We start from the raw sequence: 144,179 nt of genomic DNA, 5'->3' as shown, positions 1-144,179 counted from the left end.
TATCCTTACCCGCTTTCCTTCATGAGACAGTAGATTACTCTTCTGTCTCCGGCTATAAACTCAACAATGACAAATGCTAAATGTTGCCTCTAACTAAATTTACTTTTAAAGATGATTTTAAAATAACTAACTTCAAATGGAACACTAAACATATAAAGTACTTAGGTATGTATTTGTCTCCTTTAATTAAATCATCAATTTCAATTAACTTAGACAAATGCTCCTCAAAAATATCTTCCCTAATTGATAGATGGCACCCTTTATACTTATCTTGGTGGGGAAGGCTAGACACAATAAAAATGATGTCATCCCCGATTGTTCTTTTTACTATCTCTAATATTCCAGTTGCCATACCTCAAAAGGTTTTTAGAATCATTTATTCCCTATTATCCTCTTTTCTTTGGACTAAAAGAAGAGCTTGCATGCCACTCACAAAACTTATCCTAAATCGGAAAGTGGAGTCAACTTTCCTGATTTCCCTACCTACCATAAAGCTTTTAATTTGTGTCAGTCACCTCATTGGCTAATGAGCTCCTCGTCGAACTCTCCTCTTTGGACTATTCATGAACACTCATATCTTGCTCCCTTCTCCTTTCAGGAACATCTATCTTTTACTCGAAAGCCTCAGAAATGATCTACTCCTATTGTTAAATACACAAACAAATTATTAGATGCATTCATACTAGATAACCCATCTGATAAGGGTTCGCTTTTACAATCCTCTATATGGCATAATAATTGTATAGTGATTAAAGGCAAACCCATTTACTGGAAAGCGTGGAGACAGAAAGGTCTTCTCTGGGTTCACCAATTATTTCAAAATGATAAAATCATATCCTTCCATAATGCTAAAATTACTTTTGACTTTCCTGTCTCATTTTCGAATCAATATCAATTGTTGCACAACACGTTGAACTTAGCCATTAACCAATCTGCTCTAACTACGGATTCGTCAAATACCACCTCCAACATCCCTCATGCTTTTCTGAGCTCAGGTCCCAAAGCATCAAATATCTATACCTCTCTACGCAAGCGATCGTCTTCTAGATATAAAACTAAAGTAGAAATGCATTGGGTACGGGATTTAGACGTTAACTGGTCCACTCAAATATGGAATAAAGTTTGGCTTAAGATTAGGAAAACCTCTAGAGCAGCTAGCACCACACAGACACTATTCTTTATTTACAATAGGTTACTTCTCTCCCCCACCTTTCTCCATAAGATAAGTAAGGACATATCTAATACTTGTTGGTCATGTTTCTTCACAGGTGCAGATTTAAAACATATACTTTTTACTTTCAGGCTTGGTGGTATGCTATAAGTCATAATCATAGATTGGGCACTGTTTATGTACATCCAGTGTCTTTAGCTGTGAAGCGTTCAAACATATGGTCCCCAGTTACGACATTCAACGATTGTCACGCTAACCTTTCTCACACACGTATTGTCTCAGAACAAGAGGTTTTAAAACCTCCTTGACATTCTGTTTTTTCTACTTTTAACGTTGTTTGCATAGATTTATGAGATAACATGTTGTAATATTCTTGATAAATGACCTGATCTGTTTTATATCTTTATTTTTATTGATAAAGTAATCACTTACTCATGTACAATCATATGTGTTTTATCATATTGTATATGTATATTTATTATATTCCTCTTTTCTTTTCCCCTCCCTTTTATTTGAATAAACTTTACTCTTTTGAAACTTAAAGTGATGAAGCGTGTTGTTAGACATCTTGGCCTAACGATACCCTTAGCCACTTTATTGTAAATATGCCCCACAGTGTGGAGATCTCTGCAAATGTAAATCCCACCCCAAGAGAGTAAGAGGGTTCTAAGGCATGGCTAGCCTTAAGGGTTTGTGAATGCTCACAAACTACTACATTTGAGATCATTCACAAACTCTGAACATTCCCCTTTCCAGCCTCAAAGGGTCGGAGATGTACTCAAGCCAAGGACTGGCATAAATCACTTTACAGTGTGGAAAGGCAAATTGATCACCCGCAAATTTACTGGGGGTTTAAGGGATAGGGTAACAAAAATAAAAATGTGTGTTTGCACGGGCGATTTGATGAATCCTGTGTTGTGTTCCAACTATGGCTAACACATTCCAGAAAAATGTAGTCTCAATTCAAAATCTTGGAGTTTTCTATAGAATCCACATGGAAACCTGTGCCAGCCAGCTTCCCATGCAGATACCAACCGGAATTTGTGAATTCAGAAAGTAGTGAAACTACACACCAAGATAGATTTAAAATCAGTTTAGCTGCTTGATTTGTAAAAGGACCTCTTAATGTATTTTTTATTTAAATATTCTGTGAGAGCATAGAGTAATAATATGCTTGGATGGATGTCTATCCCCTGAGATAGGTTAAAGAGATAGAATACAATGCATCCAAATAAGATACATTTTAAAGCACTTAACACCAATATCAATATTTAAATATGCCGTTTTCAACTAGCCTTCATCACCTTCATTGTTCTTCGAGTGAAATATAGTATGAATATAGCGTATAGAATATAGAGGGAATATAATATGAATAGGATTACATGATAGACATCGTTTTTTTGAGAATCTGAGAGCCAACTGTTATTTGCTGCGATAACATATCACCCTTAAAGTTAGTGCATTAGCAAAAGGTTGCACAGCCTAAAAAAGAGGGGCAAACCTGCTTTCTATTACAGAGTGGGTCAGTCTGTAATTTATATACCAACTTGGAGAAATTCTAGTCTAATGGTATGCACATTGGACAGTTATATATCTACACAGAAGATACACAGCTATGCCCTACGCTATAGCACATGTCCAAAATAGTTCCACTGGTTAATCAATAGGCGCTGTTAAAGCAGTGGTTTGCATATGACTCTTGTTTCTTTTAAAATTCAAAGGTAATGTGCAGAAAAGAGCTGCTGTAATGTGGAGATTAGAGGGCCTTTTGACTGAGGTATTTATGTGTATGTGAAGTAGAACTACAGGAGTACCACTTCAGGTACTTATAAATTCCATTGAGAGTTGACCCTGAAATAACCAACTTTCTATTAGCAAAAAGTGTACAGAAGGCTAAGTCCTTCATATGTGTACTAACTGTATTTGAATTTTCTCTGAATATTCCCATTATAGATGTTTTGGGGCTAATTTAACAAGGCATTTATGAGAATGCGAACTAGTACTGCAGGATTACAACACGCTTTTTTTATTCAAAGGCATTGCACAGGAGCTACTGATGATCAGTGAAATAGCATTGTGTAACACTTAGATTTTGTCATCACAATGAGTATGCTACAGCGAAAAGCCAGCAGGTGGAAGTGTAGGCACCTTATCGGGCTGTATTTGGGAACGGAGAGTCAGTTTGCTGGGACTGGTGTTGGGGGTAAGTGTGGTGTTGAACTGCAGATAAGCAATATGGAGTTTCATTTGCTTTGGCAATTGTAGAAAATTGGGGTTTGGTTGAGAGGGGTGAAAACCCATCTCAAGCAGAATGGACACTCCTTCCCAGGATGGACTACGAAAGTCAATAAATTAACCTCTGCTTAACCTTTTGGTATGATGGCTCAAAATGCAGCACTTAAACTCAAACAATATTTAAAGTGAAAAGCAACACAGTTACATTTCCACACCAATTTAGAAATATAGAGAACATGTTAATAAATAAAATGACACCTAAACAAATCAAATGCAATCATTAGAACCAATATTATGAATTTCTAAAGTTTTTAGTGAAATCTAGCACTGAAAAGTTCAGCTGCAGGCATCTGGTTGCACATGACTGGAGCAAAGTCCAAAGACTTGTGGGGCACCACTTGGGGGGTTAGGACTCACTCCAGCAGAGGCCGGTGCTCAGGTCAAGGTCTCCAGCCCTCAGAGTCCCTCTGGCAGTCCTGGATTCAAGCAGCAAAGGAAACCTCCAGCAACATGGCAGTCCTGTGTGGAGCAAGACAGGACTTAAGCAGCAGGAGTGTATTCTGGTAGCAGCAGTGCAGTCCTCTGGAGGTTCAGGCAGTCCTGTCCTCAGGTCAAGGAGTGTACAGCACAGGTGGTTTAAGAGGTCCAATATTCAACATGTGTCGGCCTTTGAAGTGGGGGGTGAGATCCTGGGTACCCTTACAGCTGGTTCTGGAAATTTCTTCCCTTCCCCTGCCAAGTCTCCAAGTAGTTTGGTTGACAAATGACTGGTGCCATGTTCCCTTGTGTCTGTTGGTGTGCCCTGGAGGTAGCGCTTGGAAATGGAGCAGGGAACAGCTCTGCCCTTATCATGTTGAGTCCCCCATTGTCTCACTGTCTGGAAGGAATACAGAAAGGCAAACAGCTAAGCTATTCACAGTCATGTGACCCAAAACGCAAGAAGCATGCACCAAATGGTTAGGACAAGGGCAAATTCAGGCTGGACTGTTCCCATGAGGAGCAGTGTCAATAATGATCTGCATATGTCTGGGTCCAAACTGAAGTGGCATGGTGAGCAAATAAATGATGGGTTTGAGTGCTACCAATAGCTATTGCCGGTGGCTAGACTTATTGAAAGCAGCCTCCCATCACCTTTTGTGTGTATCATGTACTGCCCTAAGTGGAATGGATATGTCCAGACTGGGGTCCAATGCCCCTGTGTCACTGGAACCAAACTGTACTAGGCTGATGAGCCCATAACTAGGGTGAAACTGGTCCTGGGTTGCTTGTGTTCCACTTCAGGAAGGACCTGGCTTGACAGTTCAAGCTGGACTGTTCCCATGAAGAGCAGGTCAAAACTGATTTGCACATGGGTGAGATCAAACTGAGGTGGCATGGTGAGCAGAATAATGATGGGTTATATTAGTACCCCAAGCCATTCCGAGTGTTTATGCTTATTGAAAGCATCCTCCCATTAGTTTTTGTGTGTTTCATAGGACAAGAAAATGCCAACTTTCTAAAAGTGTAATTATCAGAATTATTACTTAAAATCCGACCTTACCATTAAATAGGGTTTTAAATTGCAATTCATTTGAGTCCAAACTTGACGGTCCTATTGGTTCTCAGTCAAAAGCTAGACCTTATTAAATGAAATATGGGAACACAATGTTTTCAAATTGAAAAGATAGGCCTTATAGTAGTGACACATTAATTTATGAGTTTTTCACTACCAGGACATGTACAACTTAAAAACCCATATCCTACTTTTTAAATACAATGCACCCTGCCCTGTTGGCTGTTTAGGGCCTGCCATAGGAGTGACTTATATGGTTTAAAAAGGGGCATTTAGAATTGGCAAAAGGTTACTTTTGACGTGGTGAACTATCAATTGTAAAACTGAACAACAGGCTGCAATTGCAGGCCTGAGAGATGTGTTAAAAGGCTCCTTAAGCGCTTTGGACATATACTAATGACCTATAAGTAATTTATATATGCCAATCAGGTGTAAGCCAATCGTACCATGTTTTAGGGAGACAACAATTTAGCACTGGTTAGCAGTGGTAAAGTGCACAAATTCCTAATACTAACAAAAGCAAAATTCTGAAAACAGGAGGGGTGAAGGCAAAATGGTTGGGGGAAAACCAAACCAAATATGACAGGGCTAACAGTAAATCAAATAATGTTCATCTGTTTCCCCACTTGAAAAAGGATTGTGTTTCAGCTAAAGGGGTCACAGTAGGTGGAATTCCATCAGTCTGTTCTTGAACCACTCGGCTTTCGAGTTGAATATGCCATAGCAGCGGTGGTGCTAGTTGGTGGTTACTCAATATTGATAGCATGTTAGGTAATCATGCCTGTCTCCTATGTGTTTGAGTTTGTCAATGATGCATGAATATTTTAGTTGTTACCAGGTGCAGAAAGGGCAATAAAGGAGCAGGGGCAGATTGAATGCAGTGTAGCACAACAAATTCGGTTTTCTATGAATGATTTGACAGTGGAGTCGAAAGGTTGCTGTCCTTGAAGTTGTTTAGTGCATTAGTGCAAATGACTACCACTTGTGATCTGTTTGTCATTTCACTCTATCACTCCATTGGTTTTTGCAGAAGCACATAGTGTGTGATGGGGCAGTGCTATGATAAATATATATATATATATATATATATATATGTATGTATATATATATATATATATTCACTGAAAAAACCATAGGTTTCACACATGTTATAGTTAGCTGGACATTTTACTGATAAAAAACCAATGAAATTCCCCCGTTATAGTTACTGTAGGCAACTATAACTCACGCGACCGCAATCCTCTGCTGATGCTAATACTGTATTTAGACACTTATTTGCCCATGTCTTCTTCCATTAAATTTTAGCTATACATATATTACAAATATTTTTTTTTCATAAAGACACATATGTCATCAGCAGAGGATTACGGTCGCGTGAGTTATAGTTGCCTACAGTAACTATAACGGGGGAATTTCATTGGTTTTTTATCAGTAAAATGTCCAGCTAACTATAACATGTGTGAAACCTATGGTTTTTTCAGTGAATTTGCAAGGTTTTTTAAATGCTAATTCCTAACTATAACGTGTGTGAAACCTATGGTTTTTTCAGTGAATTTGTACGTTTATTTAAATGCTAAGTTACTTTACGCCATTTGTGGCGTGCGCGCCCACTTAACGCAGTTCGTTCCGTGCGCACCGCGTGCCCACGTTACGCTAGATGGGCCATGGAGGTCATATGATGAGCATCGTTGTGACAGGTAAAATATATTTTTTGTTGATAAGAGATGAGCCATGCACAAAAGATGCCCTTCGGCCACCTTTTGCACACGGGGTGGGGAGAATGTGGATATTTTTTTTTTTTGTTAATATTACTTACCGTACGCATACGGTAAGCGTAATCGGCGAAATTTACGAAAATAGTAAAATTGCCTTTTTTCACTTGGGGGATCGTTGGGGACTCCCTCGACATGGCTAGGTGCTTGGGAGCTGTGTAAACAGCCCCTTTACATGATTTGCACTTTGTTTTTCAACCCCCTGTCAGAGTGCGAGAGAGAAAATGGCGTCCGCTGCTTCCTGGTTTCGACTGATTCGAATGTTTACTAATATCTAAGGGCCAATCAGAATCGCGCTCGCGCACGCCACCGTACGCGTACGGTAAGTGCACCGTAAGCGCACCGTAAGCTGGCTCAGATATATATATTGATTTAAAGGCTATTTTCTCAGAATCTACTGAACAGATTTACACCAAACCTACAAAAGGCACTTCCTTGACCTGAGGACTACCTCTCTGCCAAATTTCAAGTAATTCTGTTCAGCCGTTCGGGCTGTAGCTGTGTCTAAAGGTCCTATGGAAAAATGCATGGGAAAAACGCGTTTTGGGACCCCCCTTTTATCTCAGCCCCCGCTTGACGAATCCCCCCGAGACTTTCAGGGTAGGAGCGGAGCGTAGCGCCCCACCTATTTTGAAAAATTCGCGAGGATTCGTCAACCGGTGCCAAAGTTATTCAAAATAGAATGTTGCGGATTTCCTATGGAAACGTGGTCCTAACTATAACTACCTACTGGCGACCGCCAGTAGGTAATATATATATATATATATATATAGATATATATAGAGATATGTAAATATAGATATATATATAGATACATATTATCTACTGGCGGTCGCCGGTAGATAGTTATAGTTACAACCTAGTTTCCATAGGAAATCTCAAAATTCTATTTTGAATAACTTTGGCGCCAGTTGACGAATCCTCGCGAAATTTTCAAAACTAATGGGGCGCTCCGCTCAGCTCCTACCCTGAAAGTCTCGGGGTGATTCGTCAAGCGGGGGCCGAGAAAAAGGGGGGTCCCAAAACGCGTTTTCCCCATGCATTTTTCCATAGGACCTTTAGTCGCAGCTACAGCCCGAACGGCTGAACAGAATTACGTGAAATTTGGCAGAGAGGTAGCCATAAGGTCAAGGAAGTGCCTTTTGCAGGTCTGGTGTAAATCTGTTCAGTATTTCCTGAGAAAATAGCATTTAAACGCAAATCAATATCTATACGCGCGCACCGTGCGCGCACTGTGCGTGCACCCTGCCGTGCGCGAGCGCAATTCTGATTGGTTGTTAGATGTCGGTAAACATTTGAATCGGTCGAAACCAGGAAGTGTCGGCCGCCATTTTGTCTCTCGCAGTCTGAGGGGGTGAAAAAAAAAGGTAGAGAACATGAAAAGGGGGCACAGTGGACAGTTCCTGACCCCCTAGCCTTGGTCAGGAGGTCACAGAAGGACCCCCAAGGGAGAAAAAAACTATTTTAATTTTTTTTTAAATCACGAGGTGCGCACACCGCGCGCGCACGTCACGCACTGTGAACCGTGGGTGCTCGGTGCGCGAAGCACACCTAGTGCCCACAGCGCGCGCACGGTGCGCGCACCTCAAGATTTTTAAAAAACCGTACAAATTCACTAAAAACACCATAGGTTTCACACACGTTATAGTTACGAATTAGCATTTAAAAAACCTTGCAAATTCACTTAAAAAACCATAGGTTTCACACATGTTATAGTTAGCTGGACATTTCACTCGTAAAAAACCAATGAAATTCCCCCGTTATAGTTACTGCAGGCAACTAGAACTCACGCAACCGCAATCCTCTGCTGATGACGTCAGATATTACATCATTGATGACATATGTGTCTTTATGAAAAATAAATATTTGTAATATATGTATAGCTAAAGATTAATGGAAGAAGACATGGGTAAATAAGTGTCTAAATACAGTGATGTAATATCTGACGTCATCAGCAGAGGATTGCGGTCGCGTGAGTTATAGTTGCCTGCAGTAACTATAACGGGGGAATTTCATTGTTTTTTTACGAGTGAAATGTCCAGCTAACTATAACATGTGTGAAACCTATGGTTTTTTAAGTGAATATATATATACATATATATTCACTGAAAAAACCATAGGTTTCAGGCAGTGATGTCATAAGTGATGTCACTGACCATGTCATGCGTGATGTAATATGTGACGTCATCAGCAGTGCATTGCGGGCGCGCGAGTTATAGTTAGCTGAACTAACTATAACGGGGGAATTTCAATGGTTTTGTACGAGTGAAAAGTCCAGCTGACTATAACGCCCCTGAAACCTATGGTTTTTTCAGTGAATTTCTAAGGTTTTTTAAATGCTAATTCCTAACTATAACGTGCCTGAAACTATGGTTTTTTCAGTGAATTTTAAAGGTTTTTTAAATGCTAATTTCTAACTAGGCCTACAGAGATAGGACATGTGAAGAAAGAAGAAAAAACGAACAGAAAGAAAAAAAAGAAATGCAGAAAGAAGCAACAGAAGTCCTCAAAGACGAAGAAAAGTGCAGGAAGGAGGATAACGTGCAGAAAGAACAAACAGAAGAGCAGAAAGAAGCCTTGTTGCAAAATCATCCTGTACCCTCAACTTTTTCAGACAGATACTGGTGGTAACTGAGTCTGACTAACCAGTCCTAGAGCCAGTGCTACAGTGAAAACACCTACATTCACTAGGGAACACTATGCGTTGGGGTCCCCCTGTGATCAGCATGACCTCCTCTGTAAGCCCCTAGTATATAATAGGGCAGGGGATTAAAACTACCTCTTAAAACGCGCCACAGGGCGTGTTTGCACATGTCACCTCAAGCCCCGTCCCCTCACTTCCCCACTGTATAAACACGCCCTGTGGCCGTTTTAAGTTGGGAGATTAAATCCCCTTGAATCCTGAGGGTCTCTAGGGTCTAACTAGCCCACTAGGTACCTCCAGTATGCACCACAGAGCTGCGTTGCAGAGAGGTGTAAAAAGTGGCACGGCCTGGACCACCTCTCTGCAGCGCAGCTCAGTGGCGCTTCCTGGAAGCACCTGGTGGGCTAGTTAGCCCCCAGGGGCCCTCAGGATTGAAGGGGAATTATTTCCCCAACTTAAAACGCGCCACAGGGCTTGTTTGCACACGTTAACTCAGGCCCCGTCCCCTCCCTTCACCACTGTGTAAACATGCCCTGTGGCCGTTTTTAGTTAGGAGATTAAGTTAATTTGAATCCTGAGGGTCCCTAGGGTCCAACTAGCCCACTAGGTACCTCCAGTATGCGCCACAGAGCTGCGTTGCAGAGAGGTGTAAAAAGTGGCACGGCCTGGACCACTTCTCTGCAACGCAGCTCAGTGGCGCTTACTGGAAGCACCTGGTGGGCTAGTTAGCCCCCAGGGGCCCTCAGGATTGAAGGGGAATTATTTCCCCAACTTAAAACGCGCCATAGGGCGTGTTTGCACACGTCACCTCAGGCCCCGTCCCCTTCCTTCCCCACTGTGTAAACATGCCCTGTGGCCGTTTTTTAAGTTGGGAGATTAAGTCCCCTTGAATCCTGAGGATCCCTAGGGGCAAAAAAGCCCACTAGGTATGTCCAGTAAGCGCCATTGCAGAGAGGTGTAAAAAGGGGCACGGCCTGCACCACCTCTCTGCAACGCAGAGCAGTGGCACTTACTGGAAGCACCTGGTGGGCTAGTTGGCCCCCAGGGTCCCTCAGGATTGAAAGGGAATTATTTCCCCAACTTAAAACGCGCCACAGGGCGTGTTTGCACACGTCACCTCAGGCCCTGTCCCCTCCCTTCACCACTGTGTAAACGCGCCCTGTGGCCGTTCTAAGTTGAGAGATTAAGTCCCCTTGAATCCTAAGGGTCCCTAGGGTCAAACTAGCCCACTAGATAGGTGTAAAAAGGGGCGTGGCCTCAGAACACCTGTCTGCAACGCAGCTCCCTGGCGCACACTGGAGATACCTGTTGGGCTAGTTGGCCCTCAGGGACCCTCAGTATTGAAGGGGAATTAATTCCCCAACCTACAACTGGCCAGGGGGCGCGTTTGCAGAGTGCTGCAAGGAGGGTGCGTGGCCTCCAACGCGATGCCGGTCTTTTATTTATTTTATTTTTTTAAGAAGGAGGGCTGTGTGGCCCCCCGTCTTTTTCTAATTTACTGGCCCTGGGGACCCCATCCCCCAGGGCCTGCACCCTAATTTTTTTTGTTGAAAAAAATAAATTTGGCCCTCCCAAGGCCTTAATCGGCCCCGGGTCATGGCCTTTTTTTAATTTAAATTCTTTATGAGGGGGCTGCGTTGCCCCCCTCCTCAGGCCACTTATGTCTCCGGGGACCCCATCCCCCGGGGCCGGCCTTTGTTTTTTATTATTTAAAAAATATATATATTTATAGAAACACCTAGGACATGCTGGACAAACCGTATGTACCTATCACCAGGACGATTTGCGTGATATTCATTAAAAGGCGACTATGCATAGAATGAATCCACATGGAATGTATTTACACCGCTAATGAAGCTCTGACATGTCTGACGCCCTACTCTGCCTAATCCCGGCACCCCCGCCGGTGGGTACTCTCCAAGTAGACACCCTTGTCGTTTATTTATACAAACATGGGTAGCTATTGACGGGCACATTTAATATACACGCACACCAAGCAATTCAAAGGGGATTCGACAAAAATTCGACCAAACTATGCGAGAAACCCCCCTCACGGTTAATAAAAAACACATCCACCGCCGGATGTGTAATACTTTTTATTTTACTCTCTGGAAAGGAGACGAACCTCACTTGAAAGTCACAGCGTGCTCCTGGCTGAGCCCAATGCTGTGTTACACCCACCAGTGCCCGCTGATTGCCTCACACCTCCGTGTTGTATTCCACCAGCTAGTGCGTATGCTATGACACTCTCTAGCCCATGTGCACTGTAACACCACCCGTGAATATGTCATGCCACACTTGCCTTCGCACGGGTTATATTGCCCCATCTAATGTGCCTTCCTTGATGTGTATGTTATAACGCACAGCGCTATGACATACATGTTACAATCTGGGATCCATATCTTTGTCACAGTGCATATGCAACGTTACACTCCCCAGCACATATTTTATATTACAACTTTAGAGACTAGTTATGTTACTCAACACTGTCCTGTGCATATTACACTCCAAGGCGCATATCGCATAGCACGCGCTAGTGCCTGTGCTAACTCACGCTCTCCAATGAATCTGTCATTGCGCACAATGTATTGCATATTATATTTCACGCCCCGGTTCATCTTATATCACACTTTTTGGTGCATAGTTTATACCATATACTACATCTAGTTTTCATTTTCAATCGTGCTCTCAGGACTATGTTCTATATAACACTGCGTCCACCTACGCTTTTCACAGGCATTACATTTTGCGATGGGGGTGGAGGGTCAGGGGGTGTTTCTGCCAAGTGAGCCCGGAGTCACAGTCACAAACGTCCTCTTCTTCCTGAATAAAAGTGAGATTATGCTGCATACTTGTTCATATTTTAAGTAGTTCGTACAGACACACATTTTAAAAACAATAAAGTTCCTAATACCCACCTTCTCTGAACAGTTAGCTTGCTGCCCCATCCACCTCCTCCCTATCCTCTGTTGTCTGAATCCATGGACTAGCCTCCTTCCTCCTGCCATGCATGGTCTGATGTGCTGCCACTGCCCTCCATTTAGCATGATGTACCAGTCCACTCCTCCTGCCCTCCATTGCCCAATTCTATGGCCCATCATTGACCTCCTGCTTAGCCTCTGTGCTTAGCTTGCTGCCCCTATTCTCCTTCGCCCTGCCCTCCGATGTCTTTGTGCATGCCCCTGCTCCATCCTTTTTGCCCACTATGTTCCATGGACCTGCCACTCCTATCTACTCTGAGCGTTCTGTTGAGCTGCCACTCCACTCCCACCTGCCTAGCATTGTCAGATGACTGTAACCTTTTCCTGCCACCTCCACCCTGCCTGTCCACATGCCATGATCCTATCCCCTTCCTCCTGTCCTCCATGGTCCAACTTACTGCCACACACTTCTGCCCTCCCTGATCTGTTGTGCTGCAACTGCTCCTCCTGCCTGCCCCGCGCGGTCTGTAGTGAGGCCCCTTCCCCTGAACTCTCTTGTCTGTGCCCAGGTCCTGACCCTCCCTTCTATCCTCCATGGTCCTTTGTGCATACCCCTGCACCCTCCTTCTTGCCCATCATAGCCATTGTGCTGCCACTAACCCTCCTGTTTGCCATGCATGGTCTTCTGTGCTGCCATGGCCCACCCACCTTCCCTGTGTGGTCAGCTAGCTGCCCCTGACCCCCTCCCACCTTCCCTCCATGGTCTGTGTGTATGCCACCATAGTCTCATTGTTGCTCTCCGTGGTGTGTCTTGTTTCTAGTGCCCATCCTGCCTGACCTCCATGGTCATCTTGCTGCTCCTGCCCTGCCACCTTGCCCCCAGCCCTTTGTTTCCATGTGCAGACCCCCTATTCCCTCCCTCCTGGCTTGTTTGTTCCATTGTAATGCCCCTGATCCGTCCCTCCTGCCCTTTATGGTCTGTTATGCTGCAGCTTTCTCTCCTGTCTGTCCATTATGGTCAGCTAGCTACCATTGCCTCTTTCCCATCTGTTCTCTGTTGTCCATGTGCATGGTCCTGTCCCTTCCCTATTGTTTTCTATTGATTGTTGTGCTGCACTCCCGTCCCGCATGCGCTGTGTGGTGTATTGTGCTGCTGCAAACCATGATGCCTGCCCTGTAGGGTCAGTTTGGTGCACCTCTCCATGTCCCTCCTGTCCTCTGTTATCCGAGTCCATGTCCCTACCCCAATTCCTCCTGCCTACCATGATTCAATGTACCATACTTGCGAACATTTTGAACTTGGTAATTGGGAGATTTTGAAAAAAAACTGGGGTATTGATTTTCCCCTTTGAGTTACATTGAAAAAGAGGAGATTGTAGACAGGAGACAGATCAAATAAAGCCCATTTGAGCTTAAAAACATTAGACGTTTCCTGGCTGCAACGGGTCTGTTGGCATGTATGGTTGTACTACCACTGCCTCTTCCTTCTGCCCACAATGGTCTATTATATTGCCACAGCCTCTCTTGCCAGTCCTGTATTGTTGGTTTGTTGCCCCTGCCCCCTTTTCCACTGCCCTCCATAGTCTGTTGTGCTGCCACTGCACTCTCCTACCTGCCTTCAATTTTCAGAGTCCGTGCCCCTGGCCTCTGCCTCTCAACAGTATCCCAATGAACAACTAGATTTATAACATTCTATATTTATTACAAAATGTGGAACGCCTGACGTCATCTTGATGGAATCAATACTGTAATACCTAGTGTATTTCCTTTAGAAATTACATATATGAGAGGGTCTTATTTGCATCAAAATTATGGTTAGTGCTCTAAAAATCTAAAATGAGGACATATTTTCTAAGTTTTCAAATAGCGACAAAGAACTTTTAAATTATTTGTAATCTTTATGTTTTTTTATCCAGTTGACCACTTGATTAAATGTTGCACCTTGGCGAGAGGATGTGGTGTTACTTCCAGAGCTGCAGACTTTGCAACTGGGGAACCAGGTTGGAGTTTCTGCTTCAGCTCAACATTCTGTGATTGTGGTCAAATCACTCAATCTCCCCATGTCTACAACCAAAATGAATTTGATCTTGTGTGATGTAACCAATGCTCATGTAAAGCATTCCAATACCTGACAAGTCTGCACTATATAAAACTGCAAATACACAAAAAATAAGTGTTTTGCACACTTCTGTCATTAGGCTACATGTGGGCTACATCTGGGTGATATTTGTGCTGCATTTAAGCTCTTTTGTGTCTGGTGGCCATCTTGGGAGCTTTATTTGTTATGAAGTTTCCTAATTTCCTCATTTACTGCAGTCTCCTCAATAGGAAATGCTTTCAGTTTTTTACTTTGATTCCATCAAGAAGGTATTCAGATATGTCACATATTTGCCATAAATTCTGAATGTTAGCACTCTAGTTGCTCATTAGATCACTGTAGTAAAGCTACTGCTCACCACGGAAGTCTGCTGCTGGTATTAAAAGTGCATGTTTCAGTCTGCATATCAGAATTTTTTAATGAAATAGAAGAGGATTTGAGAAGTCACTCAAAATGTGCCCTAATTTTTCTTTCTTCAGCACTAATCATAATTTTTATGGCAAAATGAACCCCCTCATTGTGTTCCTTTTTAAATTAAATGTTTTAAGTGTTACCAGTTTATTCCAATCAAGATGGCTTCAGGTGTGCCATACTTTTGTCATAAGTAAGACAGTAAGCGCTCTAGTTGTTCTTAAGAACACTCTGGGACATTCTGTCATTAGGCTATACTTAGGCTACATCTGGGTGATATTTGGGCTACATTTGGGCTCTTTTGTCTCTGGTGGCCATCTTGGGAGATTTATTTGTTATGAAGTTTCCTAATTTCCTGATTTACTGCAGTCTCCTCAGTGGGAATACTTTCAGTTTCTTATTTTGGTTCCATCAAGAAGGCATTCAGATGTATCACACATTTGCCATAAATTCTGAATGTTAGCACTCTAGTTGCTCATTAGATCACTGTAGTAAAACTACTTCTCATCAGGGAAGTCTGCTGCTGGTATTCAAAGTGCATGTTTCAGTCTGCATGTCAGAATTTGTTTATCAAATAGAAGAGGATTTGAGAAGTCAAAATGTGCCCTAATTTTTCTTTCTGCAGAACTAATCATAATTTCTATGGCAAAATGCACCCCCTCATTTTGTTCCTTTGTAAATTAAATGTTTTATGTGTTACTACTTTATTCCAATCAAAATGGCTTCAGGTGTGCCATACTTTTGTCATAAGTAAGACTGTTAGCGCTCTAGTTGTTCGTTAGAACAATCTGGGACATTCTGTCATTGGGCTACATCTGGGTGATATTTGGGCTACATTTGGGCTCTTTTGTCTCTGGTGGCCATCTTGGTAGATTTATTTGTTATGAAGTTTCCTAATTTCCTCATTTACTACAGTCTCCTCAGTAGGAAATACTTTCAGTTTTTTACTTAGTTCAATCAAGAAGGCATTCAGATGTGTCACACATTTGCCATAAATTCTGAATGTTAGCACTCTAGTTGCTCATTAGATCACTGTAGTAAAGCTACTGCTCACCAGGGAAGTCTGCTGATGGTATTCAAAGTGCATGTTTCAGTCTGCATGTCAGAATTTTTTCATGACATAGAAGAGGATTTGAGAAGTCAAAATGTGCTCTAATTTTTCTTTCTCCAGCACTAATCATAATTTCTATGGCAAAATTAATCCCCTCATTGTGTTCCTTTGCAAGTTAAATGTTTTAAGTGTTACCACTTTATTCCATTCAAGATGGCTTCAGCTGTGCCATACTTTTGTCATAAGTAAGACTGTTAGCGCTCTAGTTGTTCGTTAGAACACTCTGGGACATTCTGTCATTGGGCTATACTTGGGCTACATCTGGGTGATATTTGGGCTACATTTGGGCTCTTTTGTCTCTGGTGGCCATTTTGGGAGACTTATTTGTTATGATGTTTCCTAATTTCCTCATTTACTACAGTCTCCTCAATAGGAAATACTTTCAATTTTTTACTTTGATTCCATCAAGAAGGCATTCAGATGTGTCACAAATTTGCCATAAATTCAGAATGTTAGCACTCTAGTTGCTTATTAGATCACTGTAGTAAAGCTACTGCTTACCAGGGAAGTCTGCTGCTGGTATTGAAAGTGCATGTTTCAGTCTGCATGTCACAATTTTTTAATGAAATAGAAGAGGATTTGAGAAGTCACTCAAAATGTGCCCTAATTTTTCTTTCTGCAGCACTATTCATACTTTCTATGGCAAAATGAACCCCCTCATTTAGTTCCTTTTTAAATTAAATGTTTTAAGAATTACCACTTTATTCCAACCAAGATGGCTTCAGGTGTGCCATACGTTTGTCATAAGTAGGACTGTTAGCGCTCTAGTTGTTCTTTAGAACACTCTGGGAAGCTGCAGTAGAACACAAAGGAATCAACTGACAGTCTCTGCCCTTGTTGGATGTACATGTTTTACTGAGAATGTCAGACTTCATTCTCACATGACTGAGAAAGATAATGTGAATTTACAGAAAATATGCTCTTAGTTTAGCTTATAGATCACCTTCCAAACCTCTGTGGGAAAAGCATGAGAAAATAGTTTTCTCTCAAACATGATTCATGATATCACAGCAGAAGGCTTTTTCACATGGTAAAATCACCTTAGAACACACCACAATTCCTAAAATGAGTATGGTACCATCAACAAATGATTTATAATGTAACTAAAGTCTTAAAACCTTCTATTAACTGCAATGATTTTTAATGAGGTGCTATCATGTATATTGGTCCAAAGATGGCTGCCAACACTTCTTGGATGAAGTGCTGACAGCCAATCAGATCTCACGATGAGATGTGTGGTTAGGCTCCGCCCAGCTATATATGTGATTTTACTTTTGATTTTCTCAGGAACTACTGAACGGATTTACACCATTTAAGCAAAAGGCACATGCCTGACCTGAGGACTACCTCTTTGCCAAATTTCAAGTAATTCTGTTCAGCCTATCGGGCTGTACCTTCGACTAAAGGTCCTATTGGAAAATGCATGGGGAAAATGCGTTTTGGGACCCCCCTTTTTTCTCAGCCCCCGCTTGACGAATCACCCCGAGACTTTCAGGGTAGGAGCTGAGCGGAGCGCCCCATTAGTTTTGAAAATTTCACGAAGATAAGTCAACCGGCGCCAAAGTTATTGAAAATAGAATTTTCAGATTTCCTATGGGAACTCGGTCCTAACTATAACTATCTACTGGCGACCGCCAGTAGATAATATATACATGCATATATATATATATATATATCATATCATATCACATCACTGTCAAATACTCAATGCTTTAAGCACTGTGCATCTATTTTTTGGTAATAGGGTGTTGGTTATGTCATGGTCAACTCACAAAGGCATTTAGGACTTCATAGCTGTGCAAAAGGTTTTTTTTCTGATAGCATGTGTCTATTGGTGGTGGGGTAGAGTAGGATTCACAATTTATTCAGTTTATTCAATATTTCAAAATGTAGTCCTGCTGCTTTCTTGATGCAATCCGCATATGACAGCTGCACACACTTTGCCTGGGGCATGATTTGTAAATTGTAGGACACAAGGGAGAGGTCAGTGCTCATTGGTTTGGTGAGGTTGCTATTGTGTATTGAGATTCTGGGGATTCTGCTTATTGTCTTTATGACATAGCCAGTTTAAGGCCATCTAATGTTTCATAAAGCTAAAACCTTGGGCGACGTGTTAGAGTGCATCCCTTCAGTGAATTCACTAACGGAGTGAGACTTCACCTAACTGCTAAGTGATATAGAGCTTGCAATCTCTGACCAAGGAAGGAGAGAGAACATAGCGTAAATATCACATAGCAGAGTAGGATAGATTTTTGCGGGACTCCTGACAAAAAATGGGCATGGGAATGATTTTACTTTGTTTAAAATTAGATAAGGCCTAAACAGACTGCTGTCTCACTTCTCATTAAAAGTAATAACATTTAGGCAGGAAAATTACCTGTGAAATTTAGAAATGCTGCTCACTTTGTGGTAGCAGTTTGCCAAAACTCATGTTTTAGAGGAAGGGGGCATTGCTAAAACAATGCAATACAATTTTGAATACAAACGTAAAAATGTAAAACTAGACTTGTGAACATAGGAAAAGCAAATTAATGTGTAAGTTTGCACATGTAAAACTAAAATGACATGAAGGGGAAAACATGATGGTTGTAGTACACGCCAAATGCAAGGACATTCTAAAAAAGCTTAAGAAACTGGACACCACTTACATTTTGAATTATGTTAGAAAAAGAACGAGTTATGCCTTTAGAAATGCTCAAACAAGCATTGCAAGAATGTTATGAAGCAAGATTCTAAGCATAGCCCATATTTATTGCTATATGCTCTTAGCACATTGATGGAAGCACAATAGGCACGTACCTAATTAACAGGGAGACACATTGTTCTGCACAAGAGAACATGTCAATGCCATTTATTGTTGAATGGCATAGGTTTGCTGTAGGGGTGAAAATGCTTCAAGATGGAGGAGTGGCGCTAGCAGGCAGTGGGAGTAGTGGCACTTCTCCCTTGCTCCCTTTAAGGTCTCCCTTCCCAGGCCAGGTCTGGGTACTGGAGTGAGCATGGTGTCACCGTTGAAGAATCAAATAGGCGTGTGGGGAAGATGTTCTGCACCCTTCAGATGGTACATCCTAATCCAGCTACTTCCTTGGACACCTGCAATAGGTCCGTAAGCCCCCTCTTCACTCGGTCGCCTAAAGCCAGGAAGCCAATCTAGACAGCAGTGGCAAGTTACACTTGGATCCTCAGAATGGAGTGCAGTGGGAGACTGCTGGAATATTGTGGGGCAAGGCAGGAAGAGAAGAGACCATAACTTCAGACCGAAGTGAAACTATTGCTGCTATGGCCATTCGCACCACATACGGTCTTGACATTTCTAATTGCAAGAGGGTGAAGTTATATTTCTGCCCCATGTGGTATTGAAGCTCAACTTTGTCAGCAAATCTTTTATGATGGAGCGATATGTGTTTCTTTCATTGAACTCACCCCATAGTTGAGTGACATTGGTGAGGCCGCCCTGCCATCAAAACCTGGTACAAAGAGCTACCTTTCCTGTTTAGAGACCCCTTTACTTTTTTTTTTTGTTGCACATTGTCTTTTCTTCATTGCGGTGATAATCCGGCATGAAAGATGAAGATGGTAGATTAGGATACATTTTTCAGGTTGAGGCGTCATTTGTCCTGCAAGCCCAGAAGTGATTTCCCTCAGAGAATACATGCAATAGGAGAGAATTACCTTCTGCAAATTTAGCGAATACCTATTTTGCGATGCAAAACCCTGTTATACATTGGAACAAGGTATTTTACGATCACAAACACTGGGCCCGATTCACAGAATTAACTTAAGACTAAATCCTAAACTTACTACTTTGTGGTATTCACAGAATGCACTTACTACTTTTGGTATTCATAGACTGCACTTACTACTTTTGGTATTCACAGAATGGATTTACGATTACTAACATTACGTCCGCACTCGGGCCGGAAACTCCGGGCCGGAGGCGGAGCTTCTGGCCCGGAGGCGGGACTTCCGGGCCGGAGGCGGAGCTTCCGGCCCAGAGGTGGGGATTCCGGCCAGTGGCGGAGATTTAGCCATGGCCGACATCTCCACCTCTGGGCCGGAAGCTCCGCCTCCGGCCCGAAAGCCCCGCCTCCGGGCTGGAAGCTCCGCCTCAAGGCCGGAATTTCCGGCCCGAGTGCGGACGTAAAGTTAGTAGTCGTAAATCCATTCTGTGAATACCAAAAGTAGTAAGTGCAGTCTGTGAATACCAAAAGTAGTAAGTGCATTCTGTGAATACCACAAAGTAGTAAGTTTAGGATTTAGTCTTAAGTTAACTCTGTGAATCGGGCCCAAAGTTTTTTTGCTAATCGCAGTGTTTGAGACCGCAAAATACCTTGATACATATGGCCCATAGTTTCCATGTCTGTTGTGTGAGATATGGATTATTGTCCGAATACAATTTGTGAATTTCAATAGTTTTTCAGTTTTCATTTGCAAACATAACTGTGTTTTTTCAGTAAATTTCAAAGATCTTTTTTGACATAGGTAAATGTTTTATAACCGAAGCTAGTCATAGATTGAGTTCGAACTTAGTTTTTTTTAAATTTACTTTGTGTGTTTCAGATCTTGTACACATGCAATAATTCCTTTTGGCCAACAACCCTGAGCAACCAGACACTGCTACAGACAGCCTGTATCTGTGAACAGTGAAGGCTGGTCACATAGATGGGCCTGTGGCTGGGTCCTGTGCCCAACATTCCACAGACAGTCAGACCACACTGAGCATAGACTTTGGCCATAGATAGTGAGGTGGGTCACAATGTTTGGCCTTCATCCAGACACAACTCTCCGTGGCACCCCCTCTGCACACAGATGTTGGCCATGTGCATCAGGGGTTGGCTGCAGGTTCCCAGGCACTATGCAGCCAACTAAATCTGTGCAAGTCCTTGGGCTGTGCACAATATGAGTTGTCTGGAGACCCCCATCCCTCCATGTAATCTTTGACCTATTGAAAATGGTCTCTGGCCGTGAGCAGTAGGGGTTGGTAGCATTGGTAGCAGAGAATGGACTGCACCCAGGCCCTACTTCTAGCCCACTGTGTGGGCCAACATTGGCAAGTGCAGTTCTAATACAGCCATAGTACGCTGAATACTTTTTTTTCGTTTTGTTATGGATTCATAATTACTGTGCCGAATTCATGAATCCTGAGGCATCAGAATGGCCCTGAAGACCCAGGGAGGGTCAAAGATTTGTGTGTTCAGCAAAGTATGTGTGCATTCTTTGATAAAAGTACTTTTTGGGAGATTTATTTTATTTCACAATGGCCTCAAGGTCATGGTAGGTACACCTCACCCTTTTGTGCTGTTTTTTCTGTTTATATTTCCCAACACAATGCTCATTTCACTGTGATGAAAAAAGCTGCAGGGTCAGAAATATGCACCTGGATTCAAGAATTTGCAGCTGGATTCCCGAATCCGCAATAGGCAACTGGAGAAAAAGCTTCCAAGTTCAAAGGTAAGTCTGATTTTTTGGGATTCAAGAGCCATGGATTCCCTGCTCAATAGCTCTACATTTTAACGTGTTAACACTGTTTAAATGCTAAAACCTGCTAAATGGATCTGCAAAACAACAAGTAAAGGCACTTACTTAAGTAATGTTTAATTGCATGGCAAGTTTCATGTCCATCCATTCAGCTGTTTTTTCTGTATCAATGTTATACATTTTGCAGCAATTTAAACAATTTAGTATTGATTTGACAGTGATATAGTACTGTGTAACACATATGTTTCGTCATTACAATGGATATATTTCAGCGAAAAGGCATCAGGATAGAAATATAGGCTCCTAACCCGGCTGTATTTGGGAGTCAGTGTGCAGGGACTGAGATATTAATATTGGCAAGCAAGTGTGGTGTTGAATTTCAGATAAGGAATATGTAATTTACTTTATTTTGGTAATACAAACAATTTGTATCTGTTCTCTTTTTCTCTAGTTTACCGTCCACAGCTCCTCCCTGTCTGTTTGCACATCATACACTGCGCCTATGCCAGCCCCCATCCTTCATCACAGCACCCAACAGGTCCTCTCAGAGCTCCAGCTTCACATTAATTTCAACATAAACACAGGGGTGGAGGTGGCGGCCCACATTCACCTGAATGAAATGTCAGGGGAGGAGGTAACCCAACCATAGCTCCCTTTTCCAGTTGGTCCAGTACTCTATGCTCCTCTATATTCTATGTTCTTCACATATTTATTGTGTTTAAATTGTATAAATAGCACTCTTAATATCTATCAGAGTGGGGGTCATAACTTACTTAAGGACATTACACACACAATATTCCTAGTACTGCTGGGCAAAAAAAACATTTATTCAGGAAACTGGAAGTTATATCACAGGATTTATAAAATGAGACACAATAACGAGAAGCAGAGAAAGAAGGAGAATCAAAATAAATGTGGACAACATAATCTACGTGATTGGTATGAGACAACATGCGTTAGAACTAAGGGTAAACCCAATAATCACTGGGACCTGGGTAACATACAGTGGAATAGAAGTGGTCCCAGAGTATAAATGGAGATTTAAGAAAGATCAACAAAAATTGCAACAATTATAAGGCAAAACCATAGTGTTATTTAATCACACTAGGAACAGGCAAATAAATGCATACAGTAAATCACACTATTTCCAAATGTGCAGGGTGCCACGGGGGTGGGAAAGGGAGTGAAGGAATGGGTAGGGTATTTGAGTAAGTGACATAAACAATTTCAAAACAATGGTACAAATCAATTGTTGGGCACCTTAGTGGCGTGCCAAAGGTTCAAAAGTCATTCATGAACAAAATCAAATATTATTGCCAAGAAGCCATATACTGTATATGGCTTCTTGGCAATAATTATTCCTTCACTCCCTTCCCACCCCCGTGGCACCCTGCACATTTGGAAATAGTGTGATTTACTGTATGCATTTATTTGCCTGTTCCTAGTGTGATTAAATAACACTATGGTTTTGCCTTATAATTGTTGCAATTTTTGTTGATCTTTCTTAAATCTCCATTTATACTCTGGGACCACTTCTATTCCACTCCATGGTATGAGACAACAGGCAAGCAAACGCTACCTAAACAATCACCACACGTAGCTGCAGTGGAAGGCTTTGCCACATCAATGGAAACATCTTATCATGATGGCAATACTGATGTTTGAGCAATAAAACATTATGTTAAGATAACAAATATTACAACATTCTCAGAAACCAGTTTAGCTCCTCAGCCTGAAGAAGTAATCGAGGCATTGCATCCTCCATGACAATAATGTCAGTTTATAGGAACAAAACAGCAATGTTTCAAAGAATGCATCCACAGACCCATTGGCTTCTTGTATGATTGTCTTTGACAACTCAATTTCATCCTTTAAAGCTAAATTGTCAGAATGAGGGGGCGTGGCCAATATGGCGGCGAGGTAAGGCGTGTCCCGCCACCTCTCCTCCGACCTGTAGCAACGGCCCTGGGGCCTGAATAGCACGGAAGGCGATCCAGAATTACACCTTCGCCGAGGCACGGTCAACTTCCCTCTAGGCGCAGCCTCAGAGCCCTCTGCCTGTGTCCCATTCCCCTGAATTCCCGCCGGGCATGGCAACGAAGAGGAGGCGAGAGGGGTCGAGCAATGGCACCGCAGAGGCAGTGGCTGAATCCCTCTGTGCTTTTGCCTGCTGAGAGGCGCAGACCAGCAGAGACCTCCGGCTTGCCAGCGATTCCCCCCATGGAGCCGGCACTGTGAGGGGAGCAGCCAGGAGTAGCACCAGAGATGGAGGTGCCATTTTGGTGAGACGCTGCAGCTCTTTCATTCGGAGACCCGGGCCGACGGCACCCGCCCCCATTGCTGGAGCTATCAGGGTGGGGCCCACCTGCGGGGGCCGGTCTTTGCCTCACGCCATGGGAGTGTCCAGGAGCCTCTCCGCAGTGAGTGCCTTTCACTCCTAACTTTTGCCTGTGAACGCTGCAATTCGTCTGGGCCTCTACAGCACTACACAGGCCTCCTCCATCCATGAGGCACTCCGGCCTGGATCGCTGGGCCCTGATTGTGAGCTCCGCTTTACGCCTCACGGGGGGCCTCCTGACTGACCTCGCTCACTGGGGAGCACAGGGCTGGACTCCTCTGCTGCTGTGGCCCGTGGAGTGGATGTTGGGCAGATCCGGGCAGTGCAGTCTCGCCGTGCCTCCGTGTGGCGCCTGCAGAGTCCACCCTGCACTGCCAAGGGGGCATTGAGGCCCCGGATTTCCAGGCAGATTCCAGCCACACACCCTCGTCACCCTGGGAGGCACCTGCTTCGATTTTCCTCCAGTATACCCCCGAGGTCCCCCGAGGGCCCAGACCCAGACTTCCACAGGCAGCTGCTGATCCCGACCGCCATCCCCCAGACTGCAAGGAGAGACAGCATGTGGGGCACTGAGCCACGGATAAAGAAGGCGCTCCCGACGATCTGCTGGAGACCCCACAGAGCGCAGACTGTAGCAATGCACAGCCGTGCACTGGGAGGGTCCCTGAGGCCCGGAGCTTCCATCTACCTGTTGGGCTTGTGGCAAAGTGGTTTGGGGTTCCTAGACCGGACGCCACTGCACCACCGTGGACCCCCGGGTGCCTGGACTCCAGGTGACTGGCACTGACGGGGCAGACAGGCGCTGAGCATGACCTCCACCCGGGGGAAACCAGGGAAAGAGCCCACAAAAGAAAAATCACTCAAAGACCTCTTTGCCCAAGCACAGAACAGGGAGGCGGCGAACCAGGGGCGGCACGACACTGCGGCACAGATGGCCGATCCTCAGGATGCACCGGTGATACAGGCATTCCTGGAATCCCTATTCTCAGCTTTGTGTGACGATCTCCAAGCAGTGAAACGGGATCTCACAGCAGAGATCAAGGACATCCGCAAAGATGACATAGGAGAGCGAGTGGCAGCTCTGGAAGATAAGAGCGATGCTCGGGACAAGGAACTAGTCGCCATGCAACAAGAGGTACTTCGCATCCTGGATCAACAAGTGAATGTTCAGTCTCATCTAGAAGATCTTGAAAACCGCTCACGTCACCACAACATCAGAATCCGGGGAGAGCATAACAACGAAGAGGCTGGCGACATTTTTGCCTATGTCCGCGAGCTCTTTAATCTTACATTGGGTAACCTGCAGGATGCTGACCTTAAGCTTGATCGAGCGCACAGGATGGGCCCACCCAGAGCTATGAATGCTCCCCCTGTGGACATCCTGGTCTGCGTTCAAGACTTTCGCACTAAAGAAGAGATCCTACGCAAAGCCAGGTTGCTCCACCTGATCATTTCCGAAGCCAGTCTCCTGTCCTTTACCAGGACCTAGCGGCCATCACGCTTAAAAAATGCAAGACCTTTAGGCCCATGACAGAGACCCTATGCCAACGCAACATCTCCTACTCCTGGGGACACCCGTTCCGCCTTGTCTTTCGGCACAACGGCAATCTGTACCAAATCCGTTTCCTGTCGGAAGCAAGCAGACTATTGGGGATCACTATCCCTGCCGAACCTGAGGAGGATGCACGCTCTGACCAGGAGTTAGGGGACGGCTGGCTAAAATGGAGGCAGCAGCGGCGGTGTACCACCCGGCCGAACCCCACGGATATCAAGAAGGAGCTGCGGGCTGCACTGGAGGCCCTGCCGGAGGCGTTGGCTAAGACTTCGACCATGTGAGTGAACCTGGTTTCCATGAAGTGTTTTTCCCTTAACGAGTGAAGTGGTTGGGGGGGACTACGATTGGTCACTCGACAACCCAGTGGACTTTACTTCTGCTCATCTCTGGATGACAGACTGATGGCCAGATGGCTGACTTTTCTGGGGCCTGTTGTGCCTTTTTTTCTCCATCACTTTCTATGGGCTTTTCCTACTCTTCTCCTTACTTACTCATCCCTTCTGTTCCTTTTTCTGGGGGGTCCCCGGTCCATTGGGTACTATTGTTTACTCATTCTTGTGCTGGCGGTGAAGGCTGCCTTCATAGGCTCCTCCCAGGCTTACGCTCCCCTGCTGCTCATGATCAGCGCTACACACACCTCTAGGTCGTTGATGCCACCGACCTCAGGTAAGATTCTCACTCTTAATGTGGGAGGGCTCAAAAACCCCATCAAACACAGGGCACTTCTTTCCTACCTCGAAAGTACAGGGGCAGACATTTGCTTACTTCAAGAGACACACCTGCTCCCCGAGGACTGCCACCGGCTTAAGTCTCGTGTCTTTCCAACACAATTCTTTTCCTCCAGGCCTGCCAAGACCGCAGAGGTGGCTATATTAGTCTCACGTGCTTTTCAGGGGAAGGCAGTGCAGAAGGTGGTTGAGATTAAGGGCAGACTTCTTGCTTACCAATTTGCAATAGGGGGCCACACTCTAATTATTGTGTCTATCTATACACTTAACGAGGGTCAAGAACGCTTTTTATACGAAGCCACGGCAACTCAGGAACGTCACATATTGGTAGGGAGAGATCTCAATTTGGTATTCGACAATAACTTAGACAGATCAGCACATGAGTCAGGTTGGTGCCCTCTCGCCGACAGGGCTCGCTAGACTCCATGACCTAGGCCTTACAGACTTATGGAGACAACACCACCCTCGCTCACGAGCATTTTCATATTACTCTAACGCACACAAAACATAAGCTAGACTAGACTACTTGTTGGGCTCAAAGACTCTCCGCGACGTCATGCTCTTGGTTGACATACTGGCAGTGGCCCTGTCCGACCACGCCCCAGTGGAGGTCACACTGGCTCTTCCACAGATCCGGCGACCGATCAGACATTGGCACTTTCGCGACGCTCCACTATACAGACCGGACACAGTTGCCCAGATACAGCGTGCACTAGAGGACTATTTATACATAATGACAGTCCGGACACAGCCCTTTCTACTCGATGGGAGGCCCTTAAGGCAGTTATCAGGGGAGAAGTCATCACCATCTCTTCCGCGGACAACGCGGACTGTAAACCGAAAAGGGAGGAATTGACACAGAAGGTACGAGAGCTGGAGCAGATGCACCAGCGTACTGGGGCCCCTCGTATATGGCGAAAGTTATCGGCGGCGAGGACACAGCTGGCTGCTATTGACCGCGACAAGGCGGAATACGCTGCGATGAGGCTGTGGCACTACTTTTATACTGGCGGGGACAAATATGGGCGACTACTCACGCATAGGCTTCGGGAGGTCTGACAGAGAGAGGGGGTACTGGAAATTAGGGACCAGACTGGAGCGATGTGCTCAGACAATGCGGCTATTGCCGAGATCTTCCGCAACTTCTATGGCCAGATTTATGATGCACAGCCCTTGGAGAGTACAGACATAGATGCATACTTGGCCCAAGCTTGTCTTCCCGCCCTGACACCAGATCAAGCACCTCATATGGAGAGAGAGATCAGACCAGAAGAAGTCATAGCTGCTATTGCTCAACTCATTTGCAACACCTGGGGCGATCCCCTCCTCCATGTTGGAGGCAGCGATAGCCGGCATCCCTAAGCCAGGGAAGGACAGGGCGGATTGTGGGTCATACCGGCCGATTTCGCTTCTGAACATTGATCTGAAGCTCTACACTGGCATACTAGCCACCCGACTTTCCACCTATATGCCGGGGCTGGTAGACCCCGATCAGGCCGTTTTCCTTCCGCAGAGGCAGACTAGTGATAACACTCAACGTGTCACACATCTCATGGAAAAGGCCTACCGCATCCCTGGGGACTATATGCTCCTAACCATAGATGCGGAAAAGACCTTTGATCTAGTCCATTGGACCTATCTTGAGCAGGCAATGATCTGCATTGGCCTGGGGGAAAAGATGAGGACGCACATTTTTAATTGTTACTGATCCCCCACGTCCACCCCATTTCCTATTAATAGGGGCATGAGGCAAGGCTGCCCCTTGTCACCCTTGCTCTTTGCCCTCTATATGGAACCCATGGCGCAGAGAGTTAGGGACCACCCCTAGATCACTGGAATTCGCTTCGGAAGTGTCACCCATACCATAAGCCTCTACGCAGATAACGTGCTAGTCACCCTAGTGCACCCCGGGAGGGCCTTTGGGACCTTTTTGGAGGAACTCGATACCTTTGCAAACGCCTCCAGGTCTAAAGTCAATCTGACGAAACTTACAACGTTAAATCTCTCTCTGTAGGCCCAAGAGCGGGCAGACTTACAGGCTCGTCACCCCCTGCAGTGGTCAGATTATGTCGTCCCTATCTGGGTATCCAATTGGCCCCGACCTTGCAGGCCATGAGGGCAGCCAACTACTCCAAACTTCACACACATATCTGCACTAAACTGCGGAGATGGAAACATCACCAGATCTCGTGGCTGGGGCGTGTGGCAGCCATTAAAATGACAATCCTCCCCAAAATTCTGTATCTTTTTCAGATGCTCCCTTTACCGCCCCCAATCAGATCGCTTCATAAGGTGCAATCGGAACTCTCTCTTTTTATTTGGCAAGGGTGCAAACCACGAATTAAACGATTGGTTAGCTTCCTCCCACCCCACGAGGGAGGCCTCGGGATTCCAGATCTTACGCTCTATTATAACACAGAACAGCTTCGACACGTAGTCGAGTGGAGCCAGGCGAATCCGAAAAACACTGGCTATTTCAGGATCATGCAGTTGCGGGCATGTCCCTCATGAAGATTCCCTTTCTTCCGAAGTCTCCCCGCCCCCCTAACTTATACGCCTTGCAGGTGACAGGCACAACCCTCACTGTCTGGGACCGGACCACCATGCGCCATGGCCTAACGACCCTTCCTTCTCCACTCACATCACTTTTCGACAACCCTGATTTTAGTCCAGGGATGGGTCAGCAGTCTTTTCGATTGTGGAGAGAAGCAGGATGCCCAGCCTTAGGCCTTTATTTGTTAAAGGTAACATTTTTCCCTTCTCGCAGCTCAGGGCAGATTACGACCTCCCAGAATCCGAACGCCTGCACTACTTACAGGTGCGACACTGGGCTATGCATCCTGACAATCGCTCACAGGCGACTAGGCTCCTCACTCCGTATGAACGGTGGCTCATCACATGGTCTTCGGACAAGAAACTGATCTCAGATCTGTATAAGATGCTCCTGCCCCGATACACCCACACTTATCATGCGGGGCATGCACGCTGGCAGAGGGATCTTGGACGTAGTCTAAGCTCCAAGGAATGGGAAGGCGTATGTTACAGAGCGTGCCATACAGCAACACATGCAGGTCGTACCTAAACACTCACCAAACTGATTTATTACTGGGACTACACTCCAGAGAGACTTCACCAAGCTGACATGATGCAGAGCCCTGACTGTTGGAGAGGGTGTGGGAAAAGGGGCACACTAGTTCACCTTCATATGGGACTGCGAACACCTCCGGGCCTACTGGACGCACATACTTGACGAGGTTGACAAATACCTTGACACAGAAATCCCTAGACTTCCTGCATATGTCCTACCCCTTGAAATCTAGGCGGGGGAAGCAGATGGCCATAGCACTGGACAGAGCCATCCAGAATATACTAATTAATTGGAGAACTCTGCACACACCGGGTGGTATCAACGATTGTGGCACTTATTGGGCATGGAAAAGATATCTCTTACCCTTGCTGGGAAAGGTTCATCCTTTAGGGATCTTTGGCAGCCATTCCTCGCTCTGCTTGCACAAGAGTCCTGCCTGAGATACCTACGCCTCTTGCGCCTAATTGCACCGGATCCCTCCCCATAGGCTGGCCTAGCTTTCTGAACGACACCTCAATTTGCGCAGCAGAGTAGGAATGGACCAGGGAGGGCAGGGGTGGTTTTCTTTGTGATCTTTTCCTTTTCTTCTTCTTTCTTTTCTGGGGTGGCTTGTGGGATTGTACTAATCTTTGTTGATTTGTGTCATATCAATGCACTAATTAGTAGCTACAGTGGGCTCTGTGTAGCCCATTTACAGTGAGCTTGCTTTCTGCATTGTTCAATAAAAAGAATTAAACCATAAAGCTAAATTGCCTTAAACAATGGAACCAATGTTTAACCAAGGCAGGCTGATAACAACTATTGCACAAGTTCACTAGAAATACAAAGACAGGGAATTGGACAATATTGCAGACGTTCCATAATTGAACTTTCATCGTCATTGCTCTCCCCTCCTCTCTTAGTGTTAGGATCTGGGTGTTCAATATGATATGGCTGTGGAGCCGTATTGTAGAGTACACTCAAAATACTGTCTTTGGTCCTGTCAGTATGGTTTACTTAACGTTAGCACAAACCTTGGTAGCGGTGGCTGTGAGCAGTAAGACATGGCAAAGGAACTTAGTGTGAAGGATTTAACAGCACAAAATAACAGAATAGATAAAGAGACACAACAACAATGTATAACAATAGAGCGTATTTGTATGAATTTGCAGAGACCTTGATCATAAAAATCCACCAGATGGTTCTGGAGATACAGATTTTAGAAGTGTTTATAACCTTTAAATGCAACTGCATCAAGCAATCATTCACAAAAAATCTGTAACATTTTCAGAAGTTTAAAAGAGTTAGTGCAGGAACTCCGGTCCAGGTTGGGTGGTCTAATCTCTCAGGGAAAAGGTCTAGCGGGCCAGAAAGGATACCTTGGACAGTTACCTGGCCACCAGAGGGTTTTTGGAAGCAAGTTCCAAACTTTACAGGACAACTGTCATACACTTCAATGGAGTGTTCCTGATCCTGAGGATACAGGCAAAGGATGCTCTAGTTGTGGTGCTGTCAATGGTGGTGACTCTGTGGTGGTACCCCTGTCCAAATGTGATGTAGGGCAACTTTAGCCATAACGTTCAGGATCCCTCAAAGTCCTCTACAATGCAGCAGTGGAACAGCTGATGCTGCACTAGTGATCTCACTGCTCCCCAATTGGATTCAAACTCTTTGGTGGGGATGGTGTCCCTGGAGTGCAATGAATAGCACTCCTGGGTCCAGAAGACACCATGTGCAGGTTTGGACTAACTTGGATTAGTCTCTTGTGCCCAATGACTGCCAGCTGCAAAACTTATGTGATGGCTACCAACTTGTTGGTTTGGGCTGGAGCTAGTTCCAGGCGATAAACCAACTGATCCTTGTAATCACTGATGTTGGTGAAAGTCGGAAATCAACTTTTCCCTATATTGGGAGCCACAGAAACAGTCCCAGACTCACAAGCCCAAAAGTAAAACAGGTGCAGTCCTCTCTATGGTGCAGCCTTTCTTTGAGCAGGTCAAGGGCAGCAGTGCAGTACTTCTTTGGTCGTTTCTTCTCCCTTGTGAACTGAGGGGCAGGGTGCCAGGGGTGCCATATTTATCACAGGAAAGATCCCCTAGGGGAGCATGCGGTCACTAGCCAAAGGGCTACTGGGTCTCCTCCTAGCTAGTGATTTGTGGCATCTAGATATCCCAGAGTGCCCCATGCCTGCCCCTTTCAGGATGACACATCCCTTCCTCATGGTCAGGAGCAGGGTAGCCCACCCTAAAGGTGTAGCTACCATTAGACCACACATGGGAAAAACGGTTAGGGCAGACGTTTCCCTTCCTTGGATCTGTCTCTGAATTGTCTGCAGGAACAATAGGCACCATGCTCAGGGATGTTGTCACGAGCGGCCCTTTTGGGCTAACACTATGAGTGACCTTCCTAGGAGAGGTGGTCACACTTCACTCTGTGAAAATACCAACTTGTAACTTTTTGGTAGCCAATGGGGCTACTAAACTTTCTATAGCAAAATTACAATTTGGAAGTGTTGCTGTTAAGACATATTGCAAATCATATGTCTTACTTAATATTAATATAGCTTCCTGCCATAGGGCTCTATCGGCCTTCCTTAGGGGAGACTTACATATATCCTCAAGGGAAGTGGTGGCTTTGCCGTCAGGTGTAATTTCAAAGTCAAGCTAGACGTGTAAAACACTGCCCCTTCAGTCTGCAGTGGCAGTCTGGGGTCCATTTTGTCTCTCTTACATACAGGGTGGCACAAACAGAGATGCAGCCCTGGGTAAACACTCTGCCTTACATGTCCTGTATATCTGGGGTACCATATACTAAGGAATTATAAGTAATTCAGTATTTGCCAACTGGGTGTATCCAATTTAACATACTTTTATTTAGGTTTAGAACACTGGCACTGAGGTCAGGATGACAGGCCTCAGTGCACTCTCAGTGTTGAAAAACCAGCAGCATGTGCCCAGAAATAGGGGGGGAGGGGTGAGCATGTAAAAAGAGGCATTTCCTTACACTTACAAAATACTAAATAAAAATCGAAAATACAGATGGCTTCACATTTAGTGAGACATATGCAAAATTATTAGAAAAAAATCAAACACACACATTTAGAGGTAGAGTGTATGGAAGGCAATATACCCTACAGAAACCGCCTTCTCCCCTTTAGAAAACAACTAAAAACCATCCTGTTCACAGAAGCCTGGGCGTAACTGTAACTGTATTGCTTGGATTCAACGCTACTCTTCTTACAGCGCTTAGAGACCTCTGGGTATTAAGCGCTCAACAAATCTAAATTAACATAACATAACTTAACATAACAGAGGGCCACCACAAGCTACAGCAGGTATTGCCATTATTGATTCAACTTTACCTACTGGTACAAGTGCTCTAACCTGGAAAACTCATAAATTGAAGTTGCTATTGGGCCTAATGCAATCTCTTGCCAGTATCATATCAAACATGGAAACAAAAATGATCATTATTGAAGCAAAATGAAACATTCACACCTGAAGCAACTTGTTGTCAAACTGCGGGTGCGCCCCTATTATGGACAAGTTGTGCACTCTGCTGGACCTACTTATTAAACTGTTTGAAGAATATAGTCACACAACAATGTTGTATCATCTCAGACACATCATGCAGCACTGGCGCACAGGATCCTGGCAATCACAAAGCACCACCTATCACATTGAAAATTAGAACATTGGAATGTGGAGCACTCCTTTAAATTAAAGGGAGTGCTCCGTGCTTCTACAGGATGGTAAAAGCCCGAAGAGCAACAATCCAATGTTATTTGAACAAAGGATTCTCGGAGCAAGAGGGAATTTAAACCCCCTCAGGCTTAGAGAGGCCTTTGTTTTATTTGTTAGAACATTCTGCCTTCTAGTGGCTGAACATTCTAATAACCTTATAGCCCTTTGTAGCTGGGCTATACCGGCCACTAAAGTTCAGCTCCCTTGTTAAAGGCCCGAGCCGAATGCTAGAGCGAGCCTTTATTTGCTGGTATAGCCTGCTCTGGTGGGCTATAAGGCTATAGTAACATTCAAGACTGAGTTACTAAGAGGACAACATAAGGGACACTTGATGCAAATTAATTGCTAATCAATTTCACTGAAGAAAGCAAGGAGTTTAAGGAAGTTACTCAGGAATCAGCAGAGGAAAGCCCTCCAATCAACAAGAATATGAATAGAAGTGAAAGAAAAGATTACAGAAAAATAAAAACAAACTTAGGATGGCAGCAGCTTAAGAATTTGCCACCAATTAGGGAAATCTGAACTACCAATAACAACAATAATCAGGCAGCCCATTACCCTCTTTGCTCTGACAGGAACGTATAACATCAGCAACAAAGGCCCATTGAAAACCGCAACAGATACTGAAGATAACCAAATAAGTAGTAACAAACTTTACAAACATCGTAGGGCAGAGAACCTATGGCAGCAGCTCATCCTGTTTTACACTTTATATGCAGATAGCACTCCACAGGAACATCCTTCAGTTGTAAAGTCATCGAAAAGACAATCATGGATCCTTGGCTACCTTCGAACAAACAGGAGGGCCATCAAAAATAACCGGATTCTCAACCAATCCCTAACAAAGCTTGTGATGGCATTGAACAACAACTTGGCAGTTATAAGGCTTAAAATATAGAGACACATAACTCCTTTGATTTAACAGAGGCTCTGACATGGCAAGAGCAAAAGTAATTTAAAAAAAAAGTAATTGAATGGGGCTTAAAAAATCATGACTCCCAAACACTACTAAAGCGTGGGAACAATGGCCATTCGAAGAAGGGAATAGGAAATAGGAAGGCTTCTGGAAATCCAGCAACGGATAACAAAGGCACACAGAGCGGACTCATTTTTACTCCGCAATATATTTTGAGAAGTTATAATGACATGCTTAATCGAACCAATATTCTTTGCTTATTATAGTGTATACCAACACTTAAACACCTGGGCGCTAAAGATATAATTAGAACCCAATTCAAAGAATTTCAATCCACAGTAGTCAGGTGGCAGCATCTGAAACAGATGGCATTAATACTTCAAGAAAAACAGGTGTTTGCCCAATGGGGAATTATTGTTCAACCCATGGAGGTAGAAAGATATCCTTCACTTCTAATCTCCTCTAAAAGGGATAGTGATGTCAGTAACGTAATAAAAATATATTAAAAGATACAAACAGCTCTATTTAATTCCAACCTGCTCTGAGCAAATCACTCAGAGTGGATGTTAATAACATGAAACAGAGGAAATGTATTAGGGCTGCGCCACCTCAAGAGGATAGAACAGATTAAAGTTGGCTAGCTTCCATATTAACAACTTCAACTCATCCCTAACATGAGTGAAATACCAATAATAACATCACAAACAGAAAGCAGACTTCTGAGGCTAATCTCTTGGAATATGGCAGGTCTAAAACATCTCTTTGATCTGACAGATTCTATAACATTTTTACAGACAGGGGGTATCTCTGCCTACAAAAGACATTGGAAACGCGCTCCTTCCATGTTGAAGGTTGTATATGCAATCAATACGTTTGCTTCCAAAATGACTTAATGTGGCAGATCTGTGGGTGTTCTGACAATTTACCTATCCAGGGCACTGAGGGTTAAAACCCATCCTTTAGAGACTTGAAGCTCTGTACTTCTGGCAATAACAATTGAACACTTAAAGTACTTCAAATACTAATTGTTAATGTATATTTGAACTCACACAGAGGAAACAGAATTCAAGTAGTGCAAGGTTGTTGTGAAACTCTAAGGGGGATATTATCAAGAAGTGGCGATAATTATCGCTAACCGCCGTAAGAGTGACTTTTTTTATCGCCGCCTACCACGGGAAATTATCGCCGTGTTAGAGGCGTATTAACAACACGCCGCTAACAGGCGATAGTTTTTCTTACCGGCTGAAATGTCCGGCAATCAAATTAGCAGGACAGCGATAAAAATCCTGTCGCTAACATTAAAAAAGTGATTCTTCCCTCTAACTTAAAAAATAGCCTAACAGTCCACTTCCCATAGAAAAGATTCCCAAAAAAAAGTTTAATGCAGATTGGAGCAGCCAGGGCCAAGTGCAGCACATATCAACAACCCCCTCAAGCCACCCAACATCCAGGATGACCAGGATGAGAGCCTGGATGCCCCGCTGGACCTGCGTCTTGAGCCTGGATGCCTCCCTGGACCTGTGTCTGTATCCTGGATGCCTCTCTGGACCTGCGCCTGGAGCCTGGATGACCCACCGGACCTGTGTCTTGAGCCTGGATGCCTCCCTGGACCTGCGTCTGGAGCCTGAATGCCCCGCTGGATCTGCGTCTGGAGCCTGGATGCCTCGCTGAACCTGCGTCTTGAGCCTGGATGCCTCCCTGGACCTGCGCCTGGAGCCTGGATGCCCCGCTGGACCTGTGTTTGGAGCCTGGATGCCATGCTGGACCTGCGTCTTGAGCCTTGATGCCTCCCTGGACCTGCGTCTGGAGCCTGGATGATCTACTGGACCCTCACCTTGAGCCTGGATGCCTCGCTGGATCTGTGTCTGGAGCCTGGAGTGGGATGTGGAGGAGCTGTGGAGTCAATGAGCCGTGACAGGAGACATTGATGCATGACGATTGCCAGTACCTGGTGGTGAAGTCTGGCAGGTCGCATGGAGCCACGTAGCTGACCAGTGTGAGAAGACCGCCTTGCGACCCTTGGAGCAGATAATGGTAGAGGCGCTCCTGCGCACCAATGTAGTGAGGTCCGCATTGCATACTACAATCCACCAATACACCGGGGTGCACGGATGGAATTATCAACGGTGTGTGCCATCTCCCTGCATCACAGGCCGGATGATGTTGGGCTGGCTGTACGCTGTGGAGGCTGAGGCCCCTGTGCTACAGTGAACTTGTGTGGCATGAGCGCTGTGCCTTCACGGCTAAGGAGACCTTGCTGCATCAACTGCATCGGGAGGTCCACCAGTGTAGTAGGCAGCGACTGCTGTACCCAGCCAAGTGAAATCCCACCTGGCTGAGGCTCCTGCTGGCTGAGTCACAGATTTGGAGAGTTCAGTGGATTGTGCCATGGTGTCAATGTCCAGGTAAGGAGAAGTTGGGACGCGTAGCGCAAGAGGGCCATAATGAGTCGCTCATGCCTAACACACGTAAATGACACTAGGTGGAAGCGCGTTGCCCACCACCTCAAGCAGCGCAGAAGAGGAACAATTATCACATGATGATAACTCAATCAATGAATCAATCAGGGAAATTGTAAGCGCGCTACTCACCCGTGAAGGTATCAAGGTGCTGAGGGGGGGGGGAATGCAGAACTGATAGCCGACGAGCCAGGTCTTGAGGGTCTTCCTAAAGATGTTCAGGGAGGGGGTGCGTCTGATGTCTGCCAGTAGCTCGTTCTAGATCTTGAATGCAATGTGGGAGAAGGATCTGCCACCTGCTCTGGTTCTGTGGATGCTTGGGTTTTCGGCCAGTGCGAGTTTGGAAGATTGGATGTCTCTTTTGGGTACGTGGAAGTTGATTCTGTTGTTAAGGTATTTTGGTCCATTGTTGTGTAGGCCTTTGTTGGCATGAATGAGGATTTTGAAGGTGACTCTTTTCTCCACAGGGAGCCAGTGAAGTCTACGTAGGTGATGGCTGATGTGTTCATGCCGGTGGATGATGAGGATGAATCTGGCGGCGGTTTTCTGTAATGTCTGGAGTTAGCGGAGTAGGGACTTTTAACTGCTGGCGTAGTATGTGTTTCATTAGTCCAGCATGCTGGTGCTAAGAGTGCATGGGTGACTGTCTTCCTTGACTCAGGGGGGCTTCATTTGAAGGTCTTGCGGAGGATGCAGAGGGTGTTGAAGCAGCTGGAGGTGACGATGTAGACCTGTCGGTTCATGGTGGGGGATGAGTCAAGTATGATGCTGAGGTTTTTGGCGTGGTCTGAGGGGGTAGGTGAGCTTCCGAGGTCGGAGGACACCAGTTTTTGTCCCATGCTGAAGGGGTGGTTCCAAGGACAAGGACAACTGTCTTCTCGGTGTTGAGCTACAGGCAGCTGTTGGTCATCCAAACTTCGACGTCATACATTCCTTTCTGTAAGTTGAGTCTGGCGGTGGTAGGGTCTTTGGTGAGGGAGAGGCTGAGCTGGGTGTCATCAGCGTAGGATACGATGTTGAGGCCGTGTTGTCAGACGATGGCAGCGAGGGGGGCCTTGTAGATGTTGAAGAGGGTCGGGCTCAGAGATGACCCCTGTGGGACTCCGCAGGTGATTTATGTGGGATCGGAGAGGATGGGTGGAACTCTGATCCTTTGGCTTCTTCCGGTGAGGAATGATCAGATCCAGTCTAGGGCTGTTCCTTGTATGCCGGTGTCATGTAGTCTAGCGACTAGTGTGCGGTGGGAGACGGTGTCGAAGGCCGCTGAAAGGTTGAGTAGGATGAGTGCTGCAGAGTGGCCTTGGTCGAGGAGGGAGCGGATGTCGTCTGTGATGGTTAGTAGAGCGATCTCGGTACTGTGGTAGATGTGAGGAGGGCAGGGGTCGGTGGGGACCCCCGAGTGGAGGCCTTTCATGGTCGAGGTGGTGTATTCGGTTGTGACTGGCGTCCAGGTTGAGATGGTGGGCTGGCTGGTGTGTCGGGGGGTTGAGGGGGGCCAGCTATGGCATCTGGTGGATGGTCGGCGAAGTTGTTGTAGAGTTTTTTGATCTTGAGTTGGAAGTAGGTTCCACGCTTATCGCAGAGGTCTTGGGACAGGGTGATGTCTGTGGCTTTGCTGTGTGGGTTGGTGAATTCATGAATGACCTTGAAGAGTTGCTTGTAGTTGGTGGAGTTGTTGAGGATTTGGTTGTGGTAGTCCGTCATGGCATCCTTGTAGGTGGTGTAGATTTCGGGTGTCTTGGTGTTTATCCAGTTCTTCTCCAGGAATCTGCAGGTGCATCTTGCTTCTTGGAGATCGTGGTGAACCAGGCAGCTTTCCTGGGGAGCTGTTTGTTGGACTTGCATAGCGGGGTGAGCTTGTATGCTCAGTTGGAGATCCATGTGTGGAGTTCTCTGGCTGCGGCGCTGGCATTGGATGAGTTGAAGGCCGGGGTGGTGGTTAAGGTCTGGCGGCAGTGTAGTCAGGAGAACTGGCTGTGGGTCATGTTTGGCGAGGCCTGTTGTCAGTCTCTGAGTTTTCCGTGGTTGAGTGCATGGGGGTGGCTGAGCTGTAGCAGTGGCTGGCTCGAGATCCAGGGTTCCTGGCTGCGGTCAGGTCATAGATGGACGCCTACAGGCTTGGCTTAGGCACACCTTCTGCGCGCCAGCGGCGCATGTCCGCTGCGCAACCGCACAGAGTCCACCATTTAGTAGGGGGAGGAATGATGAGCTGGGAGGCGGCAATGGGCGAGGACAGGGGTGCAGGGCCACAGGGGCAGCAGCGACTGGAAGCGGGAAGTGCGGGGTCCGAGAATCCAAAAAAAACAGATCACAAGATAAAAACAAGTGATAACTAACTGATGTAATCATGCTATGTATCCTAAGGTTAGGACAGCTCCAAACACAGAGCAGGGCATGGGCGGATTGGCATGCCCACTCAAGTGCGCAATGACTGTTTGGTCGGCACACTCAGGCCGTCCAAAGCAGTCATGTGCACTGCCATGTTCGCAATGCAGGCTGCCTTACAGCCTGCATGGAGAACATGGCCACCCCTCCGGCCCCTGGCTGCATGACTTGTCTTGTTGCTGATTGCCAATCCCACCGCTGCATCGCAGCGTTGTGATTAACTCAGGGGAGGGAGCCTGGCTGCCTACTTCCTTTTCCTGGAAGCAGACGAAGGAGAGCAGGAGCTAAAAAGGCACGAGACACTTCCCTCAATGCATTTTTAACAACACATGCTCACACATATATCCCTGCGTCTACGCATCATCCAGTGTTATTTCCAGCGTTTACCACCTCATAGCTGTCCAGCACACCCCGCACTTCTCAATGGTGGCCACTGTGCACCCATGCACAGTGGGTGTGCCACTCGTGTGCTAAAGGCACATACGTAGTTGCGCCACATGCCATCACTTCGCATTCCATTCCAATGCATACTAATACCTTGCACATTGGAACAGTAGAGTGGGTGTTGCATAGCGGAGACATAAAGATCACTGTTCTCACTTCAGTGAGTGCAACACAAAACTAACCTTTGCACCATAAACCCAACTGTGAACCCCAATACACACACAAAAATCACATTTGAGACAAATTCACACCCACTTTTTTTTATATTTTACCCCAACAAACACCCCATTTTTCATATTTTACCCCCAAAACACGAAATTTTTCATATTTTACCCCAAAAAACACCTGATTTTTCATATTTTACCCCAGAAAACACACTATTTTTTATATTTTACCCCAACAAACGCCCAATTTTTTATATTTTACCCCTACAAACATACCTTTTCAAATTTTACCCCAATACCTTACAAACCTCAGAAACTTTAAACTACCCAATTACTGACCTCACAATGCGTTGTGATAAAATGCGATGTTATGGCCCCCGCGTTGTTGGAGTTGCGTTGTTAACGATGTACTTCCTGCATTGTAATGGTTGTCTCCTCTGCCAAAGGCAACCCATAGGCTACGACGTTTGCGTCCGTCTGTCCCTGGACCTCACTCAGCACCAAGGAGCATTCCTCTTGGAAACTCCACCGCTACGACGCCAGCGCCCTCCTCGCCATCAACCCTGGACGCAACCTCGCCTGCCAGGACCAACCTCTGTTCCATGCCGGACATCACCTTCGCCATCACTGACGGCTGCAGTATCACCCACAAGGAGCACCCCGACCGTCAAGGAGGCGGCATTGGCGTCACCTACAGAGGCACACTCTGACTGGCAATGCACTTGAATGTGCCAAGGGTGAACATGGACCACGTCAACTCCCAGATCCGGACCAAGCCCAAGAAGATCCTCTGCAGCACCCTCATGTGGAGGCCCCCCAGGCCATGGCCCCTCCATTCTCAAATACGATTGTGGACCTCATTGCACCCCAGGGTCTCCCATCCACCGACGACATCCAACTCGGTGAACTCAAGTTCCACCTGGACAACCCCAGTGACCAGGCCACCACCCCCTTCCTGGGGAGGGTCACCGACATCAGACGCAAGCAGCAAGTCACCTCAACAGGCCACATAGCAGGACAGACGGCCAAGCACATCACCTCTGCCAGCGGGTACTTCAACTACAGCCAAAACACCGGACTCTCCTGGACCGACCATCATTGGTAACATCACATCTTTACCTTGCCCACCGGACGCCACAGCCATCATCACACCCCCTTGCAGCTGGTTCAAGGCCAGCGAAGAACATCTCGCCATCTCCCTCTGCACCAACACTCCACCAATGCTTCCAAACGGTGACACCGCAGCGCGCAACCACCACCGATGGATCTCCAACAGCGACGACATTCCGGCAACCCTCATGAACAGCACTGCGTCAGTACCTTCTGCCTGCCTGATTGCAGGCATGAGGGTGAGGCAGTGCCACAGTGATAGGCGGGCCCCATGCATTGCCGGAGTGCGTCATGGTTGTGACACGACTTATGCAATGCATGACTTTAGCGCAGGCAGATACGTCAGAATTCCTGACGTATCTTTCATTACTTGCGTCATGGAGCGCTGTCCAGTGACTACAGTGCATCCATGCTCTCGCAAGAAGGGTGTAGTGAGAAGTGATGGAACGCTGTCTTGTCGCAGCGCAGCAACACTTTTCATGACTGTGGCACAGGAAGGCGCACTATCTTATTGATTGTGTGCATTCCTGCACTGTAGTTTTGTCGCAGGGCAGTGCTGCAACATTGCTTGCAGCGCTGGCCAGCACCAAAACCTGCAGACATATGGGCCCAAGTTTTATCACCATTTTTAAGACCAGCGATTTTCTGGTCTTAAGTAACTGGCTCTAACTGCAGTTAGAGCCAGTTTTTTGGCTCTTCAGAATTTCAAGGAGCCCCTTGATAATATGGAGTAGAGGTGTTTGCATGCCTTTTTGCACGGGAACGCCTACTTTGCATGTCATTAGCGATAAATATCGCTAACATGCTTTGAGATAAAAAAATGGGCCGCTGTCGCCCACAAACTTGCGCTAAGGCCCGTTAGCTGCAACTTGCTAATAGGGCGATAAAATTATCGCCACTTTAGCGGCACAAAAGTGCCACTAAAGCGGCAATAGGCTCTTGATAATATGCCCCTAAATGACTTACTTCATAAACATGTACCTGGGAGATATTATGAACAGGAGATTTTAAGTTGCACATCAGGAAGCATCAACCAGATAAAAGGCAACGCTCTCAGCTATCCAGTCTGGATCCACTTTTTTTCATCATTCAATCTTTATTGAGTCATCCAGTGACCATATAACTGTATGTAAGTCCATAAAACAAAGATATAGCAAACAAGGATAGCATTTCACGTCACAAATACGGATTGTAAGCTTATAGCTTGGTGCATAAAAGTTTCAGTTAAGACACATATGCTTTCTGTTGCCAATGTCTGTAAAAACCACATGGCAGTCCTGCACTGTCTACTATTTGCCTGCTTCAGAAAAGGTAAAATAAGCATTTTCTATAGTGAGGAATCAAGTGCAGTGTGCTTTGTTCAGAGAGTCCCTCGCATGGACAGAAAGGCAGATATCCAGCAAATATACCCTGTCTGGGGTGTGCAAAAAGGAAGTGAATAGTGTTCAACCTTAATCTAGTTAGCAAAAATGTATAATGTAAGTTGTTTGCAAATATTAAGTGAGGCTCAATGCCAAGACAAGTACGCATTTGAGCATGAGCAGCAACAGTGGGCTTTCATGCACTTTTAGACATCCTTTCTTCTGTATATTTGGCTAGAAACTGTTTGGTTAATGATCTAGAAAAACTAGCAGAGAAGGTGAATGAATTTCTGAACAGTTCATTTAGACTCAGCCAATTACAGGTCTTATATATGTAGTTAACCCAAGGTATTCATTCTGGCAGCAAAATCTAAGACTGCCTTTTTACTCTTTGCTAATTCAGTTACCTTGCCAGCTTTCAAGGTACCCCAGGTGAGTCTGTCGTCAAAAAGTATTCCCAGGTAAAGATATGAAGAAACCATGCTGATATTCATACTGATACAGTAAACGCCTTGCTTTTTTACCTTGGGATTTAATCAGCATTATATGAGTTTTTGTTTGGTTTACCATCAGGTCGAAGCTGTTCATAAAAGCACAGATATTCTCTGATAAGTGCTGGAGACCAATAGCAGTTCAGGCCAATAGAACAGAGTCATCGGCATAAATCAAACCAAGTAAACTACAGTTGCCGACCCTGGGACAATCAATGTTACAATTCAACAAGTATTTTCCTAACCATTGAAATACAGTAAAAAAAAAAGAAAGATGGCCTATACACATACCTGTCACTCAACACAATACATTTTAAAGGCTTCAGATATTTCCCCTGCTGGGCCATACCTCACACTGGCAGTTACCTCTAAATGGAGCTCCCTCAAAATATGTATAATACCAGGCTCGACCAAAAGTCTGTCATGATTTCTCAGAGCTTGGACCTTTTGACAGATTCGAAGGCCAAACACAAATCCATAAAAGCTAAGTACACTATCCCTTACCTTGCTATCGTATACTTAATGAGCAATAGTTATAGATTGAGGCACTGCTCTACAGTCCCATGGCGAGTGCGGAACCCAAACTGCAGGTCTGAACTTACATTGTTGTCATTCCCCAAGTTTGCAGACATTCCAGCAGGATTCTGCCCATTATTTTTGCAGTGGAATATATCAAAGAAATGGGGCATTAACATTTTGGGTCTACTTGTTAAACATTTTAACGGCCTGGTTCTCACCACAAATTTGATCTCTCTGCAAACTGTATGTGTGACCAAAAAGTTGAAACAAAGGCTCAGATGCTCATTCAGAATGGTTACTAGAATTGATTATACATTTGTTAGAAATTGGGTTTCTTTTGGCACAGGTATGCACTCTGTCCAAGTAGGAACCGCAATCCGAGTCAGGGTAAGTCAGATACACACCATAAATTAACCTGTGCTTACCATGTGGCAGCCTGGCATAGCTCAAGCAGACATTACTTAGGCGGCAGTGTGTTACATATTTGTGCAACACTTCAAACAGTACAACAGTGAAAACGCCACACAAAAAGACAACGTACCTGGTATTAAAAAAATAACTTAGTTTAATACATAAAGCAAGACCAAAACAACAAAAATCCAATAAATAGAACTTGATGAATTAATTTTTAAAGAATAAGCTGCAAAATAGAGCTTAGAAGCAAGTAGTGCTTATGTGAGTTATCTGGCTGCACTGGACCAGCAAAAAGTCAAGGGTTCAGGCTGACTGCGATGGAGTGCTGGCCGGATATGGGGAACCAGAGAGGCCCACTGAACAAAAGTACCTTAATCCTGGTTGTGTCGTCAAAGAAGGGGGTGCACATATCCTGTGGGGGCACACAGAATCAGTCTGGCACCATCCCAAAGTTTATGTCATCCGCAAACGTGCAGTTCCTACTAGCTAGTGGATACTACATGACATGGCACTGCCAACTTTGGTTGGTTTCCTATTTTGTATGGATCAACGGAGCAGTTCAATTGTGCCTTCTCAGAGATCCCTACATACATTTTACCAGAGACGTCCGTGGTGGTAGGAAAAATCCTCCTCATCTGAGTTGATATATCGTATGTATTGGCTATTGATGATTTCAAGCTTAAAAGGATATCATTCCCACTGTGTTAGTCAAACTACTTTCCTACATATAACACAGCCCAACACATCTCTGAGAACCGCAGATATGTAGTCACTCAGAATCTACTACAGGATGGCCTCACATGAGATGATGGGGACGTTACCTTCATGGTAGAGGTACATAAGCATATAGAACAGAGGTATTTTACTCCTGGGTTACATTCCCCGCTGGAGATGATATAACAGAAGTATTTCATGAATACACTGCAGGTGAAATACCAGGCAAATACACTTCATATGAAGTAATTGATGTACATCTCACTTACCAAGAACATATTAATTGGTTTAAAGGCTCATTTCCCCACACTATACAAAATGTCAGACTCGGTTCGCTCAGCAATGAAAGGACGACATGGGCAGTCCTAGCTGGTCATACACAGCATCCCGGTATCAACCTCTTGACCGATGTACAGATGCCTTACTCAGTTCGTAATACGAATATTGACACTTACTCCAGCATGGGCTGTTCAAGCCGCACCACTAAAATTAGCTACACCAGGCATTAGCCCTCAAACATTGAATGCAGTCATGGGTAAGGTGCCCACTAAGCGGGAAGAAATTCAGTTTTGGATTGCACACAAACCAAACCTGCTCAAAGTAGTGCTTCCCCAAATGGGCCAGCTGGAAAAACACAGGATACTAACCCTTTGCTTGCCAATGTAGATGTTTCCACTGGTAGAGCACTGTGCCACTTGAGGTATGGTCTTTGCTGCAGTATTTACCAGAACACATTGCACACCTTCTTTGGCAGTTCTACCTGAAGTTATAAAACAGGTCCAGAATGAGCACCTGCTCTCTACTTAGGGATGAAACTGATGAGTAATGTTGCCACAGTATCTGCTATAATGTTGAGCAATACTAAAGGGGAAGCAGCAGCATTAGGTAGACCCCAATGCTTAAGGGATTTGCATCCAGTGCAGCAGGAGCGCAAATAACCTAACATTTTTCGAAGAAACCTATGCTGTGCTGGGTAGAGATAATTTAGAGGCAGACCTGGGAAACCACAATTGAAGAGTAACTTTAAAAAGCATAACTCTAAGCAAGCACCCACTCTTCAACAAAGAAGAAGTGGGACAATAAGAAAAGCATGGATAAAACAAGATCGCAGGGTGGGTCTCCTTTACAGGAACCTACTGAAAAATATTACAAATTATGTAACCATGATAATGTTAAACTGCCTCATAGGTATCAGGATACTGATACATGTTCCTCTTGTTCCTTCCAGGATTCATCAGTTAAACATTTGTAGAGAGGAGGACAATCAAAGCGCAGATCAGAAGAGCACGTAACACCAAGGAAGGACTCACAATGCTTAGATGACTATATATTAAAACAGGAAGACAATTTTAAAACATATAAACCTCAATTTAAAAAGAAGGTAGCCAGACATAAGGTCAGACATGCCACGGATACTGAGGACTCCGGGGAATGGGCATTGACACGGATGGTCAGCATGGCAGAAGTCATGATAGTTCGCCAGAACCTGATGGATTGTCTGGTGGGAGTAGCACTGAGTGAGTTTATTAAGGTGGAAACACCAGCCACCAAGGTAAGGGTTCCACATTGTTTATATGAAGTCAAACTTGGAGCATGGCAGAAGTCATGATAGTTCGCCAGAACCTGATGGATTGTCTGGTGGGAGTAGCACTGAGTGAGTTTATTATGGCGGAAACACCAGCCACCAAGGTAATGGTTCCACATTGTTTATATGAAGTCAAACTTGGAGGGCGACATGCCCAGGTTTATTAATGCCCTTTTTTGAGCAGAGCTCACTCAAGGAAGGATATTCTCCTGGCCATAAAAGATTGGTCACCTGATTTCATACAGAACTGCCCAAAGGGGGAAACAGTGACTTTACCTGTCTTTTCCGACCTCGTTCCTGAATCAATTAAACACCCATACGCCAGGGAGTGGGCTTTAGCACTAGCTCCTGTGTTGTACTACAATCATGTTGGGTGGGATGATGCTTCACCTTATCATGACATATCATTGAGGACAACCCCACAACCTCAAAGACAATATCCAATAAAAAACAAAGCAAAACAACAATCTAGGGAAATTCTAGAACAATTTGAATTCCAAGGTGTAATGGAAAGTTCACCTCCTCAATGAATAGTCCTCTGCTTCCTGTAATGGAACCAGATAAATCACATTGTCTAAAATTGGAGTACAGTAATTTAAACTCAGCTAATCACACATTTGCAGTCCAAAACACACACAATACCACACCAATGAATAACATTGTAAATACAAAACAACACTAGACAACTTGAATGGATTTTTCTGCAAAAATATAACACATGGAAGCAGATATTTGACAGCCTTCACAGTGCTAGGTTCTCAAAAACAATGTTGCCATTTAACACAGGGGTATGAATATAGCCCTGGGCTTTATTCAGCCAGCAGTACAGATTTACTAGCACATTTTGATGATCAGGAATTGTCATATGTCAATGACATATACTTGATGGACGATGATCTTGTGAAACACTTAACCAGATCAGACCACAAAAGTTTGTGTTTTGCTCACATGGACAATAGATTAAATTTAAAAAAATCAAAGATCGCCCACCTCAGTGTCCTTTATTTGAGATACGAGTTGTCAAGTGAGGGCAAAAGCCTGGCAACCCATTTAGAAAAAAATATATGTTGCTCCAACTTCCAGTGACTCCGAAAAGACTGCATCCCATTTTAGGGTTCCTAAATGTTGGCAGAACATTCATTCCAGTTTATGCAGAATGGGTGAAACCATTCTACAACTTAATCCATCTAAACTTTTAAAGCGTATACTGGACACAAGAGCACACAGAAATGTTACGTTCTGTTCAAGCTGACATAATAGCTTCCAAACACGTACACATATGTGTGAACACAACAAACCTGGTGATCTGTGTAATCCCAGGTATATCAAGATACACATATGTCACGTTCAATGAAGATGACAATGTACCAATTGCATTTAAATTGCACTTATATACTAATGCTGAAATGCGTTTTGCTCCTACTGAAAAAATACTGACAGCAGCTCATACTGCTGTGGTGCCCTGGTTCAATGAAAACAAATTATTGTCATGACCCCGGTACCGACCTTAGAGGCGGTAACCAGAGCAAGTGTTCCAAATGCTTAAGCTCCACATCCACAATGGATACAATGGGCAAACTCCCTCATGGCAACAGATGTACATTACAGATTTGATCCTACATTACAAACACAAGTATTTCTACAGTACGAACAATATTATTCTGTGATTGATGAAATTATGGCTCTAGATCACTGTGACTATATCATTTACACTGATGGTTCTGCTCAGCCTGCTGCAGAAACAGACACCGATATTCAGATGCATGCACAGTTGTAAAAGGGTGTTTGCATCATGGAGCTTTCCATTAAAATGACATAGTCACTAGGTGATTGCACAACACAGCTGGAAAACTGAAAGCTCTAGTACTGGCACTACAGAATACAGGTGCTGGGTTCTCCACACTTATTGTGTGTGATTCTTAATATAGTGTAAAGTCTTATAATGAGTACCTTGATTATTGGAGCCAGAATGGAGTCAGGGATTCAAAAGGCTGCACATTAAAGCACAAGTTGCTTTAGGAACAGGTGGGAAAGTTGTAAGAATGTTTGCTACGGGCTCATGTCATACATACATTGAGTCATCAATGTGTTGGCATTCACGTTGCAGTTAATTCACTGGCTCATGAAGCCAAGCCACAAAGGTGACAGTTTGCCGCAGTCAATTGTTCAAGTACAAGGATAGACAGTGACATCATGGTTGCTGTCAATGCGATGTGCAATCACACACATCTGCCAAAAGGCTTTACACTCAAGTACTCCTACAAGCTAGTGGAACAAAACATACCGTATGCTCAGGTTCCAGGACTGGGGGACAGAGTAATACCAAACAGTGATCGCGGACTGGGATTAATTTTGGCTGTGCGTGACTGGCTGGCTTTTGCACATGCAGGGATGGCTGCTAAAATTTCAGTATTGCTGCAATGCTATTGGTGGCCAGCTCTTTACCAACAGACCTAGGACTTTGTCCTGAGATGCAACAACTGCCAGCAGATAAAGGGTTCCACTGTGGTGCATCTACCCCAGACACTTCTTTCAATTTCAAAAAAGCACTTGGCTTGTGTATATTTGACCATTGCGAGCCCCTATAATCTGACAGGGCTACAAGTATATCTTGGTGGTAGCAGATTCCTGTTCTCGATTCCTTTGGTTCTGGCCACAGCGTTTGGCTGACACCTGAACTGTTATAAAAGATCTGCAAGTCTTCATCGGGACATACACAGTTGGCACACTAAAATCTGACCAGGGTCTGGTGTTTAGCTCTCAGGCTTACAAAGAGGCCATGGGAAGTATGGGTGTGACCCTGCTTTTCTTGTTATCATACCATCCAGAGGGAAACTTAGTAGCGTAGAGGGAAAAAGGGGACTTAAAGCAGTCCTTAACAGCAAAGGTATTAGGCTCTTGCTGCAGTTAGGTCCATCATCTATATGGAGTCCAGAAGGCTTCAAACAATATGTAAAGAAAATCCCTGGGTTGTTGGACTCCTTATAAGATCGTGTTTGGAGTTAAGATGTGGGTCCCAGACCTCCACAATGCCAGCAAAGTGGCGGCAGAAACACCATTTTATATCAATGAACATTGGGCTGTTTTACAGGAACTGAATGACTTCCAGGATGAACAAAGCAACGTTCAAGTGAAACGCACAACCACTGGGGAAGTGAAGTTAGTACTGGCAAGATTCATCTGGATCTGAAAAATTGGGGCTCTGATCTGAGAAAAGATTGTGGACAAGAATGAATTGGAGCATTCTTATAGAGCACATGTGCCTGTCCTGGCTGTTGGAGGCACACAAACTGTACTTCTCCCACCCCTTGTCGGACGCCAAGACAAACAGTTTGTCTCCATTGATCTGACCAAACCACACTATGTTGCTGATTCTCAACAGTACGCCATGTGGGCTCCTTGGTAGCTACCAATTTCCTCTCACTGCCATGTAGGATGTTCTGGTGGACTCTTTAATTAAAAAGGAAGCCTGCTCTCTTCAACAAGAGTTGACAGTAAACAACAATGAAGTATTTCTTCTACCTGCTTCGAAAACAGCAACAACTGTGCTGTCAACAGGACAGAAACACAGATTCCAATTTGGAATCCTGACAAGAACAAGGTCAATGTCAATGTACCATGGATCGAATCTTTATCTAATTCGAACCAACATGCTGAGCTGCCTTAACTAGACCAGATGGCTTCTGCATACTTCATTAACTTTGATGACTTCTCTTCCGATGCATCGGAGCCGCCTTTGCTACCACTGCCACTGCCTTTTATATTAAAAGTGCATGTCTTTTGTCTCTGGCTGAAAAGAACATATATTCATTCTCCATGGTTACACCTTTGGATTACACTTGCATTACTTTTCCTGGTTCTCTGGATTAGTTTTGTGACTGTGTTCATACTGCTCCCCAACTGACATTTTGTCCAAAAACGCTCTTCAATACAAATGGTTAAATTGGTTCTGAAACCACACACATTATCACACTTTGAGCAAATAGACTTGTCCCTGGTGAACATTTCAGCTGTTCCTGTTCCGAATGGGATTGTATGGGATAAGGTATCATTTAATGTGTGTGGTCCGACTGAACTTTTACAAATACAACATTTGTTTTAAATTTCTTTGAATGACATTATCATCTCCAGTACTATTTCTGATGATTGGGACATTGATGTAGTATATGAAATGTTAGAAGATCTAGAACATTTAACTATGTTTTCTTCTGATGAGTTGTGAGAAGCTGGCCTGGTATATGATGTCCACAAATGTAAGTGGGCACCTTGCACCAGTCCAGACGACCCTTATGGTGATTTAAGTGGTCTTAGGCAACCTTAGAAGCTCTCTAAATATTAGCTGTGGAGAGCAGCGTTCAGGCTTAGTCCAGAAGGCGTGTAAAGCAGCTTGTTTACCAGAATGCAATCTTATAGCATAGATTAAGTGAAAAAGATGCACACAAGGCATTTATAAAAATCTGTATTTATCATATAATACTCTCTAACACATAGAAATATTTCCTACCCAGATATATACCCAATGTACACAATACTTTAGCAAAGAAACACAGTAAATAGCATAGAATACACAGTGGACCCCAGGGGAGGACCAAACCATATACTAAGAAAATGGTATAAAAACCACGACTCGGGTCAAGACAATGTCGAGAGGATGTAGAAGTGCTGGTGACCCAAGGAACCACCCAAGGTGAGTAGATAGGAACACCCCGGAGAGCGTGTGCCGTGTGGGAACACAGCTGGGTGCTCCAAACAACTCTATGGGGGGCTCGCGGTTGGACTTTTAAAGATTAATGACCCTTCCCAGTGGACCCTAAAGAAACCCCATTGAAGACAGAAGTTTGGAGAGCCACCACACCCATGGATACCACGTGTGAAGGTGTGTCAGAAACCACCATCAAACCCAATGGAGGACTTCAGGAAAGTGCCACTGTTGAAGAAGGAGAAAGCGTCTGGTGGAATCTGAAGGTGGATTCTAGATGACAGGTACCTGCAAGCAAAGCAGAGGGGACAGAGTCTACGTCACTCAGTAGTGACCAGGAGACTTGGAAGAGAAATGCCCTCCGATGTCTGGTGTTGCAGGATGGATGGCGATGGCCTTGACTTTGCAGCTATGAGGACCAGGCGATGCTGAGGAAGACCAGGAGCCATGTACAAGTTGTCCCATGAAGGGTGTCGAGTCCTGAAGGGTCGGTGTCCTGCGGGAGCACCAACAAGCCTTGGCAAATGCAACCAACGGAGGAATTGAAGAAGGAGCAACGTCAGGACCAGCAAGGACCAGGGTACTCGCCAAAAGTAGGGGAGTCAGGGCAGGCCCTGAGCAATCAGGACAACCCAAAAGAAGTAAGTGTGACCCTCAAACTGACCCACTGGCCAAAGGTTCTGGAGTCACAAGAGGACCTCAAGCACCTCACCAAAATATGCAGACCACGGTGCATAACAATACGGTATGGCTGAAGATTCTGGTCGCTGGAGATGCTCAAAGTGGGGGGCTACTTGGAGCCCAAATATCTTCTCAGAAGGAAGCCAACAAGCCTTTGCAACTGCAAGTTGACGTGGTGCACAGAGGTTCAGTTATTGCCACCCCCGCAAGGGATACTGCCCTAAAACTTGGTGAGAGGGCAGGGCTGGCATCTGGACTCGTGGAAAACTACCACATGTATTATAGAACCTTACGGAGTGTGGAGGTTCTCAGGATCAGCAGAACAGTCAACTTAGTTGCGCTGCCTGCGAATTCAGGGGAGTGACTCCTTCACTCCAAGGGAGATTCCTTCAGGTGTCTTTGATGCCCACAGGCCTTGGAAGGTTCCTGCATGGTGCACAGGCACAGACAATGCAGCAGACTGAAAGGGAGGCGATGTCAAGCCCAAACGAAGTCCAGCGAAGTCCGGAGGGCCTAGACGGAAGAAGAAGTGGTGTCTGGTCTGAATCTTATCCCACAATGAATCTAGAGACCTGCTCCCAGGCAAGCCCTCAAGTACCCCAAGGGAAAGGGTTGGGATGATTCAGGGGACCCTCCCAGGGGAGGAGCTCGACAGGGGGCAAGGTTACTCCCATATTCTTTTTCCAGTTTCGTGCCAGAGCGGGAGCCAACTGTCCTAGGACTGGTATGAGCTGGACTATGCATGGGGACAACATATGTGCCCCTCATGTAGATTGAGTGGTACTGGCAAGCGCATCCACCCTGCCCCAATACACTAAATCCTGTCTGGGAGGTAGTCACTCCTCCCTGTGACAGGTTGCCTATTGTTCTGCATTCCCCTGCTCGAGTTTGGCTCAGCAACATGTTGTGCTGTCTGGGTTAAGAAGTCTGGTACCGGGAACACTGAGAGCCTAACGGAGGGCTCTTCCAGTCCTTGGAATAATACCTCCCACACTGTTTATGGTGTGGTGCTATGATTCCAACATATTTGATACCAAACATTCACAAACTAGGGCCTCTGGGCTTTTTGGACAGGTCCAGCATGCATGCCCAAACTTAATAAAGATACAGAAAGTATGCTTTTCCTAATTACGAGACAAGGGGAAACTAGGGGAACCGGTTTTGCTTGGGCATGGGAAGTAGGAGGATGGGGATTCCTCCTCTTGGAATTTGGGACCCTCACACACCCGGCTGGGTGTCATGCTTCATCATAGGGCTGATCCTCATTAGGTAGGCGCTGAGCTTCCCCAGGCAGCTGAATAGGCTCAAAAGAAGCTTTGAGCCTAGACCTGTAGATAAATTGATAGGCCACCTCCCTTTTGCCCCATTTTATCCATACTGGTCAGTGTGCATCCTGCGGGTACATCAATAACCCAAGTTTCTGTTAAAAAGGCCACATCCGTGTTTGATGTTTGCATCAACAGTTCAAATTCATATTTATGCTTAATCACTGATCTAGTGTTAAGCAGTATATCGTTTAGCCCAATAACATCTGGATTAGGGTGATTCAATTTCCCTTTTGGGCTGTTGTATGGGTAACCAGCGGCCGATGTGGCTAAGTCAACAATATTGTAGTCCTGTACATTGAAATTGGTATGGACGCTGAGCCCTTCTCTCAACCCGAAAAGTAGTATTACAGTGCTTACCCTTGTTCAGTGCCATTAGCTGCTCCCTAGTGTAAGTCAATCAAGAAAAACCACGGGGGTCCTGGCACAAGGCGCAATCTGGGCAATGTTGGGCTCAGACAGGCTTGCTTTTGGCGCACCTGCTGCGCAGTCGCATCAGCATACTTTTTTTATCCCCCCTTGCCCTAGAACAATTAGCACACCAACCTTTCTGTGGGCGGTCCTGCTCTTACATATGGGCACTACAGGTCATCAGGGAGAGCGCAGCAGAGGGATTATGGAAAACTGAGTCCTCTTCAGTAAAGTGCACTGAAGACTAGGTCCTCTTCACTAAAGTGCAAAAGCAGTATAACAAATGTAATAGACTCAAATGTTAAAAGCCTCCTTTCGCACCAATTACTATGTACTTTACCAGTCCCTAGTTCAATGCTTTCCCAGACCGTAAGCAAGTATCAGTGTTAAAATCCCACACCCAAGCTACACGCTTGCGTCAGCATACTGTTTTTATCCCCCCTTATACTAGAATCACTAGCACGCTGACCTTTCTGAGGGCGGGCCCGCTCTTACATATGGGCACCACAGATCATCAGGGAGAGCGCCGCACAGGTAGTCTGGAAGACTGAGTCCTCTTCAGTAAGATGCACGAAGGCTGGGTCCTCTTCATTAAAGTGCAAGGTGCAGTATACCAAATATAATAGATAGAAAAGTTAAAAGCCTCCATTCCTACTAATTACTATGTACTTTCCCAGTCCCTTGTTCAATGCTTTTCCGGACCGCAAGCAAGTATCAGTGTTAAAATCCCACTCTCAAGCTATAGATGTGAAGTCTATCTGGGGGACAAAAGACTGACCCGTTCAGAGAACCAAGGCTTTGTTTAGGGCCTGTTTAATACCACAACAAATGATTTTCCTGAACACAACTGTGCAACAGACAACTTGTCTTGGCTTACCCAAGACAAAAGATTTGAGCATATGCTTCCTAAGCATAACTCATCAGATCCCAATTGAAAGGAATGGTTATATGGCCATTGGACACTAACAAGTGTCAGAATAGATTCCAAGGTAACATTGAGGGATTTACAGTAAATAGGCCTGACATGCAATATGTGCAGACTGATTATTAGGGATGTGGTAACAACTTACAGTGTTGGAAAGTTGTGACTTAATTGGCTAGAATCCTCGACACTGTCACAGGTACAATAGCACTTGTCCCTTTTATCTGATGACCTGGACTTATGAGACATCTTAATGGGTCTTCAGAAACCAAAATACTTCCTTAATGTTGTCTATAATGAGACATGGAACATTTCCCAACAAGAAGCTGCTGAAAGGCTGTGTGAGATTAATAGGGCCAACTTAGTACATGCACTTGGAGTATTGGACAATGGTATGACTACCTTATCATCAAGAATTTATTTTTTAGGTAAGATTGTCTCCTCTACAATAGACATCATACAGCAAGACACGTCTGCAATACAACACAGACAGTGCCAACTTAGGTCTATTCTATTGTTGATCTGAACATTACAGACTCTACGTTCTGGACATGTGCTGTGGTAATACAATAACATCACAAATCTGTTTCTACCAGAAAGAAAAGATAGCTATGGCATGGAAGGATGCAAAATACACAATTTTACATGTTGAAAGACTGGAGAAATTACCTTTTACCAATGCTGAGATAGAATCCTCGGATTGGATAATCCATGGGTACATTACACTGCCAATATTGACTTTTCACTTTCATTGCTGTCTACAGCACCATCAAGTGGGCAGCTGTGAAGCTCTGGGTGAAGGGTACATACACAAACAGTGGGAGCTTCCTTTCACATTCCAGTGTTGGAAAAAGGATACTGAAGTTTTTCTCAGCTGCGCTGACTGCGAGAATCCTGTGGGTCCCTAATATGCAAGGATGTTTCATTGCATGGAGCATGTAATGCATCTGTGTTGAGCTTATCTTGCAACTTGAAAGGGTCTTCTATAGCCATGCTACGTCTGACTTTCAGATTGCTCTCAAATGGAAGTTACATGATGTTGAACAGTCAAGGTTGTGGTAGGATGAAACCAGGGGTTGTCTATGTGGTGACTGTAACTTCCATTGTTACTTGCTGTACAAATGTTCTGTTTCCTCCTGCCCATGTAGTTAGGGAGGAAATGTAATTGAACAATTAATCTTACCACCTTGTGTTTTGATGCCCTGAGCAAACTGAAAGCCTTATTGTTTGATTTTCGGGTGGCGGGTACCTCTTCGGAGATACAGGCTCTTCTCCATACCAACTTCCCATGACATTTTGGGCAGCAGGTCCATCGTATATTTAACATGTCTAGTACAACTGGGATAGCAGGGTATTTCAGTAGCATTGGCTCTGGGTTGGTTAGCACCTTCCAGACGGTGTTTGGAGTTATTCCATTCTTTACTCACTCCATCCTCTGAAGCATATTTGGAGGTCTTTCGCTGGTCCTGCTCCTAATTGCAGGGATACTTCTCTTAATATTTTTTCTCCCTAATGGATATCCAAGTCCAAGATCAAATGGAATTGGCACTGCCTCATGTCCTGTTGTGCTGTGGTGCATTGCTCTGGCGCACCTTTGCTTCGAGAACTGGATGAGATTTGGGTCCTGACATTCCAGCCTATATCGCTTCATTGCGTAACGCCTGTGTTTCGCTGCCTCTTGTGCACCTACGAGTGTGCCCTGGATTTGTGCATGGGGTCACAACTGGTTAAACCTTTGGACATACACATACTAGTGGACTCAATGAAAACCCATTTATAAAGCTGTCCTCTGAGAAGTCCATTGCTCCTGGCTGTGTTCTATGAGCCTCCGTGGGTTGCCTCCCTGCCCAGTGGTCTGGATTTAGGATCTGTCTCAATTGAGCACAAAGTCTTTGTTTTCACTCCCTCAGTGGCTGCTGTGGGGGGTGGATAGAAACATACTTGCGCTATCAATTTTCTCTGAGGTGTGCCTCTGGGGTCATCGTCTGCGGATGCTGTGAACAGCAATGTTTTGTCTAACACTCTGAACATGTAAATATTTGCCTCTTCTGTGTGGTAGGAACTTTTATTCAGCCTGTTTTTAACTTCCACATTTGTTTTAAATTGCCTTCCATTTTATCGCTTTTATATTTTTAACATATGTTTGCTTTCTTTATGCATAAGGCTTCTAAATATTATGAGATCCGGAGTTTAAGTGATTTTATCATCCTTTTTAGCGTATAATGTTTTAGCATTTTGCTTTTCATATGCTGTTGTAATTTTTAGTTATGGGATTTATTTGCTTTCACTTGCTTTACCAACAAATATATGAGGAGTGTGTCTCATATGTCCCAGTTAGGTCTAATAGGATCCGTTGGCATTTTCACATGTACACAGCTTTTTTCTAAGAATGTCTCACTTTACCACATTGACTTTGACACTTGGGTTAGTTTCCGGGAAACACTGACCTTGCTAACACAAATGAACATCGCTAGAACACTATTGCATTGCCTTGGCATAGTGTACCAGACCCTCATGTGAGTTGTGCAAATGTGTTTGTTATTTACGTCCATATGGCGACACAGCTGTCTGCGGAATACAGACAATGGCAACCTGATCTCACTCTCAACCCAAGGCACAGATGTCATTTTCTATATATAATCTTTTGTTTCTGAGTATAATCAGAAGAGGCACTTTGGCTGACTTCAAGGGGTCCCTGCAAGCTGAAGCTTTAGCCCAGCAGCTGACTGACATCTCCATAAGGGGTGTCAAGTTTGTGACCAAGACAGGTTTCTACATTCTTTCCAACCAAGTAAGAGGGTTGGATCATCAGTTTGAGGGTTTCTTGGCAGAACATACATTTACACCTTAGACATGTAGGTTAGTGTTTGCATTGTTGGAGTACGCTAGATAGTTATACTGTTACATATGCTTGGAATATACATTGTCTCAGCAAGATGGTGAAACTCTTCATCCTGTTCACCGTCCAGACACATATTATAACTTGTTTCTGTTTAGTGATCATTGCAGCACATATTTTTTATACATGAATCACTTCTAGGTTCAATAGATATTGAAAACGTCCCTTTGTGTATTCTTTGTATATTTCTCTGAGCGAATGAGAGGACAAGTGTTTGATCGTAAGGGTCTAAGTGTAGCTCCACGGTTCCTGGAGTAACAGGGTTGTCATGTTCGGTGGTTGTCAGAACTGTTAGTTCGCTGTCTAGGTTAGGGGGGCATATAGTGGCACTGTGAGTTAGCTGGTCTAAGGGACAACATATCATGTGGGGGTGCACGGAATCAGTTCAGTACAATCTCAAAGTTTATGTCGTCTGCAAATGTGCAGTTCCTAATGACTAGTGGAAACTACACGACAACCGGACCAACTCACTACACTGCTGGACAAGTGAAGGTTCTGCCAGGAAGAAGGAATGCTGTGCTGCTACAGGGACTGCGACTCTGCTGGACTGTTGCTATAGAAGAACTGGTTCTCTGCCCTGCTGTGCTGTGCTGCCCTGCTGCCAGCTACACTCTGCCCTGTTGAAGAAGAACTGGATCCATCTCATTTGAACCCAAAGTGACACCAAGGGAATGCTGGCTTTCTCCCTGTTCTAAGTTGCAGGGACATTAAAGACTTCAACTCACCTGCAAGAGCACCTAGACTTGGCGTGCTGCATGTGTTGCCCTGCAAAGTAGTGTCACTCCAGTCCTGGGAAGTGGGTATAAAGGGCGACAACTACCAGAATCCACACATGATCGGAACCAGTGCATTTACCTCACCATTGATGCATCACCACCGCTGCATGGACCGCAGCTTCACATCGAAGACTGTGTGGCTCATCACCTCCAGTTCCAAAAGCATCACCTACATCCTGCAGCTGAACGGAGCAGCATCTCAGATTAGTGCAGCTACACGATGACTTATTGGAAATGTTGGTTTTTGTATCCTACCTGCTCTCCATCACCGTCGGCCTAAACGTTCAGGCTTACCCCTATCAATCATGGACAGATGACCCTGGTTGGTGCTTCTAACTTTTAAGCACTACATTTTAATCTATTCTTTAAAAATTCATAACTCAGGTTATACTTACTGGATTTTTTGACTTCTTTTGTTCATAAAAATATAAGTTATTTTTATAAACTGGTGTGGAGTCTTTTTGTTGTGATTTTACTGGTACTGTTTGAAGTGTTGCACAAATACTTTATGCATTGCTTCTTAAGTTAAGCCTGCCTGCTCTGTGCCAAGCTATTGGAGGGTGAGCAGAAGTAAATTTATGGTGTGTATCTCACTTACCCTGGCTAGGATTGAGGTCCGGCTTGGACAAGGTTCATGGCTCGCCAACCAGAAAGCCAATATTTAAATGCAGTCTTTGGAATTCGCAAAGATTTTGCAGGTTTTGTCTGGAAGCTTCAATCAGTTGCAGGCTTTTAGCTTTACTTAAATGTCTTGTGAATTTCATTTTCTTATGAGGAAAAATGTATGTGTTCATTTGTGCATGCAATAAATCTGCTGAGCAAGAGTAAATGTCCATGCTAACTTTTGTATATTTTTGCCCACAGAGAAACAGACTATACACATACAGGTACCGAAACACAGACAATACATACACGTTTAGGCACATATAGACAGAATCAACATACATACAGGCACACATGCTGTCAGACAAGCCATACAGAAACATACGGAGACACAGATGCATTTTATAAGTGGCTTAACTCAAATGTAATAGTCCGACACATTAAGCAGCTGACTTTCTACAAGATACACAAACAAACCATTTACCTTAACCAGCTAACTGTCTCAAATGCACACAGGCTAATTTGCAGTGGCTCCTAACAAAGGAGCTGTTCCTCAGAGACTGTCACTCATGCACGTCTCCTATAGACTGTCCTCACACACAAATCAATCATCATGTAATACAGATATTGCAGGTATCAGTTCTTGTATAACTGAGTTACATTCCAGTACATGAAACCCCACACAGGTTTAGGCAGTACAAGAGCGAAAACAGCTATACAGAAGTACAGAACTCAAAGGCTGACTCAAAGTATCTATAATGTAATCATGTATGTGACTGGTTCATGATATAGGGTAAAAGCTGACTACTTGCCTGAGTGTGTGAATATGTTGTTTAATGTGCTAATTTGAGGTAAGTTGAGGTGTGTGAGTTGGTTTCCTATATATTGGGGTATAAGGCTGATGGTACATGTGAGGGGGTTTGTAGAAGAAGGATTGTGAGTGAATAGTGTAAGCCACAGGTTTTTGTTTGGGTGTTGGTTTCAGTATATGGTTGTTAAGTTGGGGCTTCAGTACATAAGTGATAGTCTTCATTGAGTTGTGGTGTGTGTACGTGTGGGTGAAGTGGACAAGTGGCGAGTGTAGAAAGTGTGTAAAAGCACAAGGACAACACTGAAAACCCACATGGACAAGGGTAAATATGTATTAATAAAAACAATTGTCCCATGGGACTCATTTAAAAATAGGGACAATATGATATCTATGAAGGAGAGTTTTTGGTGGGATCGTCAGCTAAGGACAGAAAAGAAACAGAGAAACACAAGAGTCTTACAATCACTAAAGTTTGAATAATAATCTTTTCAGCTCTTTCTTAAATTTTAATTCCTCCATAGTGGACCTCAAATGTCATCGCAACTGATTCCACATACTGGCCATTTTGACATTAAAAGAGGAGCCTCCTCTGCGTTGTTTTTTAAAATGAGGACTCGTGATTAAGCCAGCATTACTGGAGCAGAGGGACATAATTGGTCTATATACCTTAATTCTCTTGTTTATGTGCATAGACCCTTTCTTTTGAAGAGTTGGATGCATCAAAGTCAATCCTTGAACATTATGCATTGTTGAACTGACAGTAAATTCAATCCCATCCTGGAAGGGGATTTAGCCCAAGCAATAGGATTTCTTTTTTGTCTTGGTTGCACTCCAATTTATTAGCTCTCAGCCTATTAAGCAGTGCTACCATGCAACGTGCAAATGCATCCTTTGCATTGCGGAGTCCCCCTCGTATGTGAACGGGAGATGCATATCATCTAAATATGAAATTACCTTATGACAAAGGATTCAACAAAATATGCCGAGGGAATCGTATAAACGATCAAGAGTGTGGGACTTTGGGTGTAACTTTGCAGCACTCCCTACTTAAGCCTTTTTGCTCCAGAGTCAACCTGCTTTATACAGAGTACCTGCTCTTGTCTCTCAAGAAAATAACCCAGCCACCATAAGGCTGAGGCTCTCATCTCAAGGTTTTCTAATCTGTATAGCAAGATGTTAAAGATATACTGTTTCAAATGTGGCTGACAGGTCCAACAGCACCAGAGCAACATTAAGGGTAAAGTCCAGACTGGTCCTAATAGATTCTGAAACCTCCACCTGCTTTGTCTCTGTGCTGTGGCGTGCTATAAACCCTTATTGGAATTGATGTAGCAGATTGTTCTCAGCCGGAATGGTGGCTCATGGTTGGTTCACCAGCTTTTCTAAGACCTCTGAGGCTGGTGCAAGCAGAGAGACTTGTCTAAAATTGCCAATAATTCAGGATCAGCGTTAGCCTTTTTGAGCAAAGGAAAGACATTAGCTCTCTTACCATCATCTGGCATGACACCTGAGTGGAGGGAGGTGGCAAATAACTCCTGATATATCGGGGCAATAATATCCGAGATGGACTTCTGAGGTGACAGCTGACAGACAGCTGAGGTGACATAGGATTAATTGGGTTTTGGAATGGCTAAATATAATGTCAATGAATACCATGATATGTGCAGGTCCGACAATGGCAATACCAATAAGTGCAATGTCAACGTATGCCATAACCTGTGTCTGCATAATACCCATAAATGCAATGTCAATGTATGCCATAATCCATGCCTGCACAACAGTGATAATACTGGCAGTAGCAATGTCAATGTATGCCATTATTTATGCACGCATGACAGTATTGTTACCAGTAAAAGCAATGTCAATGTATGCCTTGATTTAAGAATGCATAAATATCTCAATATCAGTAAAGGCAATATCAATGTACACTATGAGAACTGTACGCACAATCTTAAGAATGTCAATAAAAATGATACCAGTGACTGCCATATTATTTTTTGGTGTTCTAATGAACTAGCATCATTGCTGTCGGATTTATCCATAGTGGCCTCCCTATCAACCCCTAGTCAGAGATACATAGTCAGGCAGGTCCTGTGACCCACGCCCACATCTATTGAATACCAGGTCAAAAGTGGTGTCCCTCTTAACCCAAAGACAAAGGCGCGCTCAGGATAAACGCTGATCGATCCCACAGATGGATAGTTGCACCACAAACAGGCCTGAGGGAAACGGCACCAATAAATCATCTTTGGACAAATGCTTCCATTCCCCAAAAATACCACAAAGCTATATACCCTATGTAGATAGAAACACTCAACCAATCAGGACACAACAAGCACACCACATTTAGTGAACACATGCTCCTCCTGCCGGACATCTGGACACATACAGCCGGGCCCACACCAGCTCTCCTTGAGATCGAGAGCCATCTGTGTTCTTATCGGATGCCCAAGCTTGTTAATTTATGACTGAGATGCTTTTCAGGACTGCAGAAATGACTTTTTTGTACTTCACAAAATATTTAATCCAAGCAAAAACTTTTACACCAAGAGACTTTCCTTAGACGCATTCTGTCCTGACTCTCCTAGCTGCTGTGTTCAATTAATCCAACTTGTTCCTGTTTTGTCATTTTTCATTTCTTTAAGGTAAATTCAAATTTGAGCAACATTGGGACACTGATTTACAATTTGCAAATGAAGCTGTCACTTCCTCCAGAGATGGGACATGAAAGGACAGCAGTTTAGAATCTGCTGATTGACCTGCTAAGTCTCGAACCGCTGGCCCCAGAGTCATATTATTTGCCCCCACAAGATTGGGCTGAATTTTGAGGCTAAATGTGGGAAGGTCAGGAATATTGCTAAAAAAATTGTGCCGTGTTAAAAGCGTACCATGTTAAAAATACTATTTATCCCAAATAAACAACAGATATTTGCAAACTGGCATCAGTGCAAATTAGCAGCAGTCATTTCATTTCATTTTAGTTTAGTTAAGTTTAGCAGCATAGATTTTACATTTAACAGTGTAAGTTTAGAATCTGCTGATGGACCTGCTAAGTCTCGAACCGCTGGCCCGAGAGTCATATTATTTGCCCCCACTAGGTAGGGCTGAATTTTTAGGCTAAATGTTGGAAGGGCAGGAATATTGCTAAAAAAATTGTGCCATGTTAAAAGCGTACCATGTTAAAAATACTATTTATCCCAAAAAAAAAACAGATATTTGCAAACTGGCATCAGTGCAAATTAGCAGCAGTCATTTCATTTTAGTTTAGCAGCATACATTTTACATTTAACAGTGTAAGTTTACTGCAAAAGATTAACAGCATCACATTCAGATTCACAAAAGTACATATAGTTTCAAACCCCAACCAAACTTAGTGGTTCGGGAAACGTCAAACTTACCTCAGTTCCCTCTCAAGTACCTATCAGTAGCATGCCTTATCTAAGTGGGTATTTGTTATTTATTTATTTCTTGCCTAAGTTTATTAAAAACATTGCAATACAGTAATAGAATTAATAAAAATTGAAACATTAGAACACCATAAAATAGAGAGCCGTAGTGCAAAATCAGCCCAGGCGAAAGAATCGAAAGTTCTAATAGAGTGCAGATTACTGAGTTCGTTCATTGCGCTCAGAGCAGATTATCATGTTTATGTTTGTCTTGCGCTCTACGACCAGTCCCATCGCCCAACTGCCTCTCAGAGGTGCTTGTAATAATGTTCTTCCAATCTCCTCTACTTCTTCGGGCTCCATCCATGGGACGATGTCCCCGGTAAAGTGCCTGTGCATTGTGATTTAGTTCAATTTGAAGGAGTCTTTTGATGAGTAATGTTTGTTGGGGGATCCAGTCTCCACTTGTTCCTCCAAGGCGGGGACAGAGGCCTGTTGGTATACTGAGTACTCCAACTTGAAAGGGTAACAAAGAATGTTCCTTTGGTCTGGTCTTGTCCAAGAATCATTCTGACTTCCCTTTAAAATAATCTGGGATCACCTTTTGGACTATCCGAAGGCTAGGTCGGGGCCCAGGGCGAGGCTGGGGAGCGTCCTTGATGATTTGTATGAAACGCCTGCAGCTAGCCAGGATGTAGGGTTCTTTTTGAGTAAAACTTATGGCCTAAGTCTCTAGGCAGGTTATTGCATTCTCACTCAGGTATCGTACCCTAAGAAGGGTTCTTCTCTCGTTAGCTATGGTTGGGCAGCAGCACAGAAGATGCAGCCATTATTCTTGTTTGTAAGCACATACACAGCATTTAAGAGGGATCCCCTTAATTGTATCACTATCAATCAAAGACCAAATCTAATTTGAAAAACACATGGCACAAAAAGAGATTTCCTTTTCATATTATTCTATATTACAACAAAATAGTAGTGATCATAGTGCAAATGACGCAGTGCTCAAAAGTGATTCCATTTGCAACGTACATAGACAAATAAACGATACAGTTCCCAAAGGTTGTCTGTAGTACTCAAACAGACAGAAATGTTGCATGAATTGGTATAGCATCCCTTTAGAACAAATGACAGGAGTCAACCAAAAAAAAGGGTTTGTCGACGTTTCGACCCCGTGTGAATGTAGGGGTCTCCTCCGGGCATTGTCATCTGACTATCAACTTGCACATAAAACAGAAAAATAAGGTAATTCGCTCAATCCTATGCTGTGCTACATTGTGTCCATTACCTCAACATTCATGCAATGAGTGAATTGTAGAACATCTGGAACAAATCAGAGGCTAAAAACACAGAGAAACAATTCTTATATTATATCCAACCATTAACAGCCAATGCACCCCAAGTGAGCATTACAAAAAGCCATATATAGGAGTGCGGATCCTGTGAAGGGTCCTACATACTCCAAACAATTAGCCTGATAGCGAAGGATTCTCATTATACGAAATAGAGAGCCTCCCCCAATGGCTGATGTGAAACGTAACACAGCACCATGCATGTTTGTCTACATACTGAAATCAGTGGACAAGTTCCCTTAACTGTGCAAGGTCATAGTGAATGCCCATACCTCTCAGGAATCCATCGATAACATTCAACAACATGTTGTGGCAACATAATATGAACCAGTACAGTCAGTGGCTGTTATTTAATAGTGCTCATTAACTTCTGTATGGAATAAAACATTATAAATCAACGTAGACCAAACATAGTGATACACGCAAGGGCTCAACTTAAGCAGAGGGAAGCACTCGCTCTGCGTTACTGCTCCGTCACTTGGAGAGCCTGAGGGAAGACGTGGCAACCGTTGCCATGTTATCTACCCTTAAGTCTCAGTACCACTAGACCGCTAACTACAGTCAGCCATATTAGTTGGAGAACAAATTGGATAACATCAGTGTGGAGAGTTGGGTGCTAGAGCCACAGTCTAGTGAGATTTGTCTGTCCAGTTTTATCATCCAGAAAAAGTTAGCCAAATTCTCCAATACCTGGAACAAACAAGTAGGGGAAAACCTAGCTGCTCAGAATCAAAAGTAGCAGAATTGCATGAGGTAATTAATTCTGCTCCGTTTAACTCAAATTCAGGCCCTCTGTATGCTGTGCTGTGAGCTGATTAAAAATGGGAATGACACAACAACGAAGGCTGGAGGAGGCTGAACACTGCTATATGTGTAAGTAATATTGTATTTGATTTTTATTGGGTAGCCTAGCAACGAGAAAACGAGAAAATTGTGCTATTGACTCCTTTTGAGAGAGAGAGACACACTGCATCATGATGGTTAATGTCTCTCCGAGTTAATGAGAGCTGGCTGCCGAAGACACCAGCCTCTACTATGATATCTTCTGGCCACGCAGCAACAATATTAGGTGGTTATCTTTAGCATACAGCCGCTGATCAATACATGTTTTAGTTTTTAGTTTACAATTCGGTAGCGTGCCAATTCTTGTTTCTTCTGTAGAAGCACTAGATTATTGTGTCCTTTTTAGATCTGTGCTAAAGACAGATTTACTTCTCTCTCCCAGAACTATTGTTTTCATTTTTCTGTAGTTAGTCCCTGAACAAGCAGTGACAGCAGCGAGTAAACATGTGTTGACAATGGCCCCCACTGCATTCAATCTAGCGGCTTCAATACCGAATGACAGTGTGGACCATGACTAATAAAAATTCTCCATTTAATGGCCCAGCAGAGCTTCCTTTCACTAGTGTCTGAACGTTCAAATTATCCGATAGATCTTCATTTGCGCCTTGTGAGACATTTTATGAGTCTATCCGTTATCCTCACTGCCCCCTACATAAGCTGCTGCCAGGAGTCTATGTTTAAAATGATGTCAGGGACTGAATAGGCTCTTGTCAGGTGCTGCATAATTTATTTTCTTTTCATCACAAGATGAACTTGGATAACATAACTTCTCTTTATTCACTGATTGTAATGTGATGTACCACTGTGGCCTGTGAAATTTGCCAGGAATTCGAGGGTAAGAAAAACATGAATCTGCCTGTTTTTCAGTTATGACGTTCAAGATCACTTTCCAAGGGTAGAGTATGCATAACAGGTTTCTGACCCTCATTTGTTAAACTGCACAATGCGGTAGATCAACTGTTCATGACCACATTTTAAAAACTCAGTATGACTGCTAAAGGTTGAGAACAGAAGGGTGTATTGTGATCACAGCTGACATTCTTCATGCAGACCTTTGCTTTGTAACAGTGTTTCATTTCCCCTACTATCACGTTTTCTAGATTCGATATTTTCATGTCTCTATCTTAACTGCTTGTGGTCAATAATAGCCCCCACTCTTTGTTCTGCTGTACTACACCTTTTCCCAGTTTCTTATGAGTTATTGCTCTCTTTCTTAAATGGTATGTCTTCATTACTCGTATTGTGTTTTCTAGTTGTTTTTAAAGCAAAATTACACCTCCATAGGTATAGCATCACTTAAATAAAGAAATTAAATGTATGTTACCATTAACTAACTTCATGTTTCTTTGAATTAAATCCCGCATGCCTCTTGTAAATTGCTGTGCATATTAGGTAAGAATGGTCAAAAGCTTATTGTGTGTTTTCAGAAAGTAGGTTCAATGGTTGTGATTGTTACTGGCACAAAGTGTACTGGTAGACTGGAGACTAAAATCGATTTCCAGCACTTTGAAAACCTTACTTAACTTACATTTTGAATTTGATTCTTTGGAGAAGAAGGAAAGGGGCAGCGAAATTTGATCTCTGCGTAGGAGAGAGCACCATTATTCAAGAAGAACTTTTAAAATAAAAAAATGATTACTTTCATACACAAAAGTGGCCATTCTGCTCTGCAACTTTTCGAAAAGAAACCAGAGGAAAGGAACAATATAGTCACTTTTTCCAATTTGGCAAAAGACATCAAAGATTGAGAATCTGTTAAAGTGGACATCTTTTAGAGGAGGACGACATTACAAATCCAACCTAAATATCAGGTGTGCACGCCCTAGCACACGTTCTATGGTAATGAAATCAAAATTGTGTCAACTGTAATCTGCTCCAGGGTGTAAAAGTCAACATTTTCACACTATTTGGTGACAAAATTAACTGCAAACTTGGGGCAAAATCGCATGGGGTATGCATTTTATAGAAGGGCAATAAGGGCATGATGAAGGCTGTCCTACTTAAAATCTCATTTTGTAATTCAATAGGATTTTGGCTACAGAATGGAACTATGCTTATAGCTGTACACAGGACCATGGATTATAGATAGGTGAGAAGTTCGAGTTGTATACAAAGTCCCTTTAAAATTGATTTGGAAATCTTAATTTGTTTACAACTACTTATTTATACGTTTCTTCTATCAGTGCCCCATACTCTAATGTCTTTTAAAAACTGAACATTTGATCAGTTGTGAAAGGGAAGACGAGTGATGGGGAGTAATGATCAACATGGCCTTTTTACTCTTATCACCCTCAGCTGACTTGCATGGCCTGTCCTTTATATACGGAAGTATCACCCGCCCACCACTCTAAGCAACAACTGTGCATCCCCCGGACTGGGAACCAAAACTGGCCCTGGCAAACTGCTCAGCCGCCCCCCCCCCCCCCCACACCCCTGGGGGTTAGGGGACTGCAGCCGAGCATTTTGTCAGGGCTGGTTTTGGCCGATTTTGTTGCAGGGGGCATATATTGCCGGCCCCCGGTAACAAAAATGGACCCTCAGGGGCCCAAAACCGGCCCGCACCCTGGCGGCTCACCGGAGAAAAGCCCAGTGCCCGCTACAGCCATTCCGGCTCTGGTGACGGTAGATCAGAAGCGGTGAGATACTATGTACAAAGAAGTGGCTGAGTGAGGCGTTAGCCGTCATGGCTTAACCTCTTCCATGCTCATGACCTCTCCCGGCCGTCATGAGTCACAATGGGCTTGTGCGGACGACGGCCGGGAGACGTCATGACCACGCCCGCGATTGGAATGCCAGCACTGCGGCAGCACTGCGGCGGAATTTGCACCGCAGCGAAGAGGCTAATGCCTCACTCTGCCATTTCAGAAACTCAAGGCTGCATCATGTTTACAAGAGTAGGGTACAGCCTTGCGTGCCACCCCTGCGCCGGTACTACACCTAGCTACTTAGCACCAATGCAGGCACCCTTGCACCATAGTGAAAGGGTGTCTGCGTGCAGGGGAAGATTGTTTATATTTCCGATGCTGTCCCTTCCTGCACATAAACAATCTTTAAATGCCGTTTTGTCACTTCTATGTGTGCTGCTTAATGCAGCACACATGTAAGTTTCAATTTTTTTTTTCTTCAAGATTGTTTATGTGCAGGAAGGGACACCTTCCTACATATAAACAATCTAAGGTATTTTGCTTTTTCCATGTGTGCCTCCTATTTACACCACCGTTGTAAATGGGTGGCAGCGTCAAAATGAATGGGTGTTGCGGTGGTACGCCCACCGCAACACCCACTGTCCACCCCTTTCTCGCTAAGCATAGCGTGAAAGGGGGTCTTATTTACAAGGCAGCGTTAAGCCGCGTTAAGTGGCTTAACACTGCCTTGTAAATAAGCTGGATCCCCTATCGCCACAGGAACATCGGAAAAAATTGCGATAGGGGCTTGTATATATGCCCCAATGTCTGGCTCTGTGAACGTCACTGTGTCCTACTGCAATGAAAAGCATAAACTTCAGATTGTGGCCCAGGAGGAGGGCCCTTAACCCACCTTGCAAGACATGGCTGTAATGCTTGAGCAGATCCCTGGAGTCCCTCTGAGTTTTCAGTAATTGATCTACAAAGGAAAATCTCTGAAAGAGATGGAGAAGCCACTGTCTGCACTTGGAGTAAAAAATGGATGCAAAGTTCTGTTGATTGGAAAAAGAAACAGTCCAGAGGAGGATGCAGAATTAAGGAAGCTTAAAGATTTGGAGAAGTCTGTAGAGCTAAGAGACAACAAACTGGAAGAAATGAAAAAGGAGTTTACGAGCCTTCAGAAAGGCTAGCCAAAGATCTCTGAATGGAAGCTCTTAAAAAGTTGAACAAGCTAATGCACTCAGCAGTAGAGCAATTCATGAAACTCCTAGAACAGATTGATGCTGTGAGTGTGCCAGATAATTTCAGTGACTGTTGACAAAAAAGAAAGACCTTAGTGAAAATGGTGCAGGATCTCCTTACCCAATGTGATACAGTAGAAGGAATGATTGGACAAGAAATGGACAAACTACAATCCAAGAATATGATCCTTAATGAATAAGACTGTGTTTCATGTAATCAAGAAGATACTTGCTCTATGAGCAAAGTTAAACACATCTTTGCTCTTCATACATTCAGCTTTTAATCCTTTGTTTTGAACTGGTTGCAGCTTTTACCTGCAACATTACTTGTTTCACATCCGCATCTATTTTATCAAAAGTGGGACAAAATGTAGGTATTCAAAACCACAGGCAGTGGACGAACACAACATGAAATGGACCTTCTACGATTGGCAGGCATTGCTGTCAAAGAGTAGGTACATTTTTCCAGCCTTCCTCCGCCACCCAATTTTTCACTTGCTTGTAATGTGAATCCTGTGCACATCAGCAAATGAATTGTGACAGACATGACCTTCTAGCATCAACAACCTATGTGAGTGTTTGGCGAGCAACAGTGTGTTTAAATTAAAAAAAGGCTGACTGACACCAAAACGTCTTCTGCCATTAGCAGAGAGATAGTCTGGATTTTGTGAGTTTGCAATGCTGCTAAAGTTTATGAAATTGGGATAATTTGTGATATTATTATTTGCCTTTATGAACAGTTTTTCTTCAAAAAAATTGTATTTTAAAGTTGTTTAGGTCTTGGTGTATTTTCAGTGGCAGTTAGATTTGCACTGTTTGCCTGAAAATAGATGAACACCAACCAAATGTAACCCATTACTGACTTCCACCTTTTGATGTACCCCAAGATTCCTGTTCGTTGACAAAGCAAAACTGGAATGTGATGTATTTATGCATAGTTGCGTGCGGTATAGCTCTTGTGGTTGTTAAAGAAGCGAGCGTGTCAATTGCAGGGCATCTTGATCAGAGCTTTTCTGAGGATAGCTCATGTGAGCATGAGGGCAGACAAGATTAAAGAAAGGATACCAGATCATCACTTATATTTTACCACATCCCACAGGTCTATGTACACAAAAGAGATACAGGAAGGCTGTGGAGTTAGGTGATGCTTCCTTTCATTCCAATCCAATGGGGAGAGGATGTGGTCCGTCGACTATGCTGCCGACTGGAAAGCAGAGTTCGAGCCTCGAGATCGCGTCCACATCTTGTGATTCTGGGCAAATCACTTAATCTCCCCATGCCTGAATGTGTAATGTAAATACAGTGCTCATGTAAAGCGCTCCAATACCTTCGGGTCGAGTTCACGCTATATAAATATGCAAAAAATAAAAATCACCATAGTTGGGTGTCTGTAAACCAGAGGGGATTTAAATTAAAGCTGATCATTGCCTTACTCACGGAAGGTGAATTGCAAGCAAAACTTTGGTTCTGCATGGTGATCAAGCCAGATTGAGTGTATGTTTTCATCACCACATCATGTGCATGCCATTTGTCTGCACACATTAAATCTACACTCTGCAGTCTCTGGCAGACAGACTTGGGTGGTACCCTGACACAGTAAATATTGGCTGATGTCTTGAAACCTATTAGACAGAGTTTTACCATCCAGGACTGTTGCCTCTTGCAGACCTCAATACATGCATTGGCAACAATTCACTGGAGACACTAATTTCGACTTGCCTGATTATTATTCATTAGACTGGTCATTTTGTAACCCCCCACGAATAGACAAATTGCGATATAACCTATTATTCCATAGGTCCCATTACGCATTGCATTACCATTCACAAACAAGCCAGTGTGCGAACTGCACATCTCTGGTTTGGGAAGCGGAATGACACACTGGACTTGTACTGTCCTGTTCTTCCCTAGGAAAAGGCCCAATAATGCATGTGTATCAGTGCTGCTGAATTTTATGCTAGCTCCATATTGTTCTAATATCACAAATGCTGGCAGACCGATTTTAAGTCAACGACATTTAAATGGAGCATACATGAATTTACTAGAAAGCAAATCTTACTTTGGATAACTATGGACTAAAAAGATAGATTAGTAGGGTAGACACTGAATTATAGGCATAAAACAGGCAATGTTTACTGTCACTGAGCAAAGTTTCCAGGCTAATAGAACCAAAAGTAGATAAGAAAAAAGTAATATTAAATTGAACGTGTGATCCACAAGTGCTAAGTAACCATGAAGCCTTATAAGATATCTTGTTTTAAAATGATATTTCGATGCAGACATTCTGCACACAGTAGCCCATCTCAACTCTCTCATCTATCTGCATGTTCAAAACCCCCATTTATGATCAGTGATTAACTGAAGAAGATAGATAGCTGTGAGTAGAGATGGATATACTTTTGAATCCATGTTACAGTGGTGGTGTTAATAGTAAGGAGGAAAGTTTTGAGAATGGGCATAAATAGGCCACACCTTTATGGTCGAGAAATAGAAGACCTGGTTAGGGACAACATAGCTGGTCAGGAGATAATGTCATATATAGAACTGTACAAGACGTTGGGTAGGACTCCTTCAAAACCAGAAACCTTATCCAAAGGATTCATGGTTCTGTAATCCACTTACATTGACTGTTACTTTAACTACATACGTAAACAGTACTTGGCATAAACTGTTGAATGATCACTCATGATGAAAAATAAATAAATACTGTGCTGGACAATAGAAGTTTCTGTCATATGTATATTATATTCATACACATATAAAACAGGCGTGAAAGAGTGAATCAGTAGTGCGGACGACGCAGTGCACACATAGTGGTTCAATACACAACAAATATTAAACTGAGACACTGTCCAATCCCAATGGTTGTATACACTTTCCAGTTTTCAAAGATAAGGGGAAGCTTCGTAAAGTTAGCAAGTACTTTGTGTTTATTCCAGGTGTTAACCAATTAGAGTTTTGTTGACATTTCGAGCCCAAAACAACTTAGATGGGTCTCCTAAGGACATTGTCAAATGACTACCACACCTGTGTAAATGACAACAGAAAATAGAAGAATGCTGAGTACCAGTACACTTCATTTTAATAACACATAACCAGAAATATGATGACTATCACTGTGATTTGTAGACTCACCACCGAGGTGTTGATACAGTCAACAAGTCTTTTCCTCATACTAAGACAAAATCAAGAAAGGCCAAATATTAGCTTAAACATGTGCCGCGCATGCTCCAATCCCTTTAATTACCCTTAAGTACACAGCACTCAAACTTGTCAAATTGTGCCTGGGATATAGTGTTAGACTGTCCGCATTATGGTGTCAATCATCCGCTCTAAAAGGAGTACAATTTCAACATACCACTAAGAAAGGAACACTGAGGAAAAATATCATCCTGTAACCCTGTGGTGCACAATCGTGCCGTACTAAAATACACAAAAGTATGCAAACCAAATTCCCTGAACTCATCCAAACAAATCGTCATGCATACATTCTGTGTCTAGTCAATAATATTCACCCTGGTGAAATACCTGTGCAAACCAGGACACAAAATGGAATGCTTACAAGTTTCAGGCTTGAGAACTACATAATGCAAATCATTATGATGAATACTTGTCTCTATGTCTCATGAGTATTATCTGTCCAAAAGACTCCAGAATCACTCCACACTTACTTCAATATGGTAGGCCTCCATGCTCCTCGCCCCAATGATCTGCAAGCATTGTCAATGCGCCATGGAGATGCGGCAGACACTCACCGCTCATCACTGTATCTGTCTAGACAAAGGTTGGCAAGCTTGCTAATAGGCCGCCATATTGGGGGGTCCATTTTTATGCTATCCCTGAGGGACATTGCTCTGACAACATTACATGGCCGGACTGTGACCCTCTCCTACATAGTAGCATGTTAAATCACTACTAAAATGTTTTTAAACAACCTACGCCTGAGAGGGATGGGAGGTCAGGCAAAGACATCTTTGTCACTATCACATGGTCAGACTCCAACCATCTCCTACATATTAACATGTTGGGTCACTACTTAAACCATTTGAAAACCAACTATGCCTAACATGAGGAGAGGGCATGCAAAGACATCAGGCCTAAATTGTTCCTAATTGAAGAACCTCAATAGAAATTAATCAAAAAGCAGAACGCAATTGGACAATTGCAAGTTAAATTACAGTGCACACAATATAGGAGCAACAGCCCCATGTTCTCCTGGAGCTCAACACAAGTGTCCTGTAGCACTCCATAGCCCTGCTTAACATTAAACCAAGGACAATCTACGTATATCGGTGATATCATCCAGACACTTATTGGTGCTATCCAAAAAGTCCATCCATTTGCATTCCCTGATGTTTAGTAGATTCACATTGACATTGAATAGCATAGATAACATTCTGTGTATTACAATTGGACAAATATTGTAAGGTAAATACTCTGTTATTAATAGCCAGACATTAAGTGTCACCTCTAAACTTACATTATGTACACCAGTAGTGACCAACTAAATCAGAGAGACTCCAAAGTGACCTAATGTCCCTTTTGTTGGTCTGTTCTTTGTTTGGCTTTATCACAACGTCTCTAATATTTTCTGTTCATATTAAAGGCAAATAAAGAGGCATTTTCAAAGTAATCACTAAGTAGGTGCCAGTGTCTGTTGATAATTGTTTTGATTTTACTACTCAATGGGGAAAATTAACTGACCATTAAAAAGCAGTTATTTTGTTAATTTCTCTATCTGGGGCAAAAAACTTTCTCTTGGGCTGAGCCATGTCCTCTTAACGGCTCAAGAGATGATTATTTTAGGGCAACCCCGATCCAAGTGCTTAAGTTTGGGTATATTGTCCTCTTTGAAATATTAATGTTTGTGGGTGCAGCTCCTACCTATGCTTAGGAACTGCCGTTAGAGTAGGTTATCACTTTATGCCCTGCTGTGGTGAGCTTTGCAGCGCAAATGGGAATTAGTGTCTGAGGGTTTGTTTATCAGTGTAGTATTTAATAATAGGGCTGATATTGATGAGTTAGAGAGACTAAAAAAGAAAGCAGTCTGAATGGAACTAAACAGCAAGTTACTTACGGAATACTTGAAAGTGGATGTAATCTACTTCGGGATACAAGTAAAAAACATACCCATAATCTTCACACAGAATGCAAGATTCAAAAAGAACTTCAGTTACATTGGCAATAACTGTTCATGACACTAGATGGAGTTAGGGATAGATCCAGCCCTGGTAGAAATTAACGCATTGAAACACCAGATAAATGATTTAGAAGACAAGATTAGAAGCAATACTGCCATACAAAAGGATAAAACAGTTCCAGTTAATCTTCTAAAAACCATTAGGATTTCCATTTGATTAATTTGAGGCAAAAGATGAATAATATTCAGACGGATAAAGCATGTGTTAATATAGAAAATGTATACCCTTACTTGAGGAAGTATTTCCACACCTCTGTGGGCCTCCAATCAACTTACAAATGAGTGATATTCTCAGACTCATCCATAAGCTTGGATATCCAAGAGCGTTTTGGCCATAGCAGTAGAGAAGTAGCTAGTATTTTGGCTTTAAGAGAGACTTATTCTACTGGTTGTTTTTTAGAATACAGACAACAGGCACAAGGGAGATCAAGAGGAAGAGGCAGGGGCAGGGCCTGGTGAGGTTGTAATCACCAATCAGGAAAAAGACATACATGGAGCCAGTATTACAGTTGGTGAATTTCACTGACACAGACACAGACATATTCACCTTTCATTAGCATATCCCAACACACCTTTGCTACCCATGAAAATAGTGTATTGTGCAAGTGTTTGGGATATGTCCTTACAGATGAACATAACTTTTTTAAGCCAAAGGTTGAATATACCAGTTTTTTAGAATCATTAGGCGTAGATTTTTTTTTTTTTTAAATAAGCCATACATGCAATCTAGTGACAGAGGCAAACTGCACTTGCCTTCGCAGTTAGATCCCCCTACCCACCTCATGAATGCAGAAATCTTAACTCTTGAAAACATTGTTCTGAAACAGGTTAAGAAATTAGAGAATAAGAAAAGATGAATTCCTTACAACATTTCAAAGAACGAAAAAAATGCACTAGATAATTTAGCACATAACACAAGTATCATTATCAAGCAGGCCAACATAGGTGGGACTATCATAAACCAAGATACTTCGGATTATGCTAATGAGATAAATAGACAATTGAGAAATCTGTAGACATTATGAGAAACTGACATCTGACCCCTTGAGGACAATTTAGGGAGACATTAAATATATTACTTGTGAGGCCCTTAACGATGGTACCATCACTGACAGAATTTGCTTACCTGAACCAACCACATCTGAGGACACCAGTGATTTATACTTTATCAAAGTTACATAAAAATGTATCCAAACCCCCTGGTCGCCCCATAGTATGGGGTTGTGCATTGGAACCCTTATGAAATTTCAATAAGCAATACATAAAAGATTAAGTCCCCAAGATACAGTCATATGTATTTGCAATTCATAAACATGGTGGATGGATTGGACTTTACACAGGGCAGAAGGTTATTGATGACTCTTGATGTCATATCTTTGTACAACAATATCTTTCAAGATGAGACCATTCAAGTCATTGAAAAATGTGAAAGACTCACTGACTTAGAGATCTTTGCAAACTCATCATAGGTTTAGCTGGGAATGCCCTCAAAAACAACAATTTTCTTTAAAAAAAAAGATTTCTACTTTCAAAAGAAGGGAGTAGCCATAGGAGCACGTTTGAACTAAATGTGGGTTATCTGTTTTCTTAGTGAATTTGACGATAGAACAGTACATGACAACTCCAATCCTTTCCATAAACACATCAGTAACTGGAGACCATATATTTATGATGTTTTTTATAATCTGGCATCAGGATGAAATTGAGCTTAGTTCATTCATGACATGGTTAAGTAACCAGAGTCAGGACTTACACTTCACAATGCACCATAGTACAGAGAAGATTAGTTACCTGGACCTGCTACTCAGACACAGGAATGGCAAATTATACACTTCATTGTATAAGAAACCCACAGACACAAATTCCCTTTTGCACTAAAACGGTCACCACCCCAGGGATAGCCTACACAATGGTCAATTCCTAGGTATACGTAGGAGCTGTACCAACAAAGATGAATATTTCAAAGAGGCTGACATACTTCAACAAAAACTCTTTGATAGGGGTTACCCTAGGAAACTAATCTCAAGCCGTTAAGAGGTCATGGTTAAGTCTGAGAGATTGAGTTTTGTAATTTATTACTTTTTTCTGGTGATCTTGAATTAGGAACAATGTAGGCCTGATGTCTTTGCCTGCCCCCTCCGTGCCTTCCGCCTGTTAGACGGAGTTGGTTCACAAACATTTTACGTTATGATCTAGCATGCTATTATGTGGGAGAGTGTTGGAGTCGGGCCATGTGATTGTGCCAAAGATGTGTTTTCCTGCCCTCCCTAATCCCCCATCATGTTTAGCTGGTTTGCAATCATTTTAGGAGTGATCTAACATGCTATCATGTGGAAGAGGGTCAGAAACTGGTGTGCAATATTGGCAGAGTAGCAGCACCCAGGGCTAGCATAGACATGAACCCCAAAGATGACAGCAATCCGGTTAGCTCTCCATCCTTTGTCTAGACAGATATGGTAATAGAATGTGAGCATCTAACGCATTTCATTTACGCATCGGCAATGCTCACGGATCATTGGGGTGCAGAGCATGAAGGTCTCCTGCATTTAAGTAAGTGTAAAGTGGTTCTGGATTCTTATTGTTAGATAATAATGTTGAGAGGCTATTCGAAATTGGGTCACTAGTTGACAGATGTATGCAACCTGTCCAAGTAGGGATCACAATCGTAGTCAGGGTAAGTCAGATACACACCATAAATTAACCTGTGCTCACCGTCTGATTGCATGACTCGGAGCAGTCATTCTTAGCTTTAGAGGCAAAGTGTAAAGCATTTGCGCAACATTTCATACAGTAAAACTGTGAAAACAGCAAACTCAAAAAGGCACCACACCTGGTTAGGGAAATAGAGCTTAATTTAATGAGCAAAACAAGACCAAATCAGCAAAAATCCAATAAGTAGAACTTGAGAAATTATTTTTTAAAGAATTAGGTAAAAATAGCACATAAAAGCGGAAAGCACCAACTGTTGTTTCCTGGTCAGACCAGAACAAAGTCACAAATTCAGTCCGACCACGATAGAGCACGGGCCAGCTACAGGGACCCACTTGCACCCACAGAACACAGTACCCTAAATTCTGGTGCGAGTTCTGCGTGGAGTTACTTTGCAAGGCTTTGCGTCATCAGAGGTCTGTCCTGATGAGAACAACAGAAGGCAGAGCATCTTAAACCCACTTCCAAAGGTCCAGGACTAGGGTCACACAACTTGGCAATGTAGAGTCACAGATGGCGGAGTCCAGATGCTTTAGTAGGTGAGTTGGAAGTTCTTTGTGTTACTGAGACTTCAGAAAACAGGAGTCAAGCCAGCAAGCCCCTGGAGTCACTCAGGTTCTTGAATGGAGAGGTTCATGTCCAGTCCTTATCTTTACCAGGCAAGGACGACAGCAGGCAGCATGTCAGCAGAGCAGAGCAATATTCCAGCAGAGTGACAGTTCTTTCAGCAGCACAGAAGTGATTCTTCCTGGCAAAGTATCCACAGATCCAAGAGTGCACCGTAGTGGTGGTGTCTGAGGTCCAGTATTTATACTTTTCTGCCCTTGTTCTGAAGGGTGGGAGAAGCTGCTATGCCATGACCTTGAAGTGCAGGGAATCTTCTACTTGGCTCCAAGCTGGCTGGAGTGACAATACAGGATCATTAGGCCTAGTGTGTGGAGACAGGGCACAGCCTATTCTGGTGCAAATGGGGCTGTGCTTTGAACTGCCCCCCATCAAACCAGGTATTGGCATATTAAGGCCCATAAAGTCACACCTGAGGTCCTAGTGTGTGAGACTGTCTGGAGGGAATGCACAAGGCCCAGTTGTCACCCATCCCATAGGTGCATGCTGACACAGGCAGATGGCACTGGACAGTTAAAGTAAGAAAATGTTAACTTTCTGGAAGTAATATGGGGTAATGATGCCCACAAGGGATTTTTTCAAGTGAAACATTTTTCAATGGTAAACAATAAATTGTGAGAGCCCTTACTATTGGCCTCTTGTAAATTAATTATACTTTTTAAATTATAACATTTTAAAATGAACTTATCGGAAAGAAAAACAAAAGAAAGGGGGATAGGAGGGTGTATGCTTTTTGAATGCAAATTTATATAAATAGAACAAAAGAGGGTACAAAAACGTGATTCACATAAACAAAAAGCGACTGAGAAGAACACTTATTTGCACATACATTTTTTCTCAAGAACACGTTTGTAAAAACCCATGCCTTGCACTAGGTGAAAAGGAAAACATCAATGAACAGTTCCTATGTGCAAACACGGATGAAATTGGGTTCAGAGTGTTGACGTTTCGGTCTTATCTCATGAAATCATCTACAAGACAATCTTCAGGACAAGATATTCTAATGTGAACTGAAGACCCTTAGAAAGAATGAACTTAAGATATGTGTTCCAGACTGTCAGTTAGCACTGGAGTGATAATACTTAAATTATCTAGGATTGAAATATGGAAAGAATCTGTCCCAATGAAGTTGGGCTAATTGGAGTCCCTTGATATTCAAGATGGTCTTGTAGATGACCTCACAAGACAAGACCAAAAAGTCGACACCCTCAACCCAATTTCATCTGTATTTGTACATAACAACTGTTCATTGTTTTACAATGATGTTTTCCTTGTCACCTAGTGTAAGAAATGGGTTTTTACAAAAGTGTTCTTGAGAAAAAATGTATTTGCAAATAAGTGTTCTTCTCAGTCACTTTCTGTTTATGTGAACACCTTTTTGTACCCTCTTTTGTTCTATTTATATAAATTTCTATTAAAACCCTCTTATGCCCCATTTTTTTGTTTTTCTTTCCGATAAGCTCATTTTTAAAGTGTTATAACTGTGTAATTCATTTACAAGAGGCCAATATTAAGGGCTCTCACAATTTATTGTGTACCATTGAATAATTTTGCACTTGAAAAAATAACTTGTGGGCATCATTACCCTATAGTAGTTCATATTACCCAAAATCCCAAGGGTATATTGGGTCACTCATTTTTGCTTAACAACTTTCTAAAAGTGGCATTTTCAGAAATTGCAACTTAAAAATGCAACTTTACCATAAGCTGTGATTTTCTTGTGAGCCCAGCGAAACCAAACTCAAAATATCTATCTTTTCCCAATTGGAAATTACACTTGAAATAATTAATAAAATAATCCCAATGTTAACCTACGGGAGAGTTAAGCCTTGCAGTAGTGAAAAATGAATGTAAGAGTTTTTCACTACCTGGACATGTAAAACTTAAAAGTACATGCCCAACTTTTTAAATACACTGCACTCTACCGTTGGGGCTGCTTAGGGTCTAACTTAGGGGTGGTATTAAAAAGCAAGGTGTGGGCCTAGCAAGAGGGTTAAGTTGCCAGGCCATTATGGCAATTTACAATTGCAGACATGCTCTGCAAAGGCAGGTCTGAGACATGTTTAAAGGGCTACTGAAGTGGGTTGCACATTCAGTAATGTAAGTCCACTAGTAGCATTTAATATACATGTCCTGGGGACATGCAGTGCACTTTACTAGCGACTTATAATTAATCTAAATATGCCAATTGTGGACAAGCCGATATTACAATGTTTTAAGTAGAGAGTACATGTGCTTTAGCACTGGTTAGCAGTGGTAATGTGCCCAAAGTAGTAAAGCCAACATAAAGGTTGGCCAGTTCCAAAATATGTAAAGACTTGTATTCATGATAATGATTTACATTATATAGTTTCCAAGATATGGTGACTTTCATGCACCAGTGTTACGCGCCACTATTCTTTGATGAGCCTGAAACTTGTAAGCATTCCACTTTGTGGCTTGGTTCGCATGGTGACTTTTGCGCTCCAGTGAGGACCCTGATACCTTTAAGCCTTTCATTTTGTGGCTTGGCATGTACAGGTATTTCACCAGTGTAATTACTTTTGACTAGACACAAAATTTATGCATTGCAATTTGTTATGATGACCTCAGGGAATTTGGTTGGCACACTCAACTGTATTTTAGTATGGCACAATTGTGTGCAACAGGGTTAGGGTATGCAATTTTTCCAGAGTATTTTTTTCTCGGTGGTTTATTGAAATTGTACGAAACAGGAAGTCAGAAAGCAATGAGACAAGGGAGTCATGGCAAAAGATGACAGGTGTAGTGTCCTGTGTTATAGTGTTCTTGAATGCGGGGATGGTTGCTAGGTGGGGAAGTTGTAAAGAGATCGGCAGTTGGTCTTATCAGAAAGATGGATGGGGTCTCTGTAGCTGTCATGCTAGAATAAATCCTTCATTGAATTCCCCCACAATGATCTACTGACTTTCCTGGAAGAGTTTACTTCTATAGCAGGACTAACAGATCGAATGACCACAGGAAAGTTGGTCGACATACTCAGTGAAATTGGAACATGATGCGCTTCTGTGCAACAGGATTATGGTGCAAGATTGATTCCTCAGTACTCCTTTTAGAGCGGATGGTTGACACCATATTGCAGACTGTCCAGCAGCATATCCCAGGCGCGATTTGACAAGCCGGAGTGCAGTGCACCTAAGGGTAACTATAGGCATAAGAGTATGTGTGGCACGAGTTTTGGTTAATGTTTGGCCTTTCTTGATTTTGTCCTAGAATGAGGAAAAGACTTGTTGAAAGTATCAACACCATGGTGATGAGTCTACAAACCGCAGTGGTAGTCACCACATTGCTGGTTATGTGTTGTTTAAATAAAGTAATTGTGAAGTGTGCTGGCACTCAGGTTTCTTCAGTTCTCTCTCTTCATTAATATAGGTGAGGTAGTCAGATGATGACGGCCTGAGGAGACACCATTAAGTTGTTTTGGGGTTGTATGTCAACAATACTCCCAATTGGTTGACACCTGGAATAAATACAAAGGACTTTTTAATTTTATTAGGCTTCCCCTTATCACTGACATTGCACAGTGTCTCCAGGTAATAATTGTTGTCAGTTGAACAACTATGTGTGCACTGCGTCGTCTATTCTACTGATTCACTTTGTCACACCTGTTTTTTATTTATGTATGAAAATAATACATGTATGACAGCAGCTTTCATCGTCCAGTGCAGCATTTATTGATTATTTGTCATTATTTATTATTCAACAGTTCATGCCGCGCACTGTTTATGTACGTAATTACGTTCACACTAAATTTAATTCAGTAGATTACAGAACCCTCATTCCTTTGGACAAGGCTTCTGGCTTTGAATGAGTACCACATTTGAAATATATGATTACCCATGTCCCGTGGGCATATTGGGTTGTCCTTGTGATTGATATACAGGAGATAATGACAAGCATACTGGTCTGTGCTGGTCAGGCAGCAGGTTAGCTAATTGTTGAATTGCTGTGACAATATCTGGATTTGCACGGAGAACTGAACATCATGGGCCCGATTCACAAAGGTAAGTTGAGAACAAAGTTTAACTTTATAACTTTCAGTATTCACAAAGAGCACTTACAAGTAGTAAATTAGACTTTTGTTTCAGTTAAACTTAGGTTTTTCTCTTAAGTATAACTTAGACCAAAACTGAGAATAAAGTCTAACTTTATAACTCAAAAATGCCCTTTGTGATACTGAAAGTCACAAAGATAGAATTTAATCTCAGTTTACCTTTGTGAATTGGGCCCATGTTTCTACATGCAAAGCTAATAAATGTCAAAGATTCATATTACCTCCACCATGGATGTTGGCTTATACATTGTGTTTATCCGTGTGCCTATTATGAACAACATCAGCAAATCCTGTGATGGTCTTTAAAAACTAGATCTGTGGGTTTATATTGTGTGTGGATTTCCACTATTTTATAGGATGCAGCTACATAGTTGTGATGAATTGAAGAAAAGTAGGTCGCACACCGCTCGTCACACCAGCAAGTTGCCCCAAAGGACTGTGGGAAATGTAGTGGCGACGGCGGGTACGCCTATGCCACAAAATGTAAATAGAACAGTATGTGTATGCGATGAAACCCAGAACCTTCTCTTTCTTTGATCCAGGAGAATACCCTTTTATCAGAAGAAAAGCTTGCTGTCTTTACTTTGATGTGGCTTAGCCATTTGAAATGTGAGTAGGTAATACTTCTTACCCAAAAGTAGATAATGAATGATGCAGTTCTCTTTTCACACATTATTCCAATGCATTCACACTTTAGGTCATACCATAATTTGGCATGTTCATATTGTATTCCATCTACAATGCTTTATCACAGTAATGTGTTAAACAAGCCCTCTATGCTGGTGCCAACATTGATTGACATAGACTTTAGAAACACCCCTAAACAGTGTATAGTGTCCTGGCTGTTTAAGGTGGTAGAAACATGCATGCTGTGCACATGTGGTAGCTATGTGTGGTAGCTATGAATTCCCAATGACTGTACCACTGAGAAGAATGCACCATTTTCATCTTGAAAGTATCGTCATGAATCCATTAGGTGCTTTCTGAATTCATGATACTGATTAAAACAGCTTGGTATAACACTTCTGGACAGTTTCACTTGATGCTGAACATGATCATTGGTGTGCACATAACAAGAGGTGGGCGGTGAAAGACATACTTGAAGGTATTTTAAATCTTATATATTTACTTCTTATCTCCAGCCGCATTTAAAGTCTTTGGTCTTGGCATAATTGTGTCTTTTCAGATCTCATATTAATTTAGTGGACTTGTGGTTTTCTTGACTGCTACTGAGGCACAACTATTCTGATATTTTAACTGCACAGTTTAACTGCACACATCTTGGTTATTTCTCGTCTGCTAGATTTGCACATAATTTGTTTGATCAGATTTCTTTTTGGAACTTGTTTGCTACTATTGAGCATGCTTCTTAAACCATTGTACGCGATTTCAGTATTGTTTCCCCCACTGTTTCCTCTAAGGCTTGTATTGGTTGTATAAAATGGTAATGTTAAAATATTAATACAATAAATAAATAAGATTAAATACCTAGGGGAGCATTCCCAAAGGTATCTTACACTTGTGAGTAATTTTACATGTAATTTACTCTTAGATATTTGAGTAGCTTTACTACTTTGGGCTAGTCACAAAATCCAAGTTATAAGGATACTCAAGAGTTCAGACTTACACGTCTCCACCACCTGAAAAATGGGTTGCAGCCATATTTAGGAGTGTAAGTTACTACTGCCAAAAATAAACTGCAGTAAGGCCAACACCACACCAGGACAATCACCTGTACTGCAACACATTCCATTTAGAATAATGGAGGCAGGGACTCTAAAATAAAACACTATAGGACAGAAAGTTAAAATAAATTACATTATTTAAAATAGATTAAAAAATAAATTCATTTGATGTATTGGGAAAACAATCTAAAAATAATACTTATTTATTATTTAATTCTAAAATATGTTAACAGCCTGTTTTGAAAATGAAAAATAATGCTACACTAAATTTAAATAAAATATTTTCTGTAGTTTAAATTTAAAAATAAATTCCCACTTCAAGTAAAAATATTTTTACTATGCATTAATAATGCTTACAATTAATGTAGAGTATAATTAAAAGTAATTTAAATATAATTATTAAAAATAATGTTACACTAATTTCAAAATTTCAAAACATTTGATAAATGTTTTACATCTAAATTATCAATTTATTTTTTGTGGACTCTTTTGTATTTAATTATATTTACTTATATTTTCGACAATTTTAAATAATTTAATTCAACATTATTCCCTAAGGAGTTTTATTTTCAGACTCTACCACCAGTATTTTCTATTTGAGGTGTTGAAGTACCAGTGGTCAGGGGCATAACACAGGACCCGCAGCCACCACGGTGTGTGGGGGGGGGCCCGAGGTGCAGCAGGCCCCCTCAGCACTGTACTCAGGCCTGAGAGCTCCAGGTTAAATCCAGAATGGGGGCCCCCCTGCGTACCTTGCAGGGGGGCCCCTTCAACTTTCGTTACGCCACTTCCAGTGGCTGCCCATATGTGGTACTGGACTTAGTTAGACTTTGAGCTGGAGTGATTTACTATTGTTTTGGTTCCCTTTTTACTATCGTAAATTTAGAAGCACGATGTATAAATAGCAATGGACTTACTCTTTTGAAGATGGGTGCCTGTCCCTCCCTAAGTGACTCCCTAATCCTCCATAAACCCCTCCAGAATCATCCTTAAACAACTACTTACAACTCGCCGTACCCTTCCATGTTAGTAGTAAGTCTGTACCTTTTAGCAGCTACCCTGGCCATTCCCACATTTACCAATAAATATTAAAAGTACATATGTGAGGATTTTTTCATAGAAAATATAGTAGAGGTGGATGTGGGGAGTTACACTCTTAGGTTTGTGATTAGCACTTTGTAGTATTTTACTAGTAATAGTGTAGTACTACTAAACATACTACAAAAGGTAGTTTGTGAACAGGACCCACTGCTTCTAATATTTCGTTAATAATGTATCACTTTCCATTAGGTTAAAACAATCATGATTAATTTACTATCATATTTATTATACCTTAACATGTTAGTGAATATGTAACCTTCATGAAAAATTGTGGTTTGTCAGGAACATTTCCACTGGGAGTACAATATTATAGCTGCTTTTGGTATTCTGCAACTCATTTTATTGCAAGGACCACTCAATTGCATGAGGCATTGGGCCATATAATTTAGTTCTCCACCCAGGGGCACATTAACCAAGTAACACAAAATGAAGCACTGTGGTGCACTACCTATGGAGGGTATTTACTTTCCAGCAAAAAAAAAGGTATTTTGAGCTGGAAAGGATCACTTTTTACAGTGAAAATTCTACTTTATGTTCCTTTGCACCTCAAGGGGTTATTGGATGGGTGGTATTGGAGCTGATCAGTGCAAGTACTCATAGGCATATCAGCAAGCTGGTGATGAAAAAGTATCGCCGCTTTAGCGTATGTTTTCAGACGAAAAGCAACGATAATTTTATCGCTTAATCAGCAAGGTCACGCTAACGCGTGATTCCTTGCTTTAGCTCCCTTTCCCATAATGCCCACCTTTGCATCTCTAATGAGATGCAAAGTGGGCGTTCCTTCCCAAAATAACTGGAGAAATGTCGCTAACCGACAGTTCTCCAATTAATCAAGGGAATCTAACAGGCATAGTGATAAGAAAAGTATCGCTAACCACAGTTAACGCTACTTTCCTTACGCCTGCTTTCACCCTGACTTAGCCATTATATCCAATGTAAGGTGGATATAATGGCTAAGTATGCCCTGGCTTATCAGCAAGCTAACGCCAAAATGTGTGAGATTATCACTGGATTTCCAGCGATAATCTCACTTTTGGCTGTTAGCGCGAGGAGTTTTATCGCTTTTGAGATAAGCGTTGCTGATAGCACGCTATCTCAGCGATAAAATTCCACGATAGCCGGCGATAATTATCCTAGCGCTAAGTGCGCTTAGCGATAATTATCGCCGGCCCTTGCTGATATGCCCCTCAGTTTTTAATGCAAAGCCTGATATAATTTATTAGTTAGACCAACTGGTGAAGGCAACGCTCTCTGACTTAATACATTAGAACTCATTGCTTTCCAATATCAATAGCGGCAAAGTAGCCCTTTTTTCGATGGCCTCCCTACTCAGACTAATACATATTCTTCAAAACTATCATCATAAGATTCCACAGTGTCTCTTCCAAAAAATAAGAGGACATTCTCGTACATTTATGTGGGCACCCAGAATGCCTATAGTTTCACTCAACAAGTTCGTCCAACCATGGTACAAGGGCGGGCTTGGAATGGCAGAAGTACAATTGTATTTTTTATTTGTGCGCCTCAGTTGTCAGTTCCTAATGAATGACTGTTTGGTCCTGAAAAGACCAAGCCATATGGGTGGAACGACCTGACATAACAGAATTATTAGTTACTGATGAATGTATGAGGGTCCAGTACTGGGCAGATTAACTACAGCAATGTATGTCATGTTGAGTAGCTGCTGCAAGGCAATAACATGGGTGGGATGGAACTAAGTGGTGATGGATGCGAACCGCTGTTAGCTTGGAACATGGCTGAAACAGAATACCAGACTCAAGGGATTCTCAAATTGGGATAATATTGAAATCTAAGGAATGGGTGACAATGGGAACATAAACCACATTACATTTTATGTCGAAATAACAGAAACCTCTCAACTAAATAATGCCCAGTTCTTCAAAACTGACAATTGAGGTATGAGCTGAATGACCACAAAGTAGACCATGTCAATATTCCCGAGCTGAGGGAGTGAAAATGACATTCAATTCCTTTGATGGGAAAAAAATCACTAATATACAAATGTCTTGTTAATAACATCCCTTAACCTTTTACTTTAGTGAAGGTGACATGGGAAATGGATGTCAGTTCCTTAGATGAGGGTCATTGGAGAGAGACAAATATGGCTGCATGGATGCTTGCAAACCCAATCGTGTTATGTGTCATCTAATTCAGATAAAGGCACAGAACATACTATATGCCTGAATGCTTCTGGCATATGGGATGATGGCGCACCTAAATCACAGTAGATGTAGAAGTGATACAGGAGATGTTTTCCATTTTACGTAGTCGTGCTCAATAACTTAAAATATTGGCCCAAAATAGCTACATTGCTAACTGAAGTACTACAGGACTCCATAACATTATCACCAAAGCTTTCACTCTTAGGGATTGTGGAAGAAGAGGAATTCCTGAAATATGGATTATTATTAATTGAATTAAGGTTAGGATGTTCTAACCTGAGCTGTATTACATATTGTGTGTCAGTGACTGTGAGCACAAAAGGCAAAACCATAAACCGTGACACTTTTCTGCTACCGTTTGGTCAGCAGGGCATTTTGAGATTATAGGAGATACAATACAGCTTCTTTTGGGAGATGGATTGTCCTCTATGACTTAGTGAGCAAGCACCCTTCCCCTTAGGTATTTAACTGCTGGCTAGTCTCTATTGTATGTTTACATTGTTGTGGATCACATGCACAACAATAATGCAGGTGCACTGTGACCCAGGTTGAGTGAGTGGTTTTCAAGGCAAGTAGGGCTGACTGGTCTGGAGGTGTGCACCAAGTGTTCATTTTTTGGTCATGGGATTGCTGTCTTTGTTCCTGCTTACATAAGTTTGGCATTGGCAGCAGCAAATCTTGTAATCATAGAAGCAGTACAGGCCATTTCCTTCTTCCCTGCATTGGCAAGTAGCCTACTGACCTAACTCCTAAAATTCTGCTCAATGTTTACAACAATATGTGGTAATGACTAGCACATTTGTATGACAATAGCTAGATGATAGCATGAGCTAGACACCATGTAGACTGCATGAATATTTGTCAGAAGAATCAATTTAGGATTACCAATGACTACATGCTGCACAATCTGGAGGTTGAAGGCATAATACCAGACTGGCATTGTGTATTGCTAAGCTTTCCTGATGTATTTGTGAACCTTCCCATAAAAGTGTAGAAGTTACCTTCATGTGGGGTCTTGACTTTTGTTCCTTTCGTGGGCATTCACATTATTCTGGATAGATGGTGTGTGTAGGAAGAATCAATGGCCTTTTTGTAGGATAGGAGGAAAGTTTCAGGCTGTGGCCTGCCTTTTCTTCTCCCAGAGGTGTTACATCCAAACCTCTGTAGCTGTCAGGTTTGAGGGCTTCACTTTTCTCTGTGCCAGTGTTATGGTGCTCATGCTGGTGATTCGCCATGAGGTCCCAGCTGCTGAAGCATCACTTGAAGACAAAGACTGCATCTGCTCTGGAGAGGAGGGATACACAAAGCAGGGGAACTGCCTCAAATCTGTTCCAGAACAGAGGAAGGGGAATGAGTAGTTTCTTTCTGGAACAAGTAGTTTAAGAAGAGGACTGAATTGGAGACAAATTGTTCTATGATTTCTCATTGACCAATAGAGTTGACACCCTGCAGGGTATCAGGGAAACCTCTAAAATCCAGGGCTGGTGTCATTGACAGCCAACCTCTCAAAGAGATGAAGGGATATCTCCAAATAAATTCTGAACTATTGGCTGGGCTACAACTGTGGATCTGCTTTGGGAAGGAGTCAATCTGCTCTGATGGTAGAGGGATCTGAAGAAAATCCCTGAAGAATAAAGTCTGTAAAGATGAGAAACTTAACAGTGACCAGATAGCAGCAATGCCCAGACAACATAGACCAAACTCTACACAAGCCAACTTAACCAACACCTATGTCAAATATGCTAAAGCTGAGGTGCCCTCCAGGGGTGGCTCCTCCATTGGAGCGGAGGAGTGGAGGAGCGTCGCCCCACTCACATGCCCCCCAAAGCCCCAGAGATAGTAAAATAAAATGGTAATTGATTACCATTTTATTTTTTATTGTCCCATTCTAAACCAAGTGTCAGGATGGGGCGGGTCTGCTGAGTGAGCAGGGAGGAGTGGTAGGCAGAAGACTGCCTTTGCACTTGTTTAAAGTGCGCATGTGTCTTTTGCCGGCTGACTTGAGACAGCCTGCCACACATACAGTACTTTAAACCTCTCAACCCGGCATCCTTAAGACAGCTAGGTAAGAGCAAGTGCAGGCTTCTAGTGCCCTCATGAGCAGGGACAGAGGCCACTCCCACCGGTCAGGGCACTACTGACAGCACGTGAGCAGGCCTGGATTGGTCGAGAGAGTTTGCTTGGGCCTGCACTGCAGTAACAGCAGACAAAGTCAGAGAGAGGAGGACGCTGTCAGGATCCAGTAAGTGCTTTTCTTTTTTCTTTTATTTTTTTGTTTACCCACCTCCCTCTCAGTAGATGCCAGCCACCACTGGTGCCCTCCACTATAGTGTGTCTCCCCTGTAACCCCTCGAGCCCCCACTGTTTTCAGCCTCCTCCATGGCCCAGCAGTGATCATAGTGGTGGCTGTCATAGTAATTCTAGTGGGGCTTTGTAGGACTTTACCCTGAAGCCAAGTCATCATCCAGTCTGCATCTTGTAGCCCAGAGTCCGCATTCCAGATTATCACCCAAAACGTATTGTGGACCTGAGGCACAGAGAAGAGTCGACCACCCACCTCCACCTGCGATTAACTCTGCAATCTGTGCTGCTTTGGAAGGCACCTTGCAACATTTGACCTCCTAGCACTGTGCAACTAGTACCATGTTTCACGTTCCCCGTGCCCCAGGAAGCACAAGGACACGGAGAGCGGTAGGAGAACGGGTCTTTATTTATTTTATATATCTCTTTCGCGCCGAACTGTCGCTTCCTCCCCGCGGCTCCTCCCCTTCCGTCCATGCCTGACCTGGGCACAAAATCGGGACAGGCAAATGGCGACATGACATTTCCCCCTTTTTGTATTTTGAAAAGTCAATGCCTGTCTCAGAGTTGAATGGGCTTTTGAATATCTCTTCTTGGTCAGCTGGATTGTGATTGACTAGGAGGACGTTCTCTTCTCCCTTCACAGGTCTCCGGTATTCGTACACGTTCTTCATGGTTGCTCTCTTCTTGACTTGACACGTCAGTGTCCCAGTCAGGTCCTCGAGCCCATGTGTAGGCTGTTGGGTTGCACCTTTTGAAGTGTGACACATTCCTGGTCATTCTTTTGCCTTCAGCTTTGGCTGTAATCATGGTCCCTTTTCTTCTCATTACTCGTAGTGGACAATCATAGTAACAACTGTCTGCTTTGGATTTCCTTTCTTGTCTTACCAACACCCAGTCTCCTTCTCTGATGTCTGACGTCTTGGCTTGTCTGCGGTGGTCTGCATATTCTTTCATCCTCGCCTTCTTAGTCCGATCCAGGTTTACCAGGGTCTCGTGGTCTGAGGTCGCGAGTCTGGACTGCGTGATGACGTCTGCATTTGGTATCCGTGTGCGAGAAATCCGCCCAAGCATCAGGGTCGCTGGACACTGATTTGTGGTGCTGTGTGGTGTGGTCCTGTATGCTCGTAGTACTTCATTTAGTGCTGACTGAATATCCCGGTGAGTTTGTTCAGCTTGCTGCATTGTCTTTTTGATGGTGGCCATGAATCGTTTCACCATCCCGTTTGCTTGGCGCCACAGAGGGGTGATTTTCCGATGCTTGAAATGTAGGTGTCTCGCGAATTCTGCAAATTCTTGTCCATTAAACGGTGGGACATTGTCAGTCTTCACCTCTGTGGGGATGCCCCATGCGGCAAACGCTTCATCAATTGCAGGTATGATGGTGGCTGCTTTAGTGGATGAAATCTGATGAGCGATGGGAAAACGAGAGTATTCGTCCATGATGAAGATGATGTATTTCCCTGACTTCAGCGGGCCAAAGAAGTCTACCTCTATGTGTTGCCAGACACCGTCAGGTAGATCCGACATCTGCAGGGGGGCATGTGATTCTTCACGCCCTACTAGTTGACAGTGTGGGCACTCGCGGAGTGTGGTCTCCACCATCTGGTCAAGGGAGGGGAACCAGACGCGCTCTCGCAGCATTTTCTTCATGGCTACCACCCCTCGGTGTCCTTCGTGTGCCAGATTTACAGTTCCTTGTCGCAGCTGGTTGGGGATGACAATTCTCCGGCCTCTTAATAAAAGGCCATTGTCACTGATAGAGAGTTCATCCTTAACGTGTTTGAATGCCGCAAGTTCTTGCATGTTGATGATGTCGCTCGTTTTCCGTTCTTCTAGATGTTGCCATGAGTCGGTGCGAACGCGATGCATGATGTTTTAGATCGTGGCATCATTTGCTGATGCATCGATGACGGCCTCAAGTGGAACAGCTGGTGGGCAAGCTCGGTCAATGACGAAGTGGAGGTATTCTTCACCCACAGAGTGACGCACCCATGTCAGAGCTTGGGGATGTCGTGAAATGTAATCTGCCGGATTCTCTGCCTTCCCTTGTTTGTGGATGATGGTGTATGTATAATCCTGTAGGTGGATGCCCCATCTTTGAATTCGCGGAGGCATCTTCGCTCTGGGGTTACCAAAAATGGTGATCAGCGCCTGGTGGTTGGTGATGAGTGTAAAGTGCTTGCCGTACATGAAAAGGTGGAAATGCTCACATGCCCATACACCGCCAGGCTTTCTTTTTCCGGTTGGGAATATGCCTTCTCCATGTCAGTAAGGCTGCGGCTGGCATACGCGACGATGTGGCATTGATCGGCTTCATCATCATATTGTGCCAGAATCGCTCCTAACCCAACGGGGCTGGCATCTACTGTGATTTCGGTTTTCCGGTTGGGGTTGAAATACGCGAGATTGATGGCGGAACTCACTGCTGCCTTGATTGTGTTGAAAGCCCGGTCACACATAGCTGACCACTGAAAACTTTGCCATTGTCGAGTTAATTCTCGGAGGGGGTAGCTGATTGTGGCGTAATCTTTGATGTAACGGGCGCAGTAGCTGGCCATCCTCAGGAAAACAGCACTGACGTCATGTGGCTGTGGAGTGTCCGAGAGTGCTGATATCTTCTCGGGGTCAAGTCTCATACCCTCCTTTGAGAAGATGTGACCGTAGAACTTGAGGGTCGACTTGTGAAATTCACATTTGTCCCGATTGAGTGTGAGGATGGCATTGAGTAAGGCATGACACACCCGATCCAGCGCTTTGACGTGATCTTTCTGGGTCTCTCCGAACACCAAGATGTCTTCGCTGTAGTTAAAGGCATTCGGAATGTCTTATATCACTCGTCTGACAGCCTCCTGGAAGATCTCAGCGGAAAGTTGATGATATCCCTTGTTGAGGTCTAGTTCAGGCGTGTGATCATGTCACTGATGTGGGGTCCTGGGTGTGCTCCTGTTCGATGGATGTATTGGGGGCTTGCATGTCTACGCACAGGCGTACTTTGTTGTCTTGGCCTCTCTTGGGTACGACTACCACGGGAGACACCCATGGAGTGGATCCAGTCGATCTTTCAATGATGTCCGCTTTTAATAAATCTTAGAGTTCATCATCTACTGCTTGTTGTATGTGAAAAGGCACTTTCCTGTGATGTGCCACTGGCGTCACTTGTTCATTGATGTGTAGCTTGACTTTGAAATGGGCAAGCTTCCCTAGACCGTGGAACAGTTTTGGGAACTTGTTGATAATGTCTGGTGAATCGTCCACTTTGTATAGGATCTCGACTAGCTTCAGGCGTTCCGCTGTGGGTAGACTGAGAAGGCAGTTGGCTGCTTCAGGGCCTTCCATGACGTGAATCTGTGCTTGGATTTTCCTGTCTTTGTAGGTTAGTGTGGTACGAAATTGTCCTAAGCATGGTAGTGGTTCTCTGGACATCCATGTGTAGACCGGTACTGCTGCTGGTTCTAACTTCGGCATTGGATTCATGCTCTTGTATTCGGTGGTGCAGATGTAGTTGAGTGACGCACCTGTGTCTAAAAAAAACTTTGCGGAGTGGCGCATTTGGATGTGTAGTCGCAGGTACTTCTTCACTCTATCTCGGTCTGCCACCATGCATACATACTCATCACTGTCCTGTGAAATGGGAGTAAGGGAAGATGATTCTCTGGATGTTGACCGCTGAGATCGGTATGAGCTGTGTGACTGTGTACTGGACCTAGATGAGCTCGTCGAATGGTCTCTTCGATCACGTACAGCCCTTAGGTGGTGACGTGATACTGTGCTCTGTTTAGTCTGTCTCGCTTCCATGCGATGGGTCTGACACGCGGCTTTAAAATGGTTGTCTTTCGCACAGCGGTGACATTGTTGTCCAATGGCTGGGCATTGACCGGTGTGAGGGTAGTCTTGGCCACATCTGTAGCATTGTGAAGGTTGTCTATGGGAGTGACTGTTCTGTGTCCCTCGGCGGGGTGATTTCATATGTGATGGCCTTGTGACTCTTCCCGATGTGTGTCGATCTGGGCGACGTCTCGTTTCCATGTGAGAGTGCACACGGAGGGCTTGCTCCTTTCTTTCAGGTTTACTGGCCTCGATCTTCGTGTGTTCCTCGGCTTGATCGTTGATGCGCGTGAGTTCTTCTATCGCATCTAGTGTGTAGCGTTTCTTCAGTAGACGACGACGTAATGACTCAGATTGGCATCCATCAATGATGCGCAGGCGAAGAGCATCTTCTGTGTTAAAGTTATCGAATTCTCAGCGGCGGGCTAAGCACTTAAGGTGGGATATGAAGTCGCCCATGGGCTCATCTCGCTCCTGAGATGCAAGGTTGAATGTGTAGCGCTCATAGTCTAAGTTCCGCTTGAGTAGAAATTTCTTGTTCATGGCTTCTTTCACGCTCTCATATGATGCAGCATTTGCTGGCGGTAGGTCCTTGATGATTTGTCCTATATCTTTACCTACAAGATTAGTAGGGCAATTAGCTGTTAATTGGAGTCACAAACTTGGGATCCTTTCATGAAGTCTTCGAAATCTTCGAGCCAACTCTTCCACGCGGGGCCCATACTGTTTCCGGACATCAGTGGCAGAGGTTCAGGATGGCGTAGATATGATACTCCCATGAGTATCGGTCCAGGTGGCAAAAAATTGTGTGCTGGGCCGGGCACGGCTTGCTGCAGGGAGTCAGGGTCTGACATTTTGGAGTACATCGTAGTTCCAGTTACTTCGGGGTGTCTGTGGGGCTCAAAAAGTGACTTTGGTAGGCCTTGGGGACCTCTTATGTGTGTTTCCTGACTTCAAAATGGCCGCCGAATTGGAGCTAAACCTGGCCAATGCAGCATGCCTGACCTCAAGATGACCGCTGAAAGGGACTCATGTATTCATGTTGCAGTTTTTACAGGGCATTTTCAAGCATTCATGCTGCAGTCTTCACAGGGCCACTCATTTAGCTTACCCCTGCCTTCACGCGCTGTTCTTTCGGGCTTTGACTTCAATATGCTCCTTCCCTCAATCACGAATCGGGTGGCTGTGCTGATTGTTGCTCAAAGTGCTTCCTACTGGTGACTGGAGCGCTCCGCTTATACTTGCGGCAGCGCGCTTCTCCTCCCACTCGTGAGGGCTTCTTATGGCAGCTCGGGCGCTCCGCTTTCATTGGCATCAGCGCGGACTTTGTACACGCACGAGCTTCCTCGGTTGGTTCTGGTGCTCCGCTTTCACTTGCGGCAGCGCGCTCTGTGCAGCTTCCGAGAGGTGACAGTGGAGGGGGGTGACTTTGCATCCCACCCTCGTCTCCAGTTTCACATTCCCCGTGCCCCAGGAAACACAAGGACACGGAGAGCGGTAGGAGAACCCGTCTTTATTTACTTTATGCATCTCTTTTGCCCCGAACTGCCGCTTCCTCCCATGCCATGCCTGACCGGGGCAAAAAATCGGGACAGGCAAATGGCGATATGACACCATGGACCACAGGTTCATAGGACCAGCTCTAGGCTGCCTTTGACAGAAGTCTTCAACCTATGGGAAATGCCCTCCTGGGGGACTTGTTTGCCCACGAAGGGTTGCATGAATGGCTCAGCAGGGATTTGAAAAACTAAACTGGAACTGAGCCACAAGTTCAGGAGTGTCAGTTTGCCCTTGATTGTAAATAAGGATGGCCTAGAAATCCCATCTTGATTGTTTTGCTTGTTTTCAGGCTCTCTTCATTTACACACAAGTCTAGATTATTAAGATGAGTTGCGAGGGAGAAGGCAAATTGGTCACTTTCAGATGCAGCACGGCTTATTGTATGGATACTTGTAGCCTCGGAACAAAGAGATAAGAGATATTGGAGAATTTTGGATAGCCACTAATTTGTAAATCATAAAATGTGCCAAGTTACAAAATAGCTGATGAAAGGGCAACCTGTACCTACTCACAAAGAGAAAGCGGTGCATGGAAAACGTCATCCACTACATGGAAGCCAACCTTGAGCTCTGTAAGGAAGTCACATGTTTTTCCTGCTGGCTAACACCAAGCATGTTTTTTTATAAGGGTATGTATTACAAACGTGAAGTGCAGAAGTGAGTTCATTACTGTGTCTCTTTGCAAGCTTGAGGCCCGGGCCTCACTACCCAGAGCAATTTTTCCAAAGCGCTGCCTGATGAAAATTAATTAGGTTTGATGTCTCCTGTTTGACTTGTTTCCCATAAACCGCATCCTGTAGCAGCATCAGACACTCCATTCAGCTGCACTGTGGCACCATTTTCCAACCATGACTATATATAGAGAGAAAAAACCTATTTTAATATATCTTGATGCTTTTTTGGAAATGCAACTCACCTAGAGGGATAATCTTTATCGTAGGTAGTCACCGTTTTTTCTACTTTTGTCTTTTCTGCGCTCGTTTTCTATATATCTTGCCAGAATGCTGGCTTCTCTTCTTTATGCCAGTGCCACAGTTATGGCAAAGGGAAAGCTTTGAAGACTCCAAGATTAAGTAGTGTGTGCTCTCTCGGAGACCTAAGTGCAAAGCCTCAATTGTGGTAGCTGTGCAAGGTGACAGTTTACTCTAAAAGGTGGCTTACCTACCTGGCAATGAACTGGGAACCGGAGTATGCTTCGACTTTACGGGTGTGTCAGGATATGATCTCAATAACTAAGTGATAGCCAGATGTTTCTTCTGTTAAACTCTTTAATAATTCTTTCTACATCATATAAATAAACAAGATAGTTATTCATAGGTAAGTTGAAACCGGTCCCAGGATGCTTGTTTCCGGTCCAGGGAAGACATGGCCTGGCCGTTCGGACTGGACTGTTCCCATGAGGCACATGGTCAGACTGATTTGCATATAGCTGTGTCTGAACTGGGGTGGCAAAGTGAGGTAAAGAACGATGATGGATTCAAACCAGATCTGTGACTGGGGGTGAGTGTCTGAAAAGTTTCAGCACTCCGTCCATCATCTCCTTGTGTTTGCTTTGTCAAAAAAGTGTGACATGTAAAAGCTTACAGCAAAAATGAGAGAAGTATATTCAGCTGAGAGTTTATGCATTGATAAAATGGCATTAGCCACTGCCATTTTAAAGCGTGTTGAACTCCTCACTAAGGGGCATATCTACAAGGCAGCGATAAAAAATTATCGCCGCTTTTGCTGCCGTTTTCGGCCGAAAAGCGTCGATAATTTTATCGCTATATCAGCAAGGTCACGTTATTGCGTGAATCCTTGACTTAGCGCCTGTTTACTGAACGCCCAGCTTTGCATCTCTAATGAGATGCAAAGTGGGCATTACTTTCCGAAATAACTGGAGAAATGTTGCTAACCGACATTTCTCCAATTATCAAGGGAATCGCTAACAAGCATAGCGATAAGAAAAGTAGCGCTAACCATGGTTATCGCTACTTTTCTAACGCCTGCTTTAGTTCTGACTTAGCCATGTAATCCAATGGGAGGTGGATTACATGGCTAAAACCACCCTGCCCTACCAGCAAAGCATCGCCGGTCACAGTGCGATAATCACACTGTTTTCCAGCTAACGCTTGCGTTACTATCGCTTTGGAGATAAGCATTGCTGATAGCACGCTATCTCCATGATAGAAAGCAGCGGTAGCCGGCGATAATTATTCTAGCGCTAAGTGCGCTTAGCGATAATTATCGCCGGCCCTTGCTGATATGCCCCTAAGTAACACACTCTTATTACGTATACTTGCCACTGGTTTCTGTTACTAGTAATATTAATTTAAAAGAAACTTTATTTCTCTTCCAATACAAAAAGGTTTGTATTTGAAGGACACTGCATTTGTGGACTGATATAGTATCACCGAATGAACCCAAGTCTTTGTGTTCCTCAAAAAAGAAAAAATGCAACCCGGTTTTCTTTTGTCTGTATGTTCTTGTTTATTTTGAAATCGTGTTGTGCAGCATAAGGAGCAATGCAAAGATTTATGATCATCCTATTTATTTTATCCCTGTTGGCCGCCTTAATCTTATCACAATTGCTATTTCTAGTTCTAATCTAAAACAAATCAAATCATTTTCAATTGAATTTTCAATCAACACCTAGGTACCCCCAGATGCTTTGGAAAAGCCTGGGGACATCCCGTGGACATTAACAGATGAGCATCAATGAAAACTGAAATTACCACACCAGTCTAAGTCATCCGCAAAACGTGTTAGACTGCACTTTATTAGGAGGAAATAAACATCATTATTTATGCCGCCATCCCAAATATTTACTCACAGAACTGCAAAATTGTACCTACGAAAATACGACTTTAAACTAAAGCTGATTTGCAGAAATTTTTCAAAATGGATGAAAAAAATCTCTCTAACTGAATTGGAAAATAATACCACAGGACTTCAAACTCTGATTAGTTTCCACCATGTTTTTGCATGAGGTCTATTTCTTTATTGCTCTCTTGCATCCAAAATGATGATTGTCCAGCTCTGGTGTCCTGGGGCACACATACTGTTAGCCAAAAACACTCGTATCACGCTTTAGCACTGGGCTCTCGGGGTACCAGAGCAGAGCAAGGCTTACTCAGTGGAGTCTCAGAAGTCAGTAACGCAGCAAACAGCATTTAATTATTTTCTGTGCAGTCAGTGCTCCTGCTTATAAAAAATAAATGCGCTTTATTAAGCACAAAACGAAACATTATGCATAAATTAACCGCTAAATACAGAATGACAGGTGGCATTTCTTATGGCGATGCCCTCCGAAATGCCTCACAACACCAGGGGAGCACACTAAAGAAAGTTCAGACATTTATTGTAACCCTCAAAATGTATCCTTGACCGGATGTGCTGGAGTCACCCCTTTTTTTCTGTGCTCCAGCAAACCTTCTCTCCTAAAAACGCTATGGCACCCAAACCCATTAATACATTTATAGGGCTTCTGATGTTAAACATAACACATAATCAAAATAAAACATACAGTGGTGGTAACTTTCAAATACACATCTAGATTACACATTGAACATTGAAATGGTTCAGTGCTGGTGAACTTGTATCCCTATCAACCAACAATGGCCCAACAACTACAGAACATAAAAACAAATGCCCACGAACACTAGAACCTCTAGACTAGAACCCCAGTTCCACGAATACTTGCAATGATGGAAATACCCTCCATGGATTCTGGAGCTGCTGAGGTGGAAGTCCCAGGAGGAGGAAATTAACAGTTAGTTCAGAATCACCGAGAGGTCATCACCCAGATGCAAAGAAAACTTTATTTTTTGAGCTTCGACTATTATTTATATAGGATCCCCTACAATTTTTCTTTTATTCTTGTGTTGTCTGAATGTCAGTGTGGTTGAATAGGTTTGGTAGGTGAGAGTGTAGGTTGATGGTTTTTTGTTGGGTTATTTATGTTTGTGTAAATTGTATCTTAAGTCTGTATTATGATTTATTGCACAGGAATGTGTGAATAGATGTATGTTTATTTATGATGACTAAGTCGACGCATATGTAACAAAAGAATATATATATCCAAAATGAAAAATATATTTTTTATAAATAATAAAATACGTCTATGAAACAAAAAATGTGGTAAGAAGATGATTTGGGGACATGTCTCTTGTATGAGCCTTTTGCCCAATGGTAAAATAAAATAGGTCAGAATAGAGGTCCTTTCCTAGCCTTTGTTACTTCCCCCTTGTTGGACTTGGTCCTTTTTGGCAGGTTCACCCCTGAACTTTTTGCCTTAAGCTCTGACATAGTGGTAGTGGTTTTAGGGCTCTGGGCACTTTAGCACAGTGGCCCAGTGTAAAGTGCGTGAGCTCTCTTAGTGCGTGTGGTGAGATTGGCCTGCCCTCCCATAGGAATGCATGGGGGATATGAGTGTCCATGTTAATTCCTGAAATGAAAGAAGTGCAGGGTCGAGTTTAGTATGTATGAACCCGTGAGAATAAATGCTGCGCAATGGTGTGCGCAGATTTATGGTGACTGGTGGAGAACTGCCACTTTTAGAATTTGCCATTTCTGTGTGCTACATGTCTGCCTGCCTGATGTGAATTGCATGTCTGGCTTGTGATTGACAGGAGCTGTGAGGTGTGGGTGACTCCAGGAGGGGCAGGATGAGTCAGAGTTAGGCTGAATGGGACACCTGAGCTGAGAGTGGTGGGAGGAGAAATCCCCTGACTCTGAATACGATGGTGCTTCCCTAGTACAATGCTGGATCTGCCCCCTGTGGTGTGTCTGATCACTGAACCCCCACCTGACAAAGGGGAGAGGAGCTGGACAAAACAAGGTGCTCCAAAACCCCCCTCAACCAGTCCTGACTGGTATCCCCAAGCCCTGTGCTGTGACACAAAGTTAAATGTAGTATAATTATAGGGGCTGTGACCCCATGATGTTGTTCTGTACCTGATCCAAAACCTGCGGGGGCTTGCTGCTGCTGGGGCCCAGGAGGAAACGCCATGGGGGCTGCCTCCCTGCTGGAGGGCCCTGTGTGCTGGCCTCCCTTGGCCCAGCTATGCCCCTGGGACCCTTGCAGGACTTAAGTGCCTTGGGAGTGCTATATTCTGATGCCTAAAGGACTTTTGGGACCCCTTTTGCCCTTCTGATCATCCTCCAGGACCCAGGAACTTTGCTGCATCTTTAGCGCTCTGTGTGCGCTTTATTATTATTTTACCCAAAAAGAGGAGCGTGTATGCTCCACAGTGCTGAGCTGCCGTCTGTATAGAGGGAATCCCCGTCGTAGGGATTCCCCCGTGATGCCGGCCAAAGCGGGTGCCCACCCTGCTTTATACTTTTAATTAGGAGGGAGACTACCCCTCATTGCCGCATTTTTGCTTTTATTAATTTAAATTACGGGAGCCCACCCCGCTTATGCCTTGAGAAACGCGGGTGCCCACCCCGCTTTTGTGTATTTAATTAGAGGGAGCCTACCCCTCGTTGCCGCCAGAAGGAGAAGACATCTGCCGCCGTGATCCGCGGCCCGCCTGGTTGAGGACGGGGTCGGCAGATGGAAGCGGAAGAGGCCGGGAGCATGATTGGCAGTCAGAGACCCACGCCTGGACGTGCTGAGGAGGACGGGAGCCTACCCCGCCTCCACGCGCTTCAGTGAAAAGTCTCTGGTCCCAGGAGGGGGGCCAGGTGAAGGGTAGGGGCGGCCAGAGAAACCCGCGACCAAGCGAGATACCAGGCGGGGCTCCCGTGGTGAAGAGGGAGCCCCACGGCAGCCGCAGTGGGACCGTGTGAAACAGGAGATCGCCTAAGAGCCGAGTGCCAGCCTCCAGAGAGCAGCCCGGTGAGTGGAGCTGCCTGGGGGGAGGGCGAGATTGAGGCACAAGTGCCAGTACCAATTAGCTGAGCGGCCCGCTTGACAGTGGGCCGCTCCAACATGGCCTCTCCCGTGTGGGTGTCGAATGAGGCACAGAGCCAGTTCTGAGCGGCTCCTGCCTGATAGGCGGCTGCTCCAACGTGGGGGCAATATTTGTTTTAAGAGGGCCATGATGGGCCAGTGCTCCTGCCTTTGGCCATTGGTCTACAGCTGCCCCACGTGCGAGAGGGCAGCTGCAATGTGAGGGGCATTTTGGGTATGGAGCTTCAGTGAAGGCCCCAAGGGCACAGTTGTGCCAGGGCCCCTTTCCCTATTCACAGCTGTGCCGCACCAGCGTGGGCAGCTGCAATGTTTTGCTTACTTGACTACCCAAAGGGCACCATGAGTGTCCAGGCCTCATTTTGATATTCACAGCTGCCCAGCAAGTAGTGGGCAGCTGCATCGTTTAGGCCATTTTTTCTTTGGGGACATGTCTTTTGAGTTAGGAGTGAGATGCACTCCTCTGCTCCAGTACATTTACAGCTGCGCAGCACTTAGTGCCAGCTGCTACGTTTAGGTTTGCGCAGTGCGCACCCTTGACTTCCGCTGCCTTGGCAGCGTGCCCTGACTCTTTGGACATAGGGCATTTGAGCCCCTTTTGAGATGGCCAGTTGGCCAGGGGAATTGTTGGGTTTATAGGGTGCCAGGCCATAATGTGATTTATGTGGTGCTAGGAAATGTGATTCATGTAGTATGAATTACACACCCTGTTTGATACCTCTAAATGTGGTTTTTAGGTCTCGCCTACACAGTGCTCATGCGCTGCGTAGGAGGAGACCTGTAGCCATCGGTCCCCTTTTTCACCCACAACCGTGCACGCGTTCCATTGCCTTCAATGGCAATGCGTGCACGTGTGGAGATTCACTTGCGGGAGCGAGCGCCACCATATGGTAGCAATTATCGCTCCGTAAGAGAATTGCACAGGCCCCCCTCCTCCTCCTGCTGCCGCGCGAGCTTGTTTTATTTACCCACTTGGGCTGTTGTGCATATATGGCATGATTTGTTGACAAGAGAGGCACTTTCTTTCAGGATATATGTGTATTGCCTTCCCAGCTGGCAGACAACAGTGCGCTGTACATAGTTACTTGGAAGGGACGTTTATGAATATTAAATGAGCGCGAGCTACCTTCTCTTCTTCTTTCCAGGCCCGATCATTAAGTATTCAGTATCCCAGCAGCCACTGCTCTTTCCTTCAGACTGTTCTCTCAAGAGACTGGAAGGAACAACAGAGACTTCTGGGATATCGAATACTTAATGACCAAGCAGAGGGAAGACCAGGGCCGTTGCCCCCCCTCCCCCCCTCATTTCATTCTCACAATATCCAAAATAGTGGTTAATTTGTAAATAATATAAGTATTGGAAGTCGTGTGAAGAGGCAGCTTGCATCAGCGTTCATGTGATCCTAAGTGATGAATGCATAAAGATTCAAGTGCTGAGTGCCCCAAAGCCTAGATGTATAGCGGGGCTACGTAAATGTATTTGCTTTGCCGTATGGTACAAAGCAGTGGGGGTCCTTTGATTTTGAAGCCTGTCTTGAGGAGGGAAGCTGGGTTTGATGCGCTGCGGTGTTGCAGGAGTGATTAAAGGGGAGAGCCGTGGCTGCGCGTGGATGGGGTGGTGTCTTGAATATTAAATGAGCGTGAGCTACCTTCTCTTCTTCTTTCCAGGCCTGATCATTAAGTATTCAGTATCCCAGCAGCCACTGCTCCTCCCATCAGACTGTTCTCTCAAGAGACTGGAAGGAACAACGCCGACTTCTGGGATATCGAATACTTAATGACCAAGCAGAGGGAAGACCAGGGCCGTGCCCTGTTACCCCCCCCCCATAATGGCCAGAGGTAGAGACTTCGGAGCTGGGGAACCAGTTTGGCGTCTAGGCATCGGTTAAACAGCCTGTAATTCTGGGCAAATCACTTAATCTGCCTGTAAATGAATGTGTCCTTAACTGGTGCTTATGAAAAGGGCAGTGTTGCTTAAGTGCCAGCGAGCACCAGAAACCAGCTCAAATGAAGAACTGTCCCAACAGCTTCAGGGTGACTCTACTTTAGTGATAATAGGGGAGAGCAAGAGCGGCAAAGAAAGAGAAAGGAAAACTAAAGATCAGTGAGTGGGGAAAAGGAGGCTAAGAACACACAATGCAATGTATGTGGACACAGGTACAGCAGTGGTGCATCACAAGGCTCAGCTAATATTTAAACACCTGCCCTATGTGGATAGAAACCAGAATGAACATTTTGTCTCACACACTAATGGGCATCACTAGAGCCACGGCTGTGCGTGGATGGGTTGGTTTCTTGAATATTAAATGAGCGCGAGCTACCTTCTCTTCTTCTTTTCCAGGCCCGATCATTAAGTATTCAGTATCCCAGCAGCCACTACTCTTCCCTTCAGACTGTTCTCTCAAGAGACTGGAAGGAACGACAGCGACCTCATGAATATCGAATACTTAATGACCAAGCAGAGGGAAGACCAGGGCCGTACCCCCCCCCCCTCATTTCATTCTCACAATATCCAAAATAGTGGAAAATTTGTAAATAATATAACTATTACCTCGAACATTGGTGGAGGAAGAAGCTCTTTTGCACAGCCCCTGGGTATCCAGGACCTGCACGCAGCACTTTGAACCCGGTCCCTCGCGGAGCCCTCATTACCGGCAACGAGGTCCCGCATCGCGGGAGACCTCGAACATTGGTGGAGGAAGAAGCTGTTTTGCACAGCCCCTGGGCATCCAGGACCTGCATGCAGCACTTTGAACCCGGTCCCTCGCGGAGCCCTCATTACCGGCACCGAGGTCCCGCATCGCGGGAGACCTCGAACATTGGTGGAGGAAGAAGCTCTTTTGCACAGCCCCTGGGAATCCAGGACCTGCACGCAGCACTTTGAACCCGGTCCCTCGCGGAGCCCTCATTACTGGCAACGAGGTCCCGCATCGCGGGACGCGCGCCCAGTAGTAGGCTGGGCTGGGCCATAGACTTTGGTCTTTTCAACCGTCTACTACAACCATTGTGACAGATAAGTACTTGTTGACTATTAGTACATGAACCTCTGTTGGAGGTGTATGACCAATTGATTGTTGTTGAGTTACCTAGTCATATTCCTACACATCTTGGTCTGACATTGTTTCTTATTCATCTGTGATCCCCTCAAAAGTATTCTTTTACCTTTTTAGCTCGACTTACTGCCTCTTTAGCTCCTCTCCTTTGTACTCTGCTACAATGGTGAAAAGAAAAGCTCTAAGTTCTCAATCTAAGAAGCAGCTGAAATCTTGGGAGGGACCCTGTGTTTCTATCTTAAATTACCTCACGGGCGCTATGGGAGCACCGGAGGAGCAAATTGTCTCTGTTGAAGAAGCAATCACTCGTGATAGTACGGTTGCTACTACTTGCTCGGGGGATCCATTACTAAATCATAATAAGCAAGTAATAGATGAGTCCATTGTCGCTGTTAATGGGTGTGCTTTAGATATCTCAGATCATATTTCTTTCACTGACCAGGATACTGAGTTTCAGCCACCCACTAAACGATCAAAAAACCCACTTACTACCTCAGAGGTAACGACCGGACTAACATCTAGGGCCAAGGTGAAAACCAGCAACAAGGGAACTCACAAACCCCCTCCCAAATTGAAAAAAGCAACCCGTGGTGTTGTGCCAACTCCCACCCATGTCTTACCACATTCTAATACACCGGCGATACAAACGAAGATTGAGGCACTGGATATGTTCCTTAGAGACTCCCTGAGTAATATTATCACAAGGCTTGGTGCGATCGAAGAAATAATATCTAAGTATCCGAAACCTTCGTCAACCATCGATGCGCCATTACCCATCCCCAGTGTACCTAAACCTAGGATAAACAAGGATCAGGGTAAGCCCTTTTTAAAGCTAGGGAGTATCCAGCCGAATCCAAGACACCTCGACAATCATGCACCTTCCTCCCAGGGTATTACGACAAGTCATTCACACTCCAGGCAAATTGTTGCTAATTGTTATGTCGATGATGATAATCGGCATAACGCCACATTAGCTGTAAATCCAGTTCAGGCTCCATCTGCCTCTCTTTTGGACCTACCACCTGCTGCTACGCCTTACACAATTATATTAACTAATGTCCCAAAATTAAGAGATGATTTGCCTGAACCCTGGCAGGTGTTAAGAAATAAGTCCTTAGCTTGGTTGGGATCTAGGGTGGGTGATACTGATAGGTTGTTCATGGAGTTCAAGATGGCAAGAAGGGTGAGTTGGCTGGGAAGAGATCCCAAAGTCTTTCCGGGTGATTGCGTGGTACTGAATTTCAAGACTCCCCAATTTGTACGTTGGATATTGCGTAGTATGGATTACCACGCATTGGCCTTAGGCAACATTGGCGTGGTTCCTTTAGGCTTTTTCTACAAGCCTAGTGCCCAGCAATTATGTACTCCAACTATAAATTATGGTTATAAATATCCCATCCAGACATTCAATCGTTTTGAGCATCTACGTTCATTGCAAGAGGTAGATTGACGCATTAGATTGGTTAAGCCAGGGGGCAATACGGTTGAAGATCTTGGGGAAGGTCCATCTAATACGATCCAAGAGATTTGTACGACACAACCTGTATCTAATTTTATGCAAAATGGTGTGTGTAATGCCCCCAGGGTGATGAGTACTCACAAGGCTTGTATTAGGCCCCCTCCCTCTGCTGGTATTGATAGATCTAGCCCTGACCCTATGACCCTTATAATTCCATCCAAGGATAATAACATCACCTTGGGCTCGGGGTCCACTACTGATCCTCAAACCCCCATGCACTTATTGCCATCGCTAACAACTTTGGGTATTGGGAGCAGGGGGATTAAGTCTAGAATGGGCCACGAAGGAATTCAAATTGTATATTGGAATGTTGCTGGACTAAAATCGAAGATTTCCAATGATTTGTGGCTGGATTTTATAGGGAATTTTGACATTCTCTGTCTACAGGAAACCTGGCTAGTAGAGTCTGCCCATTTGGTTGGATACCGTACTTTTTTTACTCCAGCGGTTCCGTCCCCCAGTGGTAGAGCAAAGGGAGGCCTTTGCACCTACATCTCAAATCTTGTGACCTATGATAAATGTAATTTTCTGGATGATCCCTACTATCAAGTTATTGGTTTAACCTGTGATTTACTTGTGAAGGTGATTATTGTTAACTTCTATAATAACATTCCACAGCATCTCCTCTCATGTATTTTGAAATCTTTATTAGACGTCTTAGAGAGACTTCATGACTCAACGGACAAAGACGTAGTTATCTTGTGGGGGGGTGATTTTAATTGTTCTTTATGTAAACATATAGGCAAAGGGATCTGTGGTTTAACATATAATTTTAATGATGAAGACTGCCTCCCGCATTTTGCGCACACGGTCCAAGGGGACTTATTTAATGACATATTACTAACATATGATATGGGTTTCTGTAACATGTTAACATCTCCCTCGACAGATTTTTCCCCAACCTTTAACGTCCGTGGTGTCTTGTCCACAATATATTTTATTCTGATGTTCAACAGGCATTCTTCTAGAGCAAAGACATTTAACACACACGACCTGGCTTTAAGCGATCACTTCCCAATAAGCCTAAGTCTGATGATACAATGTCAAACTGCAAAATCAAGGGGCAGAACAATTAATGATATTAATAATATCAAACTTAGTAGGCAGAATGGCTATGCATTAAGTTGGGAACGTGTAAACCATGAAGATCTTTTGAGCAAAATAATCACCGACTGTTATAGCAACCTTATGTACTGCTTAAAAGAAGAGGGCGATTCAAGCGAGATTGTGAAGAATTTTACAATAATTGCTGCAACTATTAAGTCGGCCCTCTTCGTTGAAACCAACAAAAGCAAACCAGTGAAGCACGGTTGGTTTGATCACTCATGCACCCAAGCCTATTCAAAGCTGAAGTCTGTCCTCCATGCCAAAATTAAAAATACATGTAACGTCACTAATGCTAGAAGGGAGTATAAAATTGCCCTGAAAAACAGGAAACAAGACCTAAAAAAGTTGATGTGGTTGGCATTACAGGAGGCAGCCGCATCTAAAGACTCGGCAGCCTTCTGGAAGGCTGTTAATGCTCCTTTTTTAATTAACTCGGACAGAGCTAACATAGAGATTGCAATCTCTGAAAATGACTGGATCACTCATTACACTCATCTCTATGACTGCCCTGTCGTTGCTTCGGATCCTCCTGGGCTCCAAGTAATTGAGCCGCTCTACCGGGGATCCCAATGTGAAAAGTATTTGGTCTTCGAGTTACAGGAAGTAATCGAAGCCATAATGACCAGCCAATGGGGCAAGGCACCAGGTCCGGATGGTGTCCCTGCAGATCTTTTTAAATCCAATCTTGAATTATGGGGACCACTTTTAACTTCACTTTTTAATGCATCTGCAGAAAACAGTCTTCCTCCAACTTGGCTAGTTTCCATTTTAGTTCCTATTTTTAAGAAAGGAGACTGAGATAACCCGGCTTGTTATCGCCCCATTTCCCTGCTAGACTCGTCTATGAAAATTGCTGGTAGAGTTATTTTAAACAAGTTACAAGATTGGGCTGAGGACCAGGGAATATTATGTGATATCCAATATGGCTTTCGCAAGGGTATGGGGACTGTGGATCAGAGTATCAATTTAAATCTTTTAATGAATAAATATACGGTGGCCAAAAGGGGTAATCTATACCTAACTTTTGTTGACTTATCATCAGCCTTCGATTGCGTTGTACACGCAAAGTTATGGGAAATTTTAGATGAGCTTGGTGTGGACTTTGTTTTAGTTACCTTTCTAAGACAACTTTATGCAGGGGCCATGGCTAGGGTACGATACGGGTTGGAGGGCCAATGTACAAAGGATTTTAAGATAGGAAAAGGAGTGAGACAGGGATGTGTTCTCGCTCCCTTCCTTTTTAACCTTGAAAAATATCTAGTCCAAAATTGCAGTGACCTTCCCCAAATAGATTCGAGAACTATTCCAGCCCTATTAAACGCTGATGATGCCGTGTTAATGGTTCGTACCCCACTTGCCCTGCAACGTGTAATTTCCTCATTTGAGAAATGTATGTCCAATTTGGGGCTTACCATCAATGTCTCTAAAACTTTTGCTATGACTAGTGGCAGTGGTGGTAGCAGGGGTTTAAAGACCATGCATGTGTACGATAAGCCGATAGAATACACTAATTCGTTTGCATATTTGGGCATTTTATTTGATAATAAATTAAGTTGGCAACTTGCTGTAAAAACTAGGAGGGCCCTGTTCGCGAGAACTGTGACTGCCCTTCATAATTTTAGTAAGAAACTGGGCAGGAGGCCCCCTTCTGAACTGCTGAAAATTTATAATGCAAAATGTGTTTCTGTTGCCATCTATGGAGCTGGTGTTTGGGGGATTGTCGATGTCTCCTCCCTACAGACGGTAGAAAACAACTTTTTACGGTTCCTACTGGCAGTACCAGATTCTACATCTACTTACATATGCCACGCTGAACTGGGTATTGGTTATCTAGAAGATATAATTAAAATACAACCTATACTCGAATGGCATAGGATCTGGACCTCGGATAACTTGGGCTTGAATCGCAATATTATTATGGATGTTTTAAAGTTGGAAGGGGCGCCAAGGATAAGATGGTTAACTTATATTAAATTGTTTTTTTGTAAATTGGATCACTGTGAATTTTATGATGATCCTACCTCTTTGACCCTGATTGCGAGAACGGGCTTGAAAAAACTGTGCCTGGACTACTTAAATGACTCTAGACTGTGTATAGAACTGAAGAAGATTTCTGTTCAGGCACATCAGTTGATCTCCACTCATCTTTTAATACAACCGTACATAACAATTGTTACTGGAGATTTTGACATATTTCTGTTAGTCCGTTTCCGCTTGGGTATTATCCACAGGTTATTAAGTTTCCCTGCCTGTAATGATTGGTCTAAATCTCTCTGTCATTGTCCATATGACGATATATCAACCCAATCTACATTACACGTTGTCTTTCTGTGCAAATTTTATACTATTCCCAGGAAAAGATGGATTCTGCCAGTTTTGAAATCCTTTGGTGTTAGGCAGTGTCGCCCTGCACTATTAGCCCTCCAAATGCTAGATTCACCATATGTTGTAGCTTCCGTCACCGCATTTTTAAAATTCATTTTTAAATCAAGGAATCAGCTGTTAATGTAACTATGTTTATTGTCTTTTCATGCATTGTGCTCTTGCTTTTATGATTAATGTTTTTTAATCGAATAAAGCTGAATTGAATTGAATTGAACTATCGACTCGCGGCCGCTTGCATCAACGTTCACGTGATCCTGGGTGATTGATGCATAAAGATTCAAGTGCTGAGGGGCCCAGTGTGATGAGGCTACATAAATGTATTTGCTTTAAATTATGGTACAAAGCCTAGCCTGTATTTGCTTTAAATGATGGTACAAAGCATAGCCAATAGGTCTCGCTTTTGGGACCTTATAAGTATTTAGTTATGCAGCACAATATCCTTGGTGCAACAACATTAACTTTTGCATGGTTAAACACTTATAAGGTCCCAAATGCAAGACCTATTGGCTATGCCAATGCTTGTTATGATTATGAGGTTGGTTTGCATATTATGGTTTATGCTAGTGATTATGTTCCACTGTGAGATGTATGCCCCTAATGTGAGTTATGCTTAGGAGGTTAGGGTCTAATGCATTTAGACTTATGAGAGGATTGCATAATTTGTTTATGCTATTGAGGTTGGCGCAGAATGTAATTCGCGCCTAATGTGATACTGTGCATAATGTAGTTTATGTTACAGGCTGATGCTGAGTACAGTGCTTACCAGTGATTAATGGTTGTACGTTTATGATATGTTTTACTTTTACTAAGTTTGCTTTGTGATGGTTCTGACAGTGGTCCAGTGGGCCCTGTCAGGTGTATATAATCCCTTGTAGATATGACCTAGTGCCAGGTGGCACCATGTATATTATGTGAGTACTATTCTAATGTGTTATGAGAATACAAAGGCTATTTTTGATATAACCTTGTGTGGAGTTCCTTTTGTAGTGTGCCTGGGATATTGTTGCTGTGTGCGTGAGCAAATGCTTTACACATGGCCTCCGGGATAAGCCTGACTGCTCGTGCCAAGCTACCAAGGGGGTGAGCAGGGGTTATCTTTGGCGTGTAACTCCCTTGCCCTGACTAGAGTGGTGGTCTCTGCCTGGCTTTGGCGCAAGCCTTAGCCAACCAGAGATCCCATTTCTAACACCCCTCCTCTTAGCCCTGAAAGCAAATATGGGGTACCTTCCTTGCTCTTGATTCTTAATGATGGAAATACCCTCCAGGGATCATGGAGCTGCTGACGTGGAAGACTCAGGTTGAGGAAATTAACAGTTAGTTCAGAATCACTGAGAGGCCATCACTCAGATGCAAAGAAAACTTTATTTTTTTGAGCCTCAACTATTATTCGTGCACCAACAGAGCTTATATGAAAATGTAGGAGCCCTGGGGTTTATGGGTGACTTGTCACCGCATGCTCATAAATGTTTATTTTTGCCTTTTTCTCTTGTAACAGAAAGCATCCGCTGGTGCACTAGAAATGGGGAATCCCTGCCTCTTTCTTTCTGCACCTACACACAGTAAACAAAGATTGACGGACCCCAAGCCCGAGGAGTGAGACCAAGTCCTCTCCTGCCTTGTCGCTCTATTTTTTTTATGAATGAGAGAGCTGACTCCTGCCTTCTCTCACTCTCTTCTGTGCCTGCCTCTCTCTGTGTCAAGGGAGCTGGTGAGGAGGCAGTAGCACCCAAGGGAACCCCCAGCCCAGGGGCCACCATGGCTGGCTCTGGGGCTCTCTGGCAAGTTGCTGATTTGTTGGTGGAGCCTGGCTGGGATCAAAGGCTGTATTTAATATGACACACTCTCTGGTGTTCAGTGCTGTGGGCACTCTTCCTGCCTGGGAGATATGATTCTTCTTCTGCTTTGTGCAATGATGCATTAGGTTGAGGCTGGTCTCCCTGTAGCCACCGGCCATTCCTGTTGGAACAATTAATTAAACTGTGAGATGAAATGGGGCTTTCCCCAGCCTGGCGTCCCTGTGAGTTTGTGCTATGGAGGCCTCACCTGAGGTTCTAGACAGACCCAGTTTTCTTATGGTCCTGTGGGGCGTTTTGGATGAGGTGTTCTGCATTTTGCTTCAGGTTGCGTGCTCTAGATAGCAGTGTCCTTTTGGAGCTTCCTGGTCTCTAGAATTTCCAGATACGTGTTGGAGCTTACTTTTGACTGCTCTCTATCCATTCAAGGGGGCTATTAGAGACATGTTTCCTGCTCGTTCAGCTCCTGGTGGCTCCTTGTCCTGCATATTCCTACAACAGCACTCTTCAAAGTGACTTTCAAGGCAATTTACACTCCTTGCCTGCACTTCTAAAGCCCATGACCATTTGGCCACCCGCAGGGCAGTTGTGTGTCTTGCAGCATTGTGAAGTATACATTCACAGGACATGTCCAGCTAGGATTGGCTCACAAGAATCAAAGGACCCCTTCTCCTTCAGATTACAAAACAATCTCTAATGCCCATCAGAAGAACTGAAGAGGTCAATGCCACTGGCCCAGGAGAGCGAGTGAAAGAGTGTCTTTACAAAGTACTACCAATGGGACCTTTCCAGGCTGAGGTCCATCCTTAAGGCATTAGTCCTTTTGAGCTACCCGCATCTCTACCCTCTCTTCCCTTCTGCAGGGGTTTAAATGGGGTTGGAAAGTTCTAAAAGGTGGACACCACTGTCCAATCTGGAGGTGTCACTTCTCCCCTCCACCCGCAGACAGACGTTTCCCAGTAGCAAACCACATGCCGTCTCAACCCCTCACAGAGTCTCTTGGGAATTTTAAAGATGATAGAATCAAGTTCTACACTGCAAGAGATCTGCCTGGCCCTTAGATTGTCCATAAGTGACCTTGAAAAACGTGTTACTTTCCTTCAAAACTTCACTGCTCCCAGAAGTCTGCCTGTTTCTCCTTTGTCGTTGAAAGAAGGTCGGGCCCAGGGTTGCCAGTGTTGTGCCAGCTAAACATGCTCCACAGATTTCGCACTCACCCTTTTCTCAACCAGGAAAATGCTAATCACATAAAGAGGGGCCTATGACTCTGATAGTAATACTGATCATCGAGTCATTTTCTTGGTCCAGGAGGTAGTGAAAAACCAGAATGCAGTCAAATTCGGGCCCAGAGAGATATCATACTTGTGACACTACATGAAGTTGAAATATAGCCAAAGTAGTATTTTATGTGTGCTTGCAACCTTTTTAGACAAACAGAAAGTGACGATAATCTTTCCTCTATGTTGAACCAATCTAAAGGTAGTATTTTATGCAGTTTTCATTTAAAGTGGAAAAACAGTGCAGCATTACTTTCTTACCCGCTAGCCAAAAATAAATGTAGATATTTCATTCTAGAGGCCTAATTGAATTTTAAGGCCTGCTTAACCAATTTATTCAATTGACCATCTGTGATAGGTTACTTTAGTGCAGATATTGAGTTGGAATTAGAAGGCAGCCTTCCTCGCTCAGACTGCTCATGTTCGTACATGTTTGTTTGTAACCAGCATTTAGCCACTTACCCAACAGCACAGGAGCAGCCATATTTAAAAAGACAGGCTCTGATGGAGATCACTCAAATACATTTAGAGCAGGTCAAAATCCACCTCTCAAAATGATTCTGTTTTGAAAATGTATCATATTTGTTCTTTCATTTTTTGTTTGTTTGCTGTCATAATGTCTTATGGTTTAGATACAATATAATTTTCTATAAATCACTTCAATGCCAGGCCATCCTTGTTTTTGATGTCAGTAAATCATTTACTGGGAAATAATCAATTATGTAAACACAATTCTTTTAAATGATTACCCGCAGAATGCGGACCATGCCTTGAACTTATCTTTTCATCTGGTGAGCGTTTTACTAAATATGTGAGTTTGACACTTGTGGAGGAAGAAAGGCTCCTGTTCTTTATAAGGATTAACAGTTACATCCAAAGAAGTGAAAAAAGCTGTTTCATGTTTTATTGTGTCTGACTGCAGTGTGACACAAACGCAAATCAGGGTGATTATTTACCAAGAAATTATGGGGGATAGTCACAAGGACTTATCTCCGATTTATCTCCACCTTAACGCATAAAAAGTGGAGAGAGACCTAACACCCCATTCACAAGCTGGTGCAAACTGGAGACATCGCCAGTATTCCTGCGATAACTGCCCCAAAATGTATCACCACGGCGGACACCACCAACTAACCATAATGAGATGCAGAGTAGACGTTCCCGTGCAAAAACACACGAAAAAAACACAACACCACTTTCACAACGAACTTCCAGATCTGCGAAGTGAACCAAAAACAGGCGATAAGCCGCAGTAGCCACAGGTATTTAACACCTGCCTCAAGCAGGTGTAAAGACGGACATCTACCTGCAGCAGACAACGGAGCCATGCACACAGCCACACCCGAAGAATAAACAACGCCATGGAGCTACTCATCATGCAGCTCGAAGTCCCAACAGGGCCACACACCAACCGCCACCACCCCCAGGACCGCCACCACCCCAGGACCTAGACCCGACCCCCCCGGACCACCACAGAGGCAGCGCAGAGTAAGACATTGGACCTACCGAAAACGCACCACACTCACAGACCTAACGCCTGAGGAAGTCATTTCCCACTACAGGCTCAAAAGGGCAACCATCCTCCGCATCATGACCCACATCGCCCACAGGCTGGCGGTCCCAGCACAGCGGAGAACCAACATCCCTCCGCAGACAAGGCTGCTATCTGTGCTGCACCTGTTGCCGTCTGGTATCTTCCAACCAACAACTGCCAGAGTCGGAGGGGTGTCAAAGCCAGCCCTATCAAAGTTTATCACGCCTATCCTGGATGCCATCCTCAGCATCATACCCCAGTACCTTCACTTCCCCAACACTGCGCAGGAACAGCTGGAGACAAAGCAAGGTTTCTACGCCATAGCCGGATTCCCGGCCATGTTGAGGGTAATCGACTGCACACATGTCCCATTTGTGCTCCCTGCAGATACTGCACACCACTACCGCAATAGAAAGCATCAGCATTCCATCAATGTGCAGGCAATAGTGGACCACCGGGGACTCTTCACCAATGTCGTCGCCAACTACCCAGGCAGTGTGCATGATCCCTTCATCTTCCGACAGTCCATCATCAACCAGCGCTTCCAGGATGGCACAAATGGAAGGGACTGCTCGTTGGTAAGTGCCAAATCAACAAATCACACACCCCAAAGCCACCAACACACAATGCACAACTGTGGGAATGCACACGTGACCAAACCACATACAACAGGTCAAACTACACGACCACCTACCAGACACGACAACACCACTCCATGGTCATTCTGGGCTACCCCTGCACCCAATACAGACATTTCATAACACCACAGCCACACAACAGCTGAACGTGTAGAGATGTGGAATGCTGCCATGTGCGGGGATGCAAGTGACCCGTGAGTGGGAATGTACACAACGAGAATTGAGGCGTGGATGTGCAGGACAGACATGAGAATGCAAACAACTGATATGCCCATGCAGACCACAACTGCTGGTGACTGGAGAGTAGTGAGCACGGGACGCAACCATGTCACCCCAGGCCGTGGGACAGATAGCGAAAGTGTTGCATGCTGCGTCCCCGTGTGCGTGAGCGTAATGGGTTGGCCCTGAGTATGCCAGGGCTGCGCAGGGGTGGGGTGACAAGCCCCATTGCGCAGGGCGTGGTCCACTCCCGGGAAAGCCAACGTCACTGACAGTGCAACGCCGCGCGGCCTGCCACAAGGACGACGCTGTGAATAGCGGGGCCTGCGACCCTGTGAGCCTGCTGCACCCCAGGACGTTGATGCACAGACCAGGCCTGCCTGCCCCAGCGCAGCAGTGCTGCACTGCTCACCTGCCGACACCGTTGTGTGTCAAAGAGGGCCCCACATATGCCGGTGCAAGCACCAAGCCCCAGTCCCACGACCTATGCAGCTTCCGCAGACCATCGCTGGCCCCCCAACACTGGTCCATATCACTCCTTAATAATTTATTTGCTCCACAAGCGTCCTCTTCAGCCCAGTAGGTCCTACATGTGGAACAGTGTCTTGAGTCCTGAATGGCAGTGACCCCAAGTCCGTAGCCGAAGCCACAGCACAAGACTCCCTTTGATCAGTGAGGCATAATTCCATATCGCTGGCCTGCGACACGTGGTGCCACTAACCCTGTGTGCCATGAGTGACCGTCATCCTCCGGCAGAACATCATTGGTGTCTGAGCCTGTGGCATGGGGGTTGTCATCAGCAACGGACACGTACAGACTTGGTGTCTGGCCTGGGTCTGTGGGATTCATATCCGCCATGTTGCCGGACATAGCTGGCATGTGCCCTCTGCATCATGCCCTGGGGGTAGGCCTCCCATTCTCCCCCGTGACAATCCGCGGAAGGCACCCATGACACATGTGAGGCCCTGCTCTGCCCTCATGTCCCTACCCGTGTCTCCCGCAGGTCAGCGTCCCGTGGTGGTGGGCCAGTGTCGGCTGATGTGCATCCGGGGCCACTAGCCCGGTGCGACTCGAGTCATTCCCCCTTGTTGTACTTACAGTGCCTGATGACTGTTGGAGTTGTTGCCAGCACCAGCTACTCCCTGAGGGCTGGCTTACACTCACCCCACACACAGCCAGCACAGGCATCACTGTATTAGTGGGCCTGCCATCACATCCTGCAGAACCAAGTATTGACTCTTTTCTCCCTGCACTGTCACAGGTGATCAAGGATATGCACTCTGCCCTTGGATGATGACAACCCTCCGAGACCCGGACACACCCGCCCAGAGGCAGTACAATGCGGCCCACATATGCACCAGGGGCATCGTTGAACGCACATTTGGCATGTTGAAGTCATGTTTCAGGTGCCTGGACGACACAGGTGGAAAGCTCCTGTACAGCCCGGACATCGTGTGCAAGATAATCGTTGCATGTTGTGTGTTGCAAAACATCTGTGTTCGCGCCAATGCCCCATGGATCCCAGTTCCAGAGGTACCGGGCAATGATGGTGACGATGGGGCAGATGGCCCACATCCCACTGCAGCTGCGGCAGGAAGGGCCCATAGGAACTCCAATATTGACACTTACCTCTCATGAGCACGTCACATTGTGGCTGTCCATGGCAATCATGGGACAATAGAAGATGTCCAATTGCACTGCATGTATGATTAAAACATATTTGCAGGTTACAGGTTGTACTTGTACATTGTTATGTTACATTTTCCTGCGGTTTCAGATGTGATTTGCAATGTTGTGCACATTTGCGGAACCAGTTGTGTCCTGTGTGGAGGGGTTGCTGTTTGTACCGGGATGTTGTCAATGTCGAGGTGCACTTATGCTTATGTGCGTATGCTGCAAGGTGGGCAACTCGCTCCTGCGGCTCTGATTTGTCTGCCACTGGTCTCTTTCTTGCTGTGTGCCTGTCGGTTCTGTTCTTCCACGGTGTTGGATTTTGTGGTGTACATGTTGTCCTCTGCAGTCAGTCAGGGTGCATCCGTGGTACTCCGCTGTTGATGTATTTTTTTCTGTGGCATTTTCCGTATGCTGTTCTTGTGCTTTTTCCCGCATTACGTGTGAGTATTACTGCCCTCACGCTAGTTGTCACTGTTTTCTTATCGCGCTTTGGCCCATCGCAGGTTTTTTGGCATTGGGGTTTGTGTTTTTATCTCCGTCGAGGTGGTTGTATCGCGGGCATTGGCTGCGGCTTCGGCAAACTATCGCATGGGGCCACCTTGTTGTGAATTCCACGTTGACACAGGGTTATTTTTCCGCAATAGGCTGCGATGTTGAGAGTTGCGTTAAGCTACTCTTGCTGTAGTTATCACACATTCTTGTGAATATACCCCTTAGTTGTTTAACATTGGTGTCTACCTCAAAATAATTACATAAATCGAGGTAGCTGAGGCTGGCAACTAAAATGTTTTGCCATTTCTGGCTTCTTATGCCATTAAGGCACCAACTCTGCAATCTCATCAAATGACAATGTTTCATGATATAAATGTGGCTGTAAACTTAACCACTATCTCCTTTTGAGTCACTGGGAAACCCAAATGCAAAATATATATTTTACATGATTGCTAGTTGACTCACTCTGATTTTAATGCTTGAGGTAAAAAAATGAGTCAACTTCACTTAACACCCTGCGATGTTCCCTGCACCCTTTTTTAGATTCAGGTTGGGAATACAGGAAGATGCGAGACATCAGGGTTAGTACCTTCCTGCCCAAAAATAATCCTGAAAGGCATTTTCCTCAGTTCATTATTGCTGCAGAATGCAACACGCATGGAAGGAGGAAGTATTCAAGAGAAATAAAGATATTTCTCCTCATTAAACCTGGTTCAGGGAAGCGTAGCGTTTTTACGCACTCCCAGGTTTATACGTCTTTGCATATCTAAGAATGTACCAAAATATATTCGTAAATGCTTCTGAACACCCAAGCCCCATCCATACAGTGCCTCCTGATGCTAAGTAACTCAAATCAGCACTTTGCACTGCTGCTTTGCAATACTTTGGGCCCGATTCACAGAACTAACTAAAGACAAAATCCTAAACTTACTACCATTTTCGTAGTCACAGAAGGCACTTACTCATTTTGGTATTCACAGAAGACACTTACTCACTTCGGTATTCACAGAAGTTAGGAGTCCTAACTTTAGGACTCCTAAATGCCTTCTGTGAATACCGAAAGTCTTAAAATTAGGATTTTTCTCAGTTTAGGAGTACTAAAGTTAGGACTCCTAACTTTACTACTCCTAAACTGAGAAAAATCCTAATTTTAAGGCTTTCGGTATTGACAGAAGGCATTTAGGAGTCCTAAAGTTAGGAGTCCTAACTTTACTACTACTAAATTGGGAAAAATCCTAATTTTAAGTCTTCCGGTATTCACAGAAGGCATTTAGGAGTCCTAAAGTTAGGAGTCCTAACTATACTACTACTAAACTGAGACAAATCCTAATTTTAAGGCTTTCGGTATTCACAGAAGGCATTTAGGAGTCCTAAAGTTAGGACTCCTAACTTCTGTGAATACCGAAATGAGTAAGTGCCTTCTGTGAATAGCAAAATGAGTGAGTGCCTTCTGTGAATACCAAAATGGTAGTAAGTTTAGGATTTTGTCTTAAGTTAGTTCTGTGAATCGGGCCCTTTGTGTTTACTAAACCACGTAAAGCCACGCAAGGTGACTTTGCATTGTTCAGTAAATGCCAAAAAGGATTTTTTGTCAGGGCTGCAACAGAAAAGTGACACAACCCTGATGCATTACCTTAGTAAATGTGCTCCCAGATCTCTACACTTAAAATAGTTCTACATAATTTGTCAAAACTCCATCCACTTCATGCCCATATCTTTGCATAGACTGCTGCAAGCAAACAGCAAGTAGTATGTTAGGGTATGAGGGACAAAGTTGTTGGAGAAAGTGGGGGAGTACTTGAATCTTCTCTTTCATCTTAATACAGGTTGTCTTGGGTAATTGCCGCGGCTTTAGGGGAGATGTAGGTGACCTTTGAGCACAAAGTACACATGGAAAAGTTACTAGAACTTTACAAGTAGAAGTGCATTAGTGACGCCCACCTTACTATATCCTGTGTTGTGTGTAGATTTAGATTCCGTATATAGGTTTCCTGATTTTTGCCCTTATGTAGGTACAATTCATATTGCCCTTATTTAGGCATAGACAATCCAGCCACCCTTATTTAGGCATTGTCCGTGCTAACCAAATACAGGCATGATATCCTACATCCAACAATCCCCGTCAAAACGAGTTCTTGGAAAAGCAGACTCTTAAGCCTTTAGGAATTTCCCTTGCTTGGATATTGATTTCTCCAAGAACTCATTATTATGCATGAACATCTATTCCTTAGGGGTTTATTCATGACGTTCCGATGCTCGACTTTTACGTCAATACAGGAATTCCTAAACACCTTCAAGATATAAATATACCTACACTTGCCTTGGCAAACCACGGTTCCGGCACGATCCAGCTCGACTGCCTACTTGCAGTTTGCCACGGCAAGTTCGGAAGGAAATAGAGTTCCAGCCTGACGCACTGACCAGACGCTGTCATCCTTTTCGCAGAGAATCTATCTCCAGTGTTTCTGACTCCCCTTGCGGGGTGTTAGATATCGAGTCCCGGAAAGAGATTCCAACCTCTCGCATTCTAAGGTATGGAACAGACTAGAACTTAGAGAAACTTTTGGCAACTCTTGGCAAAACTATAGCTATAGCTAGCTATACTTTAGAAAACAGCACCTGCATCTTACCTCGTACTACAATTAGGTTAGGTACACTGGGGTAGAAGTATTTAGAAGCATCAGATGAGTATTCACCTTTTTGCCTGTGGTATTTATGTATGTATTTTAATCAATATATGTCATAGCTACAAACCATGCTATTGCAGTATTATTTTATCTTACTGCTAACTCTCAACATATTGTACTTCGCAGCCTGTCTTACGATTGTAGCAGTTCATATCTCTTGCACGAGAAGTAAGACTGTTCAATAAACCCTTTTTATTGAAACAACCATCTCTCTATTTCTGTACATCTCTGTAAGAAACAAAGCATGCACGATTGACTGAGTGAAACTTATCTATTGTTTCCACGGTTCAGAGATTGTTCCGACTCTAAGGGAAACAAAGTTGTCATGTTTATGCGGTTGTCAGAAACTAATCCCTTCTTGTGTATTCGAGAAGTTTCTAGTGACCTCTGAGTTAGCTGGCACACACAAGTAATTAAGTTTAATGTACTCGATAGAGACATACTTACCCCAGTCCTATGTCAAATCTATAGTGTATATTATTCCAATGCGTAGAGCCTATCAGGGATATAGGAACTACACTACATGGCGCCCAATGTTTGGTAAGGCACTAATTTAACACTAGATACTGGAGTAACTCAGTCGTGATTTTCTCAGAGACCCCTACTCATAATACTCCATAAGACGTCTGGAGTGGGTAGGGATAATATCCGCCATAGCTGAATAGGACAAAAATCCTATGTATTAGCTGTTTGTTTTTTTCAACGTTGAAGGATACAGTGTTCCAAAATATTGAGCACCTTATCTTTGTTCCCTTGAAACTTGCTCTGAAACTTTCATTAAACAATGACCGAAAATGGCACAAACACCGATAGTGGTGGAACTGCGGCTGACCAAGTCACAGCAGCTTTTAATTGTACTGGTTTTAAAGAAACCCACGAGGATGCTATAATCATCCATTCAAATCTAAGGAGAGCCATCACGCTAAAACTTATAAAACATGGGCTAACACCAAGAGGTGGTAGGGCAGTTTTTGTGATAGAGGCACATGAATCTCACCAGACAGAGGTATTCTATTCATGGATAGTATTCCCAGAATCAAATCCAGTAACACACTTGTTTCACTTCTACAAAGAAGATGATCCACCTGAGGACTATATTCCTTTCGAGGATATTGAAATTCCACTCACATACTAGATGCATGAGCTCTGGTTTAAAGGCGCCCTAAAATATTCCAATCACATTACCAGGCTCGGTCCACTAGGTAGACCAGGAGCAACATGGCCGATTTTAGCCGGCTACACACCTCATCCTGACATTGAAGAAATGACAGATGTAGAATTACTAGCTCAACTTAAGGAGCTAATCAAAATTTATAGACATTTGGTTCAATATGTCATGCGGACTTTCACAGTCCAACCACCATTAACCATTCAAAATCCAGCCCCTCATCAGGGGAATACACTAAAAATGACTCCACAGACTTTACACGCAGTCATGGGTAAAATGCCCACAAAACGTGAACAAATTCCATTCTGGAAAGCTCAAAAAATTACTCAAATCGAAGCAGTATTTTCTAATACTAGCCCTCATGAGAAACACAGAATTCTAACAATATGTTTACCGATGGGGATCACACCACATCTGGAAGGCTGGTGTTCCATCTATGGCGGTAATACCTGATGTCCTGAAATAGATTCAAAACGAATACGGGGCAGAGCCTGCTCTGAATGTAGGTATGAATTTACTGAAAAATTTCGACCAGGTCTCAACAATAATATTATCTAATATTAAAGGAGAAGCAACATCAGTGGCGATCCGCCAGAAATTAAGGGAATTTGATGTAACAGAACAACCACAAGAACTAGCCAGAATAATTGAAAAATCCTATGAGGAATTAGGCAGAGACAGTTTGGGAGGGAAACCAGTTAAACCACAACTGTCTGAAAGTCCTGATAAGATCTTTTATAAAAACCCTCCTACCTCTTCTAAAAAGAAGTGGGAAAATAACAAACAACATTCAAAAGAGAAAGATTCTCAATCCCGAGGTAGGTCTCCTCAAAAGGAGCCCTCTGAAAGGTGGTATAACATCAGGAATAGGGATAATTCGAGAAAACCTGACAGATATCAAGATACTGATACACGTTCCTCTCGTACCTTTCAGATATCATCACAGACATCCGAAAGAAGAGGACGGTCAGAGAACAAAGAAGAACGCGTGAAATCCAAAGACGATCAACACGTTCAGAAAAATAAACAAAAACCTCAATTCTCCAAGAAGAAGGTAGCAGGTCTGAAGATCAGACATGCCGAGAATTCTGAGAACGCAACTAAAGAACGGAGAATGGGCTCAGACAATGTTGGACAGTGCAGCAGAAGTTACAGTAGCAGCTCGCCAGAACCTGAAGGGGCTTCTGGAGACAGTGGACCTGAAAGAGGACATTCAAGTTGAAAATGCAGACACCAGGGTTAGTTCTCCGCATAGGTTATATGAAATAACACTCAGGATGGAGGGAGACATACAAAGAAAAGTGAAAGCACTCTTTTGGGAGCATCTTTCAAGGGGTTATGATATACTTCTAGCAGAATGAGACTGGCCACCAGAATTTGTCAGGGAGTGCCCACATGTCAAAGACATTATTATGCCAGCCTTCTCTAACCATGTTCCAATACATTTAAAATATACTCATGCCAGGAAATGGGCAGTGGCCCAGGACCCAGCATTATATAAGAACCATGTAGGATGGGATGAGGACTCACCTCAGCACAAAATCCAGTTAAAAAATCAATCAACTGCACAAAGGCAGTACCCAGTCAAGCAAGAAGCTAAAAAACAGGTCAGGGAGATCTTAGATCAATTTGAATACCAGGGCGTGATTGAAACATGCACCTCATCAATGAGCAATCCTTTGTTTCCTGTTTCCAAACCAGACATTACATATCGTCTAGTTTTGGATTACAGCCACCTAAACTCATGTTGTAAAACATTTGCAGTGCAAAATGCACACAGTACAGCATTAATGAATAACATTGTGCGTAAAAAGTACAAAACCACATTAGACATTTCAAATGCTTTCTTTTGTCAAAACATTGCACCTGAATAAAGATATTTGACTGCTTTCTCAATAATGGGAACCCAGCGTCAATTTTGTTGACTACCACAGGGGTTCAAGAACAGCCCGGGGTTATTCTCAGCAAGGGTAACAGAGTTACTACAAATTTATGATGACGAGGCATTGTCATATGTTGATGATATATATTTGACAGACGATGACCTGGACAGACACTTGAACAGGGTGAACACCATTATATTGGGCTTCGCCTCTGAGGGTTACAAATTCAACTTTAAAAACTCAAGAATTGCCCATCTCAACGTCCTTTTTCTGGGATATGAACTTTCAAGTGAAGGCAAAAGCCTGGCAGTCAACTTTTTAGAAAAGTGTACACTGCTCCAACCTCCAAAAATGCGAAAGAATTTACAGTCGATTCTAGGTTTCCTGAATTTTGGAAGAACATACATTCTAAACTACGCAGAGAGGGTTAAACCTCTCTACGAATTAATCAAACCTGATTTCAAAGCAACAACGTGGACACAAGGACACACAGAAATTCTGCATTCACTTCAAACAGACATGTTAGCAACAAAACACTTGCAAACACGCGTAAATGTATGTAACTTAGTGATCCGAATCATTCCAAGTCAATGCGGATTCACCTACTTAACTTTTAACTAAGGTGAAAAAGTACCCATTGCATACAAATCACACTTGTATACACAAGCAGAAATTAAATTCACTTCTACAGAAAAGATTTTGACAGCAGTTCAAACCGCTGTAGCAAAAGAAAGAGACCTAGCACAGGGGAAACGAGTAATGGTCGTGACTCCTGTAGCAGCCTTAGAGGCAGTTACTAAAGCGAGCTTTCTGAATGCAAAAGCTTTACATCCAAGATGGATACAATGGGTTAATTCTCTTGCTGCAACTGAAGTTGAATATGTTTTTGATCCTTATTTAAAAACACAAGCATTCCTGCAATACGAACATGTATGTCTTTTGCCTACTGAAATTCTCCCTCTTGATCAGTACGAATTCATAATTTACACTGACGGATCTGTACAACCCGCTACGGAGAGTAAACAAGCTTACAGTGCAGCATGCGCGATCGTTAAAGGTTGTATGCACGATGGCAAATTCAGACCAATGGTCACAAAAATGCAATCTCTAGGAGATTGTACAGCTCAGCGAGCTGAACTACAAGCATTCAAGATGGCACTTGAAAACACGGATGCGTATTCCCCACACTCATAGAGTGCGATTCTTTTTACTGTGTTCAATCATACAATGAATATTTACAGAATTGGCTTCAAAATGGTTTCAAAGATGCAAAAGGTGGCACAATCAAGCATAAGATGCTTTGGGAACAGGTAGTTCAGTTGCAAAATGGACTACAAAACACTCACGTGATACACACGCTGAGTAATCAACGTGATGGCGTTCACGTTGAAGGGAATTCATTGGCTGATGAAGCCGCGAAAAGGGCTGTGCAAACAGCTTCTGTAGCTGCAATCACTCGTTCAAAAATGAAAATAAAAAGTGAAAAAATGCTGGCTGTCAATGCTTCAAGCAAAGGCAGCGGTGCAGCGTTACCTAAAAAATGTCCACTCACATATAATTGATACGAACAATGTTTCGTTTGCTCAAATCGCTGGAGTGGGGGATAGGGTAATAGCAAACATGGAACACAGATTAGGACTAATCCTAGCAGCACATGAAGGGATCGCCTTTGCCCATGCAGGTGTTTCCGCCACAGTGTCGTTATTAAAACAGAGATACTGGTGGCCAGGCATTAGGAAACAAACCAGGAATTATGTTTTGGAATGTGAAATATGCCAGAAGATGAAAGTCTCTGCTGTGAAACGTCCTGCGCAGACGCCCCTGTTAATTTCAGATAAACCATTAGCTTGTGTTTACCTGGACCACTGCGTTCCCTTACAAAGGGATGGTAACTAAAAATATACCATGGTCGCAGTTGATTCTTGTTCTAGGTTCCTATGGACGTGGCCTCAGAGTTCGGCTTAGGCTCGAACTGTTATGAAAGATTTGCGAGCCTTTATCGGCACATACGCAATTGGCACACTAAATTCTGACCAGGGTCCAGCGTTTAGCTCTCGAGCTTACAAAGAAGCCATGTCCAGTTTGGGCGTAGCATTGTGGTATTCTTCTCCATTCCATCCTGAGGGAAATTCTGTTGTGGAAAGAAAAAACCGGAACATAAAGCAGTGTATAACAGCTAGGGTATTAGGTTCGGGTGATGGGTGGGTCAAACACCTTTATGGAGTCCACCGCGCACTTAACAACTTGCCAAGAAGTTCTCTAGGGGGAGTCACTCCGTATGAAGTCCTATTTGGAACTAGAATGTTGGTACCGGACCTTGATATGCGAGGCAGAGTGATGGAAAATAAGAAATTTGATATCAAAGAACGTTTGGCTGTTTTACAGGACTTAAATGAACTGAGAACAAAATAGAGCAATGTGCTCCTGAAGTCAACCATCACTGAGGAAAAACCGCCCGTCCCAGCAAGACCTGTCTGGATCCCAAAGCTTGGTGATCTAGTCAGAGAAAAGATCGCAGACAAGAAGGAATTTGGGCCTTCTTACAGACAACCAGTACCTGTCATAGCAATCCATGGATCGAGCACAGTACTACTGCCGCCCCTTGCTGGTAAAATGAAGAAAGGATTTCTGTCCATCGACCTGATCAAACTACATTATGTGGACGATACTAAGCAGCAGGCCAAGTGAACTCCACCAATGTAGCAGACGCACTCCGCTGGCTACAATCCAAGAGGTTCAAACTAAGAGACTCATCACCTTTGAAGATTCTACAGTGAGAAATAAAGGACTAAGCAACAATGCTATAGAACTTATACCTCTTGAGACCCAAATAGCAGTTCGTCCTGATACACATGTCTACAACGAAGTAACAAGTGATCAACCGGTTCCAGCGAATTCAACAAATCCAGATGTAATTCCAACCATTGGCAGAAATGCCTCTGGCTATTTCATGAACTTTGATACGTTTTCTGAGGATCCCAGTGAACCTGAAACGATGCCAGCACAAAGAACTTTCAAAGAACAAGCTACAGACTATTTTCATTTCCTGAAAAAGACGTATCTGGTTTCACCATGGGTTGAACTATGGATTGTTTTGGGAATATTCTTCTTTCTACTTTGGTTAGCTCTGGTATTAACTCTGGGTATGCTGATAAATGGAAGAAATATGCAAATGGACACAGCAAGAAAAAAAAGAGTGAACTTACTGCTCCAGCCACACAAATCATCCCATCGTGAAGCAAGAGACTTGTCAACAGTGAATATCACAGCCGTTCCTATACATGAAGGTATAGTTTGGGACCAAACTCAATATGACATTTTTGGCCCGTCTGAGCTTTTGAAGATTCCACATTTATTTAAGATTTCATTAAGTGACTTTATTACCTCTAGTACCTTTTCTGATGATTGGGTTTTGAGACTGTTAATAACATGATGTCTGATCTAGAGATGTCTACTGTATTCACGAATCATTAATATTTAGAGGGTTAATCGGACCATGGAAAAATGTATTGTTATCTCCACTATGGTCATCATTTCTTGCATAAATCTACAACGCCAAGAAATGTATTTATGTATAACTAATGGTAACATTGTCCTACACCTCCAAAGGGTAGCTCAAAAACTTTTGCAATTAAGTTTCCATATTTTTCAGGCTACAATTTGTCTAATCTGGCAACGTTTTACTTAAAAAATGTGAACACCACAGGAACAAAAAATATGTTAACCAATATGAAACAGATTTATTCTGCAGCCTTTATTGCCCAACTGTCTAGACAAGGTTTCGAATTTTGGAAAGACAACATTGAGACAAAGACTGTCTGGGGTACAAAAGATTGGCAAGTACAGGGGGTAGAAGCTTTATTTAGGGCCTGTATCATCCCTGAGCAAATTATGTTTTTGAATAACACTGTCCAGCAAACGTCTAGCATTGGATTAGCCGAGATCAAAGACAAGAACACACCGACCATACCTATATCTGCAAGCAATAGCACTACACGGGAGAGGTCGACGCACATAATATTTTGTATCACAACAGATCAGATCCAGAAGGAAAATAATGGTTGCTCTGGCCCATAGACACAAACAATTGTCAAGATCGATTCCTGAATAAAACACAGGGTTTCACTATCAATAGGCCAGACCCACGCTATGTTCAAAGACAGCATCCAGGGGTAGTAACAACATACAGTGTAGGGAAACTCTGCCTCAACTGGCTACAGAAAGCTACACTGAAGGATGTTAAACAACACTTAACTTTACTTCAAGAAGGCGCAGACCTTAGGGAAATCTTGCTAGGGCCAAGAAAACCACCTCAAAATCGTTTCATATATGCCGGTATCTACGCTGCTTATAATGAGGCATGGAAGGTTACCCAAGCTGAGACTACAGAACGAATACGAGAAATTGATTGTATTAATTTAGAGAAAACTCTCTCTGTAATAGACAATGGGTTAATGACTCTGTCGTCCGGAATATATTCATTGGACAGCATTGTGTCTTCTGTCATAGACATCATGGAACAAGAATTGGTCATGTTGCAACATGGTCAGTCTCAACTACGTTCTATCATGCTATTAGGCTGGATGATACAAAACTTGCGTGCAGGCTATGTGCCATGGCGTTTAGTCAAAACTACGTCACTGTTTTCCAAATTCAATCTCACTGATAAACAGATCAGACTGGCACAAAGGGGAGCAGACTACACTATGCTGAGCATAGAAAAACTGGTAAAGTTACCATTCACGGTGGCAGAAAAACCAGCTACCGAGTGGATCATACATGGTAAATAATTCTGCCTGTTACAACTTTCCATTTTCAATATTGCCTAAAATATATACCAGTTGGCAAATATGAAAGGTTGGGTAAAGGATACATCAAGACATCCTTGGATTTACCTTAGAAACACATAGATGTTGGAGTGGGGACTGTGAAGTGTTTCTTAGCGGTGAAAACTGTGAACACACACTAAGCGGTTCTCTCCTTTGTCAGGGTATCAACTTACACGGGGCCAGTGATAGTTCCACTACAAATTATCCTGTCACCTGCAAGGTTCACTTGCTGCAGTGATTAATGCAGTTTTTAGCCAACTTTCTAATGGGAGTTACATTATATTGAATGATCACAGCTGCTGTGGCATGTTGCCAGGTATCCCATATCTAGGAACGGTTAAATCCAGGGTCACTTGCTGTATGCAAGTCTTGTTTCCACAAATAGATACAGTCAGGGAGTCGCCTTTATGGCCTTCTCTGAATGAACATCTCTTCTATACGAATTGATACTCTAAGCAGAATGAAAGCCATTCTTTTGCAGAAAACAGTGCCACTGACCTCGCCAGAGAAACCTATGATCTCCAAGTCACCAGGACCTCTGCGGAGATACCTTTTGTATACAAACTGCCCTGTAAATTTCTCAGAAATATTAGGTCGTATCCTAAACATGTCTGATCCGAGCGGTATTGTACATGTATTTAAGAACGTGTGTGCAGGACTGTTAGGACCTTTTCAAGCAGTCCTCGGAATTTTTCCAAACTTCGTGCACTCTGTGTTTGGCAGACTGCCGCTCGCTTTTCCACTCGTTGCAGGGATCCTATTTTTGCTCCTCCTGCTATGATATGGCAAGCCAAATCACCAGTGTCACTCCCAGCACCATAGAGAGAGCTCTCTTGGAGATGAAGTGTCATGAGCGCATCGTCCAAATGTTGGGTTTACCTTGTCTACGAGAATTAAATACCACATGGTTTCTGTCATTCAGACCAATCTGGCAAGATTACATCTTACATGTTCTACGCTGCCTGCTCTGCGGTGAAGAATGCGTGCTAGACTTCTGTCTAACACTCCCATCAGTCATGCCTACAGATATCGATACCTTTCTGGACCCAGTAACGGCCCATGCTCTGTGTTGTCCCCAGCGGCTACCAATCCTGATGACGGCATTCATTGAGATCCCACAGACGCAAATTGCTACTGCTGAGGTAAGTGAGGAAACATCAGGCACGCAGGTAACATCCGATTCGAACATTGCTGATGCGACCAATGCTGAAGGTGATAGTTCACATCTATGTGCAGTTAATCTTCTAAATGAGGTATTTCAACTTTCACCTACTATGGTAGGTGACTTTTTGTCTACAGGATTAGAAGATTTCATGTTTTCTCCAGGCCCACACACTGACTTTTGATTCAGGCACACAGAGTTCCGAAGAGACTCTGAATTTGGCCTTCGTTCCTTTCAAACAAGGGACTAACTTTGAAACTTTTTTCCTATGATTAATTTATTTTTATTTTTCCAAATTTGTATTTTTCATTTTTGGCACAGTAATCTGCTTATAGTAGAACTATTCATAGAGAATAGAATTCTTTGAAAATCTTCAAGGGACATTATGCCACCTTGTCACATCAATGTTTGATTTGTATTGATTTGTATTAACCTGATATGAAATGGTTTCGGCCCTTTTTCTTCTGTATTAACGAGCCATTTCATCAAATGTATATATTTATGATTCATTCTTGTTGGTGTTTTTCAATTAAACGCATATACTTATACTGAAACATTGCTTCTAATATGTACAGCACCTTATGCATAGCAATGGGTTTGTATTGCATTTTTAGGACAGATGTCTTTAGATATGTTTTAGCATGTTTTTCTATTATCAGGCATTATTCTCTTTTAGACATGTTTAATATGTTTAGGATTTACTAATGTCATTCATATAAAACTGGAGTGGGTGTTGTGTGTAGATTTAATTTCCGTGTATAGGTTTCCTGATTTACGCTCTTATATAGGTACAATCCATATTGCCCTTATTTAGGCATAGAAAATCCAGCCCTTATTTAGGCATTGTCCATGCTAACCAAATTCAGGCATGGTCTCCTACATCCGACAATCCACGTCACAACGAGTTCTTGGAAAACCAGACTCTTAAGCCTTTAGGAATTTCCATTGCTTGGATATTGATTTCTCCAAGAACTCATTATTATGCATGAACATCTATTCCTTAGGGTTCATTCATGACGTTTTGATGCCCGACTTTTACGTCAATACAGGCATTCTAAACACCTTCAAGGTATAAATATACCTGCACTTGCCCTGACAAACCACGGTTCCGGCACAATACAGCTCGACTGCCTACTGTTCCAGCCTGATGCACTGACCAGACGCTGTCATCCTCTTTGCAGAGAACCCAGCTCCAGTGTTTCTGACTCCCCTTGCGGGGTGTTAGATATCGAGTCCCGGAAAGAGATTCCAACCTCACGCATTCTAAGGTATATAGCAGACTAGAAATTTGAAAAACTTTTGGCAACTCTTGGCAAAACTATAGCTATAGCTAGCTATATTTTAGAAAACAGCACCTACTTCTTACCTCGTACTAAACTTAGGTTAGGTACACTGTGATAGAACTATTTAGAAGCATCAGATGAGTATTCACCTGTTAGCCTGTGTTATTTATGTATGTATTTTAATTAATATATGTCATAGCTACAAACCATGCTTTTGCAGTATTATTTTATCTTACTGATAACTGTACATATTGTATTTTGCAGCCTATCGTACGATTGTAGCAGTTCTTATCTCTTGCATGAGAAATAAGACTGTTCAATGAACCCTTTTTATTGAAACTCCCGTCTCTCTATTTCTGTGCAGCTCTGTATGAAACAAAGCATGAACGATTGACTGGGTAAAACTGTTATCTATTGTTTCCACGGTTCTGATATTGTTCCGACTCTAAGGGAAACAAAGTTGTCATGTTTATGCGGTTGTCAGAAACGAATCCCTTCTTGTGTATTCGAGAAGTTTCTAGTGACCTCTGAGTTAGCTGGCACACACAAGTAAGTAAGTTTAATGCACTCGAAAGAGACATACTGACCTCAGTCCTATGTCAAATCTATAGTGTATATTATTCCAATGCGCAGAGCCTTTCAGGGATATAGGAACTACACTACACCTGGTTTCTTGAACTTCATCGCCATGACTTTCTAAGCTAAACTTTCTAAACTAAAATTTAGCACTATTATAAGAAGCTCAGGGGCATATTCTCGAGAACGTGTGATAACCATCACAAAAGTTACTTAACGCAACCTACAACATCGCATTCTATCGTGGGACATTTATGCCGTGTTAACCAAGTATTCACAACACGGCGGTACCATACAATAGTCACCAGATAACACGCAAAAGGGCCGCGTTAAAATTAACACCATGCCGCAAAAATGCGAGACACGAACGCCTAAAAAGCTGCAATGATGCCAAGCGCGATTCAAAAAGCTGCAAAAAACAGCCACAGGCCTGCAAATCCCACGCATCTGGCGGGAAAATGCACTATAAAAGCAGAACAAGAAAAACACACCAGAAACAATCCAAAGTGTGCAACACCATGGATGCACCCTGACCCAGCGCAGAGGCCAACGCGATCCCTACAACCCCCACAGACCACCAGCAAGGAACAACAGGGATGGGGACGCCTGAGGAGAAGAGGGAGAGGAAGACTGGGTGCAGTCCACAGAAAAACTAGATCAGCGCCACGGAGGTGACAGAACACTACCATCAACTGACCCACAAGTAGACCACCTGGAATGCAGTCGGAGTGCCGAGGAGGCCAATCCAGGAGGCCAAGAGGTGCTGGCATGATGTGACAACCTAAATCAGGCACAAACCTGCCACAACCAGGAAGGCTTCAACGGTTTCAGGAGGTGGCAGTCCTGCGCCACAGGAGGAGTTGGAGGAAAGCTAGGCCACAGTCATCAGTGTGGAGATGGTGCAAGGAGTAGGGAGTACAGACACAGCCCGAGAGGACCGGACACAACATCAACAGGGTGAGTAACGACCAGGGACTGGGGGGACCGGGAGAGATGGGCACAATGGCACAAATGCACGAGGTGTAGCACACTGCACACCCACAATTACCCTGGATCATGTCCCTGGTCCCCTTGGCACACTGCAGCACACACACATAGCAAGAACAGCACACCCACATTAACGACAACATGGTACAATGCACAAAGCCAACACAGCAGAACAGATCACACAACTGGCTCCGCACAAGCACAGAAACATGCCTACTACTTCTGACAGAGCAGGAATCTGTGCAATGGAAAAGTACGCTTACGACCTCACATCCGTCATGTAGTACAAATGTACACTGTCCCGCAGCAGTACTCAGCACCTCCCAAACAGTCACAATGTACATTGTCAAACAGTCTGCATGTAAACCAGAATAATGCGCCAACATACATGTCAACACAATGTGAACATGCATCTCCCCTTCACATTGCAGAGGGGCACACAACACCTCCAGCAGAGCACAGAAGACAACACATCTGTGATGCTGGAGAGGACCACCACACTTTCGACACCGACGGCCTACAACAGCCCATGGACATCCCACACAACCCACCACCAGGACCCAGGCAGCCAAGCTACTCAGAGAACACAGAGCCTGCAACAGACCACACAGCAGGAAGCAACTGCAAGCACAGCTGGCTAACGACACTTCAACCACCCACCCATGGCAACCCAATGCCATGTGTCAGCACGCCAAAAGGAGGTGGCCCAACAGGTGTGGGTGGCTTCCGAACCCATGGAAGGCTAACTAAACAACATGCATTGGTGTCTATTACCCTTCAGGGACCACCTACACCCCAAAAAGGAGACCCACACTGCCATAGACACATGCAGATGCACATTCACAGTACAGAACCACGCCCAGGGTAACGCAAATAGCAGTCACACACCTACATTGGCTCTGCGTACGATGGCCCAGGCCACTCCCCTTACGAGTTGAGTGGGTGACGACAAAGCTACATGTCCAAACTCTAACCCTCTGCCTGCGGTAACATGTCTGCATCCGCTGTACAAAGCACAATGCAATGTCGTAGGACCCAGGGCCCTCATGCACACAACAAGACCACAGGGATACACATATACCATGTTGAACTGGCTACGGGCACGTGCGCCCGGCCCCTTTATTGGCAGGGTGACATGTACAGTGATGCCTGTGCTGGATGTGTGTGGGGTGAGTGTAAGCCAGCACGCATGGAATGCTTGGTGCTGGAAACCACTTGAACAGTGGACACCAGTGCAACGGAAACTGAAAACACCTGAGAAAGTCCAGAGGACACCCAACATGCAAACGGAAGGGTCCGTGACTTGCAGTGCACTGTGGTTGGGGCACTAGAGATGAGCGCCTCATGTGAAGAAAAAGTTTTGGATTGTGTCCTTTAGAGATATTCCTGATGCAGATTCAGTGGGATGTGTTAGACCTGCATCATCTTACTCATCAACGTCCCAGGTCTCCCACACTGCTTGAGATGACATTGCTGCGCAACCTCTCCACAGCACAAAACTCAATCAGTAACAGACGATGGCTTGCGGTGCACTGAGTTAGTGGCACCTGGAGTGCTGAGCAGAGTATCATGCTGATGATGGCATCCATGACAGGTGTGAGCAACTCCGTAAGTCTGTCAGGACCACCGTTTCGCCTCTGGCAGATGGCAGTTGGAGGTGGTCCTTGCGGTGGTGGCATGTGCCTCCTGCGGTGATGCGACGTCCTGGTCGGTGAGAACTCGATTTGATGTGTGAGCCCTGGTGGGCCGCTGTTGAGTCCAGAGGCAGTGGAGAGCGCAGGGCCACAGACACATGGCATTGATGAACCCAAGGCCATCACCTGAGATGCCATCCAATCTCTCAGAAGAAGGGGTTCCGGACCTGACCAGCACAGATTTAGTGGCCCCAGATGCACAGCGGCGGGCACAGACAGCCTGCCACGGGACGGTGACTTGTGGTGCACTGAGGTAGGGCCTGGTGCAGTGAGTGGGTCCTCATCGATGTCGAAGGTGAATGTGGTGGAGGCTTGGGGGGACAGAGGAAGGTGTCCTCCAGGGCATGATGTGGAAGGTCTGATGTTATCCGGAAGCAGCAAATGGTGGAGTGGAAAGCAACAACCTCGTTTTCACCACCAATTCTGTAACAGCTACATGAGGATGAAAACTACCCCCTAGTCCATAGGCTCAGACGCCACCAATGTACGACCAGAGACTGTCCATGAATGTCGAGGAACAGACTTAGTGGCACCGGGGCTGAGAGGGGATGCAGTCTGTGATGATGCCGGTACACTGATATGAACTCTGCCATCGCTAAATCAAGACTGTGACCTAGTGGACTGCAGTGTAGGCCGGAGGCAGTGGTCAGCAGTGGCCCACAGCCATGTGTTGTTGGCTCGCCATGCACAGAGTTAGTGACACCAGGGCAGTTGTCGGTAGTGTTCGATCACCTCCGTAACGAGGATCCTATTCCCTCCGGACTGCAACGCCTCAACCCCTTACGCCTCTCCTTGCGCGCAATGATATGTATTCTGCCTTTGAATAATCGAGGTTCAATTCTAATTCTGTTACCTACTCGTGTGCAGCATAGGCCGAGGGCAGAAGTCCGCATAGGTCCACAGACACATGTGGTTGTAATGCTATGCACAGACTTGGTGGCACCACATCGAAGGGAATATAGTGACATAAACTCTGCCTTAAATAAAGTTCACTGCCATTGTGTGATCAAGACTCAGTTCCAAATGTGTGACCTACTTGACCGCAGTGTAGGCCGGGCGCAGCAGTAGAGTATGTCAACGAGAAAGGAGTAAAGCGGGTCTGTGTCGTGGAGGCTGTGATGGTCTAAGAGGCTGCCAGGGTCGCGGGCCTTGGGCTTGGAGCTTGCACCGGCACGTGGTGGGCCCACTTAGCAACACGCAGGTGATCAGTGTGGCCTGGCTGCGCAGGTGTGGGTCTGACGGGTTCGGGGTCCAGCGGGCCGGGGTACGGAAGGCGCATAGGATCGCAGGCAACTCTGCTCAGGAGTACGGCGTCGGCCTCATGGCGGGGTAAGAGGTGCCGCCCTGGCAGAGATGGTGGGCATTCCGGAAGAGGACCATGCCCAATGCTACATGCTTTTTATTCACACCCCTACGCTGGCCTGGCATGCGCCGGGCCATCCCACTCCGCTCATGCTTACGGGCGGGACGTTACAGGCAACATTTCCACATACTCATGGTTGTGTCCACTGTCCACTATACTCCATACACCAGTGGTGTATGTTGCTATGGCTATGTTTGTTTTCTGCATACTGCGGTCTGTCCAGCACATCGCCACCACTCTTGGCATTGTGTACTTTCCCAATCATGATTCTCCTGCCTCCTTCACACATGCCTAATTCCCACCTCTCCCTACATTCTGCTATTGTGTGGCTGGGGTGCCATGCTGGTGATGGCTCATGTTCCCGGCTTGCCCAGGTTAACATTGTAAGTTGTTCTGTCGTGTCTGGTGGGTGGGCATGTTGTTTTGCATTTGGTATGTGATTTTGTGACGTGTGTATTGCCCGAGTTGTGAGTTGCATGGTTGTGTGTGGGGTATTAATTTGGAACTTGCCAAGGGGCTGTGCATTTCCCTTGGTGCCATCCTGGTAGCGCTGGTTGATGATGAACTGTTGGAGGATAAAGGAATCATGCACACTGGCTGGGTAGTTGGCAATGACACTGGTGAAGAGTCCCTGGTGGTCCACTATTGCCTGCACATTGATGGAATGCGTGTGCTTTCTGTTGCGGTGATTGTGTGCTGTGTCATCAGGGGGCACAAGTCAGACATGTGTGCTGTGAATTGCCCCCAACACATGCGTGCATCCAGCTATGGCCTATGGTCCTTGCTTGGTCTCCAGTGGATCCTGCACATTGTGGTGGATGTATAGATACTGGGGTACCAGGCTAATGATGACATCCAGGACAGGTGTGAAGGACTTGGATGCAGCTGGCTGTGAGACTCCTCCTACTCTGGTGGCTGTTGGTTCACCCAACCAACAGCCACCAGAGTCGGAGGAGTCTCACAGCCAGCCGCATCCAAGTCCCTCACACCTGTCCTGAATGCCATCATCAGCCTGGTACCCCAGTGTCAGATGCACCTGTTGGCCTCTGGTACCCCTATACCAGAGGCCAACAGGTGCATCACAGCCAGCAGCTTTGTGTGGGTTGGGATGTTGGTTGTCTGCTGTGTTGGTGCCATCGGCCAGTTGGGCGATGATGGTCAGGATGCGGAGGATGGTTGTCCTTTTGAGCCTGTAGTGGGCAATGGCATCCTCTGGTGTGGAAACTGTGAGTCTGGTGCATTTCCTGTGTGTCCCACGTCTTTGTCCATGCTGGCTCTGTGGTGGTCCGGGGGGGAGATCCGGGGGGGGGTGGGGCCTGGGTGAGGTGGCAGTGGGTGTTGTTGCCGTATTGTGGCTCCGGGCTGCATGTTCAGCTGCCCGGGTGCTTCTGTTGTTCTTCATGTTTGGCTTTGGGCTGTGCTCCCTTGTCTGGTGCCGGTTGTCGTCCGACTTTACACCAGGTCAGAGCAGGTGTTAGTTTCATGGTGCTACCACACCTTATTGCCTGTTTTGTGATCTTATCGCCGATGTGGCTGGTCGTTGAGAATGTTGTGGAGTGGTGGTGTTGCGGCTTTTTGCTTGGGAACGCCTACTCTGTGTAGGAGAGTACGATCTGCCTCTTATGGTTACCCCCACTTGTTGCTGATATTTCACTGTTTTCCGACCTTAGTCTGGCTAGGGCCCTGCTATTCAGGACCCCAGCCTAGCTGCTTCCTCTCTGAATTGATTCCATGTACCTTAGGTACACCACAGATTGGATTCTGAGGTGCCTTTATAAGTCCCTAGTATATGGTATACTATGTACCCAGGGCATAGGTACCCCAGAGGCCTACCAGGGGCTGAAGCATGTATTATGCCACCCCTGGGAAGCCCTCCAAAATGACACCACAGGTCTGCTACTGCAGCCTGGGTAAGGTGGTGCATGCACCCCTTACAGAGATATAGGTTCACTACATCTCACCTATCACTGCACATAGAAAATTATCAGTCACCCCTATGGCAGGCCGTATCAATACTGAAGGCAGGGTGCTTGGTTATACGTGAGAGGGTGCCCAGGCATGAGCTGAGCCCCTCTGCAGCCTTCAGAATCTATTCTCCGGGTTGTCAGTAGTGCAGCCTGACCTTAAACTCTTAAGTGCATTATAACCAAACGGTAAATGCTAACTTTGGACTGGCTGCATGGAAACATGTCATATTTAGTGTCAAACACCTTGGAATCATACCCCCACATCAGTAACTGGTGTGGGAGTGTGATCCCACCCTTCTAGAGGGAGAGACATGACAGCACCGGTATACCCAGTACCAACTTAAAAGAGCCCTGGCATCACAAAATGGATGCTGCAGCCACAGACATGAGTCTGGCCTCCTGCTGCTGACCAAAACTCCAGCAGGGGAGGCCTGGACAATAGGTTTCCTGTCACAGGGAGGTGTAACCACCTCCAAGACAGGCTTTAGTGTCTTGGGGCTGGGTGGGAGCACTCCAAGGATGCTTTGAAGTCTGCACTGGGGGTACATTTGGTGTCCCTGTGCATAGTCCAGCTCAAACCAGTTGCAGGGGCTACCAGCCCCTGCTCTGGCACGAAACTGAACAAAGGAAATGGGTGCAGCCACCCCTCTTTCCAAACCCTCCCATAGGTGGGTCCCCAGAGTTAGTCGAACCCCTTTCTTAGGTATAAGTAAAGAACCCCTGGCAACATGACTATAGATATCCCTGGACAAAACTATCCAGCTGAATCCTGGAACTTCAACGCTCTACTCAAGATTAGAAGACTGAAGAAATCTCCCTTGGGGTCAAGGAGTGACTCCCTGCTTGGCAGGCACCAACAAAGCATTTGTTGGTCTGCATCTCCGAAGCTCCTGATGGACTCCGAAGTACCTGCAGCCCAGGAAGAGGATTTCCAGACTTCTCAGAGGCCGACCCATGTCCCCAGCAAAGCTGAGACCCGCAGCCCTCGTGAATGACGTGGAACTGGAACCCATGGACACCGTGCACATTTGCAAGTGCATCTGCTTCTCAACGTCCCCTGAGGCTGTGCATTGGTTTACTTGTAGCCCACACCCCGAGCAAAAAATCCACTGAAGATTGTCAGCCTAGTTACCCCGAGTGAACCTTGGGCCGCCATTTTGTGATTCCTCTTGAGGTCCCTTCACGATCCCTGGTCCTTCGACTGGTGGGTACCTGTGAAGGAAACTCTGATTTTCCTTGGACTTCTCTGATTGCTATACATGTGCCCTGACTCCCCACCATGTGGTGAGTCCCTCAGACCTTGCTGGTCTGCACCGAAGCATCTTTCTCTTTTCTGCGTGGGTTGCTGTTGCCAAGGATTGTTGTGTCCAATCTGGGCACCGACGCTGCAACACTCGACATCCTTTGTGGGACAGCTTGAATCCAGCTCCTGGTCATCCTCTATGCCTCCTGGTCCTCGTGGCTGAAGGGTTTTGGCCTAACCCCTGAACAATATAGGTTTAAGTTCAGAGATACCCAAAAGGCACAAAATCAAGACTGTGTGGACTTTGTAGATTGTGCTACTAAGGCTCTGGAGGGTTGGTTACTTTGCAGCAAGGTGCATGACTTTCAAGGATTGTACAATTTAATTATGAGGGAGCAGATTCTTAATAATTGTCAAAATCAGATGTTGCATCAGTACCCGGTGGGGGGAACATCGTTTACAACGCGGGGATTACATCGCGATGCCATTACATTGCGGTTTTTACAACGCAAGTCGTTACAACGACTTGCGCTAGATGGCGCTCTAGGACAAGGAATAGTATAATTTACTATCCAACACCTTCCCTACTGTATGTAGACTGGAGTTGGAATAGTAAATTATACTACTCCTAAGTTCTATTCCTTGTCCTAGAGCGCCATCTAGCGCAAGTCGTTGTAACGACTTGCGTTGTTAAAACCGCGATGTAGTGTACCGCGATGTAAATGTATGCGTTGTAACGTCATACATCCCCTGGTGGACTCTGATCTGACCTCTCCCCAAGAATTGGGAAAGAAGGCAGACAAAGGGGTCAGAACCAGGGTAAGGCAGAATGTACAGAACCAAGGTGGTGACCCAAAGAGGCACGGTCCTAAGAACTCTGACAAGGGTGGGGAGAAGGGTAAAGACCAGAAGTCTTCACAAGGTCCCCAACAATCTTCTTCAGGTGGGGATTCACAGTCTAACAAGGGAAAAGGCCAAAAGAAACCATGGTGCAAGATCTGTAAGCAGAAAAGTCACTGGACTAGTGATTGCACCAAGTCCATTGACTCAACTCCAGCCACCATTGCCCCTATGGCAACTTTTCCCCCTAATACAGCTACAATTGGTGGTGGTAATAATCAGAATAATGGTGTAGTAGGGTTAACCCTGGGATCTGAGTTGGACTCTGGCCTAGTCAATGTTCCAACTCAGGCTGTCCTAATCTGTGATGGAGGCATGGACATGTCCTCCTTTGTGAGTCCCAGCAACTTGCGCAAATACAGACAGCAGCCTTTGATTAATGGAAAAGAGGCTTTGGCATTCAGTGACACAGGAGCAAGTGTCACAATGGTGACAAAAGATCTTGTGGATCCTGGGCAGATTATACTTGGTGAAATGTAAGAAGTGACCAATGCTAGCAATGTCAGAACAGACCATTCTCTGGCAGTTTTTAATTTCTCCTGGGGAGGGGTAACTGGCCTTAGGAAGGTTGTGGTGAGTGCAGACCTACCAGTCGAATGCTTCCTTGGAAATGATCTGAAAACTTTCTGCTTGGGCTGAAGTGGAGACAGGACACATGCAGAAATGGTAGGGATCCCTGCAAATGTATTTGCGCTGTCTAGGTCACAGGCCAAAATGTCTTACACTGGACAGGCCCTGGATTCTGGAAGAATGGACCAGGTGCCTCCCAAGAGGAGGAGCAGTTGGGTTAAGGCAGTGCCTTCCCCCCTGACTCAGAATACAGATCAGCCTCCTGAGGGAGATGATCTTGAACCTGAAGAAGTAACTGTCCCAGAGGAGATTGAACCTGACCAGGTTGAGTTCTTGGGGACAGGGGGCCCTTCCAGGGCAGATGTGAGCCCGGAGCAGAAAACCTGCCCCTCTCTTGAACCCCTCAGAAACCAAGCTGCTGATGAGGCTGCTGGGAATGCTAGTGGCACCCATAAAATCTATTGGGATGATGGACTCCTTTATTCAGAGTGTAGAGACCCCAAGTCTGGTGCTTCCAGGAGGTTGGTAATACCTTTGAAGTTTAGGAGCTTCCTATTGACACTAGCCCATGATATTCCCTTAGCAGGACACTTGGGCCAAAACAAGACTTGGGACAGAACTGTTCCTCACTTTCATTGGCCCCATATGTCTGAAGACACTAAGGAGTTTTGTTGCTCCTGTGTGACCTGCCAAGCCAGTGGCAAGGCAGGTGGAACCACAAAGGCCCCCCTGATACCACTACCTGTGGTGGGGGTTCCCTTTGAGAGGGTTGGGATTGACATTGTTGGTCCCATGGATCCTCAAACAGCATCTGGGCACAGATTTGTCCTGGTGGTGGTGGACCATGCCACTAGGTTCCCAGAGGCCATTCCACTTAGGACCACTACAGCACCTGTGGTGGCAAGAGCCCTCTTGGTGTATTCTCAAGAGTGGGTTTTCCTAAGGATGTAGTATCTGACAGGGAGGCAAACGTCATGTCAAGTTACTTGACTGCAATGTGGAATGAGTGTGGAGTGAATTATAAATTCACCACACCCTATCACCCACAATGCAATGGTTTAGTTGAAAGATTCAACAAAACCTTAAAGGGCATGATCAAAGGTCTCCCAGAAAAGCTTAGGCGCAGATGGGACATCCTTTTGCCCTGCCTTCTATTTGCCTACAGGGAGGTGCCACAAAAGGGGGTTGGTTACAGCCCTTTTGAACTTTTGTTTGGCCATCCTGTTAGGGGTCCTTTGTGTCTGGTGAAGGAGGGATGGGAGTTACCTCTCAAACCCCCTAAACAGGACAAAGTTGGACTATGTACTTGGTCTCCGCTCCAGGATGGCTGAGTATATGAAAAAGGCAACCAAAAACCTTGAGGCTAGCCAGGAATTGCAAAAGGCCTGGCATGACCAAAAGGCTGTGCTGACTGTTTACCAGCCAGGGCAGAAAGTGTGGGTGTTGGAGCCTGTGGCCCCAGCAGCCCTCCCGGACAAATGGAGTAGCCCCCATACAATTGTTGAACAGAAAGGGGAGGTCACCTACTTGGTAGACCTTGGAACCCCTAGGAGTCCACACAGGGTACTTCATGTCAACAGACTGAAACCATATGTTGACAGGGCAGACATGGGCTTGCTCATGGCTACTGATGAGGGACAGGAGGAAGAGAGTGACCCACTCTCTGACCTGCTCTCTCAGAACCCTGATGATGGATCAGTAGATGGTGTAGCCTTGGCAGGCAGCCTCACTGTCCAGCAGCAAACTGACTGCAGAAAACTTCTCAGCCAGTTTGGACATACTTTTTCTCTGACTCCAAGTCAGACTACCTGGTGCACTCATGAAGGTGACACTGGGGTCAGTCTGCCAGTGAATAATAAGATCTACAGGCAACCTGACCATGTCAGGGACTGTATAAGGACAGAAGTCCAAAAGATGTTGGATTTGGGAGTCATTGAACCCTAGATAGCCCTTGGGCTAGTCCAGTAGCCGTTGTGCCTAAACCACACACCAAAGATGGAAATGAGAGATGAAGTTTTGTGTGGACTACAGAGGTCTCAATGCAGTCACTAGGACTGATGCCTATCCCATCCCAAGGGCAGATGAGCTAATAGGTACTTTGGCCTCAGCCAAGTTTCTAAGCACATTTGACTTGACAGCTGGCTACTGGCAGATCAGACTAGCTGATGATGCAAAGTCAAAGACAGAATTTCTACCCCTAGTGGGCATTACCAATTTGTGGTGATGCCCTTTGGTTTGAAGAATGCACCTGCCACTTTCCAAAGGTTGGTGAATCAAGTCCTTACAGGCCTGGAAGACTATAGTGCAGAATATCTAGATGATATTGCTGTCTTTAGCTCCACCTGGGAGGATCACCTGGTCCACCTGAGGAATGTTTTGGAGGCCCTGCAAAAAGCAGGCCTAACTATCAAGGCTACTAAGTGCCAGATAGGGCAGAGTCGGGTTGTGTACCTGGGCCACCTTGTAGGTGGAGGCCAGGTTCAACCATTGCAGAGCAAAATCCAGACCATAATGAACTGGGTTGCTCCCACTACCCAGACTCAGGTGAGAGCCTTCTTAGGCCTGACTGGGTATTACAGAAGATTTGTCAAGGGGTATAGATCAATAGTGACACCACTGAATGACTTAACCTCTAAGAAAATGCCCAAGAAGGTTCAGTGGACAGTTAGCTGTCAAAAAGCATTTGATGACCTGAAGCAGGCCATGTGCACTGCTCCCATTACTCCAAAAAGTTAATTGTGCAAACAGATGCATCTGAGTTGGGGGTAGGGGTTGTACTGTCACAGTTGAATGATGAAGGCCAGGATCATCCAGTAGCTTTTATTAGCAGAAGACTGACCCCCAGAGAGAAACGTTGGTCCGCCATTGAGAGGGAGGCATTTTTTGTGGTTTGGGCTCTGAAGAAGTTGAGGCCATACTTGTTTGCCCCTCTTATGCCAAAAACAAATGAAGGGCGAAAACCTCAAACTGTTACGGTGGTCCATTTCCCTAAAGGGGATGGACTATACAGTGGACCATAGACCTGGGAGTAACCGTGAAAATGCAGATAGGCTCTCCAGATATTTCCATTTCGAACATGAAGACTCAACTGGTCAAGGTTAGTTTAATGTCCCTGCATTTGGGGGGGTTGTATAGGAGAGTAGGATCTGCCTCTCATGGTTACCCCCATTTGTTGCTGATGTTTCACTGTTTTTCTACATTAGTCTGGCTAGGGCCCTGCTATACAGGACCCCAGTCTAGCTGCTTCCTCTCTGAATTGGTTCCATGTACCATAGGTACACCACAGATTGGATTCTGAGGTGCCCTTATAAGTCTCTAGTATGTGACATACTATGTACCCAGGGCATAGGTACCCCAGAGGCCTACCAGGGGCTGAAGCATGTATTATGCCACCCCTGGGAAGCCCTCCAAAATGACACCACAGGTCTCCTACTGCAGCCTGGGTACAGTGGTGCATGCACCCCTTACAGAGATATAGGTTCACTATATCTCACCTATCACTGCACATAGAAACCTATCAGTCACCCCTATTGCAGGCCTTATCAATCCTGAAGGCAGGGTGCTTGGTTTTATGTGAGAGGGTACCCAGGCATGAGCTGAGCTCCTCTGCAGTCTTCGGAATCTCTCCTCTGGGGTTGTCAGTAGTGCAGCCTGACCATATACTCTTAAGTGCATTACAACCAAACGGTAAATGCTAACTTTGGACTGGCTGCACGGAAACATGTTGTGTTTGGTGTCAAAAACCTTGGAATAATACCCCCACACCAGTAACTGGTGTGGGAGTATGATCCCACCCTTCTAGAGGTAGAGACATGACAGCACCGGTATACCCGGTACCAACTTAAAAGAGCACTGGCATCACAAAATGGATGCTGCAGCCACAGACACGAGTCTGGCCTCCTGCTGCTGACCGAAACTCTGGCAGGGGAGGCCTGGACTATAGGTTTCCTGTCACAGGGAGGTGTAACCATCTCCCAGACAGGTTTTAGTGTATTGGGGCTGGGTGGGAGCACTCCAAGAGCACTTTGAAGTATGCACTGGGGGAACATTTGGTGTCCATAGTCCAGCTCAACCCGGTTGCAGGTGCTACCACCCCCTGCTCTGGCACAAAACTAGACAAAGGAAATGGGTGTAGCCACCCCTCTTTCCAAACCCTCCCATAGGTGGGTCCCCAAAGTTAGTCCAACCCCTTTCTTAGGTATAAGTAAGGAACCCCTGGCAACAGGACTTTAGATATCCCTGGACAAAACTCTGCAGCTGAATCCTGGAACTTCGACGCTCTACTCAAGATTACAGGACTGACAAAATCTCCCTTGGGGTCAAGGAGTGACTCCCCTGCTTGGCAGGCACCAGCAAAGCATTTGCCGGTCTGCATCCCTGAAGCTCCTGATGGACTCTGAAGTACCTGCAGCCCAGGAAGAGGACTTCCAGACTTCGCAGAGGCCGACCCAACTCCCCAGCAAAGCTGAGACCAGCAGCCCTTGTGAGTGATGTGGAACCGGTACCCTTGGAAACCGTGCACATTTGCAAGTGCATCAACTTCTGGACGTCCCCTGAGGCTGTGCATTGGGTTCCTTGTAGCCCACACCTCAAGCAGAGAATGCACTGAAGATTGTCAGCCTAGTCACCCCAAGTAACCCGTGGGGCTCCATTTTGTGATTCCTCTTGAGGTCCCTTCGCGATCCCTGGTCTGTCGACTGGTGGGTCCCTGTGAAGGCTACTCTGACTTTCCTTGGGTTTCCCTAGTTGTTCCAGATGTGCCCTGACTCCCCACCATGTGGTGAGTCCCTCAGACCTTGCTGTTCTGCACCGAAGCATCTTTCTCCTTTATGCTTGGGTTGCTGTTGCCAAGGTTTGTTGTATCCAATCCAGGCACCGACGCTGCAGCACTCGACATCCTTTATGGGACAGCTCGAACCCAGCTCCTGGTCATCCTCAATGCTTCCTGGTCCTCGTGGCTGAAGAGTCAACCTTCACCTTCTTCACCTGAAATCACCCGACATCGGTGGGCATTCATCTATCGTGCCCCTGGTCACTGGCTAGTGACCCAGACTTTGTCCCCTCTGCTTTCAGGTTCTTCTCATCTTCGATCCAGGCTTGGATCTCTTCGAACACTTCGCATCTTCCTGGCAGCAGCACTTCTTCGCCAGCTTACATTGAAAACGACGACGCAACCCAACACCATTTGACACCTATGCACCCGGCTTCACTGGGTGAGGTAACTCGAGTACTCCAGTGCTCCCGTGGGTGTTGACCCTGGAGCTTCCTAAGTCCAAAAGGGTTTGGTCCTAGCTCATCTCTATGTGTCCCTAAACTTTAAAAATCTAACTGCAACTTTCCCCATCGAAGCTAACAGGAGCACACGCCTGTGTTCTCACACTGCACACGGCCCCCGTGGGTCCTCTGTGTCACTACCGTGGGTGGTTTCTTGGGGTCCCAGCGATTCTACAGGCTCTAGGCCTTGTGTCTAGTTAAGTCGTGGTTCTTATACCACTATTTTATTATATGGTTTGGCTCACCCCGAGGGCCTGACGTGTATTTGTGCTATTTTACTGTAATATTTGAAGTGTAACTTATGTGCTTTTACTTCTAGCCTCGTAAAGAGACTAGAGGGGTGTATTTAGTAATAAATACATATATTTTATATATATTCTCTTTCATTAGGTCATTCAAGAGGTTATAGACTGGTAAAACAAGCTGCTTTACATTCCTTCAAGACTTAGCCTGAAGGCTGCTCTCCATAGCTACCACTAGCATAGCTTTCAATGAATGTTGTCTTTAACCTATCATCAATAAGGGGTTGTTTGGACTGGTGCAAGGTACCCACTATAATTAGTGGACAGCATATACCAGGCCAACTTCTCACACTCCGCATCTCATTAGTGATAGTTGCCGGGGTCTTCTGTGGCAATGTTTTTTGAGGATGCTATCGCCAGAAAACTGGTGATATAGGCTGTTTGCACCAGCTTGTGAATGGGGCGATGAATTTATCGTGACTTTGGAAGAGATAAAGTGTGTGTTAGAACCGGCGGTCTCTAGTTGGCAGAGGTATACACTTCTGACAAATAGGGACCCACCAACTCTAGTCAGGGCAAGGGGATTACACACTCAGATAACCCCTGCTACCCCCTTGGTAGCTTGGCAGAGCAGACAGGCTTATCTCAGAGGCAGCGTGTTAAGCATTTATGACCACATACAGTAATAAAGTGAATACACTACAAATGGACACAACACAGGAGTTATTATAAAAAATAGTATTTTTATATAAGGCTTAGCACAAGACCAAATAACGACAAAAATATACCACAATCTTAATAAATACTCTTCGGAAGGAAATATAATAGTTCAGGTGAAGTTTCTTCTTAGGAAATAGTTCTTTAGCAACAAAAGTAAGTATTCTTCTTAAAACACAGTTCTTGGCAACAAGGTGACCCCCACAGGAGTCACACGACGTCGAGTTTACGATATTCCCAAGGTTCGGCGTCGACCGCGAGGAGCGCTACGTCGAGCCTGGAGTCGCAACAGAACCCCCAAACACAGTACCTTTGGAAATGAAGAAAACGATGATCCACGGCGTCGAGATGTCGGCGTCGAGGTCGGCGTCGGTCGTGCCTCGGATTCAGGTCGATCCGCAGTGGCGTCGAGAGGTGTCGGGCCGGAGCAGCGCTCACGGCGTCTAGAAGGGCGTTGAGTCGGTGCGATCAGCAGCGGCGTCGAGACGGGGTCGCTTAGAGCTGGAGCCGATACTCACAACTCAGCGGCGTCGATACCGGCGTCAAGACGGGGTCACTTGGAGCTGGAGCCGATACTCACTACTCCTGGCGTCGCTACTGGCGTCGATCAGGCCCGGCGGCCGGCGTCGAAGACTGGGAACACTGGAGCCGTTACTCACGATGTCGAGCTGGATTCGGCGGCGGCGCCGAGACTGCAGATTTCCCCTGTGCACTGGAAATAACACTTTCCAGCAACCAGCAATTTAGCAGTCCTTTGGCCCTGTGACTTCAACAGGAGGCTGGCACTCTTCCAGCCCTTGGAGATTTTCTAGCAAGCTTTTTAGAGTACA

The 144,179-nt window shown here is 44.5% G+C and overlaps 1 pseudogene; it reads left to right on the top strand.

The window, feature by feature from the left end:
- Positions 1-67,542: 67,542 nt before the first annotated feature.
- LOC146802512 (BAG family molecular chaperone regulator 1 pseudogene) lies at positions 67,543-68,159 on the top strand (annotated as a pseudogene).
- The last annotated feature ends 76,020 nt before the right edge of the window (positions 68,160-144,179 follow it).

This window comes from Triturus cristatus, chromosome 8 (assembly GCF_964204655.1).
Source record: "Triturus cristatus chromosome 8, aTriCri1.1, whole genome shotgun sequence".
NCBI classification, from domain to species: domain Eukaryota; kingdom Metazoa; phylum Chordata; class Amphibia; order Caudata; family Salamandridae; genus Triturus; species Triturus cristatus.
The sequence above is the reverse complement of the archived record's forward strand: the minus strand, read 5'-3'. Positions and strand labels throughout refer to the sequence as shown.